The following is a 144,179-nucleotide window of genomic DNA, read 5'->3' as shown; positions in this document are numbered from 1 at the left end:
TAGTTGCTCATTCAACATATTTGCTGGTACTTCACTCAATCCCGTTTTTAAAAGTCTCCCTTCCGAACTGTTTTACATTCCCTGAGACCAACCACAAATGTTTACTTGGCCAAATATTCCCAGATTCTTATAAAACAGCCACACACGTGGTCTCTCGTTTCTGCATCACCAAATAAGGTGCTTGCTCGGCAAAAGAGTAGGCTTGTGCACTTCAATTAGCTCGCTTGGAGCGCTGCCAAGAACATGTAGGCTACACTGTACCGCAAAATCATCCCGTTGTCCCGCATTTGAGTATTTTAAATGTGGTCACCCACCCCTCTCTGCTGTGAGTAACTGCGTCTCTTCTGTCCCTCAGGTCTGGCAGGCCGGGCAAGTCCTTCTCCAGACCCTCGCGGTAACGGTTGCCACGTTACGCTATCCATCCTCTCTCACTCAATATGGCATCCCATCCATCTCTCTCTCTCTCTCTTCATCAGTCTCTTTTGCTGCGCAGTGTATAGTCCTGTGGTTAATGTCGCTCTCATTCTCTGTTGTGCTTAAGGGGTCATGACCCTCTAGTTCAGCTTGCCCCTCCCTCTCCTGATCTAAATACCTGTTCAGGACTGGTCTACCCTCTCCAAAACCCCTACTGTACTTCTAGGGGTGTAACAGGTGGTGATCTATTGAAGAGGTTGTGAAATGGATCAGTCTATGGCCCCAGGATGTCTTAATGGACCCCATGCTGTTCTCCACCATGCTGTACTGTATTGGGTTGTGTAGAATGCTACTGTATTTATCATACTGAGAGAGAGGACGCTCTGACTGCGATGTTCCAAGCCAGGATTTGGAAAATGCAACATGAAAAATCCAGCATTTACAATGGTAGTTGGTTGATTTCTTACTTATCTCCATTCTTCAAGTCCATGGTTTGAACCAATATGGTAATGCTCCAAACTGACAACGTGGATTTCTGTCCAAGATGTCTATAGATTTTCAAACATCGATAGATTTGACCTTGCTTGTGTCTTTGAAGTAGGCATTCAGTAGTACCACTTACACAGGGTGTGTGTGTAATGTTGGCTTACTTGGTACTGTTACATACCCCTCTCCAGGACCAGTGTGTCCTGTAGTATATACTAGCTAGGTGAATGCTGAATTTGCGTTGTTGCCTGGGCTGTGGCTTTCGGTCCAGGCTTCCTGGGTTACCGTGACAGTGATGTGAGCCCTGACCCCCGTGATGTGGCTATGTCGCTGCCCGCGCTGTGTGGACGCTCTCAGGACCCGTCCGTGTCTAAGGGATCATGTCCTTTCACCTCTGTATCTGCAGGGCCAAGGGCTTCCAGCACCAGAGGATGACTAACGGGGCCATGAACGTAGAGATAGGAAACCCAGCGTACAAGATCTACGAGGGTGAGCCAGACGATGATGCTGGGGATCTTCTAGACTCAGACTTCACACTGGACCCAGACAAGGTAAAACACAAAGTAATACAAGCAAGCACACACAGACACTTGCACCATGTCACACATACCTGCACAAGCAAACACACACATCCTGGATACAAATGAGGCAACATACAAACACATGATCTAATGGTCCTCCCTGGTCTCTTCCCAGCCCACCAACTTCACCAACCCAGTGTACGCCACCCTGTACATGGGAGCCCACAACAGCCACAACTCCCTGGCCAGCACGGATGAGAAGGAGCTTCTGTCACGGGGGGATGAGGAGCCCCTGGTGGACCCACTAGCATAAACTGTCCATTAGCCTGGGGCGTAACATTCCAAACACACCACTCTTTTTGCCTTTGAAAGAAAAAAGGGAAAGAAAATCAACAGAAAAAGCGTGCACACTGTATAAATTGTACAAAAATGGACCTTTTTGTATGTGGTTGCAGTATTATATTTTGTTCTTTTACGATTCCTCTGGTCAAAAATGAACAGAAACATTTTTTAGAAGATATTTTTTAATTTAGTATTTTTGTCCCTTTACCTAAATAGCCACTACCTCTGTGCACAAGGAAATGGAAAAAAACTATTAGAAGAAGAAAAACATCATCATTGGAACAATTTATTTTGTTTTGTATGAATTGTATAAAGAAAAAAACATTGTTCTATTTAATTTTGTTTGTGCTAATTTTGAGCAGGGGAAGGCGAACTCAGTTCTGTAAGTCAGTACCAATGTTGTCTTGATGACAGTTTTGTCTGCAGGAGTGTGTAAGACAGGAATAATAGAGTACGATTTGTGTACAGCACGTGTAAAATGTCAATACCGGATGGCAACTTATTTCCGTATTATTTTCTCAGAAAACTATGTTCATGAAATTGTTTTCTTTCTTGCACAGACAAGGTTTTACGGTGTATATACCGTAAGATGTAACGCAGGTAAATATGTTTGTTTCTATCCTTAAGGTGTGTAGGGCTCATGTGATGTTAAAATAGCGTAATCAAAGTGTTGTTGAAGCGACTGAGGATGAGTGACTGACTGATTACTGGTGAGATGTGATGATTATGACGATGTTGAAGATTCCAGGCTTGGGAATGCTTCCATATAGTGGGTTGTGGGTGTGCCCAGTGCCCATGTCACGGCAGGTCAGAGCATACTAACGATGGGACGGACCAGAGCTACTGTGAGAAAATGTGTGACACCTTCGCTGAGAAGAACATTACCAATCTGCACCCCTTCAGTGGACTGTGGTGTCAGATTACAAGTGTCTTAGTTACAGCTGTGTGGATGGACAGAGAAAGGAGATGGGATAACGTTTGGTCTAATGTAAGGGCTTGACTGTCCACCTGGCCCTGTCAGACTTCAGTAAAGATGAATCCTTCTAACCTGAGAAAATTAGTTTTTTGCTTTAATGGTTTTGTAACAGCTCCCTCTGAAGGGCATCAATTTTTCTTTCTTTTTGACTGTCACGTAGCATTTCCCTCCACTGTTCTTCCTTTAGCCGTTTCTGATCATCTCTGTCTTCTGTACCCTGCTGCTAACGCTGCCGTTTTGGTTGCCTTGACGAGTCTTTAAGCTCAGCCACTGTCCCAAAATGCTGCTTCTGTCAGGTGATCAGCCATATTTTAATGCATGTGAGAAAAGGCAAACAAATATTCAAGTAACAAGAATAACAAATCCGTATTTTGCTTACCTGTCAGCAAGTGTTATTTTTTATTTATGCGGTTGCATGTTATTTAATTGAAAGGAGATACAAGTTCATACATGCGTTCTTGGATTTAAGTTGCTTTTGATTAGTCCTTGTTTTATGAGAAATTACACATAGCTTTTATAGTACAAAATGCATGGAGGCTCAAACTTTATTCTGGAAAGAGAATATATGTTTTTGGTAGAGTACTTTACAAGCTAAATAACAGATTGTTATGAATACAATTTTAAAAACAATCAACTGGATTTGTGTTCTTTTATGTCGTCATTACATTGTTGGTATCGCAGTTTGGTCACTTCTGTGGATGTGTTTTAATATCTAGCTGGACTAGAGTTTACAACAATTAATATGAGATCAGTCTTAAATGAACGTTTTATTTTCATTACACAAGAACACGTGTATTGGGCCTTAAGTGAGCAAGTGGATCTAATAATGAGATCACCTGGTAATTCTAATATGTTGAGGTTGATTTTAAATCTGAATGTTACCATTCTGTTTAAAAGCACTGACATGATAATCAAACAAGATTAATGTTACATATTTCTAATCATTCAAGATATATTGTCATAGCTCACACGTTAGCCTAGATCCAAGCATCTATAATAAAATAACTACCAGTATACCAATCAAAACTAAATCCCCCGAAAGTTGACATTTGTTTAGACAAATGGCTTCATAAAACAAAGAATCTTGACCAAAAAGGTCCCGGACACCAAAAGACTCTTGTATTGTCACAACCCAGAGAGGGAACAGTGATATGGCAAACAATCAACAAACATCTTGAATCCATAGTATAGCTTTCCCCTCTGTTTTAATTTTAAAGTATGCAGCTTTGAATCTCAACTGAACTAGTCTTCTGTTCTATTTCCAAAAATGTCTTCATTTGATGCCTCTGGCTTTCAGCTCATCCTTCACTCTGCTCAGGTAGCCAGGGTCAGGATAGCCGTAACTGTGGGAAACACAAAGCACACAAAACTTTGAATTAAACAAATTCTCCAATTATTTCTGAGCTTGCATCTGGTTCAAATCTCATGAGGGATCAATGTTGTTCCCCCAGGCAAGGTAGTAGTAGACACTTAACCTGAATTAAGTCAATGCAAAATATAGAAAAAACATTTCTACATGACATAAGAAAATGTTAACTGTGTTAGTCACTAGAGGCATACAGAAGTTTATTCATATCTATAGTCTTAGATGGTGTACTTTTGTGCCCCTCCTCCGATGTAGGTTTTGTGGTGAATGTCGTTCCAGGTCACTATGTTCTCTGTCCCAGTGGTTCTGGAGATCCCAACTGTGAAAATCAGCCTCTGATTAAATGCTTTCTTCAGCAGCTTTAGCACCTCATTCCCCTCAATGTTATTGGGTAGATAAGCGCTTCTTTTGGTCCCATAGAAATGCTTTCCAGGGTTGGGATGTTTCTTCTGAAAACAGACAATGTAAACAAAAACTAATAGCAATGGCAACAAATGGCTGTGTTAATATAAAACACTGTAGTGGAAATTGGGAGATAATAATGTATTGTCAACTTTTACATTTACAGTATAATGAAGAACCTGAGGCTTTTACCGTCTGTTTTCCATCTGGAATATCATAGTTGATAACTATCATGCCACATTGAGTGAATCCAGGTAGGTTGGTGGAAGAAATGGTGTGTGTCATTGTTCCATCGGGCTGGTCTCCCTCCACCTTCCCGTACACATCCTTACACACAGGACAGCAGGGGCCCAAGGTTTCCACTGACAGCCTCAGACACTCTTTACAAAACTCATGGGTGCACGACAACTTCTCCTTGTTGATAAATATATCCATGCATATGGGGCATGTCGCTTCTCCAGTTGCTCCCACCTCAGCTGCTCCAGTGTTGAAGTCTTCAGGATACACAATCCTCTGCTTGTCTTCCTCTTTAAACACAGGCCCACCCAGCTTCTCTTCGAGCTCTTTGACAGCAGGGCCTAAATGCTCCGGTAGGCCGATCAGCCTCCAGGGACCGTAGTTTTCTCCTGCCCCAACACATTGGTGTCGAGAGCGGATCTTCTCCAGCATATCCCCCACGGTCCCTGCCTGGGTAGTGTCTAGCAGGTAGCAGCTCATTGTTGACGTGGCAACCTTCTGGTAGAGGTGCATGAAAGCTCTGATGGCGTGGCTTTCCAGAGAGGCAGTGTGTTGGGACTTGATAGGTCTGGTTGTCACTCTGACCTTCCCCTGAGAGGGATTATTCATGAAAACTACTCCAAATTTATTTTGGATTGCTGTTATTTTTTCAGGAAATATTTTTTTAATCAGCTCCCAGTGGGCTGGGTCCATGGACAGCCCACTTGACACCAGTAGGTCTTTGATCTCAAGTGGAATCTCTGTAGATCTCCTTCCAGATCCAAAGGCCTTATCTGTGGAGCTGTGATCCATTTCGAAGGTCTTCACTGTGGAGCTGTGGCCCACCCCGAAAGCCTTCCCGACTGCTACCATGCTCTGCTTCAGCCCAAACACATTGCAACTGTTGGCGGACACGTTCAGCACCAGCCTGGACTCCTCATTCTGGATGTTCTTCAGCGTATTCTGGAGGTCTTCTGGATTCATGTGTGGCAAATGTACGGAGATGCTGTCAAAATCACCTGCATGCTTCTGGAAGAGGTCAATTAACTCCTGGTAGGCTTCGGACATCAGAAAATCTCTGCCTGTTTTCTCTGAATCTTCTTTGACAGACACCTTCACATCTGCATTGATTTTCACTCCATTTCTTTTCTCTATGTCCTTCATCTCCTTCTGGTAGGCCTGGTTCATGTACCCAAAGAAGGTCAGTGGGACTGGAAAGCTCATTTCCTTTTGCCCAGGGGCTTCATGGGTGTTCATTCCCTTGTGAGTCATGCTTGGTGTCGCTGCTAAACCATTCCAATCACCTGCTGGCCCAGCCTCAGCTTCCTTGATGACCTTGTTCACCTCTCTGTGGAACTTCTCCACTTCATCAAAGTTCCCAGTAAAGGTCAGTGAGTGATAAGTGCGGTACTGACTGAACCTGGTCTGAAGGGCAACCTGTGCTTCATGTGTGATGCCACTGAGGTCAATGATAGTATTTACAGTTATTGGGAGTTTGACCTAGTGGGAAAATATAATATTAAAAAGATTTAGATATCTTACATCTATACTTTTTATATTATAGTTGATTTGAAAATGCAATCAAATAATCAAACATTTACAAAAGCAAAGCCAATTACATCCTGTGGAGTGTGTGACTTTGGAGGAGAGCCATCCATTGAGCTACGTTTACAGTCTGATTGGTTCCGGGGTGTAGACGGTGCAGTCTTGTGAAACTGCACTGTAGCGGTTGTCTTGGCCTGGTCTTTGAAGGTCATCTGTGTTTCCCTCTGATTCAGAAGTACTTTTAGATCTTCAAATAGGGCAGATTAATATATTAACATTAACATTAAGGATTTAAGATAAAAGAATAACTGTAACCAAATCAAACATGCTGACCTATCTAATAAAATATTAGTTCCCAGATAAAAGCATGCATTTGAGAACACATTAATAATGTACTGTTGATGTGAATATTTTCTTCTTAGCAGCACCACCATGGCTTGTTTATCCTCAACATTTAAAATGGGTACTAGGTATTTTTGACTTCATCATTCTCACCTGTTGAGGGAGTTATCTTGACCTCAGCCCATGACCCATTGTAATAAAGACCTTTCACGGTACAATCTGTAGTCTTATCACCAAAGTCTTTATTGAGCCATGACTGGAGAGTTTTCTCTAGTGTAGATTCCCATTTTGATGGAAGGTTTTCCCTAGGCCACTTCACAGTGATGTAGACTGTAGCCTCATCTGGAGATGCTGATGTCTGCTTTCTCTCTTCAACCTTAGCTTGATTCAGATCCTGAAAAAAATGTCTGAGCATAAATATGGTTGTTGGCGCAACAGCTTATTCAGTCCTAGAGGACCTGTAGTTTAGTAATTGAAATTCATACCGGATAATCTCATTTTGCTCCTCGAGTACAAATCAGAGCCCGATTTTTATTTATCTATTTTTATTTTTTCATTTTCAGGGCAATAACAGGAACACTGTCCGTGTCCAAATACCCATACTTGCGTTCTAAACAGTAGGCTGATTGAAATAGAACATTTTATCGTATGTGAAATGTAGAAAATCCTGTGATTTGTTGGATAGAATTACCACATGTTGAGTCCTTTGGGAGTTGATGGGAGAATGCTGATCTCTCTGTGATTGTCTGTCTTTATTAGAGCCAGTAGCTCCTCCAGCAGGATACACATTCATCTCATTTCCCTCAATCTCCTCCTTTGACCAATACAGATCTGTGACCTGAAAAAATAAGAGATTCAATATGATTTTGACCTAACAATCAATTTCAACTCCATTTGGACTATAAAGTCATAAAAGGTGAGCTGTAGAAGCATAGCTCTGATAGTTACTTCTGTCATCAGAGCTTTAGAAAAAACGATTATTCTTTAACATGTACTTTACATACTATATAACGTCTTACATGTCATTCAGATATTTAAAAATATATTGTCAACTTGTGGTCTTAACCTGGGGTGGTGTATCCAGTCCTCCTTCAGATTCATCATCTGTCAAATACAGGTCCTGAAAGAATAACGTTGATCTTATCCTAACTTTAATTGCGATTAGTTTTGGCAACTTCATGAAACAGCATGGGATAGTCTATGCAAGCAGGTATGATAACGATAAGATCACCTGCTTTCTCAGGCCTGAGTCAGACTAGTTGACATGATCATAATTACACTTTACTCATTACCTTTTGCTGATCATCAGTAAAAACAGTACTTTGGGTGTGACATGAATGTGGCTGTGTTACCATCACTGGCTCCCCACTTGTTCCTGAAGAATAGGTCTGAGAGAGGAGAGGGTTAATATCTTCAATCATTCCACATAAGAAAAACAATACCTACCCCATGGGGGCTCGGAGATGCCCATTGTGGATGGTGCAGTGCTCTACTGGCAGCCAAGGCTGGGTCAGACTGCAAGAGGAGAGCAAGATGTGTACGGGTTGTAGGTTTTCACATACAATGCAATTTTTGTTCCTGAAGAAATGTGGTTCTCATATAATCTAATTCGAACACAAGCAAACTACTGTTGTTTGGTTCGTCTAGTTCCACATATGTAATTTTTAAGTATGCCCTCTCATGAACAGCTTTATATTTACATTAATTTTTAAAGAAGGTGGAGGGCTCCGTATAGACATGATTGGTTGACGGTAGGTGGGAGCGGGAGGTCCTGCATAAACACGAACTCACTTCCTTGACCACTACCTTTACAACAACTCTGCTCTGAGCAGCACAAGAAGTATGAATGCCCTGACTTCTGTAGAGGCTGTATTGTGGTAAATGCTGTACGGCCACTGCAGACATCGGATTGACCATGCAGAGCCTTTAATAACAGCTCTTAGCCATGGTATACTGAACAAAAATATAAAAGCAAAATGTAAAGTTTTGGTCCCATGTTTCATGAGCTGAAAAAAACATGACATGTTCCATATGAACAAAAAGCTTATTTCTCTCAAATGTTTTGCACAAATTTGTTTACATATCTGTTAGTGACATTTTTCCTTTGCCAAGATACTCCATCCACCTGACAGGTCTGGCATATCAAGAAGCTTATTAAACAGCATGATCACAGGTGCACCTTGTGTTGGGGACAAAAGGCCAGTCTAAAATGTGCAGGTTTGTCACAACACAATCCCACAGATGTGGCAAGTTTTGAGGGAGCGTGCAATTGGTATGCTAACTGCGGGTATGCCCACCAGAGCTGTTGCCAGCGAATTTGTTAATTTCTCTACCATAAGCTGCCTCTGTCGCCAGACCAGGACCTCCATATCTGTCTTCTTCACCTGCGGGATCGTCTGAGACCAGACAGCTGATGAAACTGAGGAGTATTTCTGACTCTAATAAAGCCCTTTTGTGGGGCTCCGAAGTGGATAGGCCTATGGCTGCGCCCCTGCCCAGACATTTGAAATCCATAGATTAGGGCCTAATTAATTTCAATTGACTGATTTCCTTATATGAACTGCAACTCAGTAAAATTGTTGTATGCTGTGTTTATATTTTTGTTTAGTATATAATGGCAATACACCACACCCCCTCAGGCCTTATTGCTTAAGTATATCCCTGGCTATCCCAGCTGTATCGTTTGATACAGTACTTATGGTATAAACCTGCCCTTGGGAATTGCCATGATTGGTGCTCTCAGGCAGAGTCACTGCTCCCAGTATCAGGAGAATTTACTGTCTCGAATGTTGCAAATGTCTTGAAAGAGATGCAAAGAGGTTAACAGACAATTATCTGTGAAGAAAGTAAGAGGTAGTTAGTTCCCTTTGTCCTTTAAGATTAAAAGGTGGAAGGTAGCCTAGTGGTTGAGAGCATTGGGACAGTAACAGATGGCTTGAATCCATGAGCCGACTAGATGAAAAATCTGTCGATGTGCTTTTGAGCAAGGCACTTAACCCTAAATTGCTCTGGATAAGAGTGTCTACTAAAATGATACATTTAATTAAAAACTCTGTTAGAATTGGAGAACTAGTCAAACAACTTATCTATTACTGCTGTTCAATATCCAAAATAATATTCCCATTATATCAAACAAGCTGCTGTTTGACTAAAAATAAGTTAATGTATGAATATTGTAGTGAATTCATATTCCAGGAACCCGGGTCCAGTGACTGTCAACCCAACACAGTTACTCTCCAAGAGATCCAAACCTCTTGACCAGGTTGCTAGGTGTTGGGCTATACACTACCCCCCTTCCTTCGGGAGAGCGCCTCCGCACGTTTTACTTTACTAAGTCCCTCACGCGCCACCCAACCCCACATCTGACACCAATGTAATGAATTTGGAAGTAGCCCTGACCGGGACCCTAACCCAACACCTTACATACTGACCACACCGCACGCGTTGCATAATAAATGTACACATACATGTTATTCAATCATTGCACCCACATTGCTCGTGTGTGTCATTGAGCATCAGTGTAGCCAGGCGCTACAATAGAACTTGGTTTTACTTGTGAAGCTTGACATGCTGCAAGTCCCACCTCTCCCATCAGTTTTTAGGAGCATATACCTATGTGGGTGATTGATAGGTGAACTGAGGTCCACAGTCCAGTTGGTGGTGGTGGTGGTAATGCACCTTAAAGTTGGTTGCCAACCGCCATATAAAGTTCAAAGAAGTAGCCTGAAGGAGGAGATATTACTATAAACGAACTGTTACCATTTTATCTGTGGATTAATTGTCAGAGTAGAGGACCTTGTGCATTTCAGGTAAAATAACAACCCAATGTTTATATCCCAGGGAAAATTTGCAAGCTAGCCGGCTAAATTGGCATAAATGTTTAATGCCTTTTGACCTGTCCCCAAATGAATATAGTTGGTTCAGAGTTCGTGTCTAGTAGGCGGACAAAATCAACATGGACGAGAGATGTGGTCAGCATGTTAATGGTTAGGCCAAGAGATCTGAACCTCCTAACGAGGTTCGCTGGGTGTTGCTTTTGGTCGCTGCAATATTAAAAAGGTACTCATGCATTTGTCCTCAAACCAGCCTACTCACATTATCACCCACTTCCACCATGTCGACGTCATTTTCTGCCATGTAGATTTCAGTCTTCTTGCTTCACCCAGTCAAACTCCGTGTGTCCTACACAGGAAATATACCTTATTCGTTGGATGAATATCATCAATACGAAAATCTTGGCCGTTTTGGGCCAACTGCGCGACGCCACAGAAAATAGTATCACTTTCGTTTCCCAAGTTGCAACACAGCCCAAGGTTGACGATAGCCTATGTCGATTTAGTAGCCTACAAAACTCGAGGCTACTAAATCCGAATGAATAGGCCTAGTTAGAATATAACGCGTGTAGTTTTAGATTAAAACATAATACACATCGAGAATAATACATTGTTCTTTTAGATTATTCAATTGATTAAAAAATAAAACATTATGAACTTGTAATTTTCTATGCATATTTCCTATTTCAATATTACGGCTATACAATAGTTTATTAAATAGTTTTCGGTGCCAGGTGTGCCCGAAGTTTTGCTAAAATATTGTCTAGGTTACATACCAGGCGTGTACAGCTGTCTCTGTCTCAGTTTTTAATGTCATCTAATTTATAGACGTGGATGTTATGGGTGTAAGATGGCACAGTGATGCCATCTGTTGGTAAATGTTAATTACTGCAGCGCCAGTGTTTTTACCGGTGTACTTGAAATACCCGGATGTATTGCAATAGACTGGTTACTCCCATCAATGCCTCCGTCTCATCATTTAACATTCAAACAGTGGAAGCGAAAACGAAAGTAACGATGATTCAAGAATGCAACACTATAGCTGGCTAGAGGCACTTTCTGTCAAAAGAGGGGGAGTATCACAGCTATTGTAGCCTATGGCCCACTGTAGGGTTTAATTTGCTAAAATTATTACTCACTGTACTGTATCCGGATGGATGGACCAAATTAACCACAATCCACATAGACGGTACATAAAAACCAGAAAATACTGTATGTAGGTCTAGCCTTTATTCTCACAATCCAACTCCCAAACAAAATTCAATTATCGTTTTTTAAAGGTAAATATATTGAGTAAACCATTAATGACTCTTTCAATTAATCTGTTGTAGGCGGACTAGTCCAAATAGTCTACCCCTGCCAAAGAGAGATTGCATCTAATCGGGTCCGTGTACTTTCTGGCCAATATTTCCTATTAGATGACAAGATTTTAAAAAACGAGCAAAGGGTCGTTGCTCATTTATTTGATTGAATCTGAAATCAAACAACAAACGTTTATTTTTTCATTGTCTGAAGGTCATATTAAATAACGAGAAACGAAATAATGATTTCATTATTCAAATGTGTTTTTAATTATCCGTTCTGGTTCAATTCGTGCACCATAAGTTTTGGCCAATTAATAGTCGTGGCTTCCTGACAACACAGAAATGATAATGTTTTTTTCTTAATGTTTTTGATCTTACATATGTCATCGAATAAACACATTTTTTTTCATTCTAATGATTTGATGATTGACGGTCACTGTAGTGGCCTAGGGTAGTGAGACAGACACTTCCACAACTTTTACAACCTTAAGCACTTTAACCTGTAGTCTATATAATTGTGGATAGGCTCAATAACATACAACTGATCAACACAAGCTTGAGTACCTACGAGCTTAGACAACATAACCACTCGATTTTACAGGAAAGCATGAATGTCATTCGATATTCCATTTATTGAGGCATTTAATCATGGGCAGGCAGCCACAGTCTGTTGAAAATCACGTCATAAGCTAGGATCTACACATGACCCATGGAGAACAGTTTCTAGTTTTTCCTATTTCAGGATCTGGACATTTCTGATGAGCCTAAACTACATCAATAATTATTTATGACATAAAAACTGAGCTCTGTCCGCGGACCTATGAGGGGTCCTTTGAAATGCTGGTTTATTCCCAGTGCTGAGCTGGTAGTGTAACTGACATGTAACGTTAGTTCATGTTTCAGCCCACTCGACTGATGTGAATGAATTAGCCAGCTAGTAGCAGCTGTTCAATCCTATACTTACTATGTGGGCTAAGTTAGGATATTATACTGAATTGAATCAACCAGACTCGGGGGTAAAATTCAACATGTTTTTACTCCATGACTGTCCGTGTAAAAAGCCACATATTCCTTTTACTGATGTGGTGACGTCATATATCAGTACATCACATCAATACACGACATCCCCCTTTACTTGGATATGAACTTCAATGTCAACCTGACATACACAACCACACTCATTATTTACCTGTATAGCAACCTTTGTTACCAATAAACAACTGAAATCTGTTTAATGTGTTGTTATTTCTGTTCTCCTCATTTTTTTTAATGTAACCTTTATAATAACTAGCCAAGTTAGTTAAGAACACATTCTTATTTACAATGACGGCCTACCCCGGCAAAACCCTAAACCGGACAACGCTGGGCTAATTGTGCGCCGCCCTATGGGATCTACAAACTACAAATACCTAGGTGTCTGGTTAGACTGTAAACTCTCCTTCCAGACTCACATTAAACATCTCCAATCCAAAATAAAATCTAGAATCGGCTTCCTATTTCGCAACCAAGCCTCCTTCACTCATGCTGCCAAACATACCCTCGTAAAACTGACTATCCTACCGATCCTTGACTTCACCGATGTAATTTACAAAATAGCCTCCAACACTCTACTCAGCATATTGGATGTAGTCTATCACAGTGCCATCTGTTTTGTCACTAAAGCCCCATATACTACCCACCACTGCGACCTGTATGCTCTTGTTGGTTGGCCCTCGCTACATATCCGTCGCCAAACCCACTGGCTCCAGGTCATCTATAAGTCTTTGCTAGGTAAAGTCCCACCTTATCTCAGCTCACTGGTCACCATAGCAACACCCACCTGCTCCAGCAGGTATATTTCACTGGTCATCCCCAAAGCCAACACCAACTTTGGCCGCCTTTCCTTCCAGTTCTCTGCTGCCAATGACTGGAACGAATTGCAAAAATCACTGAAGCTGGAGTCTTATATCTCCCTCACTAACTATAAGCATCAGCTGTCAGAGCAGCTTACCGATCACTGCACCTGTACATATCCCATCTGTAAATAGCCCAGCCAACTACCTTATCCCCATGTTATTTTTTTGTTGCTCTTTTGCACCACAGTATCTCTATTTGCACATCATCATCTGCACATCTATCACTCCAGTGTTAATGCTAAATTGTAATTATTTCGCCACTATGGCCTATTTATTGCCTTACCTCCCTAATCTTACTACATTTGCACACTGTATAGATTTTTCTATTGTGTTATTGACTGTATCTTTGATTATCCCATGTGTAACTCTGTGTTGTTGTTTGTGTCACACTGCTTTGCTTTATCTTGGCCAGGTTGCAGTTGTAAATGAGAACTTGTTCTCAACTAGCTTACCTGGTTAAATAAAGGTGAAATAAATAGAATAAAAAAGCTAAACCAGTCTGTAGTGACACCTCTAGCACTGAGATGCAGTGTCTTAGACTGCTGTGCTACTCAGGAGCTTACTTCTAAGCAAAACAAAACAGTATTGTTCTTTATTTCTTACTGTAGCAAAACATTCTGCACCTTTTTCACAACATAATTCAAACATTCAGAGTCTTTGCATTTGTCCTCCTTTTTCAGTTTATACTGGTTTTCTTTACCCCTTGCAGTGTTAACTTCTGTGGCAGTTTAATTTATCTATGAAGCCTGACTGGCTTGGGTGTCTGTGGTCTTTGTGGTGATCCCTAACATATAGTCTCTGGTTTGGATTCAATGTAATATCTCAGAGTAGGACTCTGTTCCACAGTCTCTTTCAGTTGTGTGGTGTACTTTAGTTGTGGATCTGGTTCCTCAATTGTGTACCTCTTCACAAATGTTTTATTCCTTGAATACCTAGCTCAGGTTGGAGATTGAACAACCACATTGTTTCCCTCTTTATTGATCAGTGTGTGGTGTCTTGTTGAAGGTTGTTGTGAACTTGTCTGTTTTGTCCTGTTTTAGGAGAACCTAATCTTCAAGTCCACGTCAGAGTGTTTTGCTCTGCAACGGTTGTCTGCATAGATCTTGGCTTTCCCTTTCTGCTCAGCATCATAGTCCCGCGTCTCCAGGTCACTGTGGTGTAGCTATATCCGGAAGATTCCCCCTCATTTTCCTTTTGAAAAGGAGTTCAGCTGGGCTCTTGCTCTTGGTAGAGTGATCAATGGACCTGTAGACTGTCACGTACTTGCCTAGCTCCTGCTTCCAGTCCAGCCCCTCAGCTAGTGCAATGCGAATCTGTTTCATGAGGGAGGCATTTTTCCGCTTCACCATTTGCCTGTGCCCATTGTGGCATAATTATTCCATGCTGTATCCCATTTTCCTGGCAGAAGTTCTGGAACTGGGATGACATGTACTGTGGGCCACAATCCGATCAGATTATTAATGGTAGACCATGACGACTGAAAATAGTCTCCAGACTATCAATCACCTTTTCTGCAGTAGTATATTGCATGAGATCATATTCATATTATCTGCTGTAATAGTCTGCAACTACTAGTATTGAGTGTCCAGTTGGCAGTGGAACCAATAGGTCAGTGGCGACGTCCTGCCACGGCCCATCAGGTAGCGCTGTGGGTCTCCGCGGTTCTGGCACATCTGGTCGTACTACAGTCTGACAACCATGGCATGACTTGACGTGTCTCTCTGCAGCCTTGTCCATGCCCAGCCACCATACTTTACTCCTGAGATGTCGTTTTGTGCCTACAATGCCCAAATGTCCCTCGTGAGCTAAGGCTAGAGACCTTGCATGAAGTGCATGTGGCAAAACAATGCGTGTTCCCCTTAGGACTAATTGTCCAATTACACACATTTAATTTGCTATAGGTGCATATGCCTGGCATGTCTCATAACACCCACTCTGAATAGCATTCCTCACCTCTCTTAGCTCTTCATCTGTAGCTGATGTTTCCTCCACTCCCCTTGTGGTCATTGCATTTGGAGTTGCGTTCACAGCCACAAATCTCACATACTCCTCTGCTCCATGTGTGTGACAGTCTTTCACTGCAGTCTTTCCAGTTAGACGAGACAGAGGGTCAGCAATGTTGTTTTTCCCTGGTATGTGGACAACACAAAAGTCATACGGTTGTAGTCTCCGCACCCACCGTTCGATGCGAACTCATGGCTTTGAGCGAGGACTGTAAATAGCCTCCAACGCCTTATGATCAGTCACAAGATCAAATTCCCTGCCGTATACATACGGGTGAAGCCTTTCACAAGCCCAAACCAAATCAAGGGCCTCACGCTCAGTTTGTGAATATCTGCGGTCACACTCTGACAGACTCCTGCTCACATAAGACTGGAACCACTTCTCTGTGTTGTTCTTCCACGAGCAAAGCTCCTAGGCCCACTGGTCCTGTGTCTGATTTGACTTTTGTGGGAGCGTCTTTGTCAAAGTACACGAGTATCGCGGCTTCGGCAAGTTTCTCTTTTAATGTCTGAAATGCCTTCTTCTTTTCAGGTCCAAAGTGGAATGTTGTGTCCTTCTTGGTCAACTTCTGCAGAGGCTCTGAGAGTGTAGAGAACTGGGGAATCTGCTTTGTGTTTAGCTTATCCACCCCTTCAAACAACTTGGGGTATTTCTGTTTTATCTGCGTTTTTATATCTGTCACTGCTGCTATGTCAACACCCACTTTTAGCACACCCAATTTGATGGCAGTCTCTTTACCTAGTTACGGTTATCCACGTCCACATATTACAGTGAACTCAGCCTAACTTTATTTGGCATGTGAAAACCCCTTTTACTGGTAATGTCTTGCTTGATGAGTATGCATATAGGTTTTTGATTTCCTTGGCTTTCAACATTTCACACGTGCTCTCATCTACTACAGTATGTTACTCGTGGCCCCAGAGTCAATTAACATTAATAAATTGACCCCTCTTACTGAGAACGTGATCCTGTCTGAGTTACAGTTCTCTTTTACCAAATGCATAGTCTCGGTTTTGTTCATCTGATTCAACATATTTCAGTCTGTTTCGAGTAACCTTTGGTCTTGCACATTTTAGCAAAATGGTCCTTCCCGTTACATTTCTTGCAGGTCTGCCCATGTGCTGGACAAGCAGGGTCCTTTGCAAAATGATCTGCATGTCCACAACGACAGCACATCTTCTCTGATTTGTCTTTCCTTCTCTTTTCTTACTCTGCCTCTTTTTTGTGATAATTCCCCTCCTGTTTGAAAACACAATGCATGGTCTCATCTTTTGCATCTGTACTCGCATGCATGGTGGACATTTGCACTTCAATTTTAACATAGTTCGAGTGTCCGCGCTAATGTTAGCCCAGGGCCCATCTGTCCCAGCATGATGTAGAAGCAAAGCACCCCTCCGTTGTTTTGTAACCACATCAACGCCACCGGATAGTATTAATACTTTACCATCCACGAACAGCTCAAACGCCATCAACCAGACTGCGGTAAACTTCAACATGTCTTTACTCCATCACTGTCCGTGTAACAAGCCCCGTGGTCCTTTACTGACGTGGTGACGTAATATATCAGTACGTCAAATCAATACACGGCAGTAGCTACCACAGCCAGTTCAGCTCTAGCATCTAAAGTTAGCTATTATTATAGCACTATATCAAATTTTATTAGTCACTTGCGCCGAATACAACAGGTGTAGACCTTTCAGTGAAATGCTAACTTACGAGCCCCGAACCAACAATGCAGTTTTAAAAAATATGGATAAGAATAAGAAACAAAAATAACAAGTAATTAAAGAGCAGCAGTAAATTAACAATAGCGAGACTATATACAGGGGGGTACCGGTACAGAGTCAATGTGCGGGGGCACGGGTTAGTTGAGGTAATACAGTTGAAGTTGGAAGTTTACATACACTTAGGTTGGAGTCATTAAAACTCATTTTTCAACCACTCCACAAATTTCTTGTTAACGAACTATTGTTTTGGCAAGTCGCTTAGGACATCTACTTTGTGCATGACACAAGTAATTTTTCCAACAATTGTTTACAGACAGATTATTTCACTTATAATTCACTGCATCACAATTCCAGTGGGTCAGAAGTTTACATACACTAAGTTGACTGTGCCATTAAACAGCTTGGAAAATTCCAGAAAATTATGTCATGGATTTAGACGCTTATGATCGGCTAATTGACATAATTTGAGTCAATTGGAGGTGTACCTGTGGATGTATTTCACTGTCTACCTTCAAACTCCGTGCCTCTTTGTTTGACATCATGGAAAAAATCAAAAGAAATCAGCCAAGACCTCAGAAAAAAAATTGTAGACCTCCACAAGTCTGGTTCATCCTTGGGAGCAATTTCCAAACTGAAGGTACCACGTTCATCTGTACAAAACAATATTAAGCAAGTATAAACATCATGGGACCACGCAGCCGTCATACCCCTCAGGAGGAGACATATTCCGTCTCCAAAAGATGAACGTGCTTTGCTGCGAAAAGTGGAAATCAATCCCAGCAAAGGGCCTTGTGAAGATGCTGGAGGACACCGGTACAAAAGTATCTATATCCACAGTAAAACGAGTCCTATATCGATATAACCTGAAAGGCCGCTCAGCAAGGAAGAAGCCACTGCTCCAAAACCACCATAAAAAAAGGCAGACTTTGGTTTGCAACTGCACATGGGGACAAAGATCGTACTTTTTGAAGAAAGGTCCTCTGGTCTGAAGAAACAAAAATAGAACTGTTTGGCCATAATGACCATCGTTATGTTTGGAGGAAAAAGGGGGAGGCTTGTAAGCCGAAGAACACCATCCCAACCGTGAAGCGCAGGGGTGGAAGCATCATGTTGTGGGGGTGCTTTGCTGCAGGAGGGACTGGTGCACTTCACAAAATAGATGGCATCATGAGGTAGGAAAATTATGTGGATATATTGAAGCAACATCTCAACACATCAGTCAGGAAGTTAAAGCTTGGTCGCAAATGGGTCTTCCAAATGGACAATGACCCCAAGCATACTTCCAAGGTTGTGGCAAAATGGCTTAAGGACAACAAAGTCAAGGTATTGGAGTGGCCATCACAAAGCCCTGACCTCAACCCTATAGAAGATTTGTGGGCAGAACTGAGAAAGCGTGTGTGGGCAAGGATTCTACAAACCTGACTCAGTTACACAAGCTCTGTCAGGAGGAATGGGCCAAAATTCACCCAACTTATTGTGGGAAGCTTGTGGAAGGCAACCCAAAATGTTTGACCCAAATTAAACAATTTAACCTGTTGGGGGTAGGGGGCAGTATTTACACGGCCGGATAAAAAAACGTACCCGATTTAATCTGGTTATTACTACTGCCCAGAAACTAGAATATGAATATAATTATTGGCTTTGGATAGAAAACACCCTAAAGTTTCTAAAACTGTTTGAATGGTGTCTGTGAGTATAACAGAACTCATATGGCAGGCAAAAACCTGAGAAGATTCCTTACAGGAAGTGCCCTCTCTGACCATTCCTTGAGAATCTTGTCTCTGTTTATTGAAGACTGAGGATCTTTGCTGTAACGTGACACTTCCTACGGCTCCCATAGGCTCTCAGAGCCCGGGAAAAAGCTGAATGATATCGAGGCAGCCCCAGGCTGAAACACATTTGCGCTTTTGGCAAGTGGCCGATCAGAGGACAATGGGCTTAGGCGCGTGCACGAGTCGACCCCATGCTTTATTTTCTTTCGTCTTTTTACCTAAACGCAGATTCCCGGTCGGAATGTTATCGCTTTTTTACGAGAAAAATGGCATAAAAATTGATTTTAAACAGCGGTTGACATGCTTCGAAGTACGGTAATGGAATATTTAGAAATTTTCTGTCACGAAGTGTGTCGTGCTCGTGACCCTTCTTTACCATTCGGATAGTGTCTGGAACGCACGAACAAAACGCCGCTATTTGGATATAACTATGGATTATTTTGAACCAAACCAACATTTGTTATTGAAGTAGAAGTCCTGGGAGTGCATTCTGACGAAGAACACCAAAAGGTAATAACATTTTTCTTATAGTAAATCGGACTTTGGTGAGTGCTAAACTTGCTGGGTGTCTAAATAGCTAGCCCTGTGATGCCGGGCTATCTACTGAGAATATTGCAAAATGTGCTTTCACCGAAAAGCTATTTTAAAATCGGACATATCGAGTGCATAGAGGAGTTCTGTATCTATAATTCTTAAAATAATTGTTGTGCTTTTTGTGAACGTTTATCGTGAGTAATTTAGTAAAATTTTTGTAAATTCACCGGAAGTTTGCGGGGGGTATGCTAGTTCTGAACGTCACATGCTAATGTAAAAAGCTGGTTTTTGATATAAATATGAACTTCATTGAACAAAACATGCATGTATTGTATAACATAATGTCCTAGGGTTGTCATCTGATGAAGATCATCAAAGGTTAGTGCTGCATTTAGCTGTCATCTGGGTTTATGTGACATTATATGCTAGCTTGAAAAATGGGTGTCTGATTATTTCTGGCTGGGTACTCTGCTGACATAATCTAATGTTTTGCTTTCGTTGTAAAGCCTTTTTGAAATCGGACAGTGTGGTTAGATTAACGAGAGTCTTGTCTTTAAAATGGTGTAAAATATATATGTTTGAGAAATTTAAGTAATAGCATTTCTAAGGTATTTGAATAACGCACCACAGGATTCCACTGGCTGTTACGTAGGTGGGACGATTTCGTCCCGCTGACCCTAGAGAGGTTAAAGGCAATGCTACCAAATACACTCAATTAGTATGTAAATTTCTGACCCACTGGGAATGTGATGAAAGAAATAAAATCAGAAATAAATAATTCTCTGTACTATTTATTCTGACATTTCACATTCTTAAAATAAAGTGGTGATTCTAACTGACCTAAGACAGGGAATTTCTACTAGGATTAAATGTCAGGAATTGTGAAAAACTGAGTTTAAATGTATTTGGCTAAAGTGTATGTAAACTTCCGACTTCAACTGTATGTACATGTAGGTAAAGTTATTAAAGTGACTAAGCATAGATGATAACAACAGAGAGTAGCAGCAGTGTAAAAGAGGTGGGGGGCAATGCAAATAGTCTGGGTAGCCATGTGATTTGGTGTTCAGGAGTCTTATGGTTTAGGGGTAGAAGCTGTTTAGAAGCCTCTTGGACCTAGATTTGGCGCACCGGTAACACTTGATGTGCGGTACCAGAGAGAACAGTCTATGACTAGGTTGGCTGGAGTCTTTGACCATTTTTAGGGCCTTCTTCTGACACCGCCTGGTATAGAGGTCCTGGATGGCAGGAAGCTTGACCCCAGTTATGTACTGGGCCGTTCGCACTACCCTCTGTAGTGCCTTGCGGTCGGAGGCTGAGCAGTTGCCATACCTGGTGGTGCAACCCGTCAGGACGCTCTCGATGGTGCAGCAGTAGAACCTTTTGAGGATCGGAGGACCCATGCCAAATCTTTTCAGTCTCCTGAGGGGGAATAGGTTTTGTCGTGCCCTCATCACGACTGTCTTGGTGTGCTTTGTTAGTTTGTTGGTGACGTGGACACCAAGGAACTTGAAGCTCTCAACCTGCTTCACTGCAGCCCTGTCGATGAGAATGGGGGCGTGCTCAGTCCTCCTTTTCCTGTAGTCCACAATCTTCTCCTTTGTCTTGATCACGTTGAGGGAGAGATTGTTGTCCTGGCACCACACGGCCAGGTCTCTGACCTCCTCCCTATAGGCTGTCTCGTCGTTCTCGGTGATCAGGCCTACCACTGTTGTGTCATCGGCAAAGTTAATGATAGTGTTGGAGTCATGCCTGGCCGTGCAGTCATGAGTGAACAGGGAATACAGGAGGGGACTGAGTACACACCCCTGAGGGGCCCCTGTGTCGAGGATCAGCATGGCGGATATGTTGTTACCTACCCTTACCACCTGGGGGCGGCCCGTTAGGAAGTCCAGGATCCAGTTGCTCCAGAGGGAGGTGTTTAGTCCCAGGGTCCTTAGCTTATTGATGAGCTTTGAGGGCACTATGGTGTTGAACGCTGAACTGTTGTCAAGGAATAGCATTCTCACATAGGTGTTCCTTTTGTCCAGGTGGGAAAGGGCAGTATGGAGTACAATAGAGATTGCATCATCTGTGGATCTGTTGGGGCGTTATGCAAATTGGAGTGGGTCTAGGGCTTCTGGGATAATGGTGTTGATCTGAGCCATGACCAGCCTTTCAAAGCACTTTATGGCTACAGATGTGAGTGCTACGGGTCGGTAGTCATTTAGGCAGGTTACCTTAGTATTCTTGGGAACAGGCACTATGGTGGTCTGCTTGAAACATGTTGGTATTACAGACTCGGACAGGGTTAGGTTGAAAATATCAGGGAAGACACTTGCCAGTTGGTCAGCTCATGCTGTCAGTACATGTCCTGGTAATCCATCTGGCCCTTTGGCCTTATGAATGTTGACCTGTTTAAAGGTTTTACTCACATCGGCTATGGAGAGCGTGATCACACAGTCGTCCAGAACAGCTGATGCTCTCATACATGTTTCAGTGTTACTTGCCTTGAATCGAGTATAGAAGTGAATTAGCTCGTCTGGTAGGCTCATGTCACTGGGCAGCTCGCGGCTGTGCTTCCCTTCGTAGTCTGTAATAGTTTGCAAGCCCTGCCACATCTGACGAGCGTCAGAGCCTGTATTGATGCTTTGCCTGTTTGTTGGTTCATCTGAGGGCGTAGCGGCTTGATTGAGTTCTAGTGTGATTGAGGCAAAAAGAATAGCTAATGCATTAGTCAACTTTTGGCTAATGGTACATCGACTGGCTAAATCTAGTCAAGTTAATTTACTTCTATTGAGACGGTACAAAACATTTCCATACATAGGCAATCTGCTGGGCCACCTCAATCTCCTTCACCCTTACAGGGCACTCCCGGAACTTGAGATCATGGTCCCCACCACAAATGCAAAACCGTTGACCTTCTACACCCCGTTCTTCAGTATACTCTGTCTACGCACACTTGAAACATGGCCAAATCCTTTAAAATGTTTACACTTCTGTGATTTGTGTATGAAAGCTCTTACAGCATATCTTAAATAACCTAGCTTTACATGCGTAGGTACAGTAGGTGCTCTCTATTGAGAAATGACGGACTATTCCTTTTCTCTCTTCACCTAGCGGGTCAGGCGCCAGGTACCAACCACAAATGGAATTCTCTTCAGGTATTCAACCTGAACATCCATCGTCACCCCTGAGATGATGAGAGCCTTTGATGGTCTCTCTCCTCTGAAGTTCAAAGCGCGATACTTCTTTTGTCTGGATTTAAATTATATATAATTTTTTTACCTTTATTTTACTTGGCAAGGCAGTTAACCTCTCTAGGGGAGGTGGGACGAAATCATCCCACACTATTCAACAGCCAGTGACAAATCAGAGCGCCAAATTTAAAACCACAAAATGTCATAATTCAAAGTTCTCAAACATAGGACTATTTTACACCATTTTATAGATACACTTCTCCTGAATCAAACCACGTTGTCCGATTTCCAAAAGGCTTTACATCGAAAGCAAAACATTAGATTATGTTAGGAGAGTACATAGACACAAAAAAAACACACAGCCATTTCCAAGCAACTAGCATGCATCACAAATACCCAAAACACAGCTAAATGCAGCACTAACCTTTGATGATCTTCATCAGATGACACTCCTAGGACATTATGTTATACAATACATGCATGTTTTGTTCAATCAAGTTCATGTTTATATCAAAAAACAGCTTTTTACATTAGCATGTGATGTTCAGAACTAGCATACCCACCGAAAACTTCCGGTGAATTTACTAAATGAACAATTATTTTAAGAATTATAGAGACAGAACTTCTTTATGCAATCGCTATGTCCGATTTTAAAATAGCTTTTCAGCGAAAGCACATTTTGCAATATTCTGAGTACATATCTCGGCCATCACTGCTAGCTAATTTGACACCCACCAAGTTTGGGACAACCTAAACTCAGAATTAGACGCTTCTACTTCACAATAACGGCTCAGCCGCGAAGTGGTAGGTCACAAAAGCTCACAGAATGGGACCACTGAGTGCTGTAGTGCGTAAGTTCCAAACTGCCACTGGAAGCAACATCAGCACAGGACCTGTTTATCGGGAGCTTCATGAAATGGGTTTCCATGGCCGAGCAGCTGCACACAAGCCGAAGATCACCATGTACAATTTCAAGTGTCGGCTGAACTGGTGTAAAGCTCGCCGCCATTGGACTCTGGAGCAGTGGAAACGCGTTCTCTGGAGTGATGAATTACGCTTCACCGTCTGACAGATTAATCTGAGTTTGGCGGATGCCTTAGGAGAACGCTACCTGCCCCAATGCATAGTGACAACTAAAGTTTGGTGGAGGAATAATGGTCTGGGGCTGTTTTTCATGGTTTGGGCTAGGCCCCGTAGTTCCAGTGAAGGTACATCTTATCGCTAGAGCATACAATGACATTCTAGACAATTTGTGGCAACAGTTTGGGGAAGGCCCTTTCCTGTTTCAGCATGACAATGCCCCCGCGCACAAAGCGAGGTCCACACAGAAATGGTTTGTTGAGATCGGTGTGGAAGAACTTGACTGGCCTGCAGAGAGCCCTGACCTCGACCCCATTGAACACCTTTGGGATGAATTGCAACGCCGACTGTGAGCCAGGCCTAATCGCCCAACATCAGTGCCCGAACTCACTAATGCTCTTGTGGCTGAATGGAAGCAAGTCCCCGCAGAAATGTTCCAATATCTAGTGAAAAGCCTTCCCAGAAGAGTGGAGGCTGTTATAGCAGCAAATGGGGGGACCAACTCCATATTAATGCCCATGATTTTGGAATGAGATGTTCGACAAGCAGGTGTCCACATACTTTTGGTCATGTAGTGTATGATCACATTTAATGAGAGAACAGCGTGTGTAGCCTGAGGCAAGGAACAGAGCACATGCTTTTTTTGCGTCTTTCTCAAATCATCAATAGCCTATAGTCGCACCATGCAGCTCAGATATGTTTGGATTTCAAAGACATTCTAAGGTTTGTATCATTCACAAGTAAAGTTGCCAAATAACTCTAAATCTAGCGTATAGGACCTGTTTCAAATGATCACTTTTACGCTCAACAAAGCCACTTCATATGCGCACTCGCTCCAGAATGGGAACAAATATTTAAAAGTTCAATTTATATTCTTCTTACTATAGAATATAAAATAATGGCACAGGACTGATTAGTATATCTTCTCTGTTAAATTAACAAACCTTCAGCAAATGGCATGGCGCATAGCCAGATAACATGCAGTAGGGCAACTCATATTCTGTTCTTCTGAAATACATGTTCTTCATATCATATTGTTTCTTTAGATCTGCCTAAAATAAATCATGGATTTATTGTGATGGTGTATATTAAATGTATATATTTTTTTACCTTTTACAATGCAGACGATCCAAAGACGTATCAGTGGCCTAGAGATGCTAAACATGTTTATATTAATTAACGGTCAATTACCGTGAGACCGGCAATCTTTTGCATGACAATAACTGGCTGACAAAATTTCATGACCTCCACCGCCCTACCCATGAAACCTCTTTATCTATCGCTCCACAAAAGCTCTGGCTTTTTATAGGTCTCAGAGCAAGTGAAGTTACTAACTGAACACTACTAGTGCACACCGCTAGCTAGCTGGCCATTTCATATCGACAACAGGTTCATAGACTGTTTCAGAATCAGATTGTCTCCCTTGGCTACTGCGAGTTACCGTCAACCTGCTCAGCATTCTCAATGTCTTGTTGTTCATGTGCCTCAAAAGTACAGTATGATGTCTTACTCTCTGTGATTTGTTTGTTTTTCCTAGGGATGGTTCATGCCTTAGCTGGTGGTGATAACACCCTTCCTTGAACCGTGGAACCCACCATGAGTGCTGAGGATGTCACAGTATCCAACGAAGGTGGCGCCCCTCCTCGGTCGGGCGGCGCTTGGCGGTCGTCGTCGCCGGCCTATTAGCTGCCACCGATCTATGTTTCTGTGTCTTTTGGTTTTGTCTGTCTATCCCGCACCTGTTTCGTGTCTGTCATTAGTGGGGGGTTATTTAGTGTGTATTTTCAGTTTGGGTTCTCGTGCGGGATTGTTTATTGTCCACTCAGGACAGTTGTGTGTGTGTGGCCTGTTTCGCTGGCCTGTGTAAGATTTTTTGCCGGGCTGCGCCCCGTGCGCTTTTCCTCGTGTTTTTATTTTGGGAATGTGTTTCCCTGGCGGACTTTATTAAACGCCCTGTGCCTTTCGGCTATTGTGTTTTGTTTACCGTGGCATTAAAACACTGTTGCTCCGGCCCTCTGTCTCCTGCGCCTGATTCCGCATCTCCACTGCTCCTAGAATTCCGTGACAGAGGACATATCAGTGGACTGACAGTCTAGAACGTGCAGAATCTGAAAAGTGTACATTTTTATGATGGACATAAAGACCATAGCAAATGCACACTTACACTTCCTGGTAGCTTCCACTGTGAATATTAAACAGACAGCCACTGGTCGAATGCCATGGTTATATGGAAGGAGACATCACATCCAATGTTCCCTCAAAAAAAAAATTGGGCACTGAGCAAATTTCAGGTCTGCTGAATTTCAGGTCTGCTGCAAACTGGAATGTTGTGAAAATTCAGTGCAACTTCCAGCATGCATTTACTGTGAACACTGAGGCTCTACCTGCTTTAAGTTGTTCTGGCCATAAAAAAAAATCAAGTCGCACCGCGTTATTTTTACCTTATGGACAAATTCATGTTGTTACTCCTATGAACAGAGAAAGTGAAATATTCCTTGATGATAAAAAAGATCCAAGCCACTAATAATAACAATGCCCATAGATACACTTTCCTACTCATTCATTACTGCTACAGGGATTGTTGTAGCACTGAGTGGAAATAAGAAGAAAGTGCATTTTATGGCTTATAAAAGTGTTGAATACAAATTGTTGACAGTGCTGAGTAAGAACTTAAACATGAACTCACTCATAAAAACAGCATCTCTTTGCTGTATTTGTTGACAGCTTTTCTTTAGTCATGGTTTTTCACAATATCTACTTTGATGTAGCTTTCTTTTATGCCTGCTACATTACTGCAGACATGGTTATCTGAGCCATCCGATTGGCCAGCAGTAAGCCTATAGTGCACTTCATTTGCTCTCTGGGGGCACCGGGAAGGCAAATTTTGGACCTTCAGACACATGCAATGGTCCAAAATGGCAACAGTTTGCCTACCCGGCGCACAGGGCAGCTGAATCGGGTGCACCTACTGCCAACAGCCTAAGACAAATAAAAATAGGAACACAAGGCTTTATCTTTGAAGTTTTTACAGAAATGTTTGGCAGTCGACTAGGAATGCCTTGCGATCGACTGGTTGATGACCACCGCTCTAGAAAGTTGAATGAAGTACAATCTCATGCTTCTCTCAGTGGGCAGATATTTCTGCGTGGCAGTCCCGGGGCGCTGCGCACCAGTCTCGGGGGCGGGACGCAGCTTAGAGGGAACATTGATCAAGTCCTGTGTCTTCAGCCCTCTGTTATACTTCCTGTTCACTCACTACTGTTTGGCTTTGCACGTCCCCAACTCCATCATCAAGTTTGCTGACGACACCACGTTTGTAGGCCTGATAACCAACAATGACGAGTCAGCCCATAGGGAGGAGGTGAAGTGAACTGGCATTGTGGTGTCAGGACAACAATCTCTCCGGGTTGTTGATTATTGAAAACAAAGGAGTTGATTATTGACTTCATGCCCCGATCCACATCAACAGGACTGCAGTAGAGTCAGCAGTTTTAAGTTCCTTTGTGTCCACATCACTGAGAACTTGACATGGAGCAACACACCACCACTCTTGTCAAGAGGGCGCAACAGCGTCTCTACTTCCTAATGCCTCGATCACATCTACAGCGCCATTGCGTTTTGATAGGGTAGGGCGTCATTGTAAATAACAATATGTTCTTAACTGACTTGCCTAGTTAAATTAAGGTTAAATAAAACAGTTTAAAATGGTGCTGACGTTGCTTCCAGAGGCAGGTTGGAACTCGGTTGTGAGTGTTGCAATTGAGGACAGACTATTTTTACGTGCTTCAGCACTTGGTGGTCCCATTCTGTGAGCTTGTGTGCCCTACTGTACCACTTTGCGGCTGAGCCATTGTTGCTCCTAGACGTTTCCACTTCACAATAACAGCACTTACAGTTGAGCGGGGCAGCTCTAGCTGGGCAGAAATTTGAAGAACTGACTTGTTGGAAAGGTTGCATCCTATGACGGTGCCACGTTGAAAGTCACTGAGCTCTTAAGTATGGGCCATTCTACTGCCAATGTTTCCTATGGAGATCGCATGGTTGTGTGTCTGATTTTATACACCTGTCAGCAACGGGTGTGGCTGACAGGGTGCCTACCTACTTTTGGCCATGTAGTGTACATTAATGTCCAATGGAACGCTGCGTTTGCAGTATTGCGTTGCAGTGCGTTCTGTGTGGTGCAAACCTTTTGGATTTATCAAATGTATGCATTAAATTGTATGCTAGACGGCTTGATAGAAATGGTAGCAGAAGGTGAATGTTGAACGTTTGTTGCACACATTCAGATAATACTGCGTACCATTTTGCGCAATGCCGCTGTAGGTGTGATCAAGGGGCTGAAGAAATTCGGCATGCCACCCTGAAGCCTGGTCTCAAAACTAGACGTAACATAGTAAATATAAATCCGGGACACTCAAATGAGTATGATATATTACTTTTGGTTACAGATATACACTCATCCACACACACACAAATATGTACAGTACCAGTCAAAAGTTTGGACAGACCTACTCATTCAAGGGTTTATCTTTATTTTTTACTATTTTCTACATTGTAGAATGATAGTGAAGACATCAACAGTATGAAATAACACATATGGAATCATGTAGTAAACAAAAAAGTGTTAGTCACCTGGAATGCATTTCAATTAACAGGTGTGCCTTGTTAAAAGTGAATTTGTAGAACTTCTTTCCTTAATTCGTTTGAGCCAATCAGTTGTGTTGTGACAAGGTAGGGTTGGTATACTGAAGATAGCCCCATTTTGTAAAAGACCATATTAAGGCAGCGTTGAAGGTCCCCAAGAACACAGTGGCCTCCATCATTCTTAAATGGAAGAAGTTTGAAACCACTAAGACTCTTCCTAGAGCTAGCCGACCGACCAAACTGAGCAATCGGGGGAGAAGGGCGTTGCTCAGGGAGGTGACCAAGAACCTGATGGTAACTCTGACAGAACTCAGAGCTCTAGAGTTCCTCTGTGGAGATGGGAGAACCTTCCAGAAGGACATCTCTGTAGCACTCCACCAATTTGGCCTTTATGGTAGAGTGGCCAGACAAAAGCCACTCCTCAGTAAATGGCACATGACAGTCTGCTTGGAGTTTGCCAAAAGGCACCTAAAGACTCTCAGAACATGAGAAATAAGATTCTCTGGTCTGATGAAACCAAGATTGAACGACCTTTTTGGCCTGAATGCCATGCGTCACGTCTGGGAAAAAAATCTGGCACCATCCCTACAGTGAAGCATGGTGGTGGCAGCATCATGCTCTGGGGATGTTTTTCAGCGGCAGGGATTGGTAGACTAGTCCGGAGCAAAGTACATAGAGGTCCTTGATGAAAACCTGCTCCAGAGTGCTCAGGACCTCAGATTGGGGTGACGGTTCATCTTCCAACAGGACAACGACCCTAAGAACACAGCCACCACCACGCAGGAATGGCTTCGGGACAAGCCTCTGAATATCCTTGAGTGGCCCAGCCAGAGCTTGGGCTTAAACCCGATCGAACATCTCTGGAGAGAGCAGAAATTAGCTGTACAGCAATGCTCCCCCTCCAACCTGACATAGCTTGAGAGGATCTACAGAGAAAAATCTGAGAAACTTCCCAAATACAGGTGTGCCAAGCTTGTATTCAAAACCTAGAAAACTCTAGGCTGCCAAAGGTGATTCAACAAAGTACTGAGTAAAGGGTCTAAATACTTATGTAAATGTGATTATTTCAGATATGGGGTATTGTGTGTACATTGAAGAGTGAATTATTTTTTTCTTTTAACCAATTTTAGAATAAGGCTGTAACTCAACAAAATGTGGGAAAAGTCATGGGGTCTGAATACTTTCTGAAGGCACTAAACATTTGATATCAGTTTTTAATTTTTAACACATTTGCAGAAATGTCGAAAAACCTGTTTTTGCTATGTCATTATGTGATTATTTATTTAACCTTTATTGAACTAGGCAAGTCAGTTAAGAACAAATTGTTATTTACAATGATAGCCTACCAGGGAACAGTGGGTTAACTGCCTTGTTCTGGGGCAGAACGACAGATTTTTACCTTGTGAGCTCAGGGATTCGATCCAGCAACCTTTCGGTTACTGCCCAATGCTCTAACCAGTAGGCTACCTATCGCCCCAATCCTCTGTTGTGTGTAGATTGATGAGGGAATAAAAAATATAAAAAATTAGAAAAGGCTGTAACGTTACAAAATGTGGGAAAAGTCAAGGGGTGTGTATACTTTCCGAATGTACTGTATATGGATTGCTTGGGGATTTGCCAGTTCTTGGGGGAAGCCTGGCTTCCCTTGGAGTCCATGAATACACGCCACTATATAAAGTTCATTTCTTTGCCACATTTTTAGCAGTTATACCTTAGTCCCTTATTGCAAATAGGATGGATGTTTTGGAATATTTATATTCTGTACAGGCATCCTTTTTTTCACTCTGTCAATTACGTTACTATTGTGGAGTAACTGCAATGTTGTTGATCCATCCACAGTTTTCTTCTATCACAGCCATTAAACGCTAACTGTTTTACCATTGGCCTCATGGTGAAATCCCTGAGCGGTTTCCTTCCACTCCGGCAACTGAATTAGGAAGGAGGCATGTATCTTTGTAGTGACTGGGTGTATTGATACATCATCGAAAGGGTAATTAATAACTTCACCATGCTCAAAGGGATTCTTTTTATTTTTTTAACCATTCTACCAATACTAACAGCCCTTTGCGAGGCATTGGAAAAGCTCCCTTGCCTTTGTGGTTGAATCTGTGTTAGAAATGTACTGCTCGACTGAGGGACCTTACAGATAATTGTATGTGTGGGGTACAGAGATGAGGTAGTCATTCAAAATCACGTTAAACACTATTATTGCACACAGAGTGAGTCCATGCAACTTATTACGTGACTTGTTAAATAAATCTTTACTCTTTATTTAGGCTTGCCATAACAAAGGGGTTGAATACTTGTTGACTGAAGACATTTCAGCTTTTCATTTTAAATTAATTTGTAAACATTTCTAAAAACATAATTCCACTTTGACATAAGGTGTAGGCCAGTGACACAAATTTTACATTCAGGCTGTAACACCAAAATGTGGACAAAGTCAAGGTGTGTGTGTGTGAATACTTCCTGATGGTACTGTGACAATAATGCCCTTATTTGCTGTATACTTTGGAAGTAGGCCTATTGGAATTAGGTTAAGGCAGATTCTATAGGAAATAGCAATGGCAAACTTGATCTAATGTACTTGGAGGTGTTGGCAGAATGTTTAAAACCTTTTCAGTGACGTGCTGTATTTGACATTTACTGAAAAAAAAACTATTGCAAAATGTTGTGGACCTGTAAACAAATCATTTGAATTGAATTATATTTAGTTTACTTTTTCCCTAAACTAAATATGCTGCACTGCCTGCGGATTCTGAAACATTGTCTTGTATGTCTACTCCAAAAAATGAAAAAATAACAGTAGGCCTACTTAGTGGTAGCCTAAACACTTCAATGCAAAAGATTGTCTGTTCTCTGTTAAATTCTACTGTATAGAGCAGCTGAAAGATAGCAACGTTTAGGTGTGCGCATCGCATGGTCTAAAGTGTGTGGGAAGCTAAGCACATTCTAAAGTCAAGCAATTAAAAAAAAAAATGCCAACGTTTGCGTGAATACTGGCACTCACACATTTTGGGGTATATTTTGTACTGACACACGGTTTATAAATTAGGCCCCTGAACAAGTCATCACACTGGAGTTATCATTTATGGTTCTAGCTCAGGGGTGTCAAAAAAATGTTTTCCCCAGGTCCACATTTAGTTTGCAATGCGGTCTGGAGGGCCATAATGTGTTATTTAGTTTCCTTCCAAATTTGTAAAGAATTGTCCACTAATTTCCGATGCTCCCCGACTGTCTAGCTTTCATTTTGTGAATTATTAGCGAGCTGGACACAGTCAAACTGTATGAATGTAGGTCCATTATCATTTCTACTGTTTCGATCTGGCTTTCAGCATTTCAAAGTATATTGAGTTTGTCCCCCCCCCAAAAAAAATATAAAGTATTGTGCTGTCAAACATACAGGGGCCTCATGTTTGACATAGCTAGTTAGGGGGGTGGCTTATTCACTGCTATGCTAGCAGGCTAGTCTATTATTTTAGTTAGCTAGGTTCCAGCGCTTGCCATGCCAGGTGTGCCTAACGGTGGCATGTCTTTTTTTTTGCCTAGTGTCATGTGACTAACCCTGCATTTCCAGCTAGCTACTAGGTCGGAGAGGAGGGGGACACCTTGACAAAGGCAATTTTACAGAAAAGGTATTTTTGATGCTGCAAGTTGACTTATCAGGTTCTTGCGGTCCAGGTTCACTTCTCAGGGCTGCAGATTGGTTCTGTAGTTACCGCTGATCGTTATCATGATAGTAAGATTGCAACAGTTATAAAATACTCATATGTATGATAGATAAGACCACAAATCATTTTTTGGGTGCAAAAACTGTATATTTGACTGCCACGATGCACACTGTGATTTTATGATCATCTTTCTTTTTCAGATTTGAATTGAATTCAGTGCAATTGAAAGACATTCTACTCAGTCATAAAACATAAGTTGAATTGAATCTGACAGTCACACTTCCAGGTACCAAAGAATATATCCTGTTTACTACTTCAATTAAAATTCACACATTTTATTGGAATTTGAGGCATTCCTTCCATTCTGAATTGAGCACAACCCTGCTAGAAAGGATGAATAGATGCACAATTGTAATGTGTTAAAAAAATATTTGACTGCTGTAAAAAAAAAAAGATACACATCAAAACAAATGTAAAACACAAAGCAGCGTAATAACACAAGGGCAAGTAAAATGTCTTAAGTGCAAACAAAAATATATGATGTAGCAAAATGGAATGGAATGCATCAACAATATGACATAAAATAAAAATGGCAACAGATAAATACTTTTTTTGTATTAGTTAGAAATGAATAACTGGTAACACTCCATGACACACTTTTGAACCTCACTGGTCAGTATCTGTAATCTGTATCATCAGAGTGACTTTGATAATTGGCTGAATTTCACATGGATAATGCATGGATGGCAGTACTGTTTATATCATTGGTACAGTATATACTATAGAAGTCTCGTGATAACATAAGGCAAAGTAAAATCGATGCTCTTTTAATAAGGGAGGTTCCTGACTAGACACTGAGTAAAGGATTTGGTTAAAGTGTACTGTTCACCGGACGTGCTACCATGTCCCGGACCTGATTTTTCTCTCTCGCTCGCTCTCTCTGAATACGCAAGGACTCATACTATACTTAAAATGTTACTTCCTCATTATCCTTCTATTAGTATTAACATACTTAACAATATTCCACAGCAAACATTCCATAATACATAATGGAATTCCCTGATATATCTTCCAAAATGATTGTTACTTTGGTATTATCAAATAACTTGTAAGCAATCTGATACCGTATACTGAAAACGCATGCTGGTCCCTATTCACTTCCTGGATCAGGCAAGAGTCTCTTTACCTTGATAATATGAACTCCTTCCTTACTGATATTACTTAAACAAGATAAATGCATGTAGCTATCGTTCATTAGTACATTAACCTTTAACGTACATAACCTTCATATGATCTTCAAATATCCCTAACAAGTTATTAATGTAAACTTCAAAAGTAACCTTCATAAACAGGTATAACCCTCATCAGTTCTTAAAGTATGCAGGTATAACCTTCAACCTTTTCATAAGTATATACACATTTTGACCTTCATAACTATTACTTAATAACTATTAATACTAGGTATAAACTTCAGCTTAAACTATATAATACAGACTTTCTCCTGGTTCAATCCAGGTTCTGACCAATTGAGCCCTGTCTTTAGTGATAATATTGATATGTGGATATTTAGAGATAGACATTAACAGGCAGACAGGTGATAGGACAGGGAAGGCTGCAGCAGTGGTAGGTAGGTGGGGGAAGGCATCAGCGTGAGTTAGGCTGTACAGGTGAACTTTAACCCTGTGGTATAACAGGTATGACAGCTGCAGACAGATCCACTATTCAGCTTCCTCTTTCAAGTCAAACCTGGGGGAGAGGAGGATTAAATAGTTGATGTCCAATGAGAAGATGCAAACATAATAACAGTACAAATGTACAAATTTCGGTCAACCGACCTTAAGGGCTAAATTAAATCCGGAGCGCGGAAGATCTGCGTAATAGCGTGATTTAGATTTAAAGGTCATTTCTGATTGAGCCGACATATGCAGTGTTTACCGTGACTGCAGTCTCCACAAACGTGGGAACATTGCCTTTCAATTTCTATTTCAGATCTTCCCCATTCCGAATTGAATCTAGGCACTAGTCACTCAATTTCTGTTTTATGGCTACTACTCACCATTCTGTGACCCCTGAGGCCAGGTCAATCTGAGCCAGCTCTATCTGCACCTGAAAAAGACAGTTTGGTGTTAATATGTATTAGTATTCACCATTCTGAACAAGTGGTATTTACATAATACTGTCATGATATTGCTTGAGTGGAACAGAAGAATCATCTGCACCAGGTGAGAAAGGTGAGCATTGCTTGTAAAAAGTAGAGACACCCATGTTCACTCCAAAATTACCCAGCTGATATAGTACAGTATGATCAGTATAGTACAGTATGATGAGTATAGTATAGCCATAATAGCAGAAGCAGTAATCCAAGTCCAGGATGACCTGTCCAATGAGATCGCTGCTCCTGAAGGAGGCTTTGCTGTTCTTCACCGACACACTCAGATGCCTGCGCCTGGCCTCCTCCACAGACAGCTCAAACTCAAACCTACACAGAGAGACAGGAGGAAAATACAGTTACATTCTGCCGCCACAGGTTCAAATGACTCTGTTGAGTTGCGCACACACAATCATTGTGGGGACCTAAAATTGATTTGCATTCAAAATCCTATTTTCCCTAAACATGACCCCTAATCTTAAAATAGCCTTTGTCCTCGTGGGGACCTGGGAAATGTCCCCACGAGAGAGAATCTTCCTTGGTTTACTATCCTTTTGGGGATTTCCAGTACCCACGAGGATCAACACACACACACACACACACACACACACACACACACACACACACACACACACACACACACACACACACACACACACACACACACACACACACACACACACACACACACACACACACACACACACACACACACACACACACACACACACACCAGGGTTACCGTTAGCCGGTAATTGATGGCTTTTGGCAGATAAAATAAATGAAAAGCCAATTAATAAAATTGTAGAGGGCTGCATTCTGTGTTACAAAGTTAGATTAAAATTGATTTAATTGTAATTTTTTTGGTCAACAATCTACACAAAAAAACGAATGTCAAAGTGGAAGAAACATTTTTTTACAAATGTTAAAATTGATAAGAAATAAAACACTAATATATCTTGGTTAGGTAAGTATTCAACCTCCTGAGTCAATACATGTTACAATCACCATTGGCAGCGATTACAGCTGTGAATCTTTCAGGATAAGTGTAAGAGCTTTGCAAATTATTATTTTAAAAGTTCTTTAACCTGTCTGGGCTAGGGGGCAGTATTTTCACGGCCGGATGAAAAACGTACACAATTTAAACAGGTTACTACTCTGGCCCAGAAACTAGAATATGCATATTATTATTAGATTTAGATAGAAAACACTCTGAAGTTTCTAAAACTGTTTGAATGGTGTCTGTGAGTATAACAGAACTCATATGGCAGGCAAAAACCTGAGAAAAAGTCAACCAGGAAGTGGAGGATCTGAGAATTGTAGTTATTCTTTCTAGTCCCTTTCGAAACGACAGTATCTGTGGGGTTACGTTGCACTTCCAAAGGCTTCCATTGGCTGTCATAAGCCTTCAGAAAGTTGTTTCAGCCTTCTCCTGTTACTGGGCAGATAATAGGAGCTCAGTTACTGAGTGGACTGCCTGTGGACAAAGGGATTGGATATGCGCAGTCACGCGAGCGCGCCGTTCCTTCTTTTTCTCCTTGAATGAATACGCTATTGTCCGGTTGGAATATTATCGCAATTTTACGTTAAAAATACCATAAAGATTGATTTTAAACAGCGTTTGACATGCTTCTAAGTACAGTAATGGAACATTTTAACTTTTCGTCTCTGGTACCGCGCTCGCGCGTTATGCCTTTGCTCTGAACGCATGAACAAAACAGAGGTATTTGGACATAAATATGTATTATTTCGAACAAAAACAACATTTCTTGTGGAAGTAGCAGTCCTGGGAGTGCATTCTGATGAAGATCAGCAAAGGTAAGAGAATATTTCTAATACTAATTCTGAGTTTAGGTTGCCTCGAACTTGGCGGGTGTCTGTATAGCTCTCTGTGATGGCTGAGCTTTGTACTCAGATTATTGAAAAATGTGCTTTCTCCGTAAAGCTATTTTAAAATCTGACAAAGCGGTTGCATCCTGGAGTAGTCTATCTATAATTCTTTAAATAATTGTTATATATTTTGTCAACGTTTATGATGAGTATTTTTGTAAATTGATGTGCACATTCACTGGAAGTTTTGGTGGGAATACATTTTCTGAACATCATGCGCCAATGTAAAATGCTGTTTTTGGATATAAATATGAACTTTATCGAACAAAACATACATGTATTGTGTAACATAATGTCCTAGGAGTGTCTTCTGATGAAGATCGTCAAAGGTTAGTGCTTCATTTAGCTGTGTTTTGGGTTTTATTGACACATGTCCTTGCTTGGAAAATGGCTGTGTGATTATTTTTGTCTATGTACTCTCCTAACATAATCTAATGTTTTGCTTTAGCTGTAAAGCCTTTTTGAAATCGGACAATGTGGTTACAACAAGGAGAAGTGTATCTTTAAAATGGTGTAAAATAGTTTGTATGTTTGAGAAAGTTGAATTATGACATTTTGTTGTTGTTTTTGAATTTGCCGCCCTGATATTTCACTGGCTGTGTCCTGCAGACGCTAGCGTCCCACGTAGCCCATAGAAGTTAAGTTCTGTCAACTTGGTCTGTCTGTCATTGCTAGACAGCCATTTTCAAGTCTTGCCATAGAGTTTCAAGACGATTTAAGCCAAAACTGTAACTAGACCACTCAGGAACATTCAATGTCGTCTTGGTAAGCAACTCCAGGGTATATTTGGCCTTGTATTAGGTTATTGTCCTGCTGAAAGGTGAATTTGTCTCCCAGTGTCTGTTGGAAAGCAGAGTGAACCAGGTTTTCCTCTAGGATTTTGCCTATTCCATTTTGTTTTATCATAAAAAAATCCCTAGTCCTTGCCGATGACAAGCACACCCATAACATGATCCAGCCACCACCATGCTTGGACATATGAAAAGTGGTACTCAGTGATGTGTTGTGTTGGATTTGCCCCAAACATACCGCTTTCGATTTAGGACATAAACTTAATTTCTTTGCCAAGTTTTTTGCAGTTTACTTTAGTATCTTATTGCAAACAGGATGCATGTTTTTGAATATTTGTATTCTGTACAGGCTTCCTTCTTTTCACTGTCATTTAGGTTAGTTTTGTGGAGTAACTACAATGTTTATCCATTCTCAGTTTTTTTCTATCACAGCCATTGTAACTGTTTTAAAGTCACCATTGACCTTATTGTGAAATCCCTGAGCGGTTTCCATCCTCTCCGGCAGCTGAGTTAGAAAGGAGGCAGGTATCTTTGTAGTGACTGAGTGTATTGATACACCATCCAAAGTGTTATTAATAACTTCACAATGCTCAAACGGATATTCAATGTTTTTTTTGTAATCTACCAATAGGTGCCCTTCTTTGCGAGGCATTGGAAAACCTCCCTGGTCTTTGTGGTTGAATCTGTGTTTGAAAATAACTGCTCAACAGAGGGACCTTACAGATAATACAAAACTGTTCGCTGCTCTGGCACCCCAATGGTGGAACAAGCTCCCTCACGACGCCAGGACAGCGGAGTAAATCACCACCTTCCGGAGACACCTGAAACCCCACCTCTTTAAGGAATACCTGGGATAGGATAAAGTAATCCTTTGTTAGGCTTGCCATAACAAAGGGGTTGAGTACTTATGGACTCAAGACAATTCAGCTTTTAATTTTTAATTAATTACAAAAATTTCGAAAAACATAATTCCACTTTGACATTATGGGGTATTGTTCTTAGGCCAGTGACAACATATCTCAATTTAATCAATTTTCAACTCAGGCTGTCACATAATACATTCTCAAGGCACTGTTCTCAGCACTATTCTCTCACTCCTTGCACGTTGCCTTACATGCGCGCTGCTGAGGAGACAGCGAGAGAGAAGCCTTGGGTTACTGTTGATTGCGAAGATGAAGGCCTTTTTCATTGAAGTAAAACAAAAGTTAGAGAGTATGCCTATAGTGAAAAGCCTACAAGGGGAAAGTCCTCCGTATGGACAAGTTTTCATGTTGTAGTGGATAAAAATGAGAAGAACGTTGGTGTGTCCAAATGCAGGCTACTGTGCAATTCACTATGCAGGTAGGATGCAATTTGTAACTTTTTTTAAATTACATTTTTATTATTGTAAGCCTATTTACTATCTAAACCAATTCTTTAAATATACAAAACATGTTTTCATTGGCTAAATTGTTTGATCTATCTTTTTAATTGTGTGCTCTATATTTAGTTTAAGATGGTTATTAATAGGGCTGTTGTAAAATAGATATCATTAGGCACTAGCCTTTCTTGGTAATTTCTGCAATATAAACATTTCAACATTTTTTAGAAGGTTTAAACCAGTTCGCAAGTGTCACGCTCGTCGTACGAACTGGAAGCATACTCGGACCAATGTGCAGCGTGATCTGGGTTCCACATATTTTATTTAAGTGAAACGCACAAAACAATAAAGAATAAACGATACGTGAAGCTCAAGCAGTGCTCATAGGCAACTACACAGAAACAAGATCCCACAGTGGGGAAATGGCTGCCTAAATATGATCCCCAATTAGAGACAACTATAAACAGCTGCCTCTGATTGGGAACCATACCAGGCCAACATAGAAACAGAACAACCTAGATACCCACCCTAGTCACACCCCGACCTAACCAACATAGAGAAAAAACAGGCTCTCTATGGTCAGAGCGTGACAGCAAGTGTTTTGCTTCATTCTGTTGAGCCATTTTCTTTGACCAAATTAAGTTCCAACTGTATAATATCCTGCTCGTATTTTCCCTGTAAACAATTGCTTGACTTACTATTTATTTTACCCTAATAAAGTTTAGAAACTTTTGTCAAGGTTTGGTGTGGCTATTAGCCTGTTATACTGCAGACCTATGATATGAAGGCAGTGTGTACTGGCGCTCCAACTGACTTCGACAGTTGATCTTGAGGTGATGAAGAATGTTTTAGGCCTACCAGTGTTACTCCTATAATCTAACAACATAATGCTTATCTTTATAAAAAATATTCTGATAGAAAATTTACGAATTAGTGTCTTTCTATACGCCTATATCTGTATAGCAGACGCAGTAGCCTATCTGACAAGGATAAAGAAAAGCATGTCGGTGTCGTAGCATGCCGCCGGCATATTTATCTCTATATCGTACAGCTGAACTGTGAGGTGGACAATTATTGTTTTAGGAAAGTAAAAACTAATAAAACAATAGGCTATATCGTTTGTATATGCTACACATTGAAACACAAGGAATTGTGTTTTGGCAATTTGTTACAGGCTGTTTTTAAGGACATGTAAATGTGGCTCATTTGGCCAATATCCCTTGTTTATTGATGGCGCTGGCTGCGAGAGTGGACGCCCTGGGATATGCACCCAATGCATATCGATGAACGGTCAATTTCTCAAATGTCCGATAAATTAAAATCTTCCCAGTCGCTTGTCGGGCACCACATTTTCCTAACGGAAACCCTGACACACACGCCAATGCTGATAACATCACACACCTTTCATTATACTCTGGGTTGAGGTCTCTCTTCTTGATGCTTGTCTTCCTCTTGGTGGCCTTGTTTTTGTCTGGCAGCAGCATGAGGGAGACGTAGGTGTCTAGACCGTCTTTACTGGACGACTCCAGATCCCTATACACATAACATATGATCCATGGCCTTAAAAAGTGTTGACAATTGGTAAGGTAAGAGAAAGCGGTACAGTATGAGGATTCTTTTGAAAATGTATGATAGGGATATCATTACAGGAAGGGACCCCTTCTTTAGCAATGAGTTTAAAGCTATGCTATATGTAAGGGGCAGTAGTTTTTGCTGACCATCATGTCACCTAACTAACTCTGGGCTCTTGCTATATGACATGGTGGAGATATGAATGATACAGACACTCAGACGCAAACCTGCAGGCGTGGACTGTGATGGTCAGTTTCTTCTTCTTTGAGGCATAGGAGAGAGACAGCTTCACCTGCCCACAGTTTCCTGCAGCACACGGAAGAATTCCATGACCTATCAGGTCCACCATTTTAGAGTCCAGAATCTGTTGAAAGATACATTTCGTAAGTAGTAATTTCAACAGAAAAACAATTGAGGATATAGAAGTGTGTGTGTGTGTGTGTGTGTGTGTGTGTGTGTCTCACCTTGAGTTCAGCCCTCAGTAGAATCTGACTGTCAGGTGAGGCTCCATCCAGACTCAGCCACTGATCCAGGACCAGATCTGGTTCTGAAAGCAGCTCTCTGACTGGTAGCACCAGAGAGCCCATTGCCTGATCCCAAGCACTGGAGAGCTGCATGTAGAGAGATGGGCCATTGACAATAGACATACTTTAGTTTCTCAATCTGTAATATGCTGCAGTATGCTCACATTTTAGTCATTTCATCCTTTGTTAGTTTCAGTTATCAGTCAACTAAAACTGGACAATTTTTGTCTCGTTTTAGTCACAGCCATTTTAGTCACAGAATAGTCAGTGCATATTTTTTCTACTACATAATGAATATTTAGGCTACCACTAACTTCCATCATGTGCACATTCAGATAGCCTTGTTCAACTAGGCCTACTATCCCCATGTTTTTAGAAATGTTAGCAAATTTATTGAAAATGAAATACATAAATATCTAATTTACATAAGTATTCACACACCTTTGCAATGACCCTCCAAACTGAGCTCAGGTGCATCCATCATTGGGTAATGGAAAAAATATGGAACTACCCAGACTCTGCCTATGCCTAGAGCTGGCCGTCCAACCAAACTGATCAACAATAACTATGACGAAAAACAACCTATTTTTCCTGACTAAAACTAAACTCAGCAAAAAAAGAAACGTTCTCTCACTGTCAACTGTGTTTATTTTCAGCAAACTTAACATGTGTAAATATTTGTATGAACATAAGATTCAACAACTGAGACATAAACTGAACAAGTTTCACAGACATGTGACTAACAGAAATGGAATAGGTGGGGGGGGGGAGGGGGGTCAAAAGTACATTTACATTTTACATTTTAGTCATTTAGCAGACGCTCTTATCCAGAGCGACTTTTTTTTTTTCCTACTGGCCCCCCGTGGGAATCGAACCCACAACCCTGGCGTTGCAAACACCATGCTCTACCAACTGAGCTACAACTATACGGAACAAAATACAAACGCAACATGTAAAGCGTTGGTCCTATATTTCATGAGCTGAAATAAAAGATCCCAACAGTTTCCCATACACACAAAAACCTTATTTCTCTCAAATGTGTTTACATCCCTGTTAGTGAGCATTTCTCCTTTGCCAAGATAATCCATCCACCAGACAGGTGTGGCATATCAAGAAGCTGATTAAACAGCATGATCATTACACAGGTGCATCTTGTGCTGGGGACAATAAAAGGCCACTCTAAAATGTGCAGTTTTGTCACAAAACACAATGCCACAGATCTTAAGTTTTTAGGGAGCGTGCAATTGTCATGCTGACAGCAGGATTGTCCACCTGAGCTGTTGCCAGAGAATGTAATGTTTATTTCTCTACCATCATCTTTCTCTCTCTCGTGCTGCGGTCCGAATGTCATGTGAAATAAAATGTCAGTCTCATGAAAAGTAATTTGTAATAGTTTTCCAGGGCATCTCGGCTTGTTATTGTCATAAACTCAGCAAAAAATGAAACGTCCCTTTTTCAGGACCCTGTCTTTCAAAGATAATTCGTAAAAATACTAATAATTAAACAGATGTTCATTGTAAAGGGTTTAAACACTGTTTCCCATGCTTGTTCAATGAACCATAAACAATTAATGAACATGCACATGTGGAACGGTCATTAAGACACTAACAGCTTACAGACAGTAGACTATTAAGGTCACAGTCATGAAAACTTAGGACACTAAAGAGGCCTTTCTACTGACTCTGAAAAACACAAAAAGAAAGATGCCCAGGGTCCCTGCTCATCTGTGTGAACTTGCCTTAGGCATGCTGCAAGGACGCATGAGGACTGCAGATGTGGCCAGGGCAATAAATTGCAATGTCCGTACTGTGAGACGCCAAAGACAGCGCTACAGGGAGACAGGACAGACAGCTGATCGTCCTCGCAGTGGCAGACCACGTGTAACAACACCTGCACAGGATCGGTACATCCGAACATCACACCTGCGAGACAGGTACAGGATGGCAACAACTGCCCGAGTTACACCAGGAACGCACAATCCCTCCATCAGTGCTCACACTGTCCGCTATAGGCTGAGAGAGGCTGGACTGAGGGCTTGTAGGCCTGTTGTAAGGCATGTCCTCACCAGACATCACCGGCAACAACGTCGCCTATGGGCACAAACCCACCGTCGCTGGACCAGACAGGACTGGCAAAAAGTGCTCTTCACTGACAAGTCGCGGTTTTGTCTCACCAGGGGTGATGGTCGGATTCGCGTTTATCGCCGAAGGAATGAGCGTTACACCGAGGCCTGTACTCTGGAGTGGGATCAATTTGGAGGTGGAGGGTCCGTCATGGTCTGGGGCGGTGTGTAACAGCATCATCGGACTGAGCTTGTTGTCATTGCAGGCAATCTCAACGCTGCGCATTACAGAGAAGACATCCTCCTCCCTCATGTGGTACCCTTCCTGCAGGCTCATCCTGACATGACCCTCCAGCATGACAATGCCACCAGCCATACTGCTCGTTCTGTGTGTGATTTCCTGCAAGACAGGAATGTCAGTGTTCTGCCATGGCCAGCGAAGAGCCCGGATCTCAATCCCATTCAGCACGTCTGGGACCTGTTGGATCGGAGGGTGAGGGCTAGGGCCATTCCCCCCCAAAATGTCTGGAAACTTGCAGGTGCCTTGGTGGAAGAGTGGGGTAACATCTCACATAAAGAACTGGCAAATCTGGTGTAGTCCATGAGGAGGAGATGCACTGCAGTACTTAATGCAGCTGGTGGCCACATCAGATACTGACTGTTACTTTTGATTTTGCCCCCCCCCCCCCCCCCCCATTTCTGTTAGTCACATGTCTGTGAAACTTGTTCAGTTTATGTCTCAGTTGTTGAATCTTATGTTCATACAAATATTTACACATGTTAAGTTTGCTGAAAATAAACACAGTTGACAGTGAGAGAACGTTTCTTTTTTTGCTGAGTTTAGTCAGGAAAAATAGGTCGTTTTTCGTCATAGTTATTGTTGACAAGATTAACACTGATGTCCTGACTTGAACAACACTTAAACATGGGTGGACAATAAAGAAATCGTATTGTGTTTTAAATCAGTAATAAAACAGGAAGCAAAGTGCTTGCAATCACAAATAAACAACCTCTCACCTTCACTATGAGCATCTCTTCTTTGGGATCCCGAACCAGGAAGTAGAAAGCCTCATCCCACTGGGGAGAGTTGGTGCGATCACACACCTTCAGAGAGATCGAGGAGATAGGGAAAGGAGATGTTATTTGGTCAATCTAAGACAAATTACAAGCATGATCTTGTGAGATGAGAATCTCACCTTGGTTCTATATGTTGTCTCTCCCAGAACAAGCTCAGCTCCAGCCTTTGGCTCCTTCCCACTTTTCTTCATCTACAAACACACAGAGATATGTCACTATGGGTAACTCAGTGACATAATATGATACCATCAAATCTTGATCATAAGACAATTAAAGCTGTAATATGTAACTTTTTAGAAATATGAGTTATATATTTGTCATTCTCATTGAAAGCAAGTCTAAGAAGCAGTAGATCTGTTCTATGCACTATTTCTATACTTCCCGATCATAAGTTTCATTCACCAGCTTCAGATAGCTGAAAAAACAATATTTTTGGTTATTGAAAATATATTTCACAGCAGTTTAGATGGTGCAATGATTCTCTACACTATACATTGCTTGTTTTGTCACATAAACTGAAATTAGTCTAACTATTTTAATTTTAGCAACCAGGATTTGCCAGAGCGATTTCTGCATATTGCATCTATAACACTGAGGTCATATCTCGCCAATGAAATAAACTACACAACACAAGAGAACAAGTGTCTACAGACTTAAAAGGAAACAACTTTGCGAATCATCGCAGTTTATTACAAACATCAGACAACAGTAGGCTATAAAGATCATGGTAACATCACAATATCAGAAGTGAAAGGTGACTCACAGGCAGTGAGTGGGCTCTGTCCATGTAGACGAAGAGCAGAGCAGCAGAGGGAACAGCCTTGTTCTGGTAGGACTGGAGAGACTGCAGCTGCAGCACCTGGAACATGGAGAGAAAAGAGTTAAAATGACACATCTTTCAACCTAATGCTGTGCTATTTAATTGTTAAGTGGGGTGGGGGGGTGGGGGGTGGGGGGGGAATCCCTAATAAATACAAATACAAAAGCCTCATATGAGTTATGTAATTTGAGTCAACTGCATTCTGGATGCAGGAAGACTTCCTTCTTATGTAAACAGTATGAATATGTCATAGGATGATTGTATGAGAGAGAGCAATAGGGGGAGGCAAGAGAGGGTTAAATCAAACTCAGTGAAAGAAAAGACAATAACAGGGAATGAGAGAGATGGGGAGGCAGAAGAAACTGAAACAGGAAGAATATAACTTACCTGATCCAGTCTGTCTGGTTGTGATACCGTTGGTACCCACTCCAGTACCAGGTGAACACGACCTGACTTCACATCATTCAGAGTGTACCACTGGAACAGAAACACACATCATTCAGAGTGTACCACTGGAACAGAAACACACATCATTCAGAGTGTACCACTGGAACAGAAACACACATCATTCAGAGTGTACCACTGGAACAGAAACACACATCATTCAGAGTGTACCACTGGAACAGAAACACACATCATTCAGAGTGTACCACTGGAACAGAAACACACATCATTCAGAGTGTACCACTGGAACAGAAACACACATCATTCAGAGTGTACCACTGGAACAGAAACACACATCATTCAGAGTGTACCACTGGAACAGAAACACACATCATTCAGAGTGTACCACTGGAACAGAAACACACATCATTCAGAGTGTACCACTGGAACAGAAACACACATCATTCAGAGTGTACCACTGAAACACAGAAATATACACAATAAAATAAAGATGGAAAATAAAGTGAAGCTGTGACAACAGTAATGACCTCACATGGCAGACAGGCTAGAAAGAGAAGTAAATATCTCAGTACACTGACTCACCTGGTCTGTGTACTGGGAACTGATGACATCACTCAGCCTAATCATAAACCTGCACACACACACACACACACACACACACACACACACACACACACACACACACACACACACACACACACACACACACACACACACACACACACACACACACACACACACACACCCCCCCCCCCCCCCCTTTGGCAACATTTCAAAAAGGAATTGCATTCTTGTGAACATTTATATATATATTTCATATGTGAAAGTAGAAAAGTAGAACCATATCTTATATTTCAAACATTTCATCCACCATGAGACCAAAATGCATGAAAGTATAAGTCTTATTTTGTGTGCATCTCAAATAGCACCCTATTCCATATTTAGTGCACTACTTTTGACTAGGGACCATAGAACTCTGGTCAAAAGTTGTGTACTATACAGGTAATAGGGTGCCCTTGGGGACGTATTCCTTAACTATCAATAGCAGGTTACTGATTAAACGGTGTATAGTTGGGCCAGTCACAACACACCTTCCCAGGAAGTCATCCTTGTCCATGTCTTTATCATACAGCTCTACATGGACCTCCTGACCAGCCTGGGGGTTCAGCACCGTCTGGGGAAACACACATACGTCAGGCAAGATCAATAACAACAAAACTACACATAAATAATACTATTACATGTTATTAAGGCAGAAAGGTAGCTAAGGCATACACTTCTAGATGTCTCAGATATATTCTTACATGAGAGAAGCCATCCAAATACAGTAATTGTACAAAAGATCAAAAGTCTGTCCTAACACGCATTACTTTGACTTTCTTCAGTACAGCACAATCCGTTTTATCGCTCATCTAAATGGGCACAAAGTTTAACAGCCGACGGAGAATAATTGAATAAACTACAAGTCCCTCCATACCTCAAACATCTCGTTCCAGGTTGGGTTGAGGTTCTCCTTGATCACATGACTCTTAAACTTGACCCCTCCGATGTTGATCTTGACATAGGGGTCACTCTTGCCCTTCTTCAGGCCCCCCATCAGCTTATCCATGGCAACCAGATCCTGGGCCTCCAGTACATGGATTCTCAGCACCCCCTACAGGACAAACAACAGAACTGCAGTGGCACACTATAACATTTTTTTCACATTTACATTTTAGCCATTTAGCGGACGCTCTTATCCAGAGCGACTTACAGTAGTGAATGCATACATTTAATTTCATTTCATGCATTTTTTTTTTTTGAAGGCATCCTATCATTCTCAAAATACAAACAATATAAGGTCTTGAGATATTTTTTATTCAATTAGAACTTTTGTTCTTGGTAATATAAAGCATTTTTATAGTCCCTAGAGTAAAGCACCCACCTCAGTGCCAAAACGTGGGTGAGGGGTAGTGTGAGGAGGGCGTGTTTCAGGGATGACATCAGGCATGGCCTCAGCTTCCTCAGGTACAGACACAGAAGGAAGGCTAGACACTGTAGCTCTGGCAATGTCCTCTGTAACAGATCTGAATATTCACACACACACACACACACACACACACACACACACACACACACACACACACACACACACACACACACACACACACACACACACACACACACACACACACACACACACACACACACACACACACACACACACACACAGCATGTTGATAGTTGCTTCACCACACTGAAGATTATCAATGCAAAGTCAGTGTACATGCAAAGTTCTCTGGATGTGTTGTTGAATGGAGCTCACCCTGCCGTTGGCCTGTGCCAGGGTTGGAGCTCCTCAGTGTCTGCTGTGACTGACAGTTGGGTGATGGTGATAGGTTCCTCAGGTTCTTCTGGCTCCTCTATCTGTTGGTCAAAAACACATTCCAATGCTTACACCTGCAGTCAATGCTTTTCCCCTGCCATGCAATTCCTATCAAAACCAATTATAACATGTCTCATGAATACATCATTTTTGTTGTTGTTGTTATTTAGCAGATGCTCTTATCCAGAGCGACTTACAGGAGCAATTAGGGTTAAGTGCCTTGCTTAAGGGCACATCAACAGATATTTCACCTAGTCATTTCAGGGCTTCGAACCAGCGACCTATCGGTTACTGACCCAACGCTCTTAACTGCTAGGTTACCTATCGCTAGGCTAACTGTTAACAAAGAAATAAAATCTTGCATAATTTGGTCATCTGCGTGATTAACTACTGGGTCTACAGTGAGGGGAAAAAAGTATTTGATCCCCTGCTGATTTTGTACGTTTGCCCACTGACAAAGAAATTATCAGTCTAAAATTTTAATGGTAGGTTTATTTGAACAGTGAGAGACAGAACAACAAAATAATCCAGAAAAACGCATGTCAAAAATTTTATAAATTGATTTGCATTTTAATGAGAGAAATAAGTATTTGACCCCCTCTGCAAAACATGACTTAGTAATTGGTGGCAAAACCCTTGTTGGCAATCACAGATGTCAGACGTTTCTTGTAGTTGGCCACCAGGTTTGCACACATCTCAGGAGGGATTTTGTCCCACTCCTCTTTGCAGATCTTCTCCAAGTCATTAAGGTTTCGAGGCTGACGTTTGGCAACTCGAACCTTCAGCTCCCTCCACAGATTTTCTATGGGATTAAGGTCTGGAGACTGGCTAGGCCACTCCAGGACCTTAATGTGCTTCTTCTTGAGCCACTCCTTTGTTGCCTTGGCCGTGTGTTTTGGGTCATTGTCATGCTGGAATACCCATCCACGACCCATTTTCAATGCCCTGGCTGAGGGAAGGAGGTTCTCACCCAAGATTTGACGGTACATGGCCCCGTCCATCGTCCCTTTGATGCGGTGAAGTTGTCCTGTCCCCTTAGCAGAAAAACACCCACAAAGCATAATGTTTCCACCTCCATGTTTGACGTGGGGATGGTGTTCTTGGGGTCATAGGCAGCATTCCTCCTCCTCCAAACACGGCGAGTTGAGTTGATGCCAAAGAGCTCCATTTTGGTCTCATCTGACCACAACACTTTCACCCAGTTGTCCTCTGAATCATTCAGATGTTCATTGGCAAACTTCAGACGGGCATGTATATGTGCTTTCTTGAGCAGGGGGACCTTGCGGGCGCTGCAGGATTTCAGTTCTTCACGGCGTAGTGTGTTACCAATTGTTTTCTTGGTGACTATGGTCCCAGCTGCCTTGAGATCATTGACAAGATCCTCCTGTGTAGTTCGGGGCTGATTCCTCACCATTCTCATGATCATTGCAACTCCACGAGGTGAGATCTTGCATGGAGCTCCAGGCCGAGGGAGATTGACAGTTCTTTTGTGTTTCTTCCATTTGCGAATAATCGCACCAACTGTTGTCACCTTCTCACCAAGCTGCTTGGCGATGGTCTTGTAGCCCATTCCAGCCTTGTGTACGTCTACAATCTTGTCCCTGACATCCTTGGAGAGCTCTTTGGTCTTGGCCATGGTGGAGAGTTTGGAATCTGATTGATTGATTGATTGCTTCTGTGGACAGGTGTCTTTTATGCAGGTAACAAACTGAGATTAGTAGCACTCCCTTTAAGAGTGTGCTCCTAATCTCAGCTCGTTACCTGTATAAAAGACACCTGGGAGCCAGAAATCTTTCTGATTGAGAGGGGGTCAAATACTTTTTTCCCTCATTAAAAAGCAAATCAATTCATAACATTTTTGACATTCGTTTTTCTGGATTTTTTTGTTGTTCTGTCTCTCACTGTTCAAATAAACCTACCATTAAAATTATAGACTGATCATTTCTTTGTCAGTGGGCAAACGTACAAAATCAGCAGGGGATCAAATACTTTTTTCCCTCACTGTATATGTGTTAGAAATGGAGTGATCTGGCAGTTTGCGAAGTCCACACTAGAGGTCGACCGATTATGATTTTTCAACGCCGATACCGATTATTGGAGGGCCAAAAACCCCGCTACCGATTAATAGGCCGATTTGTATTTATTTATTTGTAATAATGACAATTACAACAATACTGAATGAACACTTATTTTAACTTAATATAATACATCAATACAATCAATTTAGCCTCAAATAAATAATGAAACATGTTCAATTTGGTTTAAATAATGCAAAAACAAAGTGTTGGAGAAGAAAGTAAAAGTGTAATATGTGCCATGTAAGAAAGCTAACGTTTATGTTCCTTGCTCAGAACATGGGAACATATGAAAGCTGGTGGTTCCTTTTAACATGAGTCTTCAATATTCCCAGGTAAGAAGTTTTAGGTTGTAGTTATTATAGGAATTATTGGACTATTTCTCTCTATACGATTTGTATTTCATATACCTTTGACTATTGGATGTTCTTATAGGCACATTAGTATTGCCAGTGTAACAGTATAGCTTCCGTTCCTCTCCTCGCTCCTACCTGGGCTCAAACCAGGAACACATCGACAACAGCCACCCTCGAAGCAGCGTTACCCATGCAGAGCAAGGGGAACAACTACTCCAAGTCTTAGAGCGAGTGATGTTTGAAACGCTATTAGCGCGCACCCGCTAACTAGCTAGCCATTTCACATCGGTTACACCAGCCTAATCTTGGGAGTTGACAGGCTTGAAGTCATAAACAGCGCAATGCATTGCGAAGAGCTGCTGACAAAATGCACGAAAGTGCTGTTTGAATGAATGCTTACGAGCCTGCTGGTGCCTACCACTGCTCAGTCAGACTGCTCTATCAAATCATAGACTTAATTATAATATAATAAACACACAGAAATACGAGCCTTAGGTCATTAATATGGTCGAATCCGGAAACAATCATCTCGAAAACAAAAGTTTTTTTCTTTCAGTGAAATACGGAACCGGTCCGTATTTTATCTAACGGGTGGCATCACTAAGTCTAAATATTCCTGTTACATTGCACAACCTTCAATGGTATGTCATAATTACGTAAAATTTTGGCAAATTAGTTCACAACACGCCAGGCAATGAACGCAAGAACAGTGACACAATTTCATGTTAGCAGGCAATATTAACTAAATATGCAGGTTCAAAAATATATACTTGTGTATTGATTTTAAAGAAAGGCATTGATGTTTATGGTTAGGTACATTGGTGCAACGACAGTGCTTTATTCACAAATGCGCTTGTTAAATCATCACCCGTTTGTCGAAGTAGGCTGTGATTCGATGAGAAATTAACAGGCACCGCATCGATTATATGCAACGCAGGACACGTTAAATAAACTAGTAATATCATCAACAATGTGTAGTTAACTAGTGATTATGTTAAGATTGACAGTTTTTTATAAGATACGTTTAATGCTAGCATTCAACTTACCTTGGCTTCTTGCTGCCCTCGCGTAACAGGTAGTCACACCCTGCCATGCAGGCTCCTCGTGGAGTGCAATGTAAGGCAGGTGGTTAGAGCGTTGGACTAGTAACCAGAAGGTTGCAAAAACGAATCCCCGAATCCCCCCTGAACAAGGCAGTTAACCCCTGTTCCTAGGCCGTCATTGAAAATAAGAATGTGTTCTTAATCTGACTTGCCTAGTTAAATAAAGGTGTAAAATAATAATAAATAAAAAATTATTTAAATCGGCAAATCGGTGACCAAAAAGACCAATTACCGATTGTTATGAAAACTTGAAATCGGCCCTAATTAATCGGCCATTCCGATTAATCGGTCGACCTCTAGTCCACACCCTTGCAAAAGGAAACTCAGCCAAAGCCCCCCCATCCCCCTTCCAATTCCATGTGGGCAAACGCGTGAAGCACTCGAAGTAAAGCTGTTTAACCTGTTGGGGCTAGGGGGCAGCATTTGCACGTCTGGATAAAAAAAATGTACCCGATTTAATCTGGTTACTAATCCTACCCAGTAACTAGAATATGCATATACTTATTATATATGGATAGAAAACACTCTAAAGTTTCTAAAACTGTTTGAATGGTGTCTGTGAGTATAACAGAACTCATTTGGCAGGCAAAACCCTGAGACATTTTCTGACAGGAAGTGGATACCTGATGTGTTGTATTGACTTTAAACCTATCCCATTGAAAAACACAGGGGTTTAGGAATATTTTGGCACTTCCTATTGCTTCCACTAGATGTCACCAGCCTTTACAAAGTGTTTTGAGTCTTCTGGAGGGAGATCTGACCGAACAAGAGCCATGGAACGGTGATGGCCGATTAGACTCTGACGCGCGAGTTCATGTTGGGTACCCTCGTTCCAATACGTTATAAAAGAGTATGCATTCGTCCACCTTGAATATTATTCATGTTCTGGTTAAAAAAGGCCCTAATGATTTATGCTATACAACGTTTGACATGTTTGAACGAACGGAAATATATTTTTTCCCCTCGTTCATGACGAGAAGTCCGGCTGGCTTACATCATGTGCTAACGAGACGGAGATTTTTGGACATAAATGATGAGCTTTTTTGAACAAAACTACATTCGTTATGGACCTGTGATACCTGGAAGTGACATCTGATGAAGAGAATCAAAGGTAATGGATTATTTACATAGTATTTTCGATTTTAGATCTCCCCAACATGACGTCTAGTCTGTATCGCAACGCGTATTTTTCTGGGCGCAGTGCTCAGATTATTGCAAAGTGTGATTTCCCAGTAAGGTTATTTTTAAATCTGGCAAGTTGATTGCGTTCAAAAGATGTAAATCTATAATTCTTTAAATGACAATATAATATTTTACCAATGTTTTCTAATTTTAATTATTTAATTTGTGACGCTGACTTGACTGCCGGTTATTGGAGGGAAACGATTTCCTCAACATCAATGCCATAGTAAAACGCTGTTTTTGGATATAAATATGAACTTGATAGAACTAAAAATGCATGCATTGTCTAACATAATGTCATAGGAGTGTCATCTGATGGAGATTGTAAAAGGTTAGTGCATCATTTTAGCTGGTTTTATGGTTTTGGTGACCCTGTCTTTGACTTGACAAAACATTACACACAACTCTTGTAAATGTACTGTCCTAACATACTCTAAATTTATGCTTTCGCCGTAAAACCTTTTTGAAATCGTAAAACGTGGTTAGATTAAGGAGATGTTTATCTTTCAAATGGTGTAAAATAGTTGTATTTTTGAAAAATTTGAATTTTGACATTTATTTGGATTCAAATTTGCCGCTCTTGAAATGCACCTGCTGTTGATGGAGTGCACCACGGGTGGCACGCTAGCGTCCCACCTAGCCCCAAGAGGTTAAGCACCGCCTTCGCCAAATCTTGATATGTCCAAATAACCAGTGAGAAAAACCCAAAGACTGGAACTGCTGCTGCTCATTATCTTACATATACCATTATGTCTAAACAGATTTCTCGGTCTGCATGCAGAATCTGCCCACGAGGGATTACGCATACAGAGGCATCCACATACTGTATCTCACCTCAGTATCAAAGCTGGGGTCAGGGGTGGTGTGTGTGGGGAGTGTCTCAGGAGGGCTGGGGTCTTCTTTAGGGACCTCAAAGACAACCTCTGCTTCCTCACGTTCAGAGATAGAGGGTTGGCTGGAGACTACAAAATCTCTGAAAACACATAGAGAGCCATATACTTAAGGGTTTTATCATTTGCATACACTGCATACTTTTGCAATAAATGTATAACTGCAATTGAACTATTTTAATATTGGGAGGGGCCAAGCCAAAAACTCACTCCTCAGTGGGCACCTCACTGTGTTGCTTCTCCCCATTGGTTGCAGTAACTGGCTGCTCAATGGTGATTTGTTCCTTCTCCTCACTGTAACTCCCACTCATAATCATTTCTGGACCTGAGACAGAGCCTTGTGGTACCCTAACACCCTCAGTCATCTTCGAGTTCAGGATCTGTGAACAAAAACATGGCGAGTGCAGTTAAAGTACATCATGTGGCGCTTTGTATAGGCTGTGCACATTTTGTCCCTCACTCCAAAACATTGATTGTTGGTACATGTTTGTGAGTGTGTCTCACCTTAAGCTCAGCCCTCAGTAGAATCTGACTGTCAGGTGAGGCTCCATCCAGACTCAGCCACTGATCCAGGTCCAGATTTGGTTCTGACAGCAGCTCTCTGACTGGTAGCACCAGAGAACCCATCGCCTGATCCCAAGCACTGGAGAGCTAGAGAAAGATAAATAATGAGTGAATTACACTGAACATGAACATAAAGGCAACATGTAAAGTGTTGGTCCCATGTTTCATGAGCTGAAATAAAAGAGCCCAGAAATGTTCTATACGCACAAAAAGCTTATTTCTCTCAAATTGTGTGCACAAATTGGTTTATATCCCTGTTGGGAGATTTGTGTGGATGAATTGCATTTAACAGTGACTGTGCAAGATGTTTACAGTGAGTGACATTATGTTTCCATTAAACATTATCCATGTTTAGAGCCTCCATCCTGAAGCAGACTGAACTCTCACCTTCACTATAAGAATCTCCTCTCTGGGGTCACGAACCAGGAAGTAGAAAGCCTCTTCCCATTGGGGGGAGTTGGTACGATCACATACCTTCAGAGAGACAGAGAAGTTGACTTTCACGGCAGATCCTGTTACAAGTCATGCATTTGAGCTCTACATGTACGGTATCTCACCTTGGTTCTATATGTTGTCTCTCCCAGAACAAGCTCAGCTCCAGCCTTTGGCTCCTTCCCACTCTTCTTCAACTAGAAACACACAGAGACCACACAATACAACAGTCAAAACCAAACACTGATTGTGAGCAACTAGACAAAATAAACCATCAACATCTGTGCATAACCCATATCACAGCTGCAAAACTAGACAACAACGCATAGTCAGAGTTCAAACGTTCAAAGTGCACAGTGTCTGAGGTGAAGAGGTTTATGGTGACTCACAGGCAGTGAGTGGGCTCTGTCCATGTAGACGAAGAGCAGAGCAGCAGAGGGAACAGCCTTGTTCTGGTAGGACTGGAGAGACTGCAGCTGCAGCACCTGGAACATGGGGAGAAAAGAGTTAATTTGAAACAACATCTTGCAATAATAATGTTGTGCTCTGTTAAGGGCGTCAGGTAGCCTAGCGGTTAAGAGTGTTGGGCCAGTAACTGAAAGGTCTCTGGTTCAAAGTCACTCTAGATAAATGACTAACATGTAAAATGTTATGCCTCATGAGTTATGGAATGTGAGTCTTTTGCATAAAGAGTTCTAGGAATATGTCATTGTATGATAGGGAGGGAGGAGAGAAATTGTTGAACTAAACTCATAGTGAAAGAAAATGAGATTGAGAAATGAGAGACGAAGAAACTGAAAAAACGGAGGAGTGGAACTGACCTTATCCAGTCTGTCTGGTTGTGATACCGTTGGTACCCACTCCAGTACCAGGTGAACACGACCTGACTTCACATCATTCAGAGTGTACCACTGGAACAGAAACACACATCATTCAGAGTGTACCACTGGAACAGAAACACACATCATTCAGAGTGTACCACTGGAACAGAAACACACATCATTCAGAGTGTACCACTGGAACAGAAACACACATCATTCAGAGTGTACCACTGGAACAGAAACACACATCATTCAGAGTGTACCACTGGAACAGAAACACACATCATTCAGAGTGTACCACTGGAACAGAAACACACATCATTCAGAGTGTACCACTGGAACAGAAACACACATCATTCAGAGTGTACCACTGGAACAGAAACACACATCATTCAGAGTGTACCACTGGAACAGAAACACACATCATTCAGAGTGTACCACTGGAACAGAAACACACATCCAGAAATATACCGAATAGCCTGTTTACACATGTAGCACAATAAAATAAAGGGGGGAAATAAATCTAAGCTTAACCTCTCAATCAAAAGTTATATTGTAGCAACATGATGGCCTTGACCTGACATTAGGCCCGCAAGTAATAAAAGGGAGTTTGACCTGACATTAGGCCCGCAAGTAATAAAAGGGAGTTTGACCTGACATTAGGCCTACAAGTAATAAAAGGGAGTTTGACCTGACATTAGGCCTACAAGTAATAAAAGGGAGTTTGACCTGACATTAGGCCCGCAAGTAATAAAAGGGAGTTTGACCTGACATTAGACCCGCAAGTAATAAAAGGGAGTTTGACCTGACATTAGACCCGCAAGTAATAAAAGGGAGTTTGACCTGACATTAGGCCTACAAGTAATAAAAGGGAGTTTGACCTGACATTAGGCCCGCAAGTAATAAAAGGGAGTTTGACCTGACATTAGACCCGCAAGTAATAAAAGGGAGTTTGACCTGACATTAGACCCGCAAGTAATAAAAGGGAGTTTGACCTGACATTAGGCCTACAAGTAATAAAAGGGAGTTTGACCTGACATTAGGCCCGCAAGTAATAAAAGGGAGTTTGACCTGACATTAGGCCCGCAAGTAATAAAAGGGAGTTTGACCTGACATTAGGCCTACAAGTAATAAAAGGGAGTTTGACCTGACATTAGGCCTACAAGTAATAAAAGGGAGTTTGACCTGACATTAGGCCCGCAAGTAATAAAAGGGAGTTTGACCTGACATTAGACCCGCAAGTAATAAAAGGGAGTTTGACCTGACATTAGGCCTACAAGTAATAAAAGGGAGTTTGACCTGACATTAGGCCCGCAAGTAATAAAAGGGAGTTTGACCTGACATTAGGCCCGCAAGTAATAAAAGGGAGTTTGACCTGACATTAGGCCTACAAGTAATAAAAGGGAGTTTGACCTGACATTAGGCCTACAAGTAATAAAAGGGAGTTTGACCTGACATTAGGCCTACAAGTAATAAAAGGGAGTTTGACCTGACATTAGGCCCGCAAGTAATAAAAGGGAGTTTGACCTGACATTAGACCCGCAAGTAATAAAAGGGAGTTTGACCTGACATTAGGCCCGCAAGTAATAAAAGGGAGTTTGACCTGACATTAGACCCGCAAGTAATAAAAGGGAGTTTGACCTGATATTAGGCCCGCAAGTAATAAAAGGGAGTTTGACCTGACATTAGGCCTACAAGTAATAAAAGGGAGTTTGACCTGACATTAGGCCCGCAAGTAATAAAAGGGAGTTTGACCTGACATTAGGCCTACAAGTAATAAAAGGGAGTTTGACCTGACATTAGGCCCGCAAGTAATAAAAGGGAGTTTGACCTGACATTAGACCCGCAAGTAATAAAAGGGAGTTTGACCTGACATTAGGCCCGCAAGTAATAAAAGGGAGTTTGACCTGACATTAGACCCGCAAGTAATAAAAGGGAGTTTGACCTGATATTAGGCCCGCAAGTAATAAAAGGGAGTTTGACCTGACATTAGGCCTACAAGTAATAAAAGGGAGTTTGACCTGACATTAGGCCTACAAGTAATAAAAGGGAGTTTGACCTGACATTAGACCCGCAAGTAATAAAAGGGAGTTTGACCTGACATTAGGCCCGCAAGTAATAAAAGGGAGTTTGACCTGACATTAGACCCGCAAGTAATAAAAGGGAGTTTGACCTGATATTAGGCCCGCAAGTAATAAAAGGGAGTTTGACCTGACATTAGGCCTACAAGTAATAAAAGGGAGTTTGACCTGACATTAGGCCTACAAGTAATAAAAGGGAGTTTGACCTGACATTAGGCCTGCAAGTAATAAAAGGGAGTTTAACCTGACATTAGGCCTACAAGTAATAAAAGGGAGTTTGACCTGACATTAGGCCTACAAGTAATAAAAGGGAGTTTGACCTGACATTAGGCCTGCAAGAAATAAAAGGGAGTTTAACCTGACATTAGGCCTACAAGTAATAAAAGGGAGTTTGACCTGACATTAGGCCTACAAGTAATAAAAGGGAGTTTAACCTGACATTAGGCCTACAAGTAATAAAAGGGAGTTTGACCTGACATTAGGCCTACAAGTAATAAAAGGGAGTTTAACCTGACATTAGGCCTACAAGTAATAAAAGGGAGTGCCACATGGCAGACAGGCTAGAAAGAGAAGTAAATATCTCAGTACACTGACTCACCTGGTCTGTGTACTGGGAACTGATGACATCACTCAGCCTAATCATAAACCTGCGCACACACACACACACACACACACACACACACACACACACACACACACACACACACACACACACACACACACACACACACACACACCACACACACACACACACACACACACACACACACACACACACACACACACACACACACACACTTTGGCAACATTTCAAAAAGGAATTGCATTCCTGTGAACATTTATATATATATTTCATATGTGAAAGTAGAAAAGTAGAACCTTATCTTATATTTCAAACATTTCATCCACCATGAGACCAAAGTGCATGAAACTAAGTGTTATTTTGTGTGCGTCCCAAACATTACCCTATTCCCTATTTAGTGCACTACTTTTGACCAGGGCCCATAGAACTCATTTATTGACAATTCTGATACCTTCTAGAAACAAAGCTTGTATTATAAGGATGGGATTACACCCAAATAATTTGAGTTCCTGGATCCTTTCACAGCATTATAAGGCTGCGTTGAGACAATGACTTATCAATGACCCAAGCACAGCTCAGTTAATCTCTACCATTGTGTCGCTGAGTCATCATAATGCTTTAGCAAATGTACATTATACCAGGGGCATTGGTAGACACAAATGTAAGTAACCTAATTTATGTTCCTCTTACTGCCCTGAATGCCTCTGCTGATCCTACAGCTATTGTATGCAGTAATCATGTGCCTATGAACCAGAGTTATACTGTTAGCACTGAGGTGGTGCTAGAAGGAAGACCTCTGTGTGCTGCTCACCCTGCACTAATACAAATAACCCAAACATTTTTACCTTTGCCAAGCTTCCCAGTAAAGCAAGAAAAACAATCAAGCATCCCAGAAAAGTGCTAAAAATAGCCCACGTTAACATATGTAGCTTAAAAAACAAGGTTCATAAAATCAATAATTTGCTAGTAACAGATGACATTCATATTCTGACAATCTCTGAAACTCACTTAGATAATACCTTTTATGATACAGTGGTAGCAATACATGGTTATAACTTTACAGAAAAGACAGACATGGCAAAGGTGGAGGTGTGGCTGTTTATATTCAGAACCACATTCATGTGAAGCTTAGAGAGGATCTCATGTTAAATACTGTTGAAGTAATATGGCTACAGGTTCATCTGCCTCACCTAAAGCCCATTCTGGTGTGAGTGCTAACAGTCAGTATCTGGATAACATGTGAAATGCTTGATAATGTATGTGACATCAATAGAGAGGTATACTTCCTGGGTGATTTAAATATCGACTGGCTTTCATCAGGCTGCCCACTCAAGAGAAAGCTTAAAACTGTAACTATTGCTTGCAACCTGGTTCGGGTTATCAATCAACCTATCAGGGTAGTTACGAACAGTACATGAATGAAATCATCAACATGTACTGATCGTATCTTTACTAATGCTTCAGAAATGTGCTTTAAAGCAGCATCCAAATCCATCGGATGTAGCGATCACAATATAGTAGCCATATCTAGGAAAACCAAAGTTCCAAAGGCTGGGCCTAATATTGTGTATAAGAGGTCATACAATTAGTTTTGTAGTGATTCCTATGTTGTTAATGTGAAGAATACTTGTTGGTCCGTGGTGTGTAATTACGAGCAACCAGACGCTGCCTTTAACACATTTATGAAATTGCTTTTCCCGTTACTAATAAGCACGCACCCATTAAGAAAATGACTGTAAAAACTGTTAAATCCATCTGGATTGATGAGGAATTGAAAAATTGTATGGTTGAGAGGAATGAGGCAAAATAGATGGCAAATAGGTCTGGCTGTACAACCGATTGAAAAACATACTGCAAATTGAGAAATCATGTGACTAAACTGAATAAAAAGAAGAAGAAACTACACTATGAAACAAAGATTAATGACATAAAGAATGATAGTAAAAAGCTTTGGAACACCTTAAATGTCATTTTGGGCAAAAAGGTAAACTCTACTCCATCATTCATTGAATCAGATGGCTCATTCATCACAAAACCCACTGATATTGCAAACTACTTTAATGACTTTTTCATTTGCAAGATAAGCAAACTTAGGGATGACATGACATGCCAGCATCAAACGCTGACACAACACATCCAGGTATATCTGAACAAACTATGAAAGACAAGAATTGTACTTTTGAATTCCATACAGTAAGTGTGGAAGTGGTGAAAAAAGTATTATTGTCTATCAACAATGACAAGCCATCGGTGTCTGACAACTTGGATGGAAAATGACTGAGGATAATAGACGATGATGTTGCCACTCCTATTTGCCATAACTTCAATTTAAGCCTACTAGATAGTGTGTTTCCTCAGGCCTGGTGGGAAGCAAAAGTTATTCCCCTACATAAGAATAGTAAAGCCCCCTTAACTGGCTTAAACAGCCAACCAATCAGCCTGTTACCAACCCTTAGTAAACTTTTGGAAAGAATTGTGTTTGACCAGATACAATGCTATTTTACAGTAAACAAATTGACAACAAACTTTCAGCATGCTTATAGGGAAGGACACTCAATAATCACAGCACTTACACAAATGACTGATGATTGACTGAGAGAAATTGATGATAAAAATATTGTGGGGGCTGTTCTTTAGACTTCAGTGCGGCTTTTGACATTATATATATTTTTTTAAATTATTTTTTATTTAACCTTTATTTAACTTGGCAAGTCAGTTAAGAACAAATTCTTATTTACAATGACGGCCTACCCCGGCCAAACCCCGATGACGCTGGGCCAATTGTTTACCGCCCTATGGGACTCCCAATCACGGCCAGATGTGATAAAGCCTGGATTCGAACCAGGTACTATAGTGATGCCTCTTGCACTGAGATGCAGTGCCTTAGACCGCTGTGCCACTCAGGAGCCTATAGATCATAGTCTGCTGCTGGAAAAACATATGTGTTATGGCTTTACACCCCCTGCTATATGGTGGATACAGTTACCTGTCTAACAGAACACAGAGGGTGTTCTTTAATGGAAGCCTCTCCAACAAAATCCAGGTAGAATTAGGAATTCGCCAGGGCAGCTGTCTTTGCGCCTTACTTTTTTCAACATCACTGGCTTTGAGTAAAGCCAGTTTGTCCATGTCTGCCGATGACTCAACAGTATACACGTCAGCTACCACAGCGACTGAAATGACTATAACACTTAACAAAGAGCTGCAGTTAGTTTCAGAATGGGTGGCAAGGAATAAGTTAGTCCTAAATATTTAAAAAACTAAAAGCATACACCTCAACTAAATCTTATAATAAATAACGTGGAAATTGAGCAAGTTGAGATGACTAAACTGCTTGGAGTAACCCTAGATTGTAAACTGTCATGGTAAAAACAAAACCTATTGATTCAACAGTAGCTAGGATGGGGAGAAGTCTGTCTGCATTCTTAAAGCCCTATCAACAAGGCAGGTCCTACAGGCTCTAGTTTGTCGCACCTGGACTACTGTTCAGTCGTGGTCAGGTGCCACAAAGAGGGACTTAGGAAAATTGCAATTGGCTCAGAACAGGGCAGCACGGCTGGCCCTTGGATGTACACAGAGAGCTAACATTAATGATATGCATGTCAATCTCTCCTGGCTCAAAGTGGAGGAGAGATTGACTTCATCACTACTTGTATTTGTGAGAGGTATTGACATCAATCAATCAATCAATCAATCAATCAAATGTATTTATAAAGCCTTTTTAAATCATGTCACAAAGTGCTGTACAGAAACCCAGCCTAAAACCTCAAACAGCAAGCAATGCAGATGTAGAAGCACCGTGGCTAGGAAAAACTCCTTAGAAAGGCAGGAACCTAGCAAGAAAACTAGAGAGGAATCAGGCTCTGAGGGGTGGACATGTTGAATGCACCGAGCTGTCTGTTTGAACTACTGGCACACAGCTCGGACACCCATGTATAGCCCACGAGAGGTCTCTTCACAGTCCCCAAGTCCAGAACAGACTATGGGTGGCGCACAGTACTACATAGAGCCATGACTACATGGAATTCTATTCCACATCAAGTAACATGCCAGCAGTAAAATTTGATAAAAAAAAACAGATAAAAATATACCTTATGGAACTGTGGGGACTGTGAAGCAACACAAACATAGACACATGCATAAAAACACACAATAACATACGCACTATACACACATGGATTTTGTGTTATAGATAAGTGGTAGTAGAGTAGAGGCCTGAGGGCACACACTTAATATGTTGTGAAATCTGTTATGAATGTATTGTAAAGTTTTTAAAATGTATAACTGCCTTAATTTTGCTGGACCCCAGGAAGAGTAGCTGTTGCCTTGGCAGTAGCTAATGGGGATTCTTAATAAATACAAAATACAACTCTGGTCAAAAATGGTGTACTATACAGGTAATAGGGTGCCCTTGGGGACGTATTCCTTAACTATCAATAGCGGGTTACTGATTAAACGGTGTATAGTTGGGCCAGTCACAACACACCTTCCCAGGAAGTCATCCTTGTCCATGTCTTTATCATACAGCTCTACCTGGACCTCCTGACCAGCCTGGGGGGTCAGCACCGTCTGGGGAAACACACATACGTCAGGGAAGATCAATAACAACAAAACTACACATAAATAATACTATTACATGTTATTAAGGCAGAAAGGTAGCTAAGGCATACACTTCTAGATGTCTCAGATATATTCTTACATGAGAGAAGCCATCAAAATACAGTAATTGTACAAAAGATCAAAAGTCTGTCCTAACACGCATTACTTTGACTTTCTTCAGTACAGCACAATCCATTTTATCGCTCATCTAAATGGGCACAAAGTTTAACAGCCGACGGAGATTAATTGAATAAACTACAAGTCCCTCCATACCTCAAACATCTCGTTCCAGGTTGGGTTGAGGTTCTCCTTGATCACATGACTCTTAAACTTGACCCCTCCGATGTTGATCTTGACATAGGGGTCACTCTTGCCCTTCTTCAGGCCCCCCATCAGCTTATCCATGGCAACCAGATCCTGGGCCTCCAGTACATGGATTCTCAGCACTCCCTACAGGATAAACAACAGAACTGCAGTGGCACACTATAACCTTTTTGAAGGCATCCTAGCATTCTCAAAATACAAACAATATAAGGTCTTGAGATATTTTTTATTCAATTTGAACTTTTGTTCTTGGTAGTATAAAGCATTTTTATAGTCCCTACAGTAAAGCACCCACCTCAGTGCCAAAACGTGGGTGAGGGGTAGTGTGAGGAGGGCGTGTTTCAGGGATGACATCAGGCATGGCCTCAGCTTCCTCAGGTACAGACACAGAAGGAAGGCTAGACACTGTAGCTCTGGCAATGTCCTCTGTAACAGATCTGAATATTCACACACACACACACACACACACACACACACACACACACACACACACACACACACACACACACACACACACACACACACACACACACACACACACACACACACAGCATGTTGATAGTTGCTTCACCACACTGAAGATTATCAATGCAAAGTCAGTGTACATGCAAAGTTCTCTGGATGTGTTGTTGAATGGAGCTCACCCAGCCGTTGGCCTGTGCCAGGGTTGGAGCTCCTCAGTGTCTGCTGTGACTGACAGTTGGGTGATGGTGATAGGTTCTTCTGGCTCCTCTTTCTGCTGGTCAAAAACACATGTCAATGCTTTCACCTGCAGCTATAAAGTTTTTGTTGGCCATGCAATTCATATCAAAACCAATGATTCATGAATACATACTCTTGGTTTCAGTGTATTGTGACCAGGGGTTCGAACTGAAATTATTTTACAATTGTTTTGTTCTAAACAGAACCATTCTTTTTTTCTCGTTCCGTTATACTGTTCCCGACGAGCAAAATAAAGTTCTGAACCGGTTCGAACCCCAAAAAAGTACCGGTTTATATTGTTTCTTTCTGTTCCTTTTTAAACCTCTGAAACCATTTTTTATTTTTTTTTACATTTAGTGCAACATTAAATTACTTCACCAATCATACAGCTTGCTATGGAGCGGGCAAGCTATAGCTCAGTGAGTTGTTTACATGCGTGATGGAAAGAAAAGTGTAGGGTGCGAGATCCAACTGAAATTTTGTGGGTGGGGAGAGAGTGAGAGAGGGTGGGGGAGGAGGCTTGGCTTGAAGCGCTGTGGACCTTGTGATGACATGCATTATCTGAATTAGGCCTACAGAACTATACTTACGGAGGAGCGGCTTCTATGGAGGAACTTTGACTGTCTTTGAACTTCAGAGTTGCTTTAACGTTGGACCAGACCTAGCTAGCTAGCTAACAAGCTTGTGTGTGCGGAGCGTCACCAGAATAAAAAACACGTCTTACCTTTTGGTAGTTAATAAATCCAATGTGAATAACTATAGTATCCCTAACTAGCATTGAAAAAGTACATCCATTATTCTGTAATTAAAAATCTCTCTCCCTATCTTCTGAATCACGCTTGTAACGTCAGTAGGCTACTGTAGACTATGTTTCAGAGGGGGAGGGGCAGGTAGCCCACACACACACACACACACACACACACACACACACACACACACACACACACACACACACACACACACACACACACACACACACACACACACACACACACACACACACACACACACACACACATACACACACACAGGCAAAGATTTCCAGCTGGCAGGCAGACACTGGAATACGTTTCTGAGTGACAGAGGGAGGGCTTTGCATAGGCGCTTTGTTGTGTTTTTTGTGGGACTGGAAAAAAATGCCCTGAACGTAAAATAACGTTATTAACCGGTTCCCATGCTTTTAATGACTTTCGTTCCCGGTTCTGATCCTGTTTCTTGAAAAATGTCTTTATTTTCCGGTTTTCTGTTCTGTTCCCTGTACCAGTTCCAACCCCTGATTGTGACAGGAAAAAATATTGACTCTGAATACAATCCAGACAGAATGCTTAATGATATGCATACAGAGGCATCCACATACTGTATCTCACCACAGTATCAAAGCTGGGGTCAGGGGTGGTGTGTGTGGGGAGTGTCTCAGGAGGGCTGGGGTCTTCTTTAGGGACCTCAAAGACAACCTCTGCTTCCTCAGGTTCAGAGATAGAGGGTTGGCTGGAGACTGCAACAGATCTGAAAACACACAAAGAGACACATATGCTAAAAGGTTTTATAATTGACATACACTGCATACATTTGCATATAAATTGCAATCAACTTATAATAACTATTTGAATATTGGGAGGGGCCAAGACAAAAACTCACTCCTCAGAGGGCACCTCAATGTGTTGGTCCTCCTCAATGGTCGCAGTAACTGGCTGCTCAATGGTGATTGGTTCTTTCTCCTCACTGTAACTCCCACTAGTAATAGTTTCTGGACCTGAGACAGAGCCTTGTGGTACCCCAACACCCTCAGTCATCTTCGAGTTCAGGATCTTTGAACGAAAACATGCCACTAATAACTTACCAATATTTTTTTGACAATGTTAGACTACCAGGTGCAGGTAAAGTACATAACGTGGCGCTTTGTGTACTCTATGGCACATTTTGTCTGTCACTCAAAAATGTTGATCGATAGTATAAAGTGCCTATAGAAAGACTACACCCCTTTTACGTTTGTTCACATTTTGTAGCTTAACTAAGTGGGATTGTATTTTTTTCGTCATTGATCTACATAAAATACTCCATAATGTTAAAGTGGAAAGAAAAGTATACACATTTTTACAAATTAATAAAGTTTAAATAACTAAAATATAGTTGCTGCATTGGTATTCACCCTCTTTGTTAAAGCAAGCCTTAATTAGTTCAGAAGTAAAATTTGGCTTAACAAATCACATAAGTTATATGGACTCACTCTGTGTGAAATAATAGAGGTTGACATGATTTTTAAATGACTACCCCTTCCTCTCTTCCACATACATACAACATCTGTAAGGTCCCTCAGTCAAGTATTGCATTTCAAGCACAGATTCAACTACAAAGACCAGGGAGCTTTTCGAAAGCCTCATAAAGAAGGGCAGTGATTAGTAGATAGGTAACAATAACAAATCAGATATTGAATATATCTTTAAGCATGGTCAAGTTAATAATTATTACGTGGATGATTTATTAAACCATCCAGACACATCAAAGATGCTTTGAGCTGCAGGACAGGAAGGAAACTGCTTAGGGATGTCACCATGGGGCCATTGGTGGTTTGAAAACAGCTACAGAGTTCAATAGCGGTGATGGGAGAAAACTGAGGATGGATCAACAACATTGTAATGACTCCACAATAATGACCTAAATGACAGAGTGAAAAGAAGAATACAAATATAAAGAATACAAATATTCCAAAACATTCAACAAGGCACGAAAGTAAAACTGCAAGAAAAAAAATGAGTAACTGCCTCCTTATTTGCAAGCAAGGGTAGGCTTGACATGGGCAACGACTGGGGACTTTTTCAGGATGAAAAGAAACTGGATGAGGCTAAGCACAGGCCAAATACTAGAGGAAAATCTGCTTCAGTCTGGTTTCCACCAGACACTGGAAGAAGAATTTACAGTTTAGCAGGACACTAACCTACAACACAAAGCCAAATCTACACAGGAGGTGCTTACCAAGAAGACAGTGAATGTTCTTGAGTGGCCAAGTTACATTTAAATCTGATTGAAAATCTAAGACTAGAACATTTCTTTCTAGCCATGATCCTAAACACCTTGACAGGGCTTGAAGAATTTAGAAAAGAATAATGAGAAAATATTGCACAATACAGGTGTGCAAAGCTCTTATGAGACTTACCCAAGAAGACTCCCAGCTGTCATCGCTGCCAAAAGGTGTTTCTAACATGTATTGATAGACTCAGGGGGGTGAATACTTATCTAATCAAGGTATATTAGGGTTTTATGTAGTATTCTTTTTTTTTTATCAAATCAAGTATTCTGTGTAGCTTGTTGACAAAAAATGACAATTCAATCAATTTTAATCTCACTTTGTAACACAACAAATGTGAAGAAATCAAAAGTGGGGTGTAGACTTCTTGTCACGACTTCTGCCGAAGTCGGTCCCTCTCCTTGTTCAGGCAGCGTTCGGCGGTCGACGTCACTGGTCATCTAGCCATCGCCGCTCCACCTTTCATTTTCCATTTGTTTTGTCTTGTTTTCCTGCATACCTGGTTTTCATTTCATTTCATCATCATTACTATATGTATTTAGCCCTCTGTTCCCTCCATGTCTGTGTGGGGTATTGTTTATTGTCGAGGTTGGCAGACTTCCGGCTGGTTTGCGCCAGGATTTGTGTTATACCCATGTTTTGTGGCAGCCGGTACTTTGTTCTTGGGTTTTGTATTTTGTGCTGCCTTACTTGTTCATTGGGCATTTGTTTTGTGATGCGGTTGCGTTGTGTTCATATCATTGCATAAGTAAAGTGCTTTGTCCACTCATCTCTGCTCTCCTGCGCCTGACTTCCACGCACCAGCTACACCCACCTTGACACTTCTATAGGCACTGTAGAGGACCATAGAGGATATAGAAGTGTGTGTGTGTGTGAGTCTCACCTTAAGCTCAGCCCTCAGTAGAATCTGACTGTCAGGTGAGGCTCCATCCAGACTCAGCCACTGATCCAGGACCAGATCTGGTTCTGACAACAGCTCTCTGACTGGTAGAACCAGAGAACCCATCACCTGATCCCAAGCACTGGAGAGCTAGAGAAAGATAAATAAAGAGTGATTAGAAAGGAAAATATAAAAGGGTAGATTTGTGTGGATGAATTGCATTTAACAGTGACTGTGCAAGATGTTTACAGTGAGTGACATTACGTTTCCATTAAACATTATCCATGTTTAGAGACTCCATCCTGAAGCAGACTGAACTCTCACCTTCACTATGAGAATCTCCTCTCTGGGGTCACGAACCAGGAAGTAGAAAGCCTCTTCCCATTGGGGGGAGTTGGTACGATCACATACCTTCAGAGAGACAGAGAAGTTGACTTTCACGGCAGATCCTGTTACAAGTCATGCATTTGAGCTCTACATGTACGGTATCTCACCTTGGTTCTATATGTTGTCTCTCCCAGAACAAGCTCAGCTCCAGCCTTTGGCTCCTTCCCACTTTTCTTCAACTACAAACACACAGGGATCACACAATACAACAGTCAAAACCAAACACTGACTGTGTGCAATTCATAAAATCGAACATATCAAAATGTATGCATAACACATATAACAGTTGTAAAAACTAGACATCAACCTGAAGCCAGAGATCAAAAGTTCGAAATAGCTCAGTGACAGAGGTGAAGTGGTGAAAGGTCAGAGGTGACTCACAGGCAGTGAGTGGGCTCTGTCCATGTAGACGAAGAGCAGAGCAGCAGAGGGAACAGCCTTGTTCTGGTAGGACTGGAGAGACTGCAGCTGCAGCACCTGGAACATGGGGAGAAAAGAGTTCAATCACTTTGGAATAACATCAAAACAGGTGGTTAAAAGGTTAAAAACGAATAATAGAATGAGAGAGAGATGGGGAGAAGGGGTACTGAGATAGGGAGAGGTGAGGACAGGGCAAAAGTAACACTGGAAAACTATAGAGAGGGGCGCGGAGGTGTGAAAAATATATAAATTGACGAGACAGAAAGGAGGGAAGTAGAACTGACCTGATCCAGTCTGTCTGGTTGGGATACTGTTGGTACCCACTCCAGTACCAGGTGAACACGACCTGACTTCACATCATTCAGAGTGTACCACTGGAAAAGAGACAACAAAGCACACATCAGACAGTGTACTAAAACTAATACACACATTATACAGATGAGTGTACCGACTACCGATGTAAGCGAGTACAGACATCATTTAGTACACGAGCAGAGAGAGATGTAAGCATTACCTGGTCTGTATACTGGGAGTGTATGATGTCTCTCATACTGATGTTACACCTGTACACAGGAGGGAAAAATACAGTCAGAAATCAAACAACACTTTGACAGGGAACAGTATGGCTAACAAAAAGTACAGGACCCAACTTGGATGTATACCAAATGGAATCCTATTCCCTACATAGTGCACTAATTAGTGTCAAAAGAAGTGCACTTTATATATGACATAGGGTGCCATTTGGAACGCAGGAGCAGCTCCTCTCACCTGCCCAGGAAGTCATCCTTGTCCATGTCTTTATCATATAGCTCTACCTGGACCTCCTGATCTGACTGTGGTGTCATCACCGTCTGGGGACAAACATCATATTGACGGTAACACTTAGAGAGGAAACTAGAAAGTTCACATTTCTACTCCTATTCATCAGAAAGCAATAGATTGCATGAAACATAATTCCACAAAGAACAGTTTCTAGACTTTCCACAGACAAAGTCCCCAGTTAGATAAAGAGAGACTATAGCGGATGAAGAGAGCTAACGATGAATCAGGTGAGAAATGGCAGACATAACAAAGTTGACTCACGTCAGAATACAATGTTCGGTAGACTTATGGCCAGAGCTGGGGTCAATTCTAAAGTTGGTATACTAGGTTGCTTAGGAGTTACAGTGAGGGAAAAAAGAATTTGATCCCCTGCTGATTTTGTACGTTTGCCCACTGACAAAGAAATGATCAGTCTATAATTGTAATGGTAAGTTTATTTGAACAGTGAGAGACAGAATAACAACAAAAAAATCCAGAAAAACGCATGTCAAAAATGTTATAAAATGATTTGCATTTTAATGAGGGAAATAAGTATTTGACCCCTCTGCAAAACATGACTTAGTACTTGGTGGCAAAACCCTTGTAGGCAATCACAGAGGTCAGACGTTTCTTGTATTTGGCCACCAGGTTTGCACACATCTCAGGAGGGATTTTGTACCACTCCTCTTTGCAGATCTTCTCCAAGTCATTAAGGTTTCGAGGCTGACGTTTGGCAACTCGAACCTTCAGCTCCGTCCACAGATTTTCTATGGGATTAAGGTCTGGAGACTGGCTAGGCCACTCCAGGACCTTAATGTGCTTCTTCTTGAGCTACTCCTTTGTTGCCTTGGCCGTGTGTTTTGGGTCATTGTCATGCTGGAATAACCATCCACGACCCATTTTCAATACCCTGGCTGAGGGAAGGAGGTTCTCACCCAAGATTTGACGGTACATGGCCCCGTCCATCGTCCCTTTGATGCGATGAAGTTGTCCTGTCCCCTTAGCAGAAAAACACCCCCAAAGCATAATGTTTCCACCTCCATGTTTGACGTGGGGATGGTGTTCTTGGGGTCATAGGCAGCATTCCTCCTCCTCCAAACACGGCGAGTTGAGTTGATGCCAAAGAGCTCCATTTTGGTCTCATCTGACCACAACACTTTCACCCAGTTGTCCTCTGAATCATTCAGATGTTCATTGAAGAACTTCAGACGGGCATGTATATGTGCTTTCTTGAGCAGGGGGACCTTGCAGGCGCTGCAGGATTTCAGTCCTTCACGGCGTAGTGTGTTACCAATTGTTTTCTTGGTGACTATGGTCCCAGCTGCCTTGAGATCATTGACAAGATCCTCCCGTGTAGTTCTGGGCTGATTCCTCACCGTTCTCATGATCATTGCAACTCCACGAGGTGAGATCTTGCATGGAGCCCCAGACCGAGGGAGATTGACAGTTCTTTTGTGTTTCTTCCATTTGCGAATAATCGCACCGACTGTTGTCACCTTCTCACCAAGCTGCTTGGCGATGGTCTTGTAGCCAATTCCAGCCTTGTGTAGGTCTACAATCTTGTCCCTGACATCCTTGGAGAGCTCTTTGGTCTTGGCCAGGGTGGAGAGTTTGGAATCTGATTGATTGATTGCTTCTGTGGACAGGTGTCTTTTATACAGGTAACAAGCTGAGATTAGGAGCACTCCCTTTAAGAGTGTGATCCTAATCTCAGCTCGTTACCTGTATAAAAGACACCTGGGAGCCAGAAATCTTTCTGATTGAGAGGGGGTCAAATACTTATTTCCCTCATTAAAATGCAAATCAATTTATAACATTTTTGACATGCGTTTTTCTGGATTTTTTTGTTGTTATTCTGTCTCTCACTGTTCAAATAAACATACCATTACAATTATAGACTGATCATTTCTTTGTCAGTGGGCAAACGTACAAAATCAGCAGTGGATTAAATACTTTTTTCCCTCACTGTACCTGGAAAAAAAAATCTGTTTTGTTTAGAGAACAGCCAAAGTAAATAAAAATATATTCAGAGAAGTTAAGCAACTTTCATAAGGAAATATATAAATGTGACAAATCATTTATTTTCAACTCATGACTTAAGGTAAATAAGGTCAGGAAATGTATGGGTCTTTTGTGGCTGAGGATGGCTGAGGACACTCCAGAGTGATGATGGCATTGACATAAGGGATGACATCACAATGCGGATGATTTCAAGGATGCCATTTAACAGAAAGATATTCAGATTAGAATTTCAAGTAAATTGTGTTGTTTTTATTGTTGAGATATATTAACAGATAGCGTAGGTATTAATGCATGTTTGGGTTGAAAACAGGTTTTGTATCATAGTTGACATATTTGCAATTTAAAAGATGAGGACAAAGAGAGAGAGAGAGAGAGAGAGAGATACTGAGAAACAGAGAGAGAGAAAAAAGGAGGCAGCAAGGGTTGGATAGACAGAGAGAGGCGAGACTGAGAGAGCTAGAGAAGGATAGGGAGGGAAAGAAACATCCCAAAATGACCAAGAAAGAAAAGTTGAAGGATAGAAGGATGAAGGAGCTAAGACAGAACACCTTGGAGAGAGCAAGGTGGGACGAGATTAAGAAAGAACAGGAGGAAGAGCGGGAGAGAGAGGAAGAAAGACAAAGGGAGGAGAGATGGAAGATGATGATGAAGACACAGAAAGCCAAGCAGACCCGGATTCTGGAAGAGCACAGACACTGCGAGATGGAGAGAGAGTGGGAGGAGGACCGGCTGAGAAAGCTGGATGCGGTCACAAACGAGGAACAGGCAGACGTGGTGGTCTAAACTATTAAGAGTTTTAGCAACCAGGAAATGGCAGAGTGATTTCTGCATAGTGCAACTTTAAGGAGAAAAACAGAAGAAAATGTTACACACCTACTACAAGTAGGTACACAAAGGAGACAAGGTCTACAACTGGTGTTTGGGAAACTACATTGGTGTAACCCGCGCAGAGTGGGAAGAAAAGAAGAGGACCAAGCTCCTGAAGACCGAAGCAAATCGACAGAAGGTCGAGGGGCAATGGCTCGAATGGGAGAAATCCAAAGCCAAAAAGAAACAGATAACGAAAATGCAGGAGAGGACCAAAGGCTATTGACGATGGAAAAACTTCAAGGTAAATGTTAAAGCTGCATTATGTAACTTTTTGGGCGACCCGACCAAAATCACATAGAAATGTGTGTCACTATTTCTATTCTTCCTGTTCTTAAGTTTTGTTGTTGCGTCTTTTACTTTCGGTTTTGTACAGTTGAAGTCGGAAGTTTACATACACTTAGGTTGGAGTCATTTAAACTAGTTTTTCAACCACTCCACAAATTTCTTGTTAACAAACTATAGTTTTGGCAAGTCGGTTAGGACATCTACTTTGTGCATGACACAAGTAATTTTTCAAACAATTGTTTACAGACAGATTATTTCACTTATAATTCTTCAGAATTGTATCACAATTCCAGTGGGTAAGAAGTTTACATACACTAAGTTGACTGTGCCTTTAAACAGCTAGGAAAATTACAGAAAATGATGTCATGGCTTTAGAAGCTACTGATAGGCTAAATGACATCAACTGAGTCAATTGGAGGTGTACCTGTGGATGTATTTCAAGGCCTACCTTCAAACTCAGTGCCTCTTTGCTTGACATCATGGGAAAATCAAAAGAAATCAGCCAAGACCTCAGAAAAAAAATTGTACACCTCCACATGTCTGGTTCATCCTTGGGAGCAATTTCCAAACACCTGAAGGTACCACGTTCATCTGTACAAAACAATAGTACGCAAGTATGAACACCATGGGACAACGCAGCCGTCATACCGCTCTGGAAGAAGACGCGTTCTGTCTCCAAGAGATGAAAGTACATTGGTGCGAAATGTGCAAATAAAACCCGGAACAACAGCAAAGGACCATGTGAAGATGCTGGAGGAAACAGGTACAAAAGATCAATATCTACAGTAAAACGAGCCCTATATCAACATAACCTGAAAGGCCGCTCAGCAAGGAAGAAGCCACTGCTCCAAAACTGCCATAAAAAAGCCAGACTACGGTTTGCAACTGGACATGGGGACAAAGATCATTCTTTTTGGAGAAATGTCCTCTGGTTTGATGAAACAAAAATAAAACTGTTTGGCCATAATGACCATCGTTATGTTTGGATGCTTGTAAGCCGAAGAACACCATCCCAACCGTGAAGCACGGGGGTGGTAGCAACATGTTGTGGGGGTGCTTTCCTGCAGGAGGGACTGGTGCACTTCACAAAATAGATGGCATCATGAGGTAGGAAAATGATGTGGATATATTGAAGCAACATCTCAAGACATCAGTCAGGAAGTTAAAGCTTGGTCGCAAATAGGTCTTCCAAATGGACAATGACCCCAAGCATACTTCCAAAGTTGTGGCAAAATGGCTTAAGGACAACAAAGTCAAGGTATTGGAGTGGCCATCACAAAGCCCTGACCTCAATCCTATAGAAAATATGTGGGCAGAATTGAAAAAGCGTGTGCGAGCAAGGAGGCCTACAAACCTGACTCAGTTACACCAGCTCTGTCAGGAGGAATGGGCCAAAATTCACCCAACTTATTGTGGGAAGCTTGTGGAAGGCTACCTGAAACGTTTGACCCAAGTTAAACAATTTAAAGGCAATGCTACCAAATACTAATTGAGTGTATGTAAACTTCTAACCCACTGGGAATGTGATGAGAGAAATAAAAGCTGAAATAAATCACTCTCTCTACTATTATTCTGACATTTCACATTCTTAAAATAAAGTGGTGATCCTGACTGACCTAAGACAGGGAATTTTTACTCGGATTAAATGTCAGGAATTGTGAAAAACTGAGTTTAAATGTATTTGGCTAAGGTGTATGTAAACTTCTGACTTCAACTGTACACCAGCTTCAAAGACCTAAAACAAGGAAGTCATATTGAGACTTAACTCTTAAAAATGAGCCCTGCACGATACGATACAAAAACAAGCACATACAACAGGCAAGTATCGAAAAAAACAAATATAGACAATGTACACATTAAGATACAAAACACAGTCAATTAAAACCAAGACATTCTTCATTTAAAAAATCCTCTGTCAGCTGTCTGAATTGACCTAGGGCCTTCAAAGCATCCAATCCAAATGTCTTTTGGCGATTATTCCAAACAGGGTGCAAGGCAATTAGAGGCAGATTTACCTAACTCTGTAGACACCAAAGGACTATCCAAACTTAACCAACTCTGTGAACAAGTCACTTGTGGACTCTACTAATGAGTTAAGTGAACGCATCAACTGTAATCAGGCTAGTTGTTGTACCTCAGCTATGTGAAAATACACTGTATTCATTCTAATTTACACTTAACACTTCTCCCCTTTTGTTGTTCTATTTTTCAGCTCTGGTGTTTTAGAAGACTGATATCTTCTTCTTATTCTTCATCGTATTCTTTATCTTTTGCTATTCAGTACTATCAGCATTATTAATGACAAATAAATTGCAATATTGACACTTTGGCTTTGTTCCATATTCTGTTAGACAGGATGGATGGTTCACTTAATGACATGCCAAATATTGCTACTGAATACCTCCATACCTCATACATCTCGTTCCAGGTAGGGTTGAGGTTCTCCTTGATCACATGACTCTTAAACTTGACCCCTCCGATGTTGATCTTGACATACGGGTCACTCTTGCCCTTCTTCAGGCCCCCCATCAGGTTGTCCTTGGCGATTAGATTCTGGGCCTCCAGTAGGTGGATTCTCAGTACCCCCTAAAAACAAACACTAGTAACAAGACTGTACAAAACATAGCAGTGTAGCATGAAATACTTGATTCACACAGTACTGTACATAGTATTAAATATCTTATTCACACAGTAAATGGTACTGCTCGGCTATGAAAAGCAAACTGACATTTACTCCTGAGGTACTGACCTGTACCGCCCTCTACAACCACTGTGATTATTATTTGAACCTGCTGGTCATCTATGAACATCTTGAAGAACAATCTGGCCTTGACAGCCATGTACTCTTAAAGTCTCCACCCGGCACAGCCAGAAAAGGACTGGCCAACCCTCAGAGGCTGGTTCCTTGGCTCCTGCCTCACATTAAGCATCTCCAATCCAAATTGAAATCTAGATTCGGCTTCCTATTCCGCAACAAAGCATCCTTCACTCATGCTGCCAAACATACCCTCGTAAAACTGACTATCCTACCGATCCTTGACTTCAGCGATGTCATTTACAAAATGGCCTCCAACACTCTACTCAGCAAATTGGATGTAGTCTATCAAAGTGCCATCCATTTTGTCACCAAAGCCTCATATACTACCCACCACTATGCCCTGTATGCTCTCGTTGGCTGGCCCTCGCTTCATATTCGTCGCCAAACCCACTGGCTCCAGGTCATCTATAAGTCTTTGCTAGGTAAAGCCCCGCCTTATCTCAGCTCACTGGTCACCATAGCAGCACCCACCCGTAGCACGCTCCCCAGCAAGTATATTTCACTGGTCACCCCCAAAGCCAACTCCTCCTTTCGCTGCCTTTCCTTCCAGTTCTCTGCTGCCAATGACTGGAACGAATTGCAAAAATCACTGAAGCTGGAGACTCATATCTCCCTCACTAACTTTAAGCATCAGCTGGCAGAGCAGCTTACAGATCATTGCACCTGTACATAGCCCATCTGTAAATTGCCCACCCAACTACCTCATCCCCATATTGTTATATTTATTTTGTTGCTCCTTTGCACCCCAGTATCTCTACTTGCACATTCATCTTCTGCACATCTATCACTCCAGTGTTTAATTGCAAAATTGTAATTATTTCGCCACTATGGCCTATTTATTTCCATAACTCCCTAATCTTACTTCATTTGCACACACAGTATATAGACTTTTCTATTGTTATTGACTGTACATTTGTTTATTCCATGTGTAACTCTGTGTTGTTGTTTGTGTCGCACTGCTTTGCTTTATCTTGGCCAGGTCGCAGTTGTAAACGAGAACTTGTTCTCAACTGGCCTACCTGGTTAAATAAAGGTGAAATAAAATAAAACACTAGCACACTGCTTCTCACCTCAGAGCCAAAGCTGGGCTCAGGGTTGGTGTGTGTGGGGAGTGTTTCAGGAAGACTGGGTTCCTCAGTGACCTCCTCAGGTACCTTCTCAGCTACCATCTCAGTAACTGTTACCCTCTTAGCCTCCTCTGGCTCTGGTACTGGTGCGGGATAGAAGGAGGGCTGGGGGCTGGAGCACTGGGAGTGTCCACTGAACTAGACCTGAGCAGACATGGTGGAAGAACAGAGAAATTGGTTAAACGTGTGTGTGTGTGTGTGTGTGTGTGTGTGTGTGTGTGTGTGTGTGTGTGTGTGTGTGTGTGTGTGTGTGTGTGTGTGTGTGTGTATTAGTACACCCTCATTTGTTCTACCTCTGCTGCACTGTGTCTCTCTCCAGTCTCTGTTCAGCAGTAGAGGCGGCTCGAGCTCTGGGTTGATCTGCCCTCTCCACATCAATCTCACACTTCTTGGGACATAGCACCTGTAGAAGAACAACACAATTAATAACTCCACCATTTAACCTTATTACAAAACATCATGTATTGAATCAATATACGTCTATAGTGCCTCCTACAGAGTAAGATAGTGTTTCTAAAGTTCTGTAAGTGCAAGAGTGTGTCTCACCTTCAGTTCAGCCCTCAGTAGAATCTGACTGTCAGGTGAGGCTCCATCCAGACTCAGCCACTGATCCAGGACCAGATCTGGTTCTGACAGCAGCTCTCTGACTGGTAGCACCAGAGAACCAATAGGCAAGGTCCAACTGTGCGACAACTAGTATAAGAGAAAATGGAAGAAGGATGGATGACAGCGTAATGTAGCACCCTTTTATAAAAGCACACATCTTTAAGCTCTTATCTAAAAAGTAACATACACACTCACCTTCACTATGAGGATCTCCTCTCTGGGGTCATGAACCAGGAAGTAAAAAGCCTCGTCCCACTTGGGTGAGATGGTGCGATCACACACCTTAAGAGACATAGAAAGGAGGCCTGAGCTGTAATTCACTGACATAAACCTGCTTCTTTACATTAAATATCTCTATAAGTCTTATTCTGGTGACATAATCATTGATGCTTGGCTGCCGTTTGACAAAAAAATGATCTAATCATGTAGACTAGTCTACCCGCACTGTATCTGCGAGCTGTTGGCTACAGCCAAAACCAGAGTGGGCACACTAGCTATATAACGGCAAAAAATGTGTGAGAAAACCATCAGTAGAGTTGAAAGTGCAATGGAAACCCATTTAACTTTTTTTGGTACATGGGATTTTAACTGCAAAAGGTATTTTGTGTAATTGATGATTACTTGGGTGCTGCCAGCTGTGGGCATGTGGGCAGGATTAAAATAAATAATCCCAACCCAATGAAAACTGTTACAGTATCCTTCATTCCGTGACATACCATTTTTTCCCTATCATCTCACAAATCTCAGTTTTGGACGAGACTGACTTTATGAAAAAAATGTTTTTATTTACACTTTGGTTTTACAGTGTCATATGTCAATTTTAAAACAGGACATATTGAGTTATCTGTCTCACCGTCGTTTTATGGGAGGTCCCCCCCACAACAAGTTCAGCTCCCACTTTTGGCTCCTTCCCACTCTTCTTCAGCTAGAAACACACCACAATAAACAAACACACACACACACTAGATGTGCACAAAAAATAAACACTGTATTCATATGCAATAGAATGAGTCTTCTAAACATAACAAACATAACATCATTATCATAAGCCCTGCACACAAAGTCATGAGATCCCTTCCAAACTGAGAAAGAGGTAGATTAGACGCACAGATAGGCCGTCAGCCCTCTCCACAAACACAAACAGTAGAGCCATGGATGGAAAGGCTTTGTTGTGGTAGGACTGCCTGGACTGGAACTGGAACACCTGAGGGAAATGTAAACAGGTCAGTGGGACTGTACGGCACAGTGTTTCAGGATGCATTACTCTACTGTTTCTACTGCCTATTATACTGAACAAAAACATAAGCATAACATGCAACAATTTCAAAAATTGTACTGAGTTACAGTTCATATAAGGAAATCATTCAATTGAAATAAATTCATTAGGCCCTAATCTATGGATTTCACATGACTGGGGAGGGGTGCTGTGATGGGTGGGCCTGGGAGGGCATAGGCCCACCCACCGGGGAGCCAGGCCCAGCCAATTAGAATGAGTTTTTCCCCACAAAAGGGCTTTATTGCCAACAGAAATACTCCTTAGCACCAGAGCCGGATGTGGAGGTCCTGGGCTGGCGAGGTTACACGTGGTCTGTGATTGAGGCCGGTTGGACCTACTACCAAATTCTCTAAAACAACGTTGGAGGCAGCTTATTGTAGAGAAATGAACATTCAATTCTCTGGCAACAGCTCTGGTGGACATTCCTGCAGTCAGCATTGTGTTGTGTGACAAAACTGAACATTTTAAAGTGGCCTTTTATTGTCCCCAGCATGAGGTGCACCTGTGTAATGATCATGCTTTTTAATCAGCTTCTTGATATGCCACACCTGTCAGGTGTGTGGATTATCTTGGCAAAGGAGAAATGTTCACTAACAGGGATGTAAACAAATTTGTGCACAAAATTTGAGAGAAATAAGCTTTTTGTGCGTATGGAACATTTCTGTGATCTTTTATTTCAGCTCATGAAACATGGGACCAACACTTTACATGTTGCGTTCATATTTTTGTTTAGTGTATATTGTTATGTTTTGTACTCAGGTATCATTTGCAAAACAGATTCTATGATCTCAACATGATCTCCTTAATAACTCCTAAATTACAGTGGCTTCGGAAAATATTCAGACCCCTTGACTTTTTCCACATTTTGTTACGTTACGTTGTTACGTTACAGCCTTCTTCTAAAATAGATTTTTTTCCCCCCCTCATCAATCTACACACACATTACCCTATAATGACAAAGCAAAAACAGGTTTGTAGAATTTTTCAAATGTATTAAAAATAATTTTCAGACCGTTTACTCAGTACTTTGTTGAAGCACCCTTGGCAGCGATTACAATGTTGAGTCTTCTTGGTTATGACACTACAAGCTTGGCACACCTGTATTTGGGGAGATTCTCCAATTCTTTGCAGATCCTCTCAAGCTCTGTCAGGTTGGATGGGGAGCGTTGCTGCACAGCTATTTTCAGGTCTCTCCAGACCTGTTCGATCGGACTTGATCGGACTTGAACCCGATCGAACATCTCTCCAGAGATGTTCGATCGGGTTCAAGTCCACTCAAGGACATTCAGAGACTTGTCCCGAAGCCCAATCAATTGAATTTACCACAAGTTGTAGAAACATCTCAAGGATGATCAATGGAAGCAGGTGTTCAATTTCGAGTCTTATAGCAAAGAATCTGAATACTTAAGTAAATAAGGTATTTTATTTTTATTTATTTATTCAACCTTTTTTTTAAGAATGACGGCCTACCCCGACCAAACCCGGACGAAGCTGGGCCAATTGTGCGCCGCCCTATGGGACTCCCAATCACGGCCAGATGTGAGCAGCCTGGATTTGAACCAGGTACTGCAGTGACGCCTCTTGTACTGAGATGCAGTGTCTTAGACCACTTCGCCACTTATTTCTGTTATTTATTTTTAATAAATTAGCAAAAATGTCTAAAAACCTGTTTTTCGCTTTGTCATTATGGGGTAGTGTGTGTAGATTGATGAGAAAAAACTAATATTTAATCAATTTTACAAAAAGGCTGTAACAAAGAAAAAAAATGTAAAAGGGAAAGGGTCTGAATACTTTCCGAATGCACTGTATGTGTATAAGGATATATTACTCTACTGTTTAATACTGCAAATATTTGGGGGACGAATTTAAAACTGGAAGAATAGGACTGACCTGATCCAGTCTGTCTGGTTGTGATACTGTTGGTACCCACTCCAGTACCAGGTGAACACGACCTGACTTCACATCATTCAGAGTGTACCACTGGAAAAGAGAGACAACAACTCACAGTGTACCATACCAATGAAACAGGGTAACTAAAAAGCTTTCACATAGGATGGTAAAGTTCAACATTCAGTGCAGTGATTGGTTTGTTTAAATTAAAGTATGTAGTCATGTTAACTCCCATGCAGGCAGGTAGATCTCACCTGGTCAGTGTATTGAGAGGTGATGATATCCTTCAGACTGATCTTCAACCTGTAACAGTACATATCACCATCAGAGAGCAAACTACTGTACAAACACATGTAATATGGAGCAAAAATAAATCTGTGGGAGTAGTTACATGTCCCTGTCATAGAAATCTATCTAGCTCCCAGAGACTCCATTTGCGTCCCAAATGGCACCCTAAAGTAGTGCACTATATATAGACTAGGATGCCATTTGGGTCGCAAGCCTGCATACCTGCCCATGAAGTCATCCTTCATGTCCATGTCCTTATCAAACAGCTCTACATGCAGCTCCTGGCCAGGCAGTGTGGTCAGAACCACCTGGGAGACAACACAACAACAGCTTCAGTAAGGGCAGTATTCCACATACTAAAACTGGAAACACACAGGGAAGCACTGACATTTTTAGGTCACCTAATATTTTCCTCAAAATAATAGGCAAGTCCACAGTTTTAGCCTGCTGTCCTGGTTGTTGAGCACTTGTTCTATGGTTCTACTGTTTACTGAAGTGCAGAGACCTTGAACTCATTATTACCCTACAGTGGCATGAGTGTCCGTTTTGAACAATGGCTTTATTTGTTTTGTTGAAAATATCTGATTTGAAATTAAGATTATATTTCACAAGATTTGACTTATTGGGTCGTCCAAATAAAATCATGGCCACTATGTAATATCCTACCTCATACATCTCGTTCCAGGTGGGGTTGAGGTTCCTATTGATGACCCGGCTTTCAAAGGTCTCACCCCCAATGTTGATCTTGACATAGGGGTCACTCTTGCCCTTCACCATGCCCCCCATCATGTTGTCCTTGGGGACCAGATTTTGGCCCTCTAGAAGGTGGATTCTCAGCACCCCCTAAAACAACAAAACACTTTACTTCATCAGACTCACATTCTTCAACATTGCTATCTCATAAACAGGGCATTATTTACCTCTGTAGCAAAGCTGGGGTCAGGGGAGGTGTGTTGGGGGCGTATCTTTGAGAGACCTGCTGCTAGGTTGGCTGCTTCTGTAGAGGAAGTGGGGATGTTATCCTCATCCAACCATAACACCTGAAAGAAAGAAAGAAAGAAAGAAAGAGAAGAAAGAAAGGAAAGAAAGAAAGAAAGAAAGAAAGAAAGAAAGGAAAGAAAGGAAAGAAAGAAAGAAAAATAAAGAAATAATAATACATTACACAGGCCAAACTGAGCAATTTGTTTTTAGATGTGAATCAACCTGTAGGTTGGGATTGAGAGGAGGTACCAGTCCTTACCCTGAGTACAGTGTTAATGTAGATGCGGCTGGCAGGGCCAGCTTTGTCTAGCTGGAACCACTGGTCCAGAGACAGGTTGGGGCTGGACAGCAGGCGGGACAGAGGGATGGACAGGCTACCTAGAGTCTGTATCCGGTCATTGTCCTTCACCTGAGACAGACATGGGAGGATAGTGAGAATGTTGAGTGAAGAATACACACAGAGAAAAGAGAGTGTGGTCATTGAAAAGAATGCTATGAGGAAAAAACAGACATAAATACAGCATTCATTAAATGAACATGATGACAAATGGGTGCAAAACATGTTATCCAATGGAGTTAGAATATCACAATACCTGAATGTCTATTGACTGCTTGTGTGGATCTGGGATAAAGAAGGTGAAGGCATCCTCCCACTTTGGGTTGATGGTTGTCCAACAGGTCTAAAAGCAGTGTGAAGGAAAATTGAGAGAGTGAAATAGGAGGGAGTTTGGTAGCACTGTTTGGTCCTTTTCTCCACTATAGGAGCTGAATGGAATAAGTCAAGTAAGTCACTGCTCTGGTAGTCTTACCCTGCTCTCTCGAGTGATGTCCTGCACAGACAACTGCACCATGGGACTAGGTTCTTTATTGCCCTTCTTCATCTAAAACACAAACATAGAAACACATATTGAAATATAAGGCAAACACAAACAACCAACATTAACAACACTACGATGGGGGGTTTTGTTCCGGCCCAGCACTAACACAACCGATTAGTGCTGAGCGATTAACCAACATTTCATTTTTTTCCCAGTTATTAAAAAAATGTATTGACCTATGTCGGTTCAATTACTTGAATTCCCTTATATAAACACAACATGTAAAGTGTTGGTCCCATGTTTTATGAGCTGAAATAAAAGATCCCAGAAATGTTCCATATGCACTAAAACATTATTTCTCTAAAATGTTGTGCATAAATTTGTTTACACCCCTGTTAGTAAGCATTTCTCCTTTGCCAAGATTATCCATCCACCTGACAGATGTGGCATATCAAGAAGCTGATGTTTCAAGTTTTGAGGGTGCGGGCAATTGACATGCTGACTGCAGGAATGTCCACCAGAGCTGTTGCCAGAGAATGGTATGGGCAGGCATAAGCTATAGACAAAGAACATAATTCCATTTTATCGATGGCAATTTGAATGCACAGAGATACCGTGATGAGATCCTGAGGCCCATTGTCGTGCCATTCATCCGCTGCCATCACCTCGTGTTTCAGCATGATAATGCACGGCCCCATGTCGCAAGGATCTGTACACAATTCCTGGAAGCTGAAAGTGTCCCAGATCTTCCATGGCCTTCATACTCACCAGACATGTCATCCATTGAGCATGTTTGGGATGCTCTGGATCGACGTGTATGACAGCGTGTTCCAGTTCCCGCCAATATCCAGCAACTTCGCAAAGCCATTAAAGAGGAGTGGGACAACATTCCACAGGCCACAATCAACAGTCTGATCAACACTATGTGAACGAGGCCTCCCGAGTGGCGCAGTGGTCTAAGGCACTGCATCGCAGTGCTAGCTGTGCCATTAGAAATCCTGGTTCGTGTCCAGGCTCTGTTGCAGCCAGCCGAGACCGGGAGACCCATGGGGCGGCGCACAATTGTCCCAGCATTGTCCGGGTTAGGGGAGGGTTTGGCCGGTTGGTATGTTCTTGTCCCATCACGTACTAGCGACTCCTGTGGTGGGCCGGGCACAATGCACGCTGACACAGTCGACAGGTGTACGGTGTTTCCTCCGACACATTGGTGCGGCTGGCTTCCAGGTTAAGCAGGCATTGTGTCAAGAAACAGTGCGGCTTGGCTGTGTTGTGTTTTGGAGGAGGTGCGGCTCTCGACCTTCACCTCTCCCGAGTCCATACGGGAATTGCAGCGATGAGACAAGACTGTAACTACCAATTGGATAACACGAAATTCGGAGAGGCGAAAGTCGAGAAATATTTATGCGATCAGATATTCAACCTAGTTCAACTCAGAAAACTGGTAATTAACTACAATGACCATAATCCATTGTGCCTGTTTTTTCTGGCTCGGACAGAGAAGGATCAGAGGGGAAGAGGCGAAGCGAGAGGTTTTACTCTTGCCAAAATCTGTCCAAAATTAGCCCAATGTGTTTCTATGGGCTTATTTTGGACCTAAACTGCCTTCCTGCCTTTGGGACAACGACTCCCATTGACAACGACTCCCGCGGATACTACACTACAGGACTGTTTTGCTAGCACAGACTGGAATATGTTCCGGGATTCATCCAATGGCATTGAGGAGAATACCACCTCAGTCATCGGCTTCATCAATAAGTGCATCAATGACGTCGTCCCCACAGTGACTGTACTTACATATCCCAACCAGAAGCCATGGATTACAGGCAACATCCACATCGAGCTAAAGGCTAGAGCTGCCGCTTTCAAGGAGCTGGAGACTAATCCGGACACTTATAAGAAATCTATGCCCTCAGACGAACCATCAAACAAGAAAAGCGTCAATACAGGATTAAGATTGAATCCTACACCGGCACTGACGCTCGTCGGATGTGGCAGGTCTTGAAAACTATTAAGGACTACAAAGGGAAACCCAGACGCGAGCTGCCCAGTGACGCGAGCCTACCAGACGAGCTAAATGCCTTTTATGCTCGCTTCGAGGAAAACAACACTAGAGCATGCACGAGAGCACCAGCTGTTCTGGATGACTGTGTGATAACGCTCTCAGTAGCCGATGTGAACAAAACCTTTAAACAGGTCAACATTCACGAAGCCGCTGGGCCAGATGGATTACCAGGACGTGTACTCAAAGCATGCACGGACCAACTGTCAAGTGTCTTCACTGACATTTTCAACCTCTCCCTGACCGAGCCTGTAATACCTACATGTTTCAAGCAGACCACCATAGTCCCTGTGCCCAAGGAAGCGAAGGTAACCTGCCTAAATTATTACGTGGCACTCACGTCGGTAGCCATGAAGTGCTTTGAAAGGCTGGTCATAGCTCACATCAACAGCATCCTCCCGGACACCCTAGACCCACTCCAATTCGCATACCGCCCCAACAGATCCACAGATGACGCAATCTCTATTGCACTCCACACTGCTCATCAATGCTCATCACTTCCCACGAAGCTCATCACTAAGCTAAGGACTCTGGGACTAAACACCTCCCTCTGCAACTGGATCCTGGACTTCCTGACGAGCCGACCCCAGATGGTAAGAGTAGGCAGCAACACATCTGCCATGCTGATCCTTAACACTGGGGCCCCTCAGGGGTGTGTACTTAGTCCCCTACTGTATTCCCTGTCCACCCACGACTGCGTGGCCAAACACGACTCCAACACCATCATTAAGTTTGCTGACGACACAACAGTGGTAGGCCTGATCACCGACAACGATGAGACGGCCTATAGGGAGGAGGTCAGAGAACTGGCAGTGTGGTGCCAGGACAACAACCTCTCTCTCCCTCAATGTGAGCAAGACAAAGGAGCTGATCGTGGACTACAAGGAAAGGCGGGCCGAACAGGCCCCCATTAACATCGACGGGGCTGTAGTGGAGCGGGTCGAGAGTTTCAAGTTCCTTGGTGTCCACATCACCAACGAACTATCATGGTTCAAACATACCAAGACAGTCGTGAAGAGGGCACGACAACACCTTTTCCCCCTCAGGAGACTGAAAAGATTTGTCATGGGCCCCCAGATCCTCAAAAGGTTCTACAGCTGCACCATCGAGAGCATCCTGACCGGATGCATCACCACCTGGTATGGCAACTGCTCGGAATCTGACCGTAAGGCGCTACAGAGGGTAGTGCGAACAGCCCAGTACCTCACTGGGGCCAAGCTTCCTGCCATCCAGGACCTATATAATAGGCGGTGTCAGAAGAAAGCCCATACAATTGTTATAGACTGTTTTCACTGCTACCGCACGGAAAGCGGTACCGGACGGCCAAGTCTAGGACCAAAAGGCTCCTCAACAGCTTCTACCCCAAGCCATAAGACTGCTGAACAATTCATAAAATTGCCACCGGACTATTTACATTGACACCCCCCCTGTACACTGCTGCTACTCGCTGTTTGTTTGTTACCTATGTATAGTCACTTTGCCCCCACCTACATGTACAGATTACCTCAACTAGTCTGTACTCCTGCACACTGACTCGGTACCAGTGCCCCCTGTATATAGCCTCGATATTGTTATTCTTATTGTGCTACTTTTTATTACTACTTTTATTTTAGCCTACTTGGTAAACAATTTCTTCTTCTTGAACTGCACTGTTGGTTAATGTCTTGTAACTAAGCATTTCACGGTAAAGTCTACACTTGTAGTATTCGGCGCATGTGGCAAATAAAGTTTGATTTGATTTCATTTGGTTTGTAACAAAAGCCTGCACACTCTGTAGCGCTATAGAGATAGGATTGGTAACCACTGCCATAGATGTTGCATGGCAACCACCGAAAAACAGTACAGAAATCAAAGCCGTCCTGAAGCACAGAGGAAACAACAGAGCTGTGTGCAAACAGTTTCAGGAAGTCTAAAGCTGAACACACCACCACTATGGCTGTTGTTCTCTCCCCTCACCTGCCATTCACTCCCCTTAACAGATCGAATAGGACTGGATATGTGAAAGCAACATGGCAGATACTCCACCTAGCCTACCTGAAAGCTAGGTGGAGATATTCCTTACACCTATCCAATTATCTCAGCTCAGTGATGGGAAGTGAACAAGGGCAGATGGTAGGGAACACCTCTGTGTAACAAGAACCTTAACGACAGTTACAGCTGTACCCTAGCAAAGCCACAGACAGGAAGCAACTTTGGGCTGAGAGAGGAGGGGGAAGAGGTTGATGAGGTGTGGTGACTCACAGGAAGGGCTTCAGCCTTGTCCAGATACACTGCCAAGATGGCTGCCGAGGGGGGGTCAGAAGTCTTACTGGACACCGTCATGCTCTCGTTCCTCTGAAGAACCTGGGGGAGGAGTGGAGAGGAGAGAAGGGGAGAGGCACTCAGCTCTAAGCAATGTTCATTCTGCACATTCCTTCACTACGGGCTCACTGCCAGTGTACAAAGTCACCACAATGTTTAAACATACAAGACAGCCTGAGCATCATATTCCTTTCACATTGACTGAGGGAGGAATATTATGATAGGGAGGATACGGATGCAGACCTGTTCCAGTCGCTCCGTGTTGGGCAGCAAGACCAACCACTCCAGTCTGAAATGGACACGTCCTGACTTGGTTTCTTTCAGGGTGAACCACTGAGAAACAAAGCATAAATATACAGATTGTGATGATAACGTAATGGGGGAAGCATAGACATTACTTCTAAACGGTTGTGAGTCATCTTGTTAAATTGATCTTGTTAAATGTCTAACTTTATCAGACATTCAATAATACAAATAACTCACTTCATCAACCACTTTGGACTTCTTCACGATACCCAAATCTATCTTGGTTCTGGAGGAAAATGGAAAGAGGGAGAGAGACAAATAGAGAAAGAAATAAAAACAGAGAAATCAAGATGGAGAAAAACAAGGAAAGGAGAACCAGTAGTATTTAAGGACAAAAGGATAACACTACATTTAAAACACTAGTAGACTTTATATCCTTCTCCTTTGACTCAGTGGCAGGACTATGAGAGGTGAAAGGTCAGGGGAGTCAGTAAAAAAGTGGCAGTGCAGCACACAGAAACCCATTGGCAGGCAGGCAGGCAGAGAGATGTAGCTACCTCCCCAGAAAGTCATCCTTGTCTGGGTCTTTATCATAAACCTCCACCTCCAGCTCCTGACCTGGTACTTCATGGACTATGACCTGACACACACACATGGACATACACAACACCATGAGAACCAAACACAGGACATGAATGAGGAGACAATGTGGCTGTGTACTGTATATGATTACTCAGTTGGCAGTGGATTTCCCTTAATAGACACACACACACACTAGGGGAATCCCCACTCCGTTACTGGACTAATGCATTCTCTACCAAGTAATGCATTATCTTCCTAAATAAAGGTATGGAAATCAAGACATGCTATTTTCCAACAGTAAATGCAACACTAATATGTGGCAATGACAGTCAATGAAAGAGGAATGAGTGATTTTACAATCCTCCGGCTCCAGGCCCCCTCACCTCATACATCTCTCCCCACTTGGGACAGACAGTGTTGTCCACAACGTGGGAGGTGAAAGTCTGAGGCCCCACCCTACACAGGGCGTATGGGTCAGACAGCCCTGCTATCACCCCCTTCATGTAGTTGTCCTTAGCTGGCAGGTCATCAGCCTCCAAGAGGTGGATACGCACCACACCCTGAGAGACACAGAGAGAGAGAGGGGACACAGAGAGAGAGAGAGGGACACAGAGAGAGAGAGAGGGGACACAGAGAGAGAGGGGGGAGACAGAGAGAGAGAGGGGACACAGAGAGAGAGGAGGGAGACAGAGAGAGAGGGGACACAGAGAGAGAGGGGGGAGACACAGAGAGAGAGGGGACAGAGAGAGAGGGAACAATGGAGTATTTCATGGGGAGGGAGGGAGGGAGAGGAAGACAGTGAGAGGATTCATACTGGTATAAGCTCTATTATGTGTAATGTCTGTATAACTCTGGGTCAGAGTTCATTTATCAAGGAGGTTGGCAGTACGCTCAGATAAGATACATAGAGTCTGTGGTCTGAGTAAATGTGTGTGTTTAAGGAGTGTGTTTGTGGAGAGTTTTTGTGGAGTGTGTTTAAAATATATACACTGCTCAAAAAAATAAAGGGAACACTTAAACAACACAATGTAACTCCAAGTCAATCACACTTCTGTGAAATCAAACTGTCCACTTAGGAAGCAACACTGATTGACAATAAATTTCACATGCTGTTGTGCAAATGGAATAGACAACAGGTGGAAATGATAGGCAATTAGCAAGACACCCCCAATAAAGGAGTGGTTCTGCAGGTGGGGACCACAGACCACTTCTCAGTTCCTATGCTTCCTGGCTGATGTTTTGGTCACTTTTGAATGCTGGCGGTGCTTTCACTCTAGTGGTAGCATGAGACGGAGTCTACAACCCACACAAGTGGCTCAGGTAGTGCAGCTCATCCAGGATGGCACATCAATGCGAGCTGTGGCAAGAAGGTTTGCTGTGTCTGTCAGCGTAGTGTCCAGAGCATGGAGGCGCTACCAGGAGACAGGCCAGTACATCAGGAGACGTGGAGGAGGCCGTAGGAGGGCAACAACCCAGCAGCAGGACCGCTACCTCCGCCTTTGTGCAAGGAGGAGCAGGAGGAGCACTGCCAGAGCCCTGCAAAATGACCTCCAGCAGGCCACAAATGTGCATGTGTCTGCTCAAACGGTCAGAAACATACTCCATGAGGGTGGTATGAGGGCCCGACGTCCACAGGTGGGGGTTGTGCTTACAGCCCAACACCGTGCAGGACGTTTGGCATTTGCCAGAGAACACCAAGATTGGCAAATTCGCCACTGGCGCCCTGTGCTCTTCACAGATGAAAGCAGGTTCACACTGAGCACATGTGACAGACGTGACAGAGTCTGGAGACGCCGTGGAGAACGTTCTGCTGCCTGCAACATCCTCCAGCATGACCGGTTTGGCGGTGGGTCAGTCATGGTGTGGGGTGGCATTTCTTTGGGGGGCCGCACAGCCCTCCATGTGCTCGCCAGAGGTAGCCTGACTGCCATTAGGTACCGAGATGAGATCATCAGACCCCTTGTGAGACCATATGCTGGTGCGGTTGGCCCTGGGTTCCTCCTAATGCAAGACAATGCTGGACCTCATGTGGCTGGAGTGTGTCAGCAGTTCCTGCAAGAGGAAGGCATTGATGCTATGGACTGGCCCGCCTGTTCCCCAGACCTGAATCCAATTGAGCACATCTGGGACATCATGTCTCGCTCCATCCACCAACGCCACGTTGCACCACAGACTGTTCAGGAGTTGGCGGATGCTTTAGTCCAGGTCTGGGAGGAGATCCCTCAGGAGACCATCCGCCACCTCATCAGGAGCATGCCCAGGCGTTGTAGGGAGGTCATACAGGCACGTGGAGGCCACAAACACTACTGAGCCTCATTTTGACTTGTTTTAAGGACATTACATCAAAGTTGGATCAGCCTGTAGTGTGGTTTTCCACTTTAATTTTGAGTGTGACTCCAAATCCAGACCTCCATGGGTTGATAAATTGGATTTCCATTGATTATTTGTGTGTGATTTTGTTGTCAGCACATTCAACTATGTAAAGAAAAAAGTATTTAATAAGATTATTTCATTCATTCAGATCTAGGATGTGTTATTTTAGTGTTCCCTTTATTTTTTTGAGCAGTGTATATACATTCTAGTCGTACTTTATTAAATGCCTTTTAAAAATCAGCTATGAATAACCAGGCCCGGTTTCCCACATTTTTCATAGGGTTCTATTGTTTCCAGTACTTGTCTTATATTATCTCCAATGTATCGTCCATGTAAAAAACCTGTCTGATTAGGATGAATAACATCCGAAAAATACCTTTTTTATTCAATGCGCTTTGCATTTTGCTAGAATTTTTGCATCACAACACTGAAGTGTAAGAGGACTCCAGTTTCTTAAGTGGACTGGATCTTTATATTTTCCACCTGGGTCCTGTTTCAATAATAGTGAAATCAGACCTTCTTGCTGAGCATCTGATGATCAAACATTTTTATAGGAGTGGTTAAAACATGCTAATAACGGACCTCTGAGTACATCAAAAAAGGTCTGATATACCTCAACTGGTATGCCATCCAGCCCTGGAGTTTAAGGCTTTAATTGCATCAAGAAGTTCCTCCTTCGTAATTTGGCCTTCACATTATGTCACACCCTGATCTGTTTACCTGTCCTTGTGCTTGTCTCCACCCCCTCCAGGTGTCACACATCTTCACCATTATCCCCTGGGTATTTATACCTGTGTTTTCTGTCTGTCTGTGCCAGTTCGTCTTGTTTTGTCAAGTCAACCAGAGTGTTACTCCGTGCGCCTGCTTTGTCCTTTTCTCTGTTTTTTGCTAGTCCTCACAGTTTTGACCCAAGCCTGCCTTGACTTTGAACCCGCCTGCCTGACCTCGAGCCTGCCTGCCACTCTGTACCTCCTGGACTCTGACCTTGTTATGATCTTTTGCCTGTCCACGACCATTCTCTTGCCTGCCCCATGGATACTAATAAATATCAGAGACTCGAACCATCTGCCTCCCGTGTCTGCATCTGGGTCTCGCCCTGTGTCCTTATACATTAGTCTTTCTGTAAAACTGTTCATTTTACACTATTAAAACATATGCTTAAAGTATTTTTCTTCCTTTTTGTTTCTGTAGAGTGTTTGTGGAGTGTGTGGTCTCACCCTGGGCAGAGGAGAGCGAAGCTGGGCAACGTGCAGGTCTGCTACCAGGGGAACAGTCAGGCGGTTGGGCAGAACCAGGAAGGAGGCGATGGCGTCCATTATCATAGTGTCAGACATGATGCTGAGAAACACAGAGAGGGAGCACACGACTTCATATATACAGTAAATACGGAAGTACACATACAGTAGTACAGCATTATACAGCCTGGTCAGGCTGCATATCACATCATAGCACAGTGTTGATGGTATCATGTGGTGTAGTGGAGTATAGTTTTGTGTTACAGTGTTATATGAAGTGAATTATCATCACATTACATAGTGACTCCAATTACAGAACACTAACAACAGAGAGAGTCAACCTCACTCACTTCAGACCAGGGATGTCCAGTAAGTTGGTCAATCCAGTCCAGTTGATGTCCAGTTTCTGCAGGACAGGGGTGAGGGGATGAGGGAAAAACAGAGGAGCAAATGTTGGGGTTCAGGACATTCAATACAAAGAGAAAGGGAAGTACGTAAACAAATGGAGGCATGAACAAATAACCGGGAGTGGACGATAGTGGTGTTGGGGGGGAAAGGGGATAGGAAGGGAGAGATAGACAGACTTATGGTAGGTGTGGAGGAAAGAGAGGGATGGTCCCAGGTACCCACCGGCCTGCGGATGAAGAACATGGTGACCGCGCCCACGATGGGGACATCTCCAATTAGAGGCTCTAGAATCACCCTCATCATCCCATGCAGCTGAAAGAGGCAGGAATATGGATACATAAATATAAAACGAATGGCAACAATGATAAAAGGTTTATAATGGGTTTATAAAGGGTTTATACTTTATAGACTGAATTATTTGTTTATATATAAAAACAAAAAGAGATGGCATTTGTAAATGACTAAAACCCTGTTAATTACAGTCTTACGGGTACCTTACTGTAAAGTGTTAATTACAGTCTTACGGGTACCTTACTGTAAAGTGTTAATTACAGTCTTACGGGTACCTTACTGTAAAGTGGGAACAACATCCCTTCATGCCTCTCCTTATTCTCTTTTTTTTGTCAACTAATTCTTTCTCTCCCTATTTTCGATAATATCCCACAGCCGTATCAGAGACTACAGAAGATAAAACATACCTGTATTCCTTTGACTCCTGCTTTGCAGAAATACCTCTTCACCTCCACATTAATCTCAACGTTTCCAACATAGCTGCATGGTAAAAGAGAAGGATACTGTAACACATTGCAATCAATAATGGGTCCTTGTATAACGGATATGATCTTCAATAGCCATTATGTCTCATTTTGGAAGAGAGAGTGAATGGTGCTTTTGAGGCCTGGAGGAAAGTCAAACATGGAAGGGTTGAAGGTCACCTGATGTACACGTCCAGCAGGACTTGTCCCCTCTCATTCTCTGTGTGTGCTTTCACACCCACCACCTTCATGGCCTACAACACACACACAGCAGTTATATACAGAACATAATGTGCACCAAATATAACACTCGTTGTCAAATTACAATTTTAAAATTATAAAAGGTCATTGACCAATATGTCTGAAGTGTCATGTTCACTTCAGTGAGAGTGAAATTAAATCTTGTGCAGTGTTTAAACAGTGTCACTGTGTATCCATATGATGAGACCTGTAAGCAGTGTGTTTTATGGTGAAATGATATCTTACAAGTTACCTTGTCCCCAAAGTCCACCTTGGTGAAGGTGAGGGTCTGGAGGTGAGTGCTGGAGGAACGGATGGAGGGAGCGATGGTCTCCACCAGCAACTTTTCCAGATACTGACCCACAAACGGCCACACCTGCTGCAGAATCTGAGGTGGGGGACAGGGAGAGGAGCAGGGATGATGGTCATAGTTTGTGTAATGCACACCAAGCAATTGCTTTTCAGCAATACTAAATCAGGTTATTACAACATTCTGAGGGAAACACAGATAGACTTGTTCTACCACCTGCTACTTAGGAGTTAACATTTTAAGAGCAAGACCAACTATCTCAAAGGGATACTCGTACACAATCTGTGTATAAGAACTAGGGCAACATGCATGTTTCAGCCTGCAATGCAGACATCTGTCTTTTCCATGATGGCACAGGCATAGATACACATATTCAGGATTCTGGGCCACCCATAGCTGTAGATGTTTTTGTTCCGCCTCCACTGTTTTTATAATATGGTTCCTATAGAAACCCATTCGATCTCTGTAAGATTCTAGGGGGGGTTTCATTTTTGTCTAAAAGCAGCACAAGACTCCTTCCCTGGTGGACAGTGAGTATATACACTGAACAAAAACAGAAACGCAACATCTAAAGTGTTGGTTCCATGTTTCATGAGCTGAAATAAAAGAGCCCAGAAATGTTCCATATGCACAAAAAGCTTTTTTCTCCAAAATGTTGTGCACAAATTTGTTTACATCCCTGTTAGTAAGTATTTCTCCTTTGCCAAGATAATCCACCCACCTGACGCATTTTGAAGACGTCTTGAGACACAGCCTGTCTCTCAAGACACTGAATTATGTCTTGAGACATTTTATTTTGGAATGTTGAACATTTCAAACTCATTTCAAAATGTTGAGCAAACTTCAGTGCGTTGAAGACCTGACTTCGCCACCAGTACACACACCCCTGACAAATTAGGGGGGGGGGGGGGGGGGGTAAAAGAGGTCAAACCATGACGTCAGCGTCAAAGTCAGATCTCTAGAAAGATGCCAGAGTTTCTGACTTGGAATTCAGAGTTGGAGAACTGTTAAACTATTTTTCCCAGCCGGATCTCGTTTTTTTCAGATTTACCAGTTTTCTTCAACGCACTGAAGTTTGCTCAACATTTTGAAATGAGTTTGAAATGTTCAACATTCCAAAATAAAATGTCTCAAGTCGTAGAACTATTTTACATTACTGTCTTGAGACATGTCTTGAAGACACACATAAAATGTCTCAAGACATAATTCAGTGTCTTGAGAGACAGGCTGTGTCTCAAGACGTCTTCAAAATGTGTCTTAATAAGACATGTCTTGAGAACAAAAGTGTCTTGAGACGTCTCAATTGACTCAGAGGGGTTGGGTCAAATGCGGAAGACACATTTCAGTTGAAGGCCTTCAGTTATACAACTGACTAGGTATCCCCCTTTCCCTTTCCAATTGCATGTCACAAGACATCTCAACACAAAGGTGATGGCTGCGTACGTAAATCTAAAGAATGAGTCATCAACAACACTAACAGCAAGGGTTTCTGGCGCCTAGAGGCCAGTAGAGTCTGCTGATGTCCCTGTAGCAAACCCGACTCAAATCTCTGCTTTGTCCGAAAGATAGCGGCTCTCGGACCTCGTGTTCCCAATGTAGCGAACACAATCATTTCAGTCTTGGCTGAGGAGGTCTATTCTTAGCAACACAGCCTGGTTTTGCAGGGCTGGAAGAGAGGACAAATATTGCCATTTGATTGGATTTTATGGGTTTGGCTGGCCCCTCCCCCTTCCTGTGAGTCAACCAGCACTAATACGGAAAGGCTCTGGGCCTGCTGCCTGCTCTCTGCTGCAGGAGAGGATAGATTGCTGCGGCTGCCTAGACACAGTGGCGAGGCTACTGGAGTGGGTGTCCATGTTGTAACATGGTAGTGTAACAGCAGCAGCGCTAGTCTCTCAGACAGCTACCATGCCCCACCAACCATCTATCAACACAGCACCTGGCTTACAGAGACAGGCATGTGTGTTTACTGTGTGTTTAATGGGAGAATTATACATATGGTTTCTCTTTATCCTCTCTAAAGGGCAGCCATCTGTGAGCAGAGAGGATGCCAGATGGAAAGTTCAGTAGGGGGTGATATAGTAGTACCTTATTGAGCCACTCCACCTTCTCCACATCTGGGAAGTTGACCTGTAAGGAATTAGAATATAAATCATTCACATATAGAACAGATTTAGGAATTCAGCAGATGTCTAGTCATTTGCATATGCACTATAAAGTGTAATCTGATCTGACTAGCTTTTCCCAGTGTGTTTGTCTGATTTTGTGTGTTGTAAATTGTGCTACAGCGAAAAAGGAACTGTCAACATCCAAAGTGCAGGAAGTGGAGGTGAGAAAGAAGTACACCACCATCTCAATGCCTTATCTTGTCACTAAACAAAACTATCTTATGGTGTAAACAATTCAAACACCATTCTTCACCCATAGCAGACGAGACTCTCTGCCAAAGGTTATGTTGTGACCAGTAGTTGGGATAGCTCTTTTCTTCCCCTTATCTGTATTCGGAAATAGAGACATTCTCTCTGACTCACTCGCTCCTTAGTCCCAAGAGAAGATATATCGAGAATGGCCTAATATAGAAGCAGCTGAGGAGGCTGCGGAATCATACACAGGGAGAGAGTGAGAGAGAAAAAGAGAGAGCGCATCAAAAGACCACACCTCAATCAATGCATCTAAAATGGCCTTTAAAATCTATACTTAGGGATCAATATGGTCTGCAAGCTTCAGAGCATTACTTTACTGGAACCTTTTGGGAAGAAAGATGAATTATCCACTCAGCTCAGCTGCATGGGGGATGATGGCCTAGGCTACTGTAGCTTGGATACAGTATACCAGCCCCACAAATATTAGGGGCAGTTTGAGCCAGAGATTTTGTCATGTAGATGTAGTAACTGTATAATAATATTGTTCTACCCATGTTCCAAATTATTTTATTTCCTATTAGCGCAGTTATCATTTATATATTTTATATCATTTACATCCGTCTTTAGGATGGGACGTTAAACGGGTGTCCTGACTCTCTGTGATCACTAAAGATCCTATGGCACTTATCATAAGAGTAGGGCTGTTAATCTCGGTGTCCTGGCTAAATTCCCAAACTGTCCCTCATACCATCATCCCTAGTTTACAATTGGCTCATTCATCCCCCTCCTCTCCCCTGTAACTATTCCCCAGGTCGTTGCTGTAAATGAAAATGTGTTCTCAGTCAATTTACCTGGTAAAATAACGGTAAAATAAAATAAATATCAAACTATGGTTTGGGAGAAATTTTTGAGGATCTCTTTGGTCCAGCGATAGGCTATTTTCTGTAACCATGCATGTGCATAGCCTGTTGTGGCATTGAGTGTGAAGATTTTGGAAGACTGGCTGGTGAGGACCATAATAGCCTAACGGGATAGAATCTAGGTGAACCACGTTAACTTATTCAAGTGAGTGACAAACCGTTTTCACACATTTTTCTTACCCAAGCAGGGAGATCCTTTTTACTTTTGAAAATGTTCATGGATGTATATTGTTGCTCGTTGTCATAGAGGTGAATGGCGGACCGCAGACGAGCTTCTTTTGCCTCGCGCGAGTGCCTCCATCCCGTGTAGACCATAAGCCCGAAAACCAAAAAACTGGCGCTAACCCGGTAGTATCCTGCCAGGTACACGGGCAGCAAGGCACCTAGGCACTTGCCAAATGTCCAAAGAACCGATACAGCGTCAAAACCCGGTGGCTTCATTTCTCCGCTATTCGGTGCATTATTAACGGAATGGGCTGACCCAGATGCTTTCTTGGTGGATTCTCCCTGTCCCGAGTCCGGATTTTGCATCCTGGTGTTTTTTATATCTAGGTTCTCACAGAAAAAGTAGTCTAGCTAGTGCAAATTCTTCAATACTTCCTTTCCAACAGAGACTATCTAATGTACAACGCTGTATGCACAACTGTTCTAGAATCTAGCCAATGCCGTTAGCAGAACAGAAATACGCCCAGCCCATGAAGAGAAAAGCCGCAGTCGAATTATGTGTACTCATTCGTGAATGCGCGTGAATGCGCGTGCCTGCCTGCCATTTTTGCAACCTGGTCTCAAAGCATGTCGTATTATTCTGTACGTATGCTATATTTAATTTCGTTGGTATGTATTAATATGTGGGTGTCTATCATCCATTTCGAATGATATGTTACGAATTTAATTCGTATGATATCTTACAAATTGCTTAACAATTCGTGCAATATATTCTGAATTCACTAAATGTGTTGTTGCTAACGTTAGCTAGGTGGCTAGCGCTAATGTTAGCTAGGCTAAGGGTTAGGGTAAGGTTAGGAGTTAGGTTAAAGGGTTAAGGTTTAGGGCAGGGCAGGGGTGTCAAACTCATACCATGGAGGGCGTAGTGCCTCTGTGTTTTGGTCTCTGCTTTCAATAAATACCTACGTGTGGGGAGTTCCTTACTAATTAGTGATCTTAATTCCATAATGAAGTACAAGAGCGAAAACCCACAGACACTCGGCCCTCCGTGGAATGAGTTTGGCACGTGGGTTATGAGTTTGGCAGTGATGTGCAGTTGGCAAACAATTCGTTCTGTGTTCTTGGGGACATTCAAAGTTTTGGTACCTTTCCCCAGATTTGCGTCTCGGAGCTCTATGTACAATTCCTTCGACCTCATGGCTTGGTTTTTGCTCTAACATGCACTGTCATCCGTGGGACCTTATATAGACAGGTGCGTGCCTTTCCAAATCATGTCCAATCAATAGAATTTACCACAGGTTATAAAACATCTCAAGGATGATCAATGGAAACAGGATGCACCAGAGCTCAATTTCAAGTTTCATAGCAAAAGGTCAGAATACTTATGTACTTATTTGGTTTTATTTGTAATAAATTAGCAAACATTTCTAAAAACCTGTTTACGCTTTGTCATTGTGGGGTATTGTGTGTAGATTGAGGAAAACATTTTATTTGATCAATTTTACAATAGGGCTGTAACGTAACAACATATGGAAAAAGTAAAGGGGTCTGAATACATTCCGAATGCACTGTATACCTACATTTTTTTTACTCAAACACCAGCGACCCATTCAAAACCTCTTTGGGTTGTGAACCACTAGTTTAGAATCGCTGATCTAAAGAGTCGCGCAAATAATTAAGTGAACTGTCGCAGTGTGCTGAAGTGCTGAGAAAAGCATTATTAGGAATTGTTTTAATCTGTACAAATGTCTATAAAAAAAATATCCACCCCCAGTCATGTTGTTTTGGTTTGGGAGACTGACAGGCACAACTGCGAGGGGAAATTAACTCAAGGATCCCCCAAAAAACATAGGCCTAGGCCTATGTAACAGGGTTATATTGGTGATTCCCCTTGCCACTTTATTGTTAAGCCAATGGGTTTTTGGTTTTAGTTTTGTCTTGTGTTGACAGACCCACTATTGCAACAGTACACAACACTGTTACCCCTTATGCAGTTGAAGGTACTCGGGGTTGTATTAGGTCAAGGGCAGGAAGACTATTTAAACCAGTGTCGAGACTGATAGAGATTATGAATCAGCAGAAAGTTAGCTCTTGAAGGTTAATGTGTGAATAGAGGGTCAATGGTATTGACATGTTTTATTTGCTTTGTTTTTACATCATTGTGACCATGATTAGAGGTTGCAGGATGGTAATGTGATGGATATGATAAAGTCTCTCATGGTAGTTTATTTTATTACTTGGATGTTTTAAAGTCACTGAGTGTACTTAACATGTAACAGGCATGTTTACCTATGAGGGCTAAAGGGATTGCTCAACCACCTTTCACTCTAATTCTCAAGGAGAATAGTCTAATGACTGGAATATTTAGTGACTGTTTTAAAGCAGGGTCTGCATCCTCAATATACACAGCTTTACCTTTTAGTTTTCTCTATTAGGTAGTATAAAAATATATCTAGAATTTTTTTCTCTCTGGATTATTCTGTACATATGTGGAGTGTCTCTGTACCTGGTATGTTTGCACAGTGCCGTTTTGTATTTGTATTATTTTTCTTTGCAAGTGGAATTCAGTAGGGGGGAGTGTAACAGGGTTATATTGGTGATTCCCCTTGCCACTTTATTGTTATGCCAATGGGGTTTTGGTTTAATTTTTGTCTTGTCTTGCCTTCACCGACTCAACATGGCATCTTATTGGCTGGTTTGAGTAGCTTGCTTACGAGGGAGGATGTTTCAGTTAGAATCGTCCCAGTGAACAAGCACCAAACCAGCGGTAAGTTGTTGGTTGCAAAGCACTGTACGTCAAAAGGGATTTTTATACTCCCAAGTGATGATTTAAATGTACAATTTATATCAATTTGTTTGTAAATGTTATTCGAACATCACACATAAGATGCAGCGGTTTTTGGTGAATGTTGTCCATTTTGTTGTAGAGAATTCCAGCTAATACCAGCTAGCTACTTACTGTGTCTGGTGGGGGGGTTGTATATTTTGTACAGTGCGTGAGTGCAGAGTTGGATGGTGAGCCGTGCATTGCATGACGTGCAATTTTGTGCTGTTCCTATCAGGTACATTGTTAAAGATATTATATTGTAATTGTATTATTTTGGTAACTACATTGCCCAGTGAACAAGCACCAAACCAGCGTGCGTGAGTGCAAAGTTGGATGGTGAGCCGTGCATTGCATGACGTGCAATTTTGTGCTGTTCCTATCAGAATAAAGCTCCATGACTGGTGTTACAAGTTGGAGTTCGTGTCGATGATTGATTGTACACAACGCAAGAAGAGTACTGTTACACCTATTTATTATATTTCTGAGATGCACCCTCCTTTGAAATGGCAAAATGACCCACATCCAATTGGCAATACGGGACAGATAATAAGTTCACACACTAAAGTCCATGCGCTTGTTTATTTTAAACTTGCAGAGTGCGCATTCTTTTCCAATCTCCCATAAAGTCTGTGAGAGCAATATAGGCTGTCAATGACAACGTATCCAATACTGATGCAGAATCAAGAGCTCTTCAATTGTTTTCAATAGCCACGTCAATTTTCTTACCTGAAGGTGGATTGTAGACACCAGTCTATCTTGTTTGGTTTACAAAGGGTGTTACCAAAGATGGTTTAGTATGGTGTTCCTAACCAAGATAGTTAATGCCATAAGTGTAGTGTTGCATTTTCTTTGATGTTTACAAAATACTATTTTCCCCCAAGTGATATATACACTGAGTGTACAAAATATTAAGAACGCCTGCTTGATGTCACTTATTAAATCAGTGTAGATGAAGGGGAGGAGACAGGATAAAGGATTTGTAATCCTTGATACATTGATTGTGTATGTGTGCCATTCAGAGGGTGAATGGGAAAGAAAATATTTAAGTGCCTTTCTAACGGGGTGTAGTAGGTGCCAGGCACACCGGTTTGTATCAAGAACTGCAACACTGCTGAGTTTTTTCACACTCAACAGAATCCCATGTGTATCAAGAATGGTCTACCACCCAAAGCCAACTTGACACAATGTGGGAAGCATTGGAGTCAACATGGGCCAGCATTCCTGTGGAACGCTTGACACCATATAGTCCATACCACGATGAATTGAGGCTGTTCTAAGGGCAAAACAGGGGTGTATATTTTCTTTTACGTATCTACCCGAGGCCATTGGTTCACACATTCATCTTAATGCATAAAATGTTGACAAGTACATTTGGAAATGATCCATAACATGTTTATTAAAGGTGTTTCTTTTCCAAGCTTACCCATTCCCTTCATGATTGACTTACGTTTGTTTGTAGGCTCTCAGCTGAGTTTAGGCTTGAGCATTAAATCTAGGGTAAAGATACCAATGCATCAAGCACTGAAAAATGAATCCGATGGTGTGTCAATCAGTCAATAACCTTATCCTCACACAATAACATTACTATGGATAACTTGATTAATTAGCAATAAAACAGGAGATCCATTTTCTTGTGGTTATTCTCATTAAATGTGTGCAATGCAAAATTTCAACATTACACATTAAAAATCCATTAACAAAAATAACAGAAGATAACTGAAATGTCACAATCCCCTGGTAATCAAGACATCAGTCAAATGTGTGAAAGAACTATGAATATCGCCATGACTGACATTTTCAGTTTGTCGTTATTTTTGCTGCCTGTGTTTGAAGAAGTCCCTTTGGCACACCAACCTTTAACAAGGTCGGAGGTCACCTCAGAGGACCACCTGACTTTGTAACGCTGCCACAGAGCAGGGTGTGTGTGGCGGAGTCATCCTATCAAAGTTAGCCTTTTCTTTGCCTATGGCGTGTGGGCATTAGGGTTCCCCCACAACTTTGCCCCTCGAGTCAGTCAGCTGCTGTGGGTCAATTCAAACTTGAGAGATGCATTCTGCATACCATCCCCATCTCTAGTTCCATGGGAGAGTTGTACAGAGTTTGCCAGAGAGTGCATCAGTGAGGTATGGTGGTGATCCTCATGCTCTGGCTGGCAATAGGGTAGGACACCATTGGGGTGGTGGCGTGGCTTATAGTGATGCAAGGTAGAGGCTGCGCCATGGATACAGCCACCGGTGCCACAGAAACAGTCACAGGTGCCATGGAAACGGGAGGCACCATGCCCTGGGCGATGGTCTGAGCCAGGGCGGCTGAGAGCGGGGTGATCTCGGGGTTGAGGTGGGGCGGGGGAGCACTGGGTGGGGCGGTGTTGGATGGGGGTACTGTAGGGGCACCAGTGGGGGCCACTAGGTCCTGCTGGGTGAGGGTGACGGTACGAGGCTGCAGCCCGGCGCTGCTCAGGGTGGTATGGGTCTGGGCGATGCTGTGGTTGTAGGAGCTAACCGCACCCACAGGGGGAGCCAAGGTCTGCTCAGAGGGGGCTGGGGTGGAGGACAGGGTCATTACAGACACCTTGGTCTGGCTCCGGAACTGGGCATTCTGTTCCAGCAGCACCTCATTAGTGGCCATGAGGTTTGACACCTGAAGAAGAGATTAAGGGGTTTGAGGAGTGATCTTAAAAAGGTTAATAGATTCATTGTATTGTTATGTGTGGTTGTTGATTATGTGTGGAGGGTTGTTGATCATTTCCTGTCTCCTACACTGACCTGTTTCTTCAGTTCCTCCACTCTCCTCCTCAGCAGGGCGTTCTCCTCCTCCAGAAACCTGTACTCCAGGGGCCGAGGCGAGAGGGCCGCCTGCATCCCCAGCTCATAGTGCCCCCCTCCGTTCCCGTCCAGCCGGAGCCCCTCCAGCCTGCGTCTCTTCAGCTGCAGCATTGTGTGGTCCAAAGGGGACTCCAGAGGCCCTGTCTCATACAGACCACTCTCAAACAGGGAGTCGTACACCGAGCAAGGTCCCCTGTCAAAACGACGCTGTCCTGAGGCCATGGAGAGGCAACCCCCCATCCCTCCTACCCCTACTCCCCCCACCCCTGAGATACCTGGATCTCTGCAGCCTCCCAGGCTGGGACAGCCCATCCCCATCATGCTACCTCCACCCCCAACCAGTCCGGCCATGCCCCCACAAGCACCCACCCCAACCCCTCCTACCCCCCCGCCTGTGTTCACCATCCCACTGGCCCCCGGGCCCATCACGACCCCGGCACCCACCCTGGCTTGCTCATACTCATAGTCCTTCTTGACGTGGCGGAACTTGCACTTGTTGCCCCGCTGGCACTCTCCCTTTAGGAAGTCCCTGCAGATGGGGACCTCCCCTCGGCTGTGTGGGAGGTCCATGGGGGACAGGCCCAGTCCTGCAGCGACTTTCCCCCTCAGCCTGAGGGGCAGCTCCCCTGACTTCTTATAGTAGTCCTCATCCTCCTTGGAGCCGTGGACGAAGCGGCAGTTGGAGCGGACGCACTCCTTGTTCTGGTGGTCATGGCAGAAGACAAACTCATTCTTCTGCACCCCGAGGTCCGGCACCTCATTGAAGTCTGGGTGTTTGAAGCGGCAGCGTTTGCCCCTCTTACACACGTTCCTCAGAAAGTCCCTGCAGACCCCATCCGGGGCCGGTCCTGACCCAGGGCCCCCAGCTCCACCTCCCCCACAGTTGTTCCCATTTCCCAGGGCCCCTACTCCACCCATGCCCCCAGAGCCACTAGCCTCCACCTCCCGCTGATCCCCCTCGGCACTCTCCTGTGCCCCCTCCTAAACCAGACCCCGGCACCCCTTCCTCGCCCACACTAGTACCCACCCCACCGCAACCGCCTGAGAGGTAGGCGCTGTCCCGGTCAGGCATGGCGCTCAGCCCAGCGCAAGGGGAACACAGCACTCATGTGTGTGGGCGAGTGACTTATTCCGACAGCCTTTTCTGTTCCCTGATAATGAGTGTAAGTCCAACGCTCTTCGGACCAATGCAATCCTCTACCCAGGCATCTGAAATATACATGTCAAGTTGATTGTGTTATCAAGTTAAATACATTCTTACTGACAGTTATCAAGCTAGTTAGCTAAATCAATGTATACATAGGCAATGGCATCAGCCAGAACAAATGCTTGTTCTGAAATCATTGATTGGACAAATACAGAAGTGAGTAGAAAGTTTAATTATACAGACCAAAGGCCGGGACAGGTCCATTAAACATGTCTTGTCTATAGCTAGCAGTTTCTGGCTGTTTGGGAGGTAGTAGCCTAGCTAGCCGCTACAGCCTAGCTAGTTAGCTGGTTAGCTAAACAACATGTTAGCTATTTAGCGACATAACGTTAGCTAGCCGAATGAGAGCTAGTTATGGCTATTCAGCTAGCTAGCTAGATAGCCACAATAATATAACAACCCGCCGTGGTTATCTAGTTACAAGCTGCAAAGTCACATCATGGTACAATTGTGTAAGCAAACTACAGGGATTCCACTAGTCTGTTGAAGGTGTCTGATTATAGAGCTAGCTAACGTTAGTTTGCTAACAAGCTAGCTAGCAAACGTTACCTATGATTAGCCATCAATAACTTACCAAAATGCTGCCTTGAGGAGAAGTATTTTACGCAAAAGAAACTGTGTATTATCTACTTTCCATGTCAGCTGGTGGGATTTCTATGTGACGAATGTGAGACGGCTAACGTATAATTTGTGACATAATGCCTCTGAGTTTTCTCAACACATTCTCTTTGCTGACTATTGTCCTTGCTGTGTTGTTGAACACTCGTGGTTGGTCCTCCAAAGACTCAAAGCACAACCTCCAGAGAAGGGGGGTTAGAACAATTTCTACCTCTATTGATCCAAAATGTTCTCACAAATCGTCTTGCAGATTTTCGTGTAATTTACTGGATGTATTGGAGAACAACAAATAGAACAATGAGATTATGGTTGTAAAAATCTTTGACAAAACCAACACCAGACGTACTGCGTCTGCGCTGATGACAACAGAGCGCCCTCTGGTGGGGGACTCAGACACGACGGGGTTTGCAGGATGACAGGTGACCCTGTACCTGCCTGGATCCATTGTGGGCGGGGATATTTACAGTGCAGCTGTTAAACATGAACAAGATGCTGGCGGTGGTTCTTTATAGCCTAAAAGGCCTAATTGGTAGCCGCACTAACCTTTTAGTAGGTACCAGCTGAACTTTGGTGTGTATGTAGTTTGTCACAAATAATCTAAAAATTCCGAGGAGGGAGACGACTTTGAACACGACCGTAGCTGCTGTTAATTTACTAGACCTGGCGTGCTATTAGCTTACTAGCAAGTAATGCAAACATTAGCAAGCAAGGCAGAGTGCTAGCAGAGAATCCACATTTTGATGATTAGCCAAGTTCGACACCAACATTTGTGTGTATACAATTTATACCCTATACAGCGTTATGCATTGTGTGTGTGTGTTGCCTGAAGACATCATATGCCTATGTACACTGTTGGTATGCTGACATGAAACTTGTACGTTTAACTTAGCTTTTGTGTGGTTACGAGAGGGACACCACTCCTACTGGAGTTACAGTGAAGAATAACTAACTGCGTGTTACATTGAAAAACATCGTTTTTCTTACACTTCATGTCCTCGCTGTAGCAGGTACAGTATAGGCAATGCGACATCTTTCCTCTGGGATGCTGCTACTGGGCTCCTTGTGGTGTGTTGTGTTCCTGTGGCCCTGTGACTCTGAGGCTACTACTAGAGACTACTATGAGGTGCTGGGTGTTCCACAGTCTGCCACTGACAGGCAGGTCAAGAAGGCCTTCCATAAACTGGCCATGACATACCATCCAGACAGGAACAAAAGTCCCAATGCAGAGAAGATTTTCAGGGAGATAGCTGAAGGTAAGGTCCTAGGCTCACAACTTTATTTTTCTCTCTTGGATCAGTAAGAGCTGAATATATATCGTACTGTATGTAATAAAATACATCTTTGTATGTACTAATATATCTTGATAATTTTAAGATAAAGCTGGCATTCTTTGCAAAGAGTGTTGCAACCAATACCTGCAGACAGAGACAGGTTGTTTTGTCTCATACTGCGCTGCACTCAGACCACTAAAACACCACTTTAACCTTTCAGAATAGGCTACCTTTTTAAGCTCAGGTAATGTAGCAATGTGTTCTGGGTAATTGTGTGAGTGAATGGACTGAGAGACTTCAGAGCTGCCAGTGCTATGGTAACGGGGTGCTTCTCTCTCCACTTCAAGCATACGAGGTGCTCTCAAACGAGGAGAAACGGATGCGGTATGACCAGATGGGTCATGAGGCTTTCCAGACTGAGGAGGAGGATGGGGGTAAAGGGGACTGGGCCGGGGATGGAGGGGGCCAGGGCTCCTTGTACTTTAACCTGGAGGAGCTGTTCCAGGGCCTGAATATGGACGAGGACCCCATTCTGGAGGATGTGGGGGACTCCTGGAACTTCCAGTTAGGGGGAGAGGATGAGGATGACCTCCATGAGTATCAGGCCTTCCTGGGTAGCAGCTTCTTTGACCTCTCGGGGGATCTCTTCAGCCAGATGGGGCTGGGGGACCATGAGGAGGGGTTTGGGGAGCAAGAGGGACCACAGTTCTGCTGGAAGAAAACACACACAGACAGCAGTGCTGAGGAAGTGTGTGAGAGGGCATGATATATCTATGTTTTCATGGGCTCATATAATGTTTGCAGTCAGATGGGTCGAATGTGCAATAAAGTCACAGTGCCCTTACATTGATTATGTCTGGTGTTGATTCTGTCACATAACAGCACATAGTGCCTGTGTTCCATAGTATAAAGTGGACATATGAAACGTTATATACTACTGAATGAGCTGTGCAACTTTTATGGGCCAAAATAAGTTCCAGTTGTTTACCAGTCTGCATGGTTGACTGAGGGGAACTCTATGGTCAGTTCTCCTATCTTTCCTGTACGGGTGTGGCCGTGGTCCAGACATTTGAGTTACTCAGTAACACATCGTTACTCCCCTCTGTTTTTCCCTGCGCCAGCACTTTCTTTGGTTTGGCTGTTTTTTTGCCCTCTCACTCCTGCACTTTGACCTAAAGGAAATCCTGTGCCTCTTCAATAGTTAGTGTGTCTGTGCACAGCTGCCGTTAGGAGACAAAGGATCTGTGCTTTTATATTTGTATCAAATTTACAGTTTTACCACACTATAGACGTTGGGGGAGTGACTGCACATACAGTAGTTAGAAAATGATGGTAAGTCTGTGTAGTATGTTGTAGTCTGATAAGACAGTTTATCTACGGTTCCTGGTCATCATGTGATGGGCTGTCTGCCAGAGACACACCTTTACACCGTTTGTGTTTTACGTTTTAGCTGTGAAGATCATTTAAAACGCTAAAATGAGTCATACTGCAAGTATTGGAATGCTGACGTTTTTGTAAACCTGAAAGTGTACTTTTGTGAGGATGTGGTAATAATGGACATTTATCAGCGCATGTGCAGGATGATAAGCTACTTTAAGTTAAATGACATTCAATAGTTGTAGCAATAACCATGTCTCATGATGAATGCTTTCTGATGCTGTTTGGAGTCTGACAGAAATTATTGTTGTTGATTTCAGGAGGAGGCTAGAGAGGGGTCACTTAGTGTGAGTGCCCAAACTATCCGGGTGGCTGACGCCGTGAGAGACGGGGATGCATTGACCTTCATAGTCATATCCCAGAAGGTGAGTCGTTTTCAGAGATAAATGAAATGGTCTCGCAGCCTAATGTTGCCACTATTTAGGAGAATGACTGATTGTCAGAACCCTACTCAGTGGGACCTTAAAGCCTTGAAGATAGCCATTAACTGAAGTCATTCAGTAAGATTATAGTGCACAATTATGGTATATACTATACATTGGTCAGGTTCTTATTTCCTTTGTTGGATACAGTGACTATAAAGTTAGTATTTGTTCTCAGTGCCTGTTATTGTGTCCACATGTACTATAGGATCAGGAGGTTTTCAATGGCGTGCATGAATACTGTACCAAATGCACTTGTTTGACTGTTGTGACACGTTCTGTCTGTCTGTCTGTCTGTCTGTCTGTCTGTCTGTCTGTCTGTCTGTCTGTCTGTCTGTCTGTCTGTCTCTGTCTGTCTGTCTGTCTGTGTCCCTCCCTCCCTCCCTCCCAGTTGTCAGGCAGTGGGGAATACCATGTGGCTAGGACTCATGAGGACTTTCAGTGGTTGCAGCAGTGTCTGTTCTCTCAGGAGGTGGTGCCTGGGATACTGGGTGTCATTGTTAGTATCCCACCTCTTCCTACGTACACCTGACACATGATCGAATCCTGACACTGACCCTAACTAGCAAACCTATAAGCTTCAACAGTGACTATACAGTACCAGTCTAAAGTTTGGACACACCTACTCATTCCATGGTTTTTCTTTATTTTTACTATTTTCTACATTGTAGAATAATAGTGAAGACGTCAACTATGAAATAACACCATAGCCACCCTTTGCCTTGATGACAGCTTTGCACACTCTTTGCATTCTCTGATATACCACGGCTGTCAGCCAATTAATATTCAGGGCTCGAACCACCCAGTTTATAATTTCAAAATGTAGCTCAATGTAGGCTATACACCATTGCATTGGGAATTCAAGCCTCATAAAAAATACCACTATGTGACTTCACTCCCTAGTTTCCTCCTCTACCAGCCAAGCCTCAGTTGAATGCACCAACCAAAGTTCTGAAACAACTTGGTATGTATTTGTCAACAAATATATTGCTTACAGCCCTGACCCAATGCACCTGACATCACACAGATATTTATCAATGCTTGCTAACAATGTGTTTTATTAAGTTATTATTGATCATTTGTTATAAATTATTATGTTGTATCATTAATATGTGAAAACCAATTAAAAAAATATATATCTTACATCCAATGAAACTCTACACCGTTGTTATTCATTGGTCAGTTTATTGTCTGATATTGTATGGGTGGCCATACCAATGTTTTTATATTGGTTTGAAGTGAAAGATTTGGCTGTCTCACTGGTCTGCGGAGTAGGTTTCTTGGCCATGGGGGAGGACTGGCGCATGTACTGCATGGCACTGGAGACCTATCTCCACCAGGTGGCAGCACACACCACGCTCAGCAAGAACAAATGCCTGGAGAACTTCCTCACTAGCTCAGAGGTGTGTTATTACCACCAAACCCTCTTCTCCTTCTCCAGCTGTTTAATCCTACCCCTTTCTCAATGTCCTATCCTCTCCTGTTCAGTTTGAGTCCAATCATCACCATGTGTTTGACCTGTGTCTTAATGACCTGTTGGTTTGAACTGGCCAGTTCCAGTTGTATGTCTTGTACATTGTAATGTGGTGCATTTAGTAACTAGGGATTTTTGAGTTTCCACACAATGTTTAAGAGACTGTCAAACAGTTTATTCACATTTGTTTTGTAAAGTTTATCAGTATAGGGCACTTGCCCATTGGCTGCATACAGTGTATTTGGAAAGTATTCAGACCCCTTAACTTTTTTTCACATTTTGTTAAGTTACAGCCTTATTCTAAAATGGATTAAATTGTTTTTTCCCCTCATCAATCTACACACATTACTGCATAATGACAAGCAAAAACAGGTTTTTAGAAATGTTTACAGATTTATTTAAAATAAAAAAACGGAAATATCACATTTCCGTAAGTATTCAGACCAGTACTTTGTTGAAGCACCTTTGGCAGTGATTACAGCCTCGAGTCTTCTTGGGTATGACGCTACAAGCTTGACACACCTGTATTTGGGGAGTTTCTCCCATTATTCTCTGCAGATCCTCTCAAGCTCTGTCAGGTTGGATGGGGAGCGTTGCTGCACAGCTATTTTCAGGTCTCTACAGAGATGTTCGATCAAGAACATTCATAGACTTGTCCCGAAGCCACTCCTGCGTTGTCTTGGCTGTGTGCTTAGGGTCGTTGTCCTGTTAGAAGGTGAACCTTCACCCCAGTCTGAGGACCTGAGCACTCTGGAGCAGGTTTTCATCAAGGATCTCTGTACTTTGTTCCATTCATCTTTCCCTTGATCCTGACTAGTCTCCCAGTCCCTGCCACTGAAAAACATCCCCACAGCATGATGCTGCCACCACCATGCTTCACCTTAGGGATGGTGCCAGGTTTCAATTTTGGTTTCATCAGACTAGAATATCTTGTTTCTCATGGTCTGAGAGTCCTTTAGGTGCCATTTTGCAAACTCCAAGTGGGCTGTCATGTGCCTTTTACTGAAGAGTGGCTTCTGTATGGCCACTCTACCATAAAGGCCTGATTGGTGGAGTGTTGCAGAGATGGTTGTCCTTCTGGAAGGTTCTCCCATCTCCACAGAGGAACTCTAAGCTCTGTCAGAGTGACCATTGTGTTCTTAGTCACCTCTCTGACCAAGGCCCTTCTCCTCCAATTACTCAGTTTGGCCGGGCAGCCAGCTCTAGGAAGAGTCTTGGTGGTTCCAAACTTCTTCCATTTAAGAATGATGGAGGCCACTGTTTTCTTGGGGACCTTCAATGCTGCAGACATATTTTGGTACCCTTCCCCTTGCCTTGACACAATCCTGTTGGGGAGCTCTACAGACAATTCTTTTGACCTCATGGCTTGGTTTTTGCTCTGACAAGTACTGGCAACTGTAGGACCTTATATAGACAGGTGTGTGCCTTTCCAAATCATGTCCAATCAATAGAATTTACCACAGGTTGACTCCAATCAAGTTGTAGAAACATAACGACATGTCAAAAAACACATGATCTTACTCAGCCAAGATATTGTAGCGACCCTGGTTTATAAGCGTGGATATCGACTCTTGAGCATGCTTTTGTGGCATAGTTGATTTCCGCAGGGCTACGGGCCAGAAAGTTGAAGGTTCGAGCCACTCTCCCTTCCTGTTTCATTACAATATATTAAGAAGCTGTACTTAGATGGCCATCTGATTTGGGTCTATGGGAGTGTGCTGAAGTAGACTATTGTAGGATGTGACTTTGACAAATGACAATGTTGTCTGTATCTAAACAAGGGCAAGAGAACAGACCTCAGAAACATTTCACACACTGCACTGAAAAGTAGCTTCAGTTGATGTTATTGTTAGACTGATTTTCTTGTTCACAAAGACCACGATGTGTGATTTCTCCATTACACCAAAGCGGAAATAGCTAACTGGTTTTGACAAGAGGTTGAGGTTGTTTTCACAGAGATTGTTGTCTGTGATACACTCTCATACAAAAAAAATGTTTAACCTGTTTTTATGTTGTCAATGTGGAGAAAGATGAATTGCTCAGGGTGTACCAGCTATTTGGCAGAAAGATACGATTCACATGTTAAACATCTTCCTTTTTTCTTTTTTTTAAATGTCTGAAGTTCTCCGTCTTTATTTCAAAGAAGTTTACAGATATAAAAATAATTGCACAACAGCAATATAAAAAGGGAACTAGGTCAACTTACAGCCATATACGGCGCTTTGTGTCTCTGCTACACAAAAACAAACATGTCTTCTTGTTACTTCACCAATCTTACTCATCTCTTCTCTACAGTGTTTGGTTGATTTAACATCTGATCTCCTGTGAACAGCTCAAAACTAAACTTGTCTTACTGAGGTGGAGAGTGAAACATATTTACACTCAAGTGTGCCAGATAAAACCACATGATACTGGACACAATATGAGATCTCTCTGCAGTATAAGGCTGTGAGCCAGTTGTAGGCCTACTGTATACTGGCTCTAGGGGGATCTGCCTATCTTGATGCTGGCGTACTCTGTTTCTCCACTGTTCTCCAGACTTACTGCTGCTTTCTGCTTTCCTTTCATGTGGTCGATGGTGGAGTATGTCACTGAGGGATCCTCCTATAGAGAGGGGCAATTACAAACACAAGATACATTCAGAGAAACTGTGCGTGCTGCTGCTAAAATCTTGAAGGCACAACTATTTGAATTCCCACCAGGCCTATATAAAGTTTATACTTACACTAAGTGGTGTTGTCTTTTCTTCAACAGCAGTGTTTCTGTCTGAAATTGTCGAGTACAATGCAGAGGGATCATCCTAGAGAAGAGATACAATGAGACTTGCACACCTCCATCATTAAACAAATAGGTGGAAGACTGTCACCTCGCTCTGGTCAGTCTCACAGGAGGAAAAGGAGAGAGCAAGGACCGTGAGAGGTGAACCCCTCTGCTTCTCTCTCTCTCCCTCCTCTGAGACTAATGCAGTGTTCAAAACAACTCAGAAATCTCAGACTTCAATGCATTGAAGACAACTGGTAACTCTGAAAAAAATGAGATCCGGCTGGGAAAAATAGTTTAACAGTTCTCCAACTCTGAATTCCAAATCAAAAACTCTGGCATTTTTCTAGAGATCCGACTTTGACGTTGACGTCATGGTTTGACCCCTTTGAGTGTTAACTCTGCTAATCTGATAATGGTATTTCAGTACTGTATGAGTAACAGTAGTCATAGAAATAGACTGGAGTGTATGAGGACTGTCAGCACCCCCTGACTCTCAGCCCACATCCAGTTCCAGGTCTCTCTGACAGGCCTTTCTGTTTCTCTTTTTTCTCTAAATAGTCATATTCCTCTTATTATAGTCAGCTCTTCTCAGAATGAAGTGTGTCAATGTAGGAGATGATTGTCTGACAGAAACATTATTTTGCATTGTAGTATCCATGTTCACCCACGACTGCGTGGCCAAATATGACTCCAACATCATCATTAAGTTTGCTGATGACACAACAGTGGTAGGCCTGATCACTGACAACGATGAGATAGCCTATAGGGAGGAGGTCTGCCAGGACAACAACCTCTCTCTCAATGTGAGGAAGACAAAGGAGCTGATCGTGGACTACAGGAAAAGGCGGGCTGGACAGGCCTCCATTAACATCGACAGGGCTGTAGTGGAGCGGGTCGAGAGTTTCAAGTTCATTGGTGTCCACATCACCAACAAACTATCATGGTCCAAACACACCAAGACAGTCGTGAAGAGGGCACGACAACACCTTTTCCCCCTCAGGAGACTGAAAAGATTTGGCATGGTCCTCAGATCCTCAAAAAGATCTACAGCTGCACCATCGAGAGCATCCTGACCGGTTGCCTCACTGCCTGGTATGGCAACTGCTCGGCATCTGACCGTAAGGCGCTACAGAGGGTAGTACGTACGGCCCAGTACCTCACTGTGGCCAAGCTTCCTGCCATCCAGGACCTACAGTTGAAGTCGGAAGTTTACATACACCTTACACTCCAGTCACCCAAGTTATAGACTGTTCGCTCTGCTACCTCACGGCAAGCAGTACCGGAGCGCCATGTCTAGGACCAAAAGGCTTTGTAAGCTTCTACCCACAAGCCATAAGACTGCTGAACAATTAATCAAATGGCCACCTGGACTATTTACATTAACCTCCCCCCCGATTTGTTTTTACACTGCTGCTACTCGCTGTTTATTACCTATGCATAGTCACTTCACCCCTACCTCCATGTACAAATTACCTCGACTAACCCCGCACATTGACTCATTACCGGTACCCCCTGTATATAGCCTCGTTATTGTTGTTTTATTGTGTTACTTTTTATAATTTTTACTTTAGTTTATTTGGTAAATATTTTCTTAAGTCTTTCTTGAACTGCACTGTTGGTTAAGGGCTTGTAAGTAAGAATTTCACGGTAAGGTCTAAACCTGTTGTATTCGGCGCATGTGACAAATAAAGTTTGATTCGATGTAATGAAATGAGTTACTCGTACCCTTAATCTGTCCCTTTCGTGTGTGTGTGTGTGTGTGTGTGGTTGTGTGTGTGGTTGTGTATGCATACGTGGGTGCGCTCCAGCCCCCAGGTCGTCAGAGGGTGAGGAAGGGTATCTTCAATCGCCTGAGCCAGGCCATGGAAGGGATGAGGAAGGAGGGTCACAAGGTACCTCAGTATAATATAATGGACAATCAAAACCTAACCCTGCACCTTCCACATGTCACTCTAAGGACAAACAAGATCTAACCCCATCACATCCATATACATTAACCAGACAAAACTGTATGTGTTCAGCACAACATCCACAATAGCTGAAAGTGTTGAGAAGATTTGTGTGTTGTCAGATTGTCCAAAGTGAATCAGTACATTCCTTTCTGTCTCCAGGATGTGGATGACTTTTTTCAGACTGAGCGTGATAACAACTTAACTCTCACTGGGTGCTCCAAATCAGCAACAGAGGTTAGTGCTCTGTACCATTTTCTCTCTCTCTCTCTTGACCTGTTTTGGTTGTCTGCAGCCCCTCTTATATCTTCTCTTTTTCCAGAGGTTCATTGATGTGGTGCTGACAGAACAAAGTAAGACATTTTGAGTCAGAGAGTGAGGTTGCAATCGAGTGTGGTGGCACGTGTTGTGGCTAAACAAAGTTTTAGAAGATACATGTGTTTGTGGTTTCTGCTTCTGTTGCTTACCATGTGTGTTTCCCCAGAACTAGCAGTGGCTTGTGGACACTTCTCAACCGCTCTGCATCTCTGTGTGGAGCAGGAAGAAGACTCGGCTGTCCTGGCCTTCTCAAAGTGAGAGAACCACACCATAGATGTCATATCTACATTTACATAGAATAAACCAGAGATATTCAGAGTTGGGGTTTCGACCCTAACTGACTGTAGTGGGGTTGCCAGAATTAAACAATAGGATAAATAATATATATATATATATATATATATATATATATATATATATATATATATATATATAGTTCAAGTCGGAAGTTTACATACACTTAGGTTGGAGTCATTCAAACTTGTTTTTCAACCACTCCACAAATTTCTTGTTAACCAACTATAGTTTTGTCAAGTTGGTTAGGACATCTACTTTGTGCATGACCAAGTAATTTTTCCAACAATTGTTTACAGACAGATTAATTCACTGTATCACAATTCCAGTGGGTCAGAAGTTTACATACACTAAGTTGACTGTGCCTTTAAACAGCTTGGAAAATTCCAGAAAATTATGTCATGGCTTTAGAAGCTTCTGATAGGCTAATTGACATAATTTGAGTCAATTGGAGGTGTACCTGTGGATGTATTTCAAGGCCTACCTTCAAACTCAGTGCCTCTTTGCTTGACATCATGGGAAAACGCCTGTAGGTACCAAGTTCATCTGCACAAACAATAGTACGCAAGTATAAACACCATGGGACCATGCAGCCGCCATACCGCTCAGGAAGGAGACGCGTTTTATTTCCTAGAGATTAACGTACTTTGGTGCGAAAAGTGCAAATCAATCCCAGAACAACAGCGAAGGACCTTGTGAAGATGCTGGAGGAAACGGGTACAAAAGTATCTATATCCACAGTAAAACGAGTCATATATCGACACAGCCTGAAAGGCTGCTCAGCAAGGAAGAAGCCACTGCTCCAAAACCGCCATAAAAAAAGCCAGACTACGGTTTGCAACTGCACATGGGGACAAAGATCTTACTTTTTGGAGAAATGTCCTCTGGTCTGATGGAACAAAAATAGAACTGTTTGGCCATAATGACCATCGTTATGTTTGGAGGGAAAAGGGGGAGGCTTGCAAGCTGAAGAACACCATTCCAACCGTGAAGCACGGGGGTGGCAGCATCATGTTGTGGGGGTGCTTTCCTGCAGGAGGGACTGGTGCACTTCACAAAATAGATGGCATCATGAGGTAGGAAAATTATGTGAATATATTGAAGCAACATCTTAAGACATCAGTCAGGAAGTTAAAGCTTGGTGCAAATGGGTCTTCCAAATGGACAATGACCCCAAGCATACTTCCAAAATTGTGGCAAAATGGCTTAAGGACAACAAAGTCAAGGTATTGGAGTGGCTATCACAAATCCCTGACCTCAATCCTATAGAACATTTGTGGGCAGAACTGAAAAAGTGTGTGCGAGCAAGGAGGCCTACAAACCTTACTCAGTTACACCAGCTCTGTCAGGAGGAATGGGCCAAAATTCACCCAACTTATTGTGGGAAGCTTGTGGAAGTTAAACTTGACCCAAGTTAAACATTTTAAAGGCAATGCTACCAAATACTAATTGAGTGTATGTAAACTTCTGGCCCACTGGGAATGTGATGAAAGAAATAAAAGCTGAAATAAATAATTCTCTACTATTATTCTGACATTTCACATTCTTAAAATAAAGTGGTGATCCTAACTGACCTAAAACAGGGAATTTTTACTAGGATTCAATTTCAGGAATTGTGAAAAACTGAGTAAATGTATTTGGCCAAGGTGTATGTAAACTTCTGACTTCAACTGTATTAAGAGTACAGATTATTGCATGTAACAATATACAAACATTTTTGAGAAGGATAATTAGAAAAATACTATTTTATTGAGTAAATGTACTTATTGTTTTCTTTTCATTTGGTAAGAGATTCAAATGAAATGAAGGTTAGGCCTATTTGTTGATTTAAAAATCGAAATGTACAGATTTGGTTGTGACATTAGATTTGGGGTGGGGTCGCAGTAATTTATTGTGGGGACAAAATGTGGTCCCCAGAAATCCTGCCTGAAAAAATTGGGTCCCCGTTGAAAAAGTTTGAATACCATTGCAATGAACGATCTGTCTCCACCATGTATATGGGCGGTGGTTTTTAAAGGGACTCACCTATTCCCCTATTTCATCTTGCAGGATATGTGTCAAGCTGTCTGAGGTCATAGATTCAATCAAGGTAAAATGTCATCCTCACCCTGTGGAAATATACATTTGACCAAACAACAAAAATTCTAAGGAAAAAAGACTGGGAGGATATTTCACATGATTTACCACACATGCATTGCTAATTATGTTTGTCTCTTTCTCTGTGGGCAGAGAAACTTTGAGAGTGTTGCTGAGAACAACTTGAGCACTCTGGGGCTGGGGCTGGATCTGGAGTCTCGTTGCCAAGAGGCAGAGAAGGTCAGACATCATCTTTCATTACTAGGGCCAGGAGTTTTTCCTGTCTACATGACCTGACTGGGAAAAACTCCTGGCCTTAGTGTTAGCTGCTCAGTTATTGGTGAACAACAACATTGTTCAGTATTAGTGTTGTAACTGTTAATGCTCACAGTTTGTATTAGGACATACTGTCATTTCCATTAGGTCATGGTGGAAAAACCTCAACCCATTCAGCTGTCACAGACATCACAAATTGCTCAGGAAACTCTTAACACATATTGTTGATATTAAAGGGCTCCCGAGTGGTGCGGCGGTCTAAGACACTGCATCTCAGTGCTAGAGGCGTCACTACAGACACCCTAATTCAAATCCAGGCTGTATCACAACCGTCCATTATTGGGAGTCCTATAGATTGGCGCACAATTGGCCCAGTGTCGTTCGGTTTTGGCCGGTGTAGGCCATCATTGTAAATAATAATTTGTTCTTAACTGCCTTGCCTAGTTGTTAAATAAAAAAATGTATAAATAAAAAGTTGTTATTAAATATTTTCTTTCTGGATAAATAAGGTTGATCTTTGAGCCATTTCAGTGGTTCTTTTGTAGGAGATGCTGTACAGGAGGACCTGTAAGCTTGTGGAGCTAGAAACAGCCAGCAGGAATGCAGAGAGAGCCAAGCCTGTAAAGAAAGCTGCTGTAAGTGTTTTTATTCACACAGATGGGGACACATCAGGCACTGCTTGTTCCTCATAGGTCGAGCAAAGGTCAGTAGTACTCTCTCATCTAGAGCCAACTGCTTATATGGCTTGAGACTGTCATTCCTGCATAAAGATATCCCAGTAAAAAAATATAGTTGAATTGCTACTGGTGAACTGCAATACAATTAAACAGTGTTTATACTTTTTCCAATGTGCACTTATCAGGACTTGACTGTATATTGACTAATAGTTCTGAAACTGTTATGTTCTGCACTGTGTGAGTGATGTATTTTCCTCTCTGATTCAGATGGACGAATTGAAAGTGGCAGCTGAGAAGGAGTTTGATCATGTATCTGGAGTGGCTAAACAGGAGGTACATACAGCCCACTGGACTGCTGCCTTTCACCTCCAATGTTCACTTCATTCTGACACTCACCTCTCCCCTTAGCAGCTCTTATACAACAGACTGTTGCTTTTTGTCTGCTGAGTTTTGACTGAAATATATGTTCTATTTTATTCTAAAGTTCAGTGGCGTGTGTGTGTTCCAGATAGCAAGGTTCCACAGTACTCGTGTGGAGTTGTTACGCCAGGCTCTGATTCTGTGGTGTGAGAAGCAGCTTGAAACAGCCAGGGACACCACCTCCCGCTACAGCCAGCACTTACAGGCTTTCAAAGAGCTGGGGGAGTGACCACCACTGGCCAGACACACCCCCTCCCACGACCGCCACACACCCCTCTGACCCACCTGAACACAGTTTGACTGTCTGAGCACCTCACACTAACTATGTCCATGTATTGTCTATGTATGCGTCAAACCCTGCTTCCATTAAACTTGTAAATGTAAGGAAATCAGCATAATCCTTATAGCAATAATAACCCAATAGCTTTGTCTCTCTCTCACACAGTCACATACTGTGTCCTCTCTCCAAACCCCTCTCACACTCAAACCCCCTCTACTTAGCAGAGGGTCCGATTGTCTGTCAGTATTGTGCAATGGTGCAGTGTGTTTGTAACTTCTCATTTGGTAATGCAGAAATTAGCCACCACATATGGACACTTTCTAATGACAAGTACCTCAAATAAGCATATTATACTAATAAAACATCTTAATTATCTATGTTACCCAACTAATTCTGATTCATCCACGACAGCAGACAGTGAGGAGAGGAGAGTGTTCTGTGCAGCTCTCTAACCATCGCCCCATCAGTAGTAAGGGTCACACAAAATAAAGCATGATGAACTGATTGCCCAACTCTCTGGCTGCCTGTGTGTGTTTCTCACTCCAGGCTCATTAATCAGTGTGTTAGACTCCACACAAGGATACTCTCTGTATTCTGACTCTAGGACTGTTCCCTCTGCTCTTCACTCTGTTTGGTTTATATGCTGATTCAATGACTGTTCTTCTGGTGCTTCCTCAACTAACTGTGGCTGGGCCCTAAGATGATCCTTCTATTGCTGAATGTGAGTGTACTCTAGGCTGTCCAATTCAAAAAGACCACTAACCCTACCCCTTGGCACATGTTTGGATGTGTTATGTATAAGCAATATGGTAATAGTTATGGTAGGCTGGTATTGCTTAAACTTCTTCAATCCTCCCAAATCTCCACAAGTGGTTGGGGGTCAATTCTGGGATTGGTCGATCCTATAACTGATCTTTGTGCTGTTCTCTCCCCTGACTCTCCACTGTGGCTGATCCCTGACTCTTCACTCTATGCTGCGCCCTGTGTTGACTCTGTTGGCCATATCTATGAGGATGCTGCTGTGTCTTTGAGCTTGTTTGTCTTGGTCTGTAATCTCTGATTCGTGGGGAGGAGTATGTCCCATCACAGTAATCAGGAAGAAAGGAGTAGAGCAGAATGTGGTAATCTGACAGTGAAGGAGTGTTTGGACACAGCAGAGATGGTTTTGACATCAGGCTACATACTGCTGTATTCACCCTGTTCTAGAGTCAAGATAACCCAGCCGTAAAGCCCACTGCTGCTCTCAACTGCATTGCAATTCACCTATCCCATTTCAAATACCTGTATATCCATTTTACTTGCTTGTAAATCTGCATGCTCTGATTTGTTGCATGCATTCAAGATAGTTCCAATCAGACATGCTATTGCATTTATCAGGAGTTGGCTGTATGTTCTAACTATGCATGTTTTCTGTTGGCATGTTTCCTCACTCTCCCTCTTCCTCTTCCTGTTTACTGGTGTTGCGGTTTTTGTTTACTGCATGTGATTAACTATCAAGGCAATTACATGCAATCCCCTGTTAGCCACTGCCATATGTTCCACTCAGTAATCTATACAGAGGTCACCGCATCATTGTGCTCGACATGTGGAATCAATTCAATCAGTCTGGAATACATTCTGTGCCTGATGCTGTGAGCAGAATTTAATACAGAGCACTGTTCATTTTGTAAATCTTACCAATAATACAATTATGCTCAGAAAATCATAATGTGAGAATTCTGAGGTATTTAATAAACCAATGCATTTAACAATTGATTTGACATCAGATTTTTGTGATGCTTTTTAACTGCTCTTATCCCCATGGCTTTGGTGCCAGTACCAAATCAATTTAATCAATAGCGAAACATTTGGTTTAACAGGTTTTATAAGAGACTGTAGTGCTCTAGTGGCTTAGTGTTAAGCACACATTGGCTGTCATTTGTTTTTTTTTATTTTTTTATATATAAGTACTTTATCATTCCTGCACTAAACATATAACATGATTCTAACACCTCTGAATGTATTCAAAGATGCATAACACTGCTGAATACAACAATTTTGATTCTAATGAAATGGACAATAAAGATTTTTGAAGGTATAAGTGTTTTTATTGTCTGTTGTTGATGACTCACTGATTTTTACCTCTGATGTTCTGAAGGCTTAAATCAATATGAGGAATATGCTCTGCTGTGTGGATATTAACCACACATCCTGAAGTATATGGATAAAGATGAGGGAATCCAAATGGTTGTGAGAAGGTCATCAAACTTACTATTCCTTGGGTGCATCATGATTTGATCATACTGGCTCTTTTCTGTTCCGGGACCACATTATGCCAGCTGAATAATACAACAGGGAGCTATATTTACAAATGGTTTCATACATTATGCGCTAATTAGTGCACATGACTCAAATGCACACACACACAGTGATGAGAAGGTTTCTGATACCTGGGAGCATGACCGAATAGAAGGGCTGTGTGACTGTGTGCTCTTCTCAACGAAAACATGCACTTAAGGCACATTCAGTAAAGTGGCTCATTACTGGTGGGAAGGCAGCAGCACTCAGTGCCCATTCAGCCCTGTGGCCCTCTAAAGGCCTGTTTGTCAGCTGCTCATGACATCAATGGCCTGTCAGAACATAGTCTGTGGGTCTAGCAACAGGCCTAATGAATCAGGCCCAACAGGGCTCAACCAGGTCTAGGACAGAGTACTAGGACCAGTCCTAACTGGGCTAAACAAGACCTGGGACAGTGCAAATACCAGTCCAAAACATGACCAAGGAAAGATCTCAATTGCATACTCCTGTCGCTCATTCTCCTCTATCCTCGTCTCCTTCTCAAAACCCATTGGAGGAGAAGGTCAGAGGGGAGGAACCTCTGGCTTTCTCATCTCATGCGTTTTGAGAAGGAGACGAAGGCGAGAGGGTGGAGGATGGAGGATGGACTTTTTCCCAAATGAGAAAAGTCCTAAGACAGTGAACTAAGTAGTGAACTACTGCCAATTCTAGGAGGGGCTTAATTTGACCCAGGACAAATCTGACCTGGGACTCTCAGGTGTTGAGACTGTCTTGTTGCACACAACTCAAATAGCCTAGCTTCCATATAGCTGAAACATGGTCTCCCTCAAATGAGCTCCTTCATTAGATGAGATGGGGAAAGACCACCACAGATGAGCAGGCAGACACTGCAGCAGCACCACTTTAATCAAAGCATTTACATAGGGGATGTTTTATGCGTGCCTAATTCATTCACACTGTTAAGTCATAAATCTACACAGCGGGATTTATAAGGTCCTCCTTCTCGCTATCTTCTCTGAGACGCTGAACACTGTTGGCCCATTGGGGCTGTAACTGAACACGTATTAACGTTTTCCTGTTTTAACTTGAGGGTTTTAATAAGGAGTTTTTTACCGGGGTTTTAGACCAAGGGCATATAAATATGTATGAGCATATGCCCAGGTGCTGATTGTGGATTGGTTAGACTGTGCTGTATGTTGGGCATCTGCAGCCTGTATTTTGGTTTACAGTAAATCTACCCTCCTCTATGTCCTGAATCTTCAACATTTACTGTGTTATGACTATAGTTTAAGATATTTAGGCCATTTCACACTGCAAGAAGTCATAATCAATCAATCACATTTTTTTGGGCCCTCTTTACATCACAAGTTGTCACAAACAGTTATCCAGCCTAAACCCAAAGTGCAAGCAAAGCAGTAGCGAGAGCGCAATGGCCAGGAAAAACTCCTTAGATGGAAGAAATCTAGAGAGGAACATGACAGAGTCAACAGCCTCTGTTCTTAGAACCAGGCTTAAAACAGTTCCTAATTCACCAGTAGGCAACACTGCTCAAATTACAAGGAAAATGACAGCATGTTTGCTACTTCTCTTACAAGTTTTCCTTCTGAGTTGTGGTTGTACTCTTCTCCAATGTGGTTATACAGTATGCCTGTGGTGATAACACTGGGACAGAGTTTGCTGGGAAGGGTTTGCCCATTATTTGTGTAACTCTTTATTTCCACCCTGTGCAGGTTCTCTGTGGTCTCACTGCTCACGGCTCTAAGACCTTCAGAGCATCTGAGGGCCCATGAAAGTCAAAAGTTAACCTGAGAGATTCTTAATTTTGCAACATTCCAACGTAATGCTCAAAGCCTCAGATATTCCATGCAAAGCTTGAACATCTTAAAAAACAGAAATCGAAGGAGTAAAACTAAAGCCTGTAAGACATACAGTATGATGTGAAATCTCAGTCATGAAACATCTGTGGCCTAGTTGTACTCTGTGAAGTTTGACTGCCGCTCAAAAGTTGTCAGCCCAAGGTTGTTTTGACCTCATTAAAGTCTAATCACTGAAGTACACAAATTATGATTCATTGGTTTGTGTGCGTGTGTGCGTGTTGTGTGTGTGGCAGAGTTAGTGTGAGTCCTAAGAATGTGTGGAAAAGGTCATACTGTTGAGATGAAAAATACATGAGGGAGTTTCCCCTCTCTCTACCCTGGTGATCTTCATGCTAACAATCTCCCTCCCCCCAGCACTGTACCAATAAAGTTATATAATTGTCATGACATTGAGATGGCAATAAACCTATCTTAAAAATATAATATGCTAGTATTGATAGATATAGATTTATCTCAGCTCCGCTTCACAGCTACACAGTGGGCACTGGGCAGTGTCTCTCTCACTGTCTCAGTGGGTCTCTCTTTACCCCTTGATGCAGAACATGTCGTTTTCTCTCCTTGCAGTATTCACATTGCCTGGATTAGATTTGCTAATTTGGTAAATTTCTCTGTTCACTGTTGTATGAAGCCATACATTTCAATACTCTGTATTCCCCTGTGACTGAGTGCTTGCCATGTGCCATTCATCAGTCATGTCACCACTCAGGTCTCAGATGACAAGTTGAGGAGATGACATCACTGTCACTCCTAATTACTGATGTACGCCAAAGGTTTTATGACTTTATGAATGTAGCTGCTCATTTGACTGAACAGATCAGCATAGGAACATTTGTCCACTGTTCTGAAATGTACAGTACAGTTGTTTTTTTTTAATGTCATTTCAATTTACACATGTTGAGGAATTTGCTTCCATTTTGAATAACAGTTCAATCATAGGCTTCGGGTTTGTGGTGTAGGACTAACTCTCAACAGTTGTCACTTCAGCACAGAGGACATAATAAATTAGACTCAAATCAGCCACCATAATGTCCTGGCAGACACTGAAAGCAAGAGCTCCTGGGAGCTATTACATTGAGTGATTTGATGATAACAAATCAAATTATATTTGGTGCAACGAATGAAAATAAAAAGTGGAGAGGGAAAGAACAGTATACACAGTCACAAACAGACAAATGCACAAAAACAAGGGCATGATCAGTTATTTTTCCCTTTTTCCATTGTGGTCCATTCCTTCGTCTGAACAGGGAAGTGGGGCACACCACGAACACACCCCCTGGGCTCCTCGAGGTCACCACATGTGGAGATTGCAAATGACATATACAGTATGTGTCATCAACAGCATATCAAGGAAACAACTGTCACATTCAGACATCTGATGGACCCTCCTACTACGGTGCATTCGGAAAGTTTTCAGAGCCCTTGACTTTTTCCACATTTTGTTACATTACAGCTTTATTCTAAAATGGATTAAATTGTTTTTTTTCCTTCATCAATACCCCATAATGACAAAGCAAAACAGGTTTTGAAATTTTTCTTAATTTACTAAAAATGAAAAACAGGAACATGGAGACTAGTCAGGATCGAGGGTCGAGGATCGAGGATCGAGCAAAGTACAAAGAGATCCTTGATGGAAACCTGCTCCAGAGCGCTCAGGTCCTCAGACTGGGGCGAAGGTTCACCTTACAATAGGACAATGACCCTAAGCACACAGCCAAGACAACGCAGGAGTGGCTTCGGGACAAATCTCTGAATGTCCTTGAGTGGCCCAGCCAGAGCCCGGATTTGAACCTGATCTAACATCTCTGGAGAGACCTGAAAATAGCTGTGCAGCAATGCTCCCCATCCAACCTGACAGAGCTTGAGGATCTGCAGAGAAGAATGGGAGAAACTCCCCAAATACAGTTGTACCAAGCTTGTAGTGTCATACCCAAGAAGACTCGAGGCTGTAATCACTGCCAAAGGTGCTTCAACAAAGTACTGAGTAAAGGGTCTGAATACTTATATAAATGTGATATTTCAGGTTATTTAAAATGTTTAATTTGCAACGTTTTCTAAAAACCTGTTTATGCTTTGTCATTATGGGGTATTGTGTGTAGATTGATGAAGGAAAAAAAACAATTTAATCCATTTAATAAGGCTGTAACGTAACAAAATGTGTAAAAAGTCAGTGTCAGAGTGTCAGACCACAACCTTAAATTTGGTTCTTCAAACAGCATACATTAACATAAGTTTCCATTTGAGTGGTTGACAACACCACATGAATATACACCGGTGTACCGGCAGATGACAGTGACAGCTCATCTTCTTCATAACAACAATGATCCACCCTCTCATCACTACCTACCTTCCCCTTGTCTTGTTTCTCTCAAGTCATGGCCTCTAACTCCAGTGGGACCTGTAAGGGTCCTGCTTACCTTGTCGTTCCTGGTCTCCAGGGCTGCTGTTGCTGTGTGAAGTCCTTAGCGACCCGGTCATGTGTCCTTTAAAGGGGGAGATCTGAGAGAGGAGAGATAAGCAACTCTGCTTCTGTCTGTGTGAATAAACAAATAAACATTGAGCACAGAGGATGAAAAGAAACATATACCTTTGAGGCTGGAGAACAAAGGAGAATGGTTTTCTTAGGCTTTGTGGTTTGTCCCTCTGGAAAGAGCATGATCTGCAGTAGATTTGATTCAATTTGATTTGATTTGTCACACAATAATACCTCTAACACACAGTGTCTTTGAGAAATGATTTTCAATGTAGACAGCAGGGAAAAAATAATACGTTTGTAAGAAACATTTCAAAGTGAGTAAAAGCATATATGATCTGCAGGTGGAATGGACCTCTCCACTTTTGCTGAGACTGAAGTATACTTTTGGTTCATCTCTTTCTAATCACTCTCTATACAGAGATATCGCTCAAATATACACCACACCTTCATACAGTCTTGTTGAGCTGAGGTTTAATTCTGTTTAAGATTGGGAGGTGACCCAATAATGAAAGTTTAATTCATCTTAATTTAATTACGGGTATACAGTACCAGTCAAAAGTTTGGACACACCTGCTCATTCAAGGGTTTTTCTTAATTTGTACTATTTTCTACTTTGTAGAATAATAGTGAAGACATCAAAACTATGAAATAACACATATGGAACCATTTAGTAACCCAAAAAGCATTAAACATATCAAAATATATTTTATATTTGAGATTCTTCAAAAGTAGCCAAAAATCGAAATCAAATCAAATTTTATTAGTCACATGCGCCAAATACAACAGGTGTAGACCTTACAGTGAAATGCTTAATTACAAGCCCCCAACCAACAATGCAGTTTAAAAAAATACGGATAAGAATAAGAAATAAAAGTAACAAGTAATTAAAGAGCAGCAGTAAAACAACAATAGTGAGACACTAAACAGGGGGTACCGGTACAGAGTCAATGTACGGGGGCACCGGTTAGTCGAGGTAATATGTACATGTGGGTAGACATATTAAAATGACTATGCATAGACGGTAACAACAGAGAGTAGCAGCAGTGTAAAAGAGGTGGAGGGCAATGCAAATATTCTGGGTAACCATTTGATTAGATGTCCAGGAGTCTTATGGCTTGGGGGTAGAAGCTGTTTAGAAGCCTCTTGGACCTAGACTTGGCTCTCCGGTACCACTTGCTGTGAGGTAGCAGAGAGAACAGTCTATGACTAGGGTGGCTGGAGTCTTTGACAATTTTTAGGGCCTTCCTCTGACACCGCCTGGTATAGAAGTCCTGGATGGCAGGAAGCTTGACCCCAGTGAAGTACTGGGCCGTTTGCACTACCCTCTGTAGTGCCTTGCGGTTGGAGGCCGAGCAGTTGCCATACCAGGCAGTGATGCAACCAGTCAAGATGCCCTCGATGGTGCAGCTGTAGAACCTTTTGAGGATCTGAGGACCCAAGCCAAATCTTTTCAGTCTCCTGAAGGGGAATAGGTTTTGTCGTGCCCTCTTCACGACTGTCTTGGTGTGCTTGGACCATGTTAGTTTGCTGATGATGTGAACACCAAGGAACTTGAAGCTCTCAACCTGCTCCACTGCAGCTCCGTCGATGAGAATGGGGGGCGTGCTCGGTCCTCTTTTTCCTGTAGTCCACAATCATCTCCTTTGTCTTGATCACGTTGAGGGAGAGGTTGTTGTCCTGGCACCACACGGACAGATTTCTGACCTCCTCCCTATAGGCTGTCTAGTCGTTGTCGGTGATCAAGCCTACCACTGTTGTGTCATCGGCAAAGCCACCCTTTGCCTTGATGACAGCTTTGCACACTCTTGGTATTCTCTCAACCAGCTTCATGAGGAATGCTTTTCCAACAGTCTTGAAGGAGTTCCCACATATGCTGAACACTTGTTGGCTGCTTTTTCTTCACTCTGCGGTCCAACTCATCCCAAACCATCTCAAATGGGTTGAGGTCGGGTGATTGTGGAGGCCAGGTCATCTGATGCAGCACTCCATCACTCTCCTTCTTGCTCGAATAGCCCTTACACAGCCTGGAGGTGTGTTTTGGGTCATTGTCATGTGGAAAAACAAATTATAGTCCCACTAAGCCCAAACCAGATGGGATGGCGTATCATTGCAGAATGTTATGGTAGCCATGCTGGTTAAGTGTGCCTTGAATAAAAAAAAAATCAGTAACAGTGTCAACAGCAAAGCACCCCCACACCATCACCCCTCCTCCATGTTTCACGGTGGGAACCACTCTGCGTCTCACAAAGACACGGCGGTTGGAACCAAAAATGTCACATTTGGACTTTCCACCGGTCTAATGTCCATTGCTCGTGTTTCTTGGCCCAAGCAAGTGTCTTCTTTTTATTGGTGTCCTTAAGTAATGGTTGCAGCAATTCGATCATGAAGGCCTGATTCATGCAGTCTCATGTGAACAGTTGATGTTGAGATGTGTCTGTTTCTTGAACTGTGAAGCATTTATTTGGACTGCAATCTGAGGTGCATTTAACTCTACTGAACTTATCCTCTGCAGCAGAGGTAACTCTGGGTCTTCCTTTCCTGTGGTGGTCCTCATGAGAGCCAGTTTCATCATAGCGCTTGATGGTTTTTGTGACTGCACTTAAATAAACTTTCAAAGTTCTTGAAATGTTCTTTTTTAACTGACCTTCATGTCTTAAAGTAATGGATTGTCATTTCTCTTTACTTATTTCAGCTGTTGTTGCCATAATATGTGTAACCCTCTCACCAGGCTCGAATATGACTCTCACAATATTAACTTATGCAGAGTATCTCAGCAGCATGGGATGTTAGGTAAGAAGGACATCTCCAATAAGAATTCCTATTGTAAACTATCTAGGGTTATGACAATAGGGTATTAACTTCAGATTAAATGATTATAGGTTTCTGTTATTGAATCCGGATGGACCATCCCATGCATTAAATTAAATTGAGACAATCAATGACTCCACCAACTCAATATACATAATGTTCCATATGTGTATTAAAACATTTTCAAACATAAATACATTTTCAGACACAACAAAAGAAATAGAAAATAATAAACCCCAATGAGTCCAAATTATTTCAAGTTCGCTTAAATAAACCATTGGCGCGTGTTGGAGCTCAAAAAAAATGATGACACCCAAAAATATCCTGAAGCACTTCACGTTGTGGTTACTCACTGCTTGGTAGATATTCCCTCAGCGAAGTATGGCAGTTCCATGCAGGTTTCCTCACAAAGTCCAAGGCAAGCACAGCTACCCATGCAGACAGTACTCCTTAGCCGTAACCGATATCCCATGGGAACACGAACTCGTTAAGCTCCCCAAGCAATTATCTCCCAGTGTCACACGATGCTAGGCTAACCTCAATGCTGACAAATACCTCCACGACGAGACGGTAGCTTCAGTCTGTACTAAGTTTTAACAAAATTATAACAACTCTTTTATAAAATAAAACATGTATTTCCCTTCATATCCTAGTAGGTATGGGTTTTGTTCTAGTTCTGTCGTCTTCTTTTATAATTTCTTTACCAACCGTCCTAAGGTAAAAACGTCCATTCTTTTCATCAACCTCTTTTTCCCTCCATCAACGTCCTTTTTCCAGACCTCCCGTTAACCAGGTCAACTCCCATTGGCCACAACTTAACGAGCGACCTTATTGGTCAAAACTTACAATTCAAAGTAAAACAAACTATTCACTTATCTTTTAAATATATAACCAATTAATTATAACAAATAAACTCAATACCTGATTCAATCAAGGGTATTACATATGGACTTAGTCTTTTACCAAATATGGCTATCTTCTGTATATCACCCCTACCTTGTCACAACACAACTGATTGGCTCACATTAAGAAGGAAAGAAATTCCACGAATTAACTTTTAACAAGGCACACCTGTTAATTGAAATGCATTCCAGGTGGCTACCTCATGAAGCTGGTTGAGAGAATGCCAAGAGTGTGGAAAGCTGTCATCAAGGCAAAGGGTAGCTACTTTGAAGAATCTCAAATATAAAATATATTTTGATTTGTTTAACACTTTTTTGGTTAATAAATTATTCCATATGTGTTATTTCATAGTTTTGATGTCTTCACTATTATTCTACAAAACGTTGTTTTTTCTGGTTCCAATTTTTTTTGTTGAGTTTTTGTCTTTGTTAGTTGGTCTGATATACAGTACCAGTCAAAAGTTTGGACACACCTACTCATTCCAGGGTTTTTCTTTATTTTACTATTGTTCTACAACGTAGAAAATAGGAAAATAAAGAAAAACCCTGGAATGATATACTGGTACTGTATATCAGACCAACTAACAAAGACAAAAACTCCCCAAAAAATGTGGAACCAGACAAAACAACAATAGACAGAGACTAAAAACCAAACAAAGTTAAAGCAACAAAAACCAGATGGAAACTGCAACCCTGACACCTCAAGACAGACAGACACAACACAACAGCACCAGACAGTTTGAGTTTGAGACACAAGCCTTGTCCACGTGAGCTGCAGATGTTTCCCTTGTCACCCCTGGAGTTATTGTTCTTGGTCTCCTCTGACTTTGTCTTGGGATGAGATGCAGATGGGATCATTATTACGGAATGCCTCTGGAAGCCGCTATTAAAATTCACTCTGAGATAAGGCTTGTTAAACTCTCATTAAATTCCACTCTGAGATAATGCATGTTAAACTCCCATTATGTTTTGATTAGAAGGCACAGAGCCCGGCGCCATGGTGATTGTGTTTTTAATCCGATTTTTCCTCACTGCGGAGCAAATAGGAAATGACAAGAGGGGAGAAGCAACAAAGCAAAACAAGCTGAGCAAGCAGCAACATTCCATTTAACCCAAAGGACAGAATGGAATTTCTGTTTCGCGTTTGACATAATGAAAGTATATGAGAATGGATCCGAAATGGGATTGCTTTCCAAAGTGTTATATTGCTACGTGGGTATTGGATCTTGATTAATTATTTAATGGAATAGGAATGAATGGACTGAGAAAATGTGAATTCTGTCAACGTTAATATTTTTTTCCTAGCCATGTACAACTCATAAAGTGACACTGAATATTGTTATTTTTTCATAAACCAGTGATCCATTTAAAAACAGACTGCAGTAGCAAGCTCCCCAACATTACATAAAAACCTCATTATACTTCCTATGCCCTAACTGGCACACCACATTTACCTCATACATAGTGGAAGAATGTTATTCTACAGCAACCACCATTAGCCCATCACATGGTTACGTCAGAGGGGGTTTACTCTGTGGTATAAGTGTTGGCACAGCAAGGTCACCTTGTCATTTTAAACTATCCTTTTTACTCCACTCTCACTAAAGGTTGTAATGCTATGGACCCTCTAAAATTCTTTATTCAGTGTGAACAAAAGCATGTGATACAATGTGAACTAAAGCACCTTCACTCCACTGTATTTAAAAAATAAAAAATTGGGGGGCCATCCACCACCCTCTTCGGAGGACAAAAATAAACGTTGTTTTTACAGCTTTTTCTTTTGTTGTTACATGTACAGTACATTCTACACATGTTTTACAGACATGGAATTTCACTATTATTATTTACAGCAGTTACATAGCAAGAATAAAGTAACTTGATATTTTGATATACAAAGATAGATTGTACTTATACATTATAAATCTTCTTTTCAGTCATAACTATTATAGAACATGAGCTTTTAAACCCACCTCTCAAGTCTCAGTCCATCCCACCCATCTCTGCAAACCTCCCTCTATGATTTCCATGTGAGATATATTTTTTAACTGTGCTTAGATTTTTCACATACATTCTGCACCTGTCTAATCGCATAGTGTCTACAGATTGTAAGTTAAGGAAATAATTTTATAAAAAGTATTTGTAATGGCATATTTTCTCTATTCCATCCAATAAATATGCCCACTGCCCTGGCGAGAGAGGTGCTATTTCAAAGACACACTCACAACAGGCTTTACTGCACGTCCATAGAGATGATGGCAGTGTGGCACTTCGGATTGCAAGTTTACAAACAAAAGGATGCTTCTTTGTTCAAGCATATAACACTTACAGACTTTCTAATATAAAATATGAGGAAACGCAAATGTTTCTTATAATTCCTCTAATTCTAATAACTTATAAGTGCAATAAATGAAGTACAATAAATGAAGGCTATTGTATGCAGTCAATTCAAGATATCATGAGAGTTAGTGCGGTCAAAAAACTCTACCGCTCCCCGTCTAACCAAGACTCCTCCTCGTAGGCCTGACTTCCTCCCTCAAATAACCCTTCCTCCTCCCGTAGCCACCGCACCGGCCGCAAGGGAGGTATTCATCTCCAATAATGGCTTCACACTAATACTTTGACTAATAATGCTCTGGTTATTCTATACAAATACAAATTGGCTATTTGGCTCTAACAGTATTATTATATTGTTGATTGACTATGTTTTTCCAAATCTCCCAACAGTGCTATTTCTAGGTTTAATTTTAGATAAATGTTGTGATTTTTCAGCAATTCCTGAACCTGTGACCAGAAACAAGCTGCATCGGGGCAATACCAAAATAAGTGATCTAATGATTCTATCTCTTCGTAGCAAAATCTGCAGAGCTGAGATAGTTGTATGTCCTATATATACAGCGCATTTGGAAAGTATTCAAACCCCTTGACTTTTTTCACATTTTGCTGCGTTGCCTTATTCTAAAATGTATGAAATTGTTTTTTTCCCTCATCGATCTACACACAATGCTCCATAATGACAAAGCAAAAACTGGTTTTTCAATTTTTTTGCAAAATGTATAAAATAAAAAAACAGAAATATCACATTTACATAATTATTCAGACTCTTTTCTCTGTACTTTGTTGAACACCTTTGGAAGCAATTACAGCCTCAAGTCTTCTTGGGTATGACGCTACAAGCTTGGCACACCTGTATTTGGGGAGATTCTCCCATTCCTCTCTGCAGATCCTCTCAAGCTTTTTTACCCCAATTGGTAGTGTCTACTGTCTTGTCTCATCGCTGCAACTCCTGTACAGACTCAGGAGAGGCGAAGGTCGAGAGCCATGCATCCTCCGAAACCCAACCTAGCCACACTGCTTCTTGACACAACACACATCCAACCCAGAAGCCAGCCACACCAATGTGCAGAGGAAACACCATACACCTGGCAATCTGGTCAACGTGCACTACGCCCAGCCCACCACAGGAGTCGCTAGTGCACGATGAGACAAAGATATCCCTGCTGGCCAAACCCTCCCTAACCCGACACAGGGCCAATTGTGCACTGCCCCATGGGCCTCCCAGTCGCAGCTGGCTGTGGCAGAGCCTGGGCTTGAACCCAGAATCTCTGGTGGCACAGCTAGCACTGCGATGCAGTGCCTGCACCACCCAGGAGGCCTCTCCAGAGATGTTCGTTCGGGTTCAAGTCCAGTCTCTGGCTGGGCCACTCAAGGACATTCAGAGACTTGTCACGAAGTCACTCCTGCGTTGTCTTGGCTGTGTGCTTAGGGTCGTTGTCCTGTTGGAAGGTGAAACCTCGCCCCAGTCTGAGATCCTGAGCGCTCTGGAACAGGTTTTCATCAAGGATCTCTCTGATTGGTGGAGTACTGCAGAGATGGTTGTCCTTCTGGAAGGTTCTCCCATCTCCACAGCTCTATCAGAGTGACCATCAGGTTCTTGGTCACTTCACTGACCAAGGCCCTTCTCCCCGATGCTCAGTTTGGCCGGGCGGCCAGCTCTAGGAAGAGTCTTGGTGGTTCCAAACTTCTTCCATTTAAGAATGATGGAGGCCACTGTGTTATTGGGGACCTTCAATGCTGCAGAAATGTTTTGGTACCCTTCCCCTGTGCCTCGACACAATCCTGTCTCGGAGCTCTACAGACAATTCCTTGGACCTCATGGTTTGGCTTTTGTTCTGACATGCACTGTGTTACCTTATATAGACAGGTGTGTGCCTTTCCAAATCATGTCCAATCAATTAAATTTACCACAGGTGATGCACCTAAGCACAATTTTGAGTCTCATAGCAAAGGGTCTGAATACTTACAGTATGTAAAAAAGGTATTTATGTTTTTCATTTTTAATACATTTGCAAACATTTCTAAAAACCTGTTTTCACTTTGTCATTATGGGGCATTGTGTGTAGATTGCTGAGGATTTCATAACAAATCTATTTTAGTATAAGGCTGTAGCTTAGCAAAATGTGGAAAAAGTCTAGGGATCTGAATATTTTCCGAAGTCACCGTATCCGTAACATTCTGTTTGTTCCAAGAATTTTGTATAATAATTTAAATTGAAAAAATCTTAGTTTTGAATCAAGCGCTGTTTTGCATATCAGTTCATTAACCATGTGCCACGGAATCAGCACATCGAAAATCTCTTCCCAACTATTTTGCAACCTGTGCGGTGCTGCGGTCAACATTTTGGTCCACAAGTAAAACATATATATATTTTTTCAAATTACAATTTTTTGGTGCACATTTTGGTCTTTAGTGAAGGGCAAACAAGCACTCCACTGTTAACAGAAAGCATGTTGTGTGGTGGTGTGTATTGACATATGGGGCAGTATTTGTCATCTGTGTGGACTAAAAGCATGCAACGGGCGTGTAACAGTGATAGATAGCTGACCTGTTTGGTTCCATTAGCCAATTAAACGTTTTATAACAACATGCTATGGAAACAGCTGGGGGACATTTGACACATCATAGTCAGCAAGACACTAGATGATGGGGGCTTGTGATAAATAAAATCATACAGAATATACACGTATCTGACTCGGGGAGGGCAGAGGGTAGTGAGATGGATCAATTAGGCCATTAAAAAAGGCCAGGCGGAGGCTGTGGCATCTGTAGAAACTGACGTGCATCCCAAAAGGCACCCTATTCCCTACATCAGGGTTCCCCAATTGGTGGCCCACGGGCAGAATTTGGTATAAAAACAACTATGACGTAGACCGTAAAACACCAGCAGATCAGCTCAAAGTGATTTTAATTGAGGAAATCTGTTCCAAAGTGATATATGTGATCATGTAGCCTACAAATGTAGGCAGGGTTTGAAATGATCATGTTTTATTCAAATATTATATCTGTTTCGGCTTCTTGCAGTCAATTTGTATTTATGTACCAGCCCCCTGACCATCCACTCAAGAAAAGAATCGGCATGCGCCAGAATCTAGTTGATGATCCCTGCCCTACTGTACATAGTACACTTTTAACCCAGATGGGGTCATAAGTAGTGCACTTATAGGGAATATGGTACCAATTAGGTCTCACAGCCTGAGATACAAGTTTATGTTGTTATATCTCTCACCTGTTGGTACAGTTGAGCATTAGGAACAAGCATCATCTCAAAAATATCTAATGAGTTCAAACGCAATATATCCCAACCTAATAAGCAGACAGCTTCAGTATTGTTGCGTCTTACCTAATGCAGTGAGATTTCAGCTATGTGGGTCTGGTTTCAAAAAGCTTGGGCATACCTAAGAATAGTAGCATTGTGTATCTGTGTACTCTTGTTTGCGTGGACATACAATAACCAGTAGGTTTGTATGCGTGAGCAATAGTTCTGTGTTTGTGTGCGTAGGACTGTGTTTATCTACAGATGGTCGGGTGTTTTAAGCTTGGCTGAGAGGAGCTCAGAGGAGCCAACAGCTGTCCAGGAGCCTCCTGCTGTTTCTTCCCTATGATTTATCATTGCCACCATCTACCGAGAGGAAAACAACCTACAATGTGATGGCTCTTGTTCATCTAATGTGCCTCAGTGGAGAGCCTGCTTGGTTCACTCTGTACACTGTATTTCTGCATCACAAATGGCATCCTATTTGAAAGAGAGTGACTCTCCATTTGGGCTGATCTGTCACCCACTTCCTCTTCCCCGGTAAGAGGGGAATGAGGCAACCTCAGAGTTACACACAAGGGAACTGTAGTGCCATACACACGCACAACCGACAGGAAATAGATGTGGGAAGGATCTGTAATACAGGAAAATAAGAGCAATGAATATATGCATTGTATCAACAGGATAAGCAAATGGATCCAGAATAGAATAGAATGGACTAATACCAACAGTAGCACAGCTGGAGCAATAATAACACTCATAATATAATAACACAATTACAAATGCAAACAACTATCAGCAACTGCAACCAGTAACAGTAAACACACAAAGTTACAACAATAACAACAACAACAACTCACATCAGCACACACCTCAACCCACAAGTCCACTCAGAGAAGTGGAGAAGGAAGGAGACACTGGCCTGCACAGTCAGAAGAGCTGTCAGGTGTCCTGCCTCTAACAATGTGCCCCTTAGCAACCAATCAGGGCCCACTTCACACAGGTCAGGGACAGTTTGAGAGACCGGTTTATGGTGCCCCTAGACTCTCAGGCACCGCTCCTGGGGAATGGGGAGTGGAGTGTGCAGCTTGAAAGGATTCTGAGGTGCTGATAACCGCCTCGGCAGGGAATTTGTAGCACTATTCCCTATAGTGTACTACTAGTCTTTCACTTGCAAGGCTGCGGGGGAAACCGGGCACCAGAACGAATCAGTTGGAAGGGCTTTTGATTTCCATAGGTGGGCACGTTTTCTCACGGAACCCCCTATGTGTGCCCACGCTTGCATGTTCACATTGTTTTTAATGGATGTAATAGTAAAGACCATAGGCAGCTGGTGAGTTTCAAGTTTGGGGAAGCTTACAATTTACCCTACCATTTTTACTAATCTGCGTGCCAGTTATGATTATTTTGAAATGCATATTTTTGGCAGAACAGTTTCATTTCAATAATAATGTTTTTGTTTCTCAAAATCATTGCCACATGGTTAATCATAAAAATCTGAAGTAAAATGATAAAAAGCTCAAAGTTAAAATTTGACTATAGCGAGAGCACTAGCCTCTGTCATAAAGTATGGACTCAATTATACCCTATACCAGGGCTGTCCAACCCTCTTCCTGGAGATCTACCATCCTGTGGATTTTCAGTCCAACCCTCTTCCTGGAGATCTACCATCCTGTGGATTTTCAGTCCAACCCTCTTCCTGGAGATCTACCATCCTGTGGATTTTCAGTCCAACCCTAATTTAACACACCTGATTCTACTAATTAGCTGTTCAACATGACCTTAACTAGCTGAATCAGATATGTTAAATTAGGTTTGGACTGAAAACCTACAGAACAGTAGATCTCCAGGAAAAGGGTTGGGCAGCCCTGCACTATACAGATGCAGTAGGCCTATAACTTCCATGTTCAACTATAGTAAGTAAAAGCCGGCAATACAATCAGTAGAATATATTCTGAAAATATCCTGATGAAAATGTTTCTTTCAGTCACATTCACCTCTCTGGGAGGCCTGTATGCCTCCCTTTCTACACTATATATACAAAAGTATGTGGACAACCCTTCAAATTCAGGGATTTGGCTATTTAAGCCACAGCCGTTGCTGGCAGGTGTACAAAATTGAGCACACCGCCATGCAATCTCCATAGACAAACATTGGCAGTAGAAAGGCCTTACTGAAGAGTTAAGTGACTTTCAATGTGGCGATGTCATAGGATGCCACCTTTCAAACAAGTAATCTCGTAAAATTTCTGCCCTGCTAGAGCTGCCTCAGTCAACTGTAAGGGCTGTTATTGTGAAGTGGAAACGTCTAGGAGCAACAACGGCTCAGCCGCGTAGTGGTAGGCCACACAAGCTCACAGAATGGGATTTCCCAGTGCATCTGTCCTCAGTTGCAACACTCTAAAGAATTACAAACTGCCTCTGGAAGCAACGTCAGCACAATAACTGTTTGTCGAAAGCTTAATGAAATGGGATTCCATGGCCGAGCAGCCGAACACAAGCCTAACTTTTGGTCATATAGTGTATCTGTCTTGAATTCTTGAGCTATTGCTAGTGAAGCGCAGCATTGTATCAAATCGTCACTTGGTCCAGCCCGAAGCTGTTGCTAGAGTACTTGCAAACACGCTTGTGATTTGAAACAATCCACAGCAAAAAAAAAGCTAATGATCCTCTGTGGCTAGGTCATGCTCCCTGGTGAAGTATTTTGAATGATTTTGTTTAGACAGGAGTAATTATATAATGTTTGCGAAACATTTACTTTAGGGCATTCCAGCATCCACCCGCCAACTTTCCTTTCCAATTTACAAGAGGCTGAAACCAGAGATCTGTATATATTAATAAGATGCTCATGTCTCTGCCCTAACAATGGGAGTTGTTGTCCCAAAGGCAGGAAGGCAGGCGACAAGCTTAGGTCTGCATATTATTCCCATAGAAATGAATGGGGCTTATACTGGGCAGATTTTGGCAAGTGTGAGCCCTCTCGTATCGCCTCTTCCTCTCTGCTGTAACTATATCACCGGATAAAGCATCAGAGTGAGCAAAACAGGAATAGTATGACATGCCATACTCTTTTGGTCCAGACAGCATCAGATACATGGTCTACACGTACTGAGACAGGGGGCGCTGTTTCGCTCACGCTTTAACTGAGATTGATGCGTATTTCTGTTGGCGTACGTCTCCGTGAAATTAATGGTCAATATTTCAATATTTTATTTGGACGGGCAAGGAGGTACGGAAGGCTGGCCAGGCCCCCTAAGGCCCCTAAGGCCCCCTTGCTGCGAGGCCAGATGGTATTCCAGGGCGCATTCTCAGAGCATGTACAGACCAGCTAACATGCATCTTCAAGGTCATGTTCAACCTCTCCTTGTCCCAGTCTGTAATCCCCACATGTTTCAAGCTGACCACCATCATTCCTGTTCCCAATAACTCAAAGGCTACCTGCCACAATAACTACCGCCCTGTAGCACTCACATCTATAATCATGAAGTGCATTGAAAGGCTGTTCATGGCACACATACTGTAAACTACATCATCCCAGACACCCTACACCCACTCCAATTTGCATACCGCCCCAACAGATCTACAGACAATGTAATCTCAATTGCACTCAACACTGCCTACTCCAACCTGGACAAAAGGAATACCAATGTGATAATGCTGTTCAGCTCAGCGTTCAACACCAAAGTGGCCTCCAAGCTCGGGACCCTGGGACTGAGCGCCTCCCTCTGCAACTGGATCCTGGACTACCTGACAGGCTGACCCTAGGAGGTGAGAGTAGGCAACAGCACCTCTGCCACACCACTCTGACCCTCAACACGTGGGCCCCCCAGGGGTGTGTGCTTAGCCCCCTGCTGTACTCCCTGTTTATCCATGACTGTGTGGCCATGCACAACTCCATCTCCATCATCAAGTTTGCTGACTACATGACGGTAGTAGGCCTGATCAACAACGCCGATGAGACAGCCTACAGGGAGGTCAGAGACCTGGCAGTGTGGTGCCAGGACAACAACCTCTCCATCAGCATCAGCAAGACCGAGGAGCTGATCGTGGACTACAGGAAAGGGGGGAGGGCCGCAATGTAGAGGGCCAAGAGTTTCAAGTTCCTCTGTGTCCACATCGCTGAGGACTTAACAGGGCCCTCTCATACCAGAACAGTTGGTAAAAAGGTACGGCAGTGTCTCTTCTCCTTCAGGATGCTGTAATGGCCCCTCAGATCCTTAAGAACCTTCACAGCTGCACCATCAAGAGCATCCTGACAAGTTGTATCACCGTCTGGTATGGCAACTGCCGGAAGGCTCTACAGAGGGTGGTGCGGACTGCCCACCGCATCACTGGGGGTGAGCTTCCAGCCATCCAAGACGCACTGTACATGTCAGGCGACGTCTGATAAAGGCCCGAAAGATTGTTGAAGACTCCAGCCACCCGAGCCATGGACTGTTCCCCATGCACCCGTCTGGCAGGCGGTACCGGTTCATCAAGGCCCCGACCAACAGACTTCTAAACAGCTTCTATCCTCCGGCCATAATAATGTTAAATGGCTAACAACTACTGCTCTCCCTCTCTACCCCCCTCTAACACAATCCATGTCTCAATTGTCTCAAGGCTTAAAAATCCTCCCCTTCATCTACACTGATTGAAGTGGATTTAACAAGTGACATCAATAAATCCAATCAAATGTATTTATATAGCCCTTCTTACATCAGTTGATATCTCAAAGTGCTGTACAGAAACCCAGCCTAAAACCCCAAACAGCAAGCAATGCAGGTGTAGAAGCAAGGGATCATAGCTTTCACTTGTATTCACTTGGTCAGTTTACGTCATGAAAAGAGCCTGTTCCTAATGTTTTGTACACTCAGTGTATATTACCATAAGTATGTATATATTCCTGCTACCAGACACTTTTCAGGCCAGTTTACACTGCTATATTGTTTACTATTATTATTAATCCTGCTACCAGTCACTTTCTCCTAATCCCTGCCTACATTTACATATCAACTACTCCAGTATTCCTGCACACTGTAAATTCGGTACTGGCACTGACCATGTATATAGCTTACACTCTCCTGTTTTTTTTCTTCTTCCTTTATAATTTCTAATTTTTCATGTTTTTTGTTGTTGCTTTTGTTGTGACAAATACAACTTGAAACTACTTTTGACCAGGACCCATAGGGGGCTTGGTCAAAAGAAATGCACTATATGGAATAGGGTGCCATCTGGGATGCATCCTTAAAGTGTCTCAGTGGAGACTGGTTGGTTGTCTCTGTAAGGAGCCTGGCCTGCACTGTGTAGGCCTATGGGGCGCCTGGAGAAAAGATCTGGCTCTCATCAGCTGCAAGAGAGAGTGTCATGTTCTCCTCAGTCTTGGTCAGGACCCAGGAGAGATTGGCCACTCGTCTAATTGGTGGTGATTAATACCTTTTCCTGCTGATCACAGCACTTAGGTCAACAAAACAGATATACATAATGAGACAAGGGAGAGGACTACACCCCCACTGATTTAACACTGTCAGAAACATGCACACATACACAAACATGCATGAATAGATGCACGGATGCATATTATACACACGGATGCATATTATACACACACGTATGCAAGCAAGCACACACACATACTTTGTTTTTTCACTGAGTAGGCCTACTCACTGATCAGTGATTGATGCTTTTATGTAACGCTCTGTACAGGAGGGAAGCAGCTGGGACTCTGACCAACCCCACACCAGACAGGCAGCATCCTATACTACTACTATTCTGTCATCTTTGATCAACCTCTCTGAGTTGGGCATCTCCGGCGCGGCCCACGCTTGGATTGCGTCCTACCTGACAGGTCGCTCCTACCAGGTGGCGTGGCGAGAATCTGTCTCCGCACCATGCGCTCTCACCACTGGTGTCCCCCAGGGCTCTGTTCTAGTGTCCCCCAGGGCTCTGTCCCTCTCCTATTCTCGCTATACACCAAGTCACTTGGCTCTGTCATATCCTCACATGGTCTCTCCTATCATTGCTATGCAGACGACACACAATTAATCTTCTCCTTTCCCCCTTCTGATAACCAGGCGGCGAATCGCATCTCTGCATGTCTGTCAGACATATCAGTGTGGATGACGGATCACCACCTCAAGCTGAACCTCGGCAAGACGGAGCTGCTCTTCCTCCCGGGGAAGGACTGCCCGTTCCATGATCTCGCCATCACGGTTGACAACTCCCTTGTGTCCTCCTCCCAGAGTGCTAAGAACCTTGGCGTGATCCTGGACAACACCCTGTGAATGCACCAATTTGTAAGTCGCTCTGGATAAGAGCGTCTGCTAAATGACTTAAATGTACATGTAAAATGTAAATCTTTCTCTGTTTATCTAACACTCTTAATGTCTCTCTTTCTCAGTCGCACTCTCACCTCTGCACCTCTCTCTCCCCCTCTGTCCTTTTCACATGCCTGCCTCACACAAGGACCTCTTCAGACCCCCAGATGGTGACTCAACTCCCAAGACGAAAGAGGGAAACAGAGGGAGGTGGACCGATAAAAGCAGGAAAGGGCGGAAGAAATGAAAGGGACTGAAGTAAAGAGAGGGAGAGAGAGATACAATCAGTCCATGAGTCCTTGGTGAGCATCTCAAATACACCAGGGGAGAGAAAACGCTAAGCATTCCCGAGACAGTAACTACCAGTTTACCAGAGTCATTTAAAATGATGAAGCAGAAAGGAACATTGCTAACCAGCCTTGAAACACCAGCAGAGCCTCTGTGGCTGTTCAGGACTGTGAGGGTAACACTCTGTTCTATTTCACAGAGAGAGAGAGAATGTCTGAACTCCCTCTCACGGCAGGAGATCGGCCAGTTAAAGAATGATTGGGAAAGAATGGGGTGCTACAGTGGGAAGCAAAGGAGAGAGGGGTGGAACATAACTCACACGGAAGAACAATGGAGGAAGAGAAGAATATGAAAAAAACACCAGACTCCCTTTTATGAAAAGTTTAATTTAATTGGGTAATCTTCACAGAATCCAGGTATTTGTTCTCCACATGGCGACTGCGGTATTAATGAAACGCAGACAGCTGAGTGAATTAGTGTGTGGTGCTGATAATGAATGATGAGGGAGAGTCCTGCTGCCATGTCTGAATGATTTCTGCAGAGGACTGAGATCCCATCTACTTCTCTATGTGACAGAGAGGGAGAGGGATCTGTTAGAAAGGACTAAAATAGCATCTTAATGCTTTACCAATAAAGCTATAATTACGTGTGGGAGTTATGATAATTGTAGCCATGGTAAATGTAATTAACAGCAGAACTATACTGAGCTGTTGGTGTGGCATCACAGTAATTAATAGGTTTACACTTCCTGCTATCAAATAACAGTGTAGTACATTACACCAAAGAAGATAATGTTCAAATGAGAAACTTGGGATCAGCGGATCGAGCACAGCGATGTCACGTCCTGACCATAGTAAGATGTGATTTTCTATGGTAAAGTAGGTCAGGGCGTGATAGGGGGTGTTTTGTGTTTTTCTATGTTTTCTATTTCTATGTTTAAGTTCTAGTTTTTCTATTTCTGTGTTTTTTGGGTTGATCTCCAATTGGAGGCAGCTGGTCCTCGTTACCTCTGATTGGAGATCATATTTAAGTAGGGGTTTTTCATCCTGCGTTTTGTGGGTGATTATATTTTGAGTAGTGTTTGTTTCTCTCTGCGTCACGGTTTGTTGTTTTGTAAATTCAGTTATTTATGTTTTGCAAAGTTTCACGGATTTAATAAAATGTGGAACTACAACCACGCCGCACTTTGGTCCGATCATTTCGACAGCCGTGACAAGCGAGTTATTCCTAAATTAAGGTATAATAAAGTAATTTCACTGCCGTGTGATGACTTCACCCTGGCCAGAGAAAAACACATAAGTAAGCGCTTTGGGGTCCCATTCACAATCATTACTAAACTATTTAATCAGACTTCATCTAATGTTGAGGGTGCCCCATTTGTCTCCTCTGCAGGCAAATCAATAGCCAATACAGAGCAGGGCTCTTAAACGTGGTTAGGTCAGAGATGAAGCAGGGTTGTCATCTAAATGAGGACCTTCAAATGATTTATTTGTTCTGGAGCTACCTTGACCAGCCTTAGTTTTACACCTTAAACATCTCATGAGTTACCCTAGTTCAGTTCTCTACATGTTTTCATTGGATAAGAGAAGTTTAGTGGAAGAGTAAAGCTCACACTAACACTTTAGTCCATTGCAAATGCTTGGCACTTACACCAGCACTGCTCTAAAGATGTATTTTCATGCAGTTTGTGGCCCAACTTTCAAGCAGCCATCAACAGGTTAATTTCAGTAAAAACTAAAAAAGTAGATGACCTGGTTATGATCTTTTGCCTGTCCACGACCATTCCTGCCCCATGGATACTAATAAATATCAGAGACTCAAACCATCTGCCTCCCGTGTCTGCATCTGGGTCTCGCCCTGTGTCCTTATTAAACTGGGTATACTTGAACCAGTCAGTAAAGATATAAAGGAGTTGAAGGCAAGCCTCGAAATGAGTGATGAGAAAGCTGCGACAATGGAGAAAGAAACAAACAAGCTAAAAGATAGTCAATACTATTGAAACGGACATTAAAGAGCTTAAAAAGGAGAACATGTATCTGAGAGAAGTCTTACTTGAAATACATACTAGTTCTATGTGGGAAAATCTGGTACTTACTGTTATCAAATGAGGGTGAAGATACTGAAAGTGTGGTGAAGTAATTATTTCTTAAAGCGCTACAGATCTCAGCCGATACTGTCGACAAACTCGACCATGTACACCGTTTCGGGCAGAGAGGACAGAGATATGAGCGCCCAATCGTTGCCAAATTTGCATTCTTTAAGATGAAAAATAATGGTTAAAAGCCTGGGCAAAAGACTCACTGGCATGAAAATAGGCATGAATGATCAGTTCCTGAAGAAAATTGCAGAATGGTGCAAAGTTCTGTACCCACTCTAGATTAAAACCGGGGCGGCAGGTAGCCTAGTGGTTAGAGCGTTGGACTTGTAACCAAAAAGGTTGCAAGATCAAATCCCCGAGCTGACAAGGTAAAAATCTGTCGGTCTACCCCTGAACAAGGCAGTTAACCCACTGTTCCTAGGCCGTCATTGAAAATAAGAATTTGTTCTTAACTGACTTGCCTAGTTAAATAAAGGGAAAATAAAAGGGAAATGTGTAGCTCTTGTAGTCTATAAACTGTATATTGAAAACCAACTGTTCTGAGACACTAAGACTACTCCATGGCTATTCTAAATAATACAAAGATCCCACAGAGGAGTTGAGTAATGGAACACCCAATACTATCCATGGCAGGGATTGAATAATGGAACACCCAATACTATCCATGGTAGGGATTGAATAATGGAACACCCAATACTATCCATGGTAGGGATTGAATAATGGAACACCCAATACTATCCATGGTAGGGATTGAATAATGGAACACCCAATACTATCCATGGTAGGGATTGTAATAAAAAAACGAACAGGAAAACGATAAAAATACAACAATTGATAAAGAAAAACTACAAATACACTATACCATTCAAGATAGGGAATGTTGTAAAATAATTATTACTAGACTTTCTATTTGTAGTATTTATAAGTAGATAAAAGACAGCATTAGTAAAAAGGGTCATTTATTGAAATAATACATCTTCAAATATAAGGAGCTGGAACTCAAAAGCCAGAAATTAGGTAGGAGTCAACATGGTAGGGATAAAAACAGAGGACATAGAAGGCACAGTATGTGGCTATGTGTGGGTGTATTGAGATGGAAGGTGGGGTATGTGTTTTTGTGTTTGGAAAAGTGTGGAGTTAGGTAGGAGTGAAAAAGGAAAATGGTTTCAAATTCCTCAGCCCATGTGTTTTTGCCAGCAGGAGTTGTGACATAGACAGCTTTCTATTTTGTGCAGATATGAGATATACATTTTAAAATAATTATAAGTATAGTTTATTTATTGTCTTATGATGGAATGATCTCCAACCCTATACCCTAGACACCCAGTTTGCAAGAACAAAAACCAACATGCATCCCCAGTTACTAAACCCGTGATAGGGCGTTGGCGACCACATTCACCGAACACTTCACATAGTTAATTTGTCTTAAATAAATCTACTTTGAAAAAAAGTATACACCTCACACACATGGTTATGGGCTTAATAAAAGAAGACACCTGGACCATGCCAGATATACAGTTGAAATGTTTTCAGTTTTGAGTTTGCATCTCAAACATTACCCTTCATATACATCACAGAGGACTGAAATATAACAAAACTGTTTGACATAGAAACACTGGATTATCGACATTTAGAAAATATATATTTATTCATTATGAAAAATATGAATAACATTCCACACATGAGGCCACTAGAAGGCGATTTGGTCATTAACTGCAGGGAAGGGATTTCTGATTAGACAGTCCATGAGTTAAGCAGAGGCTAGAGTACAATCTCAGCTGGGTGGCAGTCTGTTTCTGCTCTCCAGCCAACTCCATATCGAACTGTCATGCATTAGGCTTTACAATGACAATGAGTAGGCAAAGCAGAAACAGATATGGGACCAGGCTAGCATAATAGGGCTACCTGAAAAAGTGGCAGTTTTAGACATAGTTCCTGAGAGTTAAATGATGGATATACACACAGAGCTCGCTAATCTAAGCTGTGTAACCACTGATGAATATGAATGAGACTATATGAATATAGATGAAGGTGGTCTCTCTTGGGTCCTCCCCCTGAGTAATGGTGGGGAGGCACTGAGTGGAACCCATCCATCATCACTGAGCGACGGGGTGACGGACAGGTACATCATCACTCTTTTATACACACATGCACGCGCACACAGAGACGAAATGAGTGTGTGTATGAGTTAGAGTGTGTGTGGTGTTTGAGTGTGCATGGGTGAAATGGTTGGTTAGAGTGTACTGCTGCAGGGACGCTGCGTACACTGGAACACATGGAGTGAGCATAGACAAAGGTTAGTGTTGAGGTCATGAGCAGCCTCTCTCTGCAGGATCTATGGGAGGAACTGTAGCTCAGTTGGTAGATCATGGCACTTGCAACACCAGGATAGTGGGTCTGATTTCTGGGACCACCCATAGGTAAAAATGCATGCACGCATGACTGAAAGTCGCTTAGGATCAAAGTGTCTGCTAAATGGAATATATTATAATATTCATAGGACAGACTTCTACGACCTTAGTCATTCTCTGTGTGTGACACTTTCTTTTTTGTCTCTCTCTTTCTCACTCCTTCCCTCTTCAGGTTACACTGGCCTGTGCATGCTAAATATGATCTCACAGTAAACTGTTCCCTTTTATGAAGTATGTGGGTAGAGAATTGTGACAAGCTTTCACTATCTAAATGCACCATGAAGTCCTATGTAACTGTGCCGTCTGGTTCTGTAGCCTTGCCATTAACTGGAACCAGAACAATTCTCACTTGCAATGAGTGTTTCAAGAGCTCTGTGTTCTGATGACCTGATTACTACAATCAGAGTTCAACCACCGCAGGATTAAATCTGGTTTCATTTGTAAATGGACATGTTGGAACTCGAGTTCCACGTTATTAAACTAGTTAAAGTTAGTCCCTGTTCTAATGGGGCCTGTCAATCAGAGGAGGGAGGTATTGATGGGACACTTAGGTAAGGAACAGGGGTCACAATGGTTGCAAAGGTAACATAATGATATA

The 144,179-nt window shown here is 42.4% G+C and overlaps 6 protein-coding genes and 1 long non-coding RNA gene across 13 annotated transcripts in view; 4 read left to right on the top strand and 3 right to left on the bottom strand.

The window, feature by feature from the left end:
- Positions 1-3,369, top strand: part of LOC106583141 (low-density lipoprotein receptor-related protein 1) — a 217,786-nt gene extending 214,417 nt beyond the window's left edge. For 2 of the 3 annotated variants that reach the window (XM_082967520.1, XM_045705049.2), the window contains exons 87-89: positions 356-394; positions 1,307-1,451; positions 1,597-3,369. In XM_082967520.1, the coding sequence (XP_082823646.1) occupies positions 356-394; positions 1,307-1,451; positions 1,597-1,734 (322 nt within the window). In that variant the 3' untranslated portion in view covers positions 1,735-3,369. The remainder of the gene's footprint in view (positions 1-355; positions 395-1,306; positions 1,452-1,596) is intronic. The other variant, XM_082967521.1, reaches the window with a different exon arrangement.
- Positions 3,107-11,312, bottom strand: dtx3l (deltex-3-like). 3 transcript variants are annotated; one of them, XM_014166988.3, is made up of 10 exons: positions 11,220-11,312; positions 10,706-10,792; positions 8,057-8,125; positions 7,677-7,730; positions 7,302-7,448; positions 6,764-7,004; positions 6,343-6,515; positions 4,700-6,223; positions 4,337-4,554; positions 3,107-4,082 (listed from the first exon to the last, which is right to left on the bottom strand). In XM_014166988.3, exons 2-10 carry the CDS (start codon positions 10,745-10,747, stop codon positions 4,013-4,015), a joined length of 2,538 nt encoding a protein of 845 aa, XP_014022463.3. In that variant the 5' UTR covers positions 10,748-10,792; positions 11,220-11,312; the 3' UTR covers positions 3,107-4,012.
- A 21,257-nt stretch (positions 11,313-32,569) lies between these two features.
- Positions 32,570-95,986, bottom strand: LOC106583158 (extended synaptotagmin-1). Of its 3 annotated transcripts, none has more exons than XM_082967517.1 (54): positions 95,444-95,984; positions 94,069-94,110; positions 91,924-92,058; positions 91,611-91,684; positions 91,374-91,446; positions 90,898-90,987; positions 90,618-90,673; positions 90,250-90,370; positions 87,043-87,219; positions 86,635-86,717; positions 86,315-86,363; positions 86,075-86,164; positions 85,772-85,873; positions 81,463-81,534; positions 81,247-81,333; positions 80,913-81,062; positions 80,593-80,712; positions 80,339-80,515; positions 79,895-79,980; positions 79,639-79,687; positions 79,385-79,474; positions 67,651-67,746; positions 67,377-67,448; positions 67,207-67,293; positions 66,886-67,032; positions 64,616-64,785; positions 64,345-64,483; positions 62,920-63,014; positions 62,571-62,712; positions 62,225-62,401; positions 61,839-61,921; positions 57,368-57,416; positions 54,689-54,778; positions 54,257-54,352; positions 53,993-54,064; positions 53,823-53,909; positions 53,376-53,522; positions 53,082-53,251; positions 52,816-52,954; positions 47,206-47,306; positions 46,825-46,966; positions 46,378-46,554; positions 45,992-46,074; positions 45,483-45,531; positions 44,883-44,972; positions 44,439-44,534; positions 43,795-43,866; positions 43,616-43,702; positions 40,477-40,623; positions 40,240-40,376; positions 39,842-39,973; positions 34,627-34,729; positions 34,307-34,356; positions 32,570-33,996 (listed from the first exon to the last, which is right to left on the bottom strand). In XM_082967517.1, exons 1-54 carry the CDS (start codon positions 95,792-95,794, stop codon positions 33,969-33,971), a joined length of 5,826 nt encoding a protein of 1,941 aa, XP_082823643.1. In that variant the 5' UTR covers positions 95,795-95,984; the 3' UTR covers positions 32,570-33,968. The 3 variants fall into 3 exon arrangements, with proteins under 3 accessions (XP_082823643.1, XP_082823644.1, XP_082823645.1); XM_082967518.1 differs by having other exon boundaries at positions 62,920-63,011; XM_082967519.1 differs by lacking the exons at positions 32,570-33,996; positions 34,307-34,356; positions 34,627-34,729; ... (5 more) ...; positions 44,439-44,534; positions 44,883-44,972 and adding an exon at positions 45,053-45,357 and having other exon boundaries at positions 95,444-95,986.
- On the top strand, positions 70,954-73,991 carry LOC123729726 (uncharacterized). The gene is made up of 2 exons (XR_006761435.1): positions 70,954-71,623; positions 73,880-73,991. It is a non-coding gene; the product is annotated as an uncharacterized LOC123729726 (long non-coding RNA).
- A 3,645-nt stretch (positions 95,987-99,631) lies between the features above and the next one.
- On the bottom strand, positions 99,632-103,243 carry LOC106583159 (zinc finger CCCH domain-containing protein 10-like). Its single transcript, XM_082967515.1, is given in 4 exon segments — positions 99,632-100,895; positions 101,021-102,014; positions 102,016-102,289; positions 102,862-103,243. Coding segments are annotated over 3 exon segments (1,656 nt in total). The 5' UTR covers positions 102,153-102,289; positions 102,862-103,243; the 3' UTR covers positions 99,632-100,370.
- Positions 103,244-103,272: 29 nt separating this feature from the next.
- Positions 103,273-105,026, top strand: zgc:152986 (dnaJ homolog subfamily B member 9). Its single transcript, XM_082967516.1, has 2 exons — positions 103,273-104,158; positions 104,524-105,026. Exons 1-2 carry the CDS (start codon positions 103,927-103,929, stop codon positions 104,940-104,942), a joined length of 651 nt encoding a protein of 216 aa, XP_082823642.1. The 5' UTR covers positions 103,273-103,926; the 3' UTR covers positions 104,943-105,026.
- Positions 105,027-105,275: 249 nt separating this feature from the next.
- Positions 105,276-118,642, top strand: si:dkey-28n18.9 (sorting nexin-32). The gene is made up of 14 exons (XM_014167025.3): positions 105,276-105,508; positions 105,874-105,978; positions 106,427-106,534; positions 106,939-106,999; positions 107,311-107,438; positions 112,081-112,164; positions 112,384-112,458; positions 112,544-112,574; positions 112,706-112,793; positions 114,883-114,922; positions 115,063-115,149; positions 115,731-115,820; positions 116,130-116,195; positions 116,371-118,642. The coding sequence occupies exons 1-14, from the start codon at positions 105,503-105,505 to the stop codon at positions 116,509-116,511; spliced, it is 1,110 nt and encodes a 369-aa protein (XP_014022500.2). The 5' UTR covers positions 105,276-105,502; the 3' UTR covers positions 116,512-118,642.
- Positions 118,643-144,179: the final 25,537 nt, after the last annotated feature.

Source organism: Salmo salar, chromosome 22, assembly GCF_965601325.2.
Source record: "Salmo salar chromosome 22, fSalSal1, whole genome shotgun sequence".
Taxonomy (NCBI): Eukaryota; Metazoa; Chordata; class Actinopteri; order Salmoniformes; family Salmonidae; genus Salmo; species Salmo salar.
The sequence above is the reverse complement of the archived record's forward strand: the minus strand, read 5'-3'. Positions and strand labels throughout refer to the sequence as shown.

Excerpts from the sequence above, each read along its gene's own strand:
- zgc:152986 (XM_082967516.1), top strand. The coding sequence starts at position 103,927 with ATGCGACATCTTTCCTCTGGGATGCTGCTACTGGGCTCCTTGTGGTGT. Across the intron at positions 104,159-104,523 it reads TTTCAGGGAGATAGCTGAAG|CATACGAGGTGCTCTCAAAC; the intron begins GTAAGGTCCTAG and ends CTCCACTTCAAG.
- LOC106583158 (XM_082967517.1), bottom strand. The coding sequence starts at position 95,794 with ATGCAAAATCCGGACTCGGGACAGGGAGAATCCACCAAGAAAGCATCT. Across the intron at positions 53,523-53,822 it reads AGGAGATTCTTATAGTGAAG|CTCTCCAGTGCTTGGGATCA; the intron begins GTGAGAGTTCAG and ends ATCTTTCTCTAG. Across the intron at positions 47,307-52,815 it reads ACCCCAGCTTTGATACTGAG|ATAGAGGAGCCAGAAGAACC; the intron begins GTGAGATACAGT and ends TTTGACCAACAG.
- si:dkey-28n18.9 (XM_014167025.3), top strand. Across the intron at positions 114,923-115,062 it reads AGGTCATAGATTCAATCAAG|AGAAACTTTGAGAGTGTTGC; the intron begins GTAAAATGTCAT and ends CTCTGTGGGCAG. Across the intron at positions 115,150-115,730 it reads GTTGCCAAGAGGCAGAGAAG|GAGATGCTGTACAGGAGGAC; the intron begins GTCAGACATCAT and ends GTTCTTTTGTAG.
- dtx3l (XM_014166988.3), bottom strand. The coding sequence starts at position 10,747 with ATGGCAGAAAATGACGTCGACATGGTGGAAGTGGGTGATAAT. Across the intron at positions 8,126-10,705 it reads TGGTGGAAGTGGGTGATAAT|TCTGACCCAGCCTTGGCTGC; the intron begins GTGAGTAGGCTG and ends CTCCTCTTGCAG. Across the intron at positions 4,083-4,336 it reads ATCGGAGGAGGGGCACAAAA|TTACGGCTATCCTGACCCTG; the intron begins GTACACCATCTA and ends TGTTTCCCACAG.